Source organism: Alligator mississippiensis, chromosome 3 (genome assembly GCF_030867095.1).
Source record: "Alligator mississippiensis isolate rAllMis1 chromosome 3, rAllMis1, whole genome shotgun sequence".
NCBI classification, from domain to species: Eukaryota; Metazoa; Chordata; order Crocodylia; family Alligatoridae; genus Alligator; species Alligator mississippiensis.
Window position 1 is genome coordinate 90,682,157 of NC_081826.1, and position 139,936 is coordinate 90,822,092.

General features: G+C 42.1%; 2 protein-coding genes across 3 annotated transcripts; one reads left to right on the forward strand and one right to left on the reverse strand.

The window, feature by feature from the left end:
- Positions 1-3,593: 3,593 nt before the first annotated feature.
- On the forward strand, positions 3,594-67,949 carry EMILIN2 (elastin microfibril interfacer 2). Its single transcript, XM_006269522.4, has 8 exons — positions 3,594-3,846; positions 4,047-4,169; positions 31,000-31,175; positions 41,027-42,964; positions 49,375-49,812; positions 50,562-50,600; positions 66,501-66,635; positions 67,540-67,949. Exons 1-8 carry the CDS (start codon positions 3,722-3,724, stop codon positions 67,875-67,877), a joined length of 3,312 nt encoding a protein of 1,103 aa, XP_006269584.1. The 5' UTR covers positions 3,594-3,721; the 3' UTR covers positions 67,878-67,949.
- Positions 67,950-76,500: 8,551 nt separating this feature from the next.
- On the reverse strand, positions 76,501-138,018 carry LPIN2 (lipin 2). Of its 2 annotated transcripts, none has more exons than XM_006269515.4 (20): positions 137,902-138,018; positions 117,596-117,796; positions 111,776-111,871; positions 108,033-108,331; positions 104,690-104,797; positions 99,710-99,833; positions 97,892-98,213; positions 97,038-97,137; positions 94,645-94,832; positions 93,121-93,214; positions 92,705-92,774; positions 92,524-92,613; positions 91,400-91,482; positions 89,897-90,041; positions 88,512-88,660; positions 87,720-87,806; positions 84,778-84,930; positions 82,576-82,690; positions 81,307-81,410; positions 76,501-80,959 (listed from the first exon to the last, which is right to left on the reverse strand). In XM_006269515.4, the coding sequence occupies exons 2-20, from the start codon at positions 117,785-117,787 to the stop codon at positions 80,815-80,817; spliced, it is 2,664 nt and encodes an 887-aa protein (XP_006269577.1). In that variant the 5' UTR covers positions 117,788-117,796; positions 137,902-138,018; the 3' UTR covers positions 76,501-80,814. The 2 variants fall into 2 exon arrangements, with proteins under 2 accessions (XP_006269577.1, XP_019346043.1); XM_019490498.2 differs by lacking the exon at positions 137,902-138,018 and adding an exon at positions 114,467-114,544 and having other exon boundaries at positions 117,596-117,685.
- Between the last annotated feature and the right edge of the window lie 1,918 nt (positions 138,019-139,936).

Here is a 139,936-nt window from a genome sequence, read left to right on the forward strand (position 1 = left end):
TTCAGTGTGTCTGTTCCAATGGGAAAGAGAGAGAGAGAGAGAGAGAGAACAATTCTAAATGAGTATGTTTTGCAGCTGTATGGTTCACAATTTAATCTTTCAATGAAACAAATCACAAAGTGCATTGCGTAAGTAGTGGAAAAAAGTTTCACATTTCCTTCTAATAAACCAGTCATCGCAGGAAGAGTTAGCTTTCCCATTTCTTTCACAGAATTTATGAAGACACAACCAGTTGGGCTAGAATCTAAAGGAATAGATGTAAAAGAAAAAAATCAGACATTTTCTGAAACAAGTTTTCCCTGACTACGTGGACATTTTCCTAAGGGTGGAGTCCTGAAGAAAGTTTGAAGTAACTCTTGACTGAATCATCATTTAAAATAATAAAGAAGTGAATAAGTGAAGGGTTAAGGTTGCCCCCATTTCTGCTGGGTTTCATTCTGTGCTTAATCATATAAGCACATGTTCAAACTCTGAATTGTAAGGATGACCTTATAGGAAAATTAGAAGTAGAATCTACTTTGTCTTCTTGAACTAAGATGTAAATTTGAGCAAAATATTTTGTGTATTTCTTGTTTAGTTGGGTTTAAATCAACTAATTATTTTTTTGCAGTGTACAGTCATGCAGCAGATAGGAATTTACCTCGGTTCTCTTTTTTGATGACTTTCTCTTTGTGGTAGAACATCAGACTCCTTTCCATGTTGCTCATATCCTTTTGAGAAGGGAGACTATTTTTGCAGTTCCTTGGTGAAGGAAGGGGGGGGAAAAAAGCTTTTGCTATTATGCTATTACATTTTACAGGCTGAGTTGGACTCCTTTACCTCACTCTGGAAAGACTTCTAAGAAATTGTGTTTGGCACAGCTGAATACAGTTAAAATGTAATGTTGCAAATGTAAATGATGGTTCAATCAAGTATTTAAACTTTAACACTGATTAAAATCAATAAGGTGTCATCTTCTCCAAAAAGCTTGCAGTGCCTTGGTAACAGATCTGAACAGGAAAGGTATTCCTAAAAGGACTCAATATCATAGATATGTAACTGGAGAAAATTTTCTTCAGGGATGTGGGCAGAAATCATGCTGTATTTTTTAAATAAAGCTGCTGCTGAAATGAAGTTTGTTCAAAGCATGATAAACATCCGTTTTTCATACTAGCTTTTCTTGCAGGTTTGGTGCCTTTGTCAGCCAGGCAAGTGTAGAACATAAGCTTAGCAGCTGGAATTCAGGAACTGGTTAAATAATATGGTGTATATATGTGTATTGTAGCCATACTTGGGATCTAAATCATATGCTGGGACTCAGTATGCTAGACACTGTACCAACCTGGAACAAGAAGACAGCCCCTGATCCAAAGAAATTGCTAAAAAAAAAAAAAGAAAAAAAAAAGTGCTGAAGTCTTATGAAGTAATACCCTAAAGAGATCTGATGAACATCTGAGTTTTTCCATGTGCAACTTCATTGCATAGAAAGGTAATCTAGTCGAGATGCATTAGCTGGATTGAATTTTAGAATCTACTTCAGTCTGTGTCCATAGATTCATAGATGTAGGGTCAGAAGGGACCTAAATAGATCATCAAGTCTGACCCTCTGCCCTGAGCAGGTGAGAATACTGGGCTCATATGACCCCAGCTAGGTAATTATCAAGCCTCCTCTTGAAGACCCCCGGGGTAGGAGTGAGCACCACTTCCCTTGCAAGTTGGTTCCGGATCCTAGCCACCCTGACTGTGAAGTAGTCCAGCCTAAACCTACTCTCAAACAATTTATGGCCATTATTCCTTGTTACTCTGGGAGGTGCTCGGGGGAACAGGATCTCTCCCATTTCCCGCTGGTCCCCCCCCCCTATGTGTTAACACACATCTGTCACAGGCTCTGCTATGTTGATTGTATATTTGGGTATAAATCTGAATGTCTGACCTAGTGGTTATTTACTAATTATGATGATGTATTTTGTACATATAAAGGATAATCATAGATACTTTTCAGGTGACCAGTGTGCTATGATGCATGTGAGAGGATGCAAAGTACTGTGACTGCTCGCTGTCAGAAAGTATTATTGACACCGAGGAACTTAGTAGGTTCATATGTGATATTATAGACAGCAGAATCCACAGTTATGATAGATAGGCTCACTAAATAAACGCGACAGTTTAGAAACGATAAAAGCCCTCTTGCTTGGGGAGGCAAATGAACTTGTAATTTGCAAGAGTACAAAAAAATAATTTTCTCTTTTCAGAGGTTATTTCATAACTGTCCGCTTATGGGCTCTTGCACCTTCTGAAGCATCAGATACATGCTAGTTTGGGAGACAGACTACTGGACTAGAGAGGTTGCTGCTCTGATTCTGAATCCAGAAAAGCCGAAAGAAAATCTGTGGAAAAGAAGTCTTGGAGTGGGAGATGTGATTGGGTATAGCAGTATGACAAAGGCAGTGAGATTGTCCATAACATAATATGCTTGGTTCTTTTGAAGCTGTTACTAATTGGAATGTATTGAGTCAGAAGGGAATCATGACCAGTGGGTCAGCCCATAGACTCATACATTGCAAGGGGCTGGAAGGGACCTTGGAAAATCATCCAGTCCAGCCCCCTGCACCAGGCAGGAAAGACAACTGGGGTCAGGGGACCCCAGCAAGGTGACTGTCCAGTCTCCTCTTGAATATTTCCAGGGTAGGTGATAGCACTACCCCTGGAGGGAGCTTATTCCACAGTCTGGACACCTTGACTATGAAGAAGTTTTTCCTGATATTGAGCCTGAATCCATCTTCCAGGAGTTTGTGGCCATTACTCCTGGTTTTCCCCAAGGGTGTCCTGGTGCATAGTTGTTCACCGAGCCCTTGATATACTCCCCTGATGTAGCAGTAAGCTGCTCTCAGGTCCCCTCTCGGCCTTCTCTTTTCAGGCTGTGTGAATAAATGCGGTAGGGGAGAGGGTCAGCGAGTCTGGACCCCCGCTGTCCTTGGTAGCCACCTGGTATATAACCCCTTTCATGACCTGATCAGGGGCCTTTGACCCCTCCGGCAGGATTTTCAGATGTCATGGGCATCTTGGCCAAGTGAGAGGATTAAACGGACTTTCTCCTGGAGTGTGAAGGGACAGATAAAAGGGACAGGGTATGGTTATGCAAAATAATCTGCCTCCCACATTTGGAAGAAATCGTGTGTTTTAGCTTGGGCAATGTCTCTGCTGGCTACCAGCCAACACTGCTTGAGAGAGCACTCCTGGGTCCTACAGCACTTGCTGACTCGTGTCGCGGTGTCAAAGTAGAAGTGGCCGGCGGGGGCGGGGGGCTACAATGGCAGGCAAGTGGCCTAGGCTCCCGTCTTGCACGCAACCAGCGGCGAAGGCGGGGTGGCCTGGGACAGCACGTGCCTCACGGCAGAGCAATGTTCCCTGGTCCTCTTCCGACGAGCCCGACCGTCTTGAGCAAGAAGAGAGACCTCCCCCGTCCCCGCCTCCCGCAGAGCTGGGCAAGGATGTGTGGGGGCTGGCGGGGCAGGGTGGGGGAGGGCGGCACCGCGGGTGGGAGGTGCGGGCGCGAGGGAGAAATGCTGTGGAGGCGGAGACGGGCGGGGGGAGGCTTGCGTCAGCGCGGGAGCTCGTGGCGGCGGGCGCGGCGCGGGGGAGCGAGGCGGCCTGGAGCAGCGGCCACAAGCGAGCGACTCTCGGCTCTCCTCCGCGGGACGCGGCGCCCGGCCCGGCCCGGCCCTTCCCGCCGCCGGCGGGGATGAGGCTGCGCGGAGACTCCTGTGCACCCCGGGGCTGGAGCCTGCTGGCGCTGCTGGCCCTGGGCGCGGGGCTCAGCGGGGCCACCCCGCCCTTGGGCTACCAGCGCCCGGGCGCCCGCGGCAAGTACGAGCCTCTTGCGTGGCGGGGATTGCACAGCTGGCCGCGGCTGGGCTGGGCAGGGCGGGAGGGCTGGCAGCAGCCGGCCAGTGACAGGGCTGGGGAAAGGGGGGTGATGGTGCCAAGGTCCTGGAGGGGCTTCTGTGAAGTGGGGGACTCCAGGATTGACACCACCGCCAGCTTCACTGGTGCCTCTGTCCCCCCAGAAACTGGTGCGCCCACATCGTGAACAAGAACGTGAGCTGCTCCGTGCTGGACGGGACCGAGGGCTACGTCCAGGCTCAGTACAGATGCGCCTGGAACCAGTTCCCCTGCCAGCCCGTGCCGCTGTGAGTACCACCGCACAAGCCCGCCCCGGTGCTCTCCCACCAGACGCCTCCGGCTTCCATAGCTGGGGTCCTCCCCGGAGCAGTGCCTGGCAGCCCCTGGTGCCTGGGCCGTGAGCTGCGCTTGCCTTCCCCTTTCTGTTCCAAGCACAAGGCAGCTGAAAGTAATTAGAGCCGTCTTGCTCTCCTGCTCTCAGCCCAGGCACGGAGCGAGGTTGCTGGCATGGCCTGCTTGCACGGCTCCGAGATGTCCCGGCTGCCCAGCACGGGCTGGCCACCGCCGGCATCCTGTCATCTGTCTTTGCAGCGCGAGCACCTGCTGTGATGGGAGATGCACCCCTCGGTCTGGGATCACGGGTGCGCTCCCAGTGGCTTTGTGTTGTTCCAGGGAGGCCAACCCAGCCAGAACAGGATTGATGTGAGCTTTCTCTAGAGCAGCCAGCATGTACTGGTGAACCTGGGCCAATATGCCTTACAACATATGTTCCTAGCCTAGGCAGGAGCCAATGCAAAGTTTAGTGTAAATGGGGTGGGGTGGGGGGAACCCCAGGCAAGAAATACACCGCGTTTTAGCAATAGTCATTAATACATGATCACATGGGCAGACCTAGAGGTTTGAAAAGGAGGGTGCAGCTGGTGAGGTGCTCCATCCCATAGAGTGCAACTCACATTTTTCTCCTCTTAAAATTAAACTAGAAGCTTTGCTAATATACTAGGGGCCTAGGGCCGTATTATTCGGTTTAAGATCAAAGCAGAAACAAGTGTAACTTCACTGGAATGAGTTAGAAACAATCTGCAGGATTGTGAGAGCTTCATTACCAGGAGCAGCTAATAGACAGCAGAACTGCAGAACGGAGGGTAGCTTGACTGGTGAAACATCGAGACTGAGACCATTACAAAGGTGGGAAGGTTCTTAACACCTGTGGAATGAAGAGTTTAGAAGGGATCAGGTAGATCAGTGGTACTTAACTTTTTTGCCCAGTGGGCTGGATGGTCAGCACTCAGTCTGTCTGTGGACCAGATCTGGCTGGTGGTCTCAACTGGAGCCCAGGAGGGCACAGGCCCCATCTGGCCATGTGGGGGGTGGGAGGAGGCAGCCCAACTCCAATCCATACTTGTAGTGGGGAAGGGGGCTTCAAGCAGCTTTGAATTGGGGGGGGAGGCTTGACCCAGCCCCAGCCCCAGCCTGGCCCTGCAGGGGGCAGGGAACATGGTCCAGCCCTGATCCAGGTGTGGAGAGGAAAGCAGGTGTGGCCTGGCCCCAGTGCAGGCATGGGGAGGAAAGGGGGCATGGTTTGGCCCCAACAGTCCTGTGGAGTGAAGGGGCATGGCTTGGCCCTAGTCCACTCACATGGATATGGGAGGGTGTTGTCAGTCCTGTAGGGGTAAGGAAGTACAACTGCCATGCAGGGCTTGGGGTTTGGGAATTTGGCAGGGTGGGAGGGTACAGCTGTATTAATGACCATTGCTTCCTCATTGTCAAATTTCCCAACTTGTGGGGAGCCTTGCGGGCCAGATGCACTCCTTGGAAAATGCTAGCTCTTGGTTATCCCTTGTTTTCTGATTGTGGAGAAATAACACAGCAATTTTTCTGTTGCAAAGAGCTCAGAAAGACCACAACCAGTCAGAATGCTTTCATCATTATGGATACCTGTTTGACTTCTCTGTGTTTATCTTGTCGGTCATGTTAGCACACCAAATAGTGCTAACAGTGTGTGGCATCCCATGGCACCCTTGAAAGGATCTTGAACCACTAAGAATCACTGTCTTAGAGACTAACTGGTGCAAAGAAGTATGACCATTCATTGGCAAGCCCCTACTTTATCAAATGCTGAGCCAGTTAGTCTCTAAGGTGCCCCATACTCTGCCTGACTTCAGATTAACACTGCTAACCACCCCTTTAGATGTGTGTTGCATTTAGATTGTGTAATCCAATACAGTAGTATCCACAGACCAGATCTGGATCATGGGGCTGTATCTTGTGGCCCATGGGGATAGAGTTTAGCAGCAGCAATATTATTTGTTGTGGCTCCCTGTGCTGCAGCAAGCACTGCTCCTCCCACCACCAGATTTCTTCCCTGAAGACCAGATGACATGGCTTCAGGTCTGATTCATGGGATGCCCCACACTTCCAGAAATTTGGGGACATGACAAGTAGTAGCAGTGTTAATTGTTGTGGCTCCAGGAACTGTGGCAATTAAAGCTGCCACCACTCATCACACTGCCAAATTTCTGGACCTGAAGGAAGCTCTGCAGGTTGAATGATATGCCTGTCCAATCGCCAATGTGATGAGGTAATAAGTAAGGCTAACCGCACTCTTTTGTGCATTAGCAGGTGCATCATGAACAGGTCTAGGGTGGTGATACTTCCCTTCTATGCGGCATTGGTCAGGCTGCAGCTGGAGTACTGCATCCAGTTTTGGGTGCTGCACTTCAGGAGGGATGTGGATAACCTTGAGAGGGTTCAGAGAAGGGCTACTCGCATGGTTGAGGGCCTGTGGGTAAGATCCTATGAAGACAGACCGAGGGACCTGAATCTCTTCAGTCTCTGCAAGCGAAGGCTGAGAGGTGATCTTGTGACTGTCTACAAAGTCATCATGGGGGTTCAGAAGGGAATAGGGGATACTCTGTTTACCAGGGCACCCCTTGGGGTTACTAGAAATAACGGCTGTAAACTAAAGGGGAGTAGATTTAGATTGGATAGCAGGAAGAAATTCTTTATGGTGAGGGTTGCCAAAATACAGAGTGGGCTTCTAAGGGAGGTAGTGCTTTCCCCTACCTTGGAGGTGTTCAAGAAAAGATTGGACAGGCACCTAGGTGGGGTTATTTGACCCCAGTGCTCTTTCCTGCCTAGAGCAGGGAGTTGAACTCGATGATCTGCAAGGTCCCTTTGGACCCTAGAAATCTATGGAATCTAATCTATGAAATCTATCCCTGGTTTAGTAGATAATGCACTTGAGCAGGAGAAAAGAGATTTGAGCTCTGATACTGACTTCCTCTGTGACCTTGTTAAATCACTTCACCTTTCTGTGTCTTGGCTTCTTCAAATGTAAAACAGTGAGAAGATACATTCTTCTGAAAGGATTTGAGATCCACTGGTAACCGTTGTATACATCCAGTCCAACTCCGTCAGTGTGGACACTCTCATTGACTTTAATGGGATTGTATCAGACCCTAAGTGAGAGAATTATTATTTGTATTTGTTTCTGGGTAGACATGAGAAAATGAGGAATGTGACTGACACTTCAAGATGCAGAGTGACCCTGGCACTCTGACCCAGGCTAGTGATCCTGCAAAGTGCCCTTCTCCCTGGGGCGCATGATAACTTCATGTTGTATATCTAGCTTTTGGAAGATATTTCTTTTTGCTAAAAGTAGTTTGCTTTCTTAAATTAAAATAAACATTGGCAAGATCAAACAAATAACAGGAGGCTCCAGATACACACAGCTGATAGTGTCTGTGTAATTTCCCCAGCTGCTGCTTTTCATAGTGTTGAAATGACCATTGTAGAGTTGTGACATGGAAATGATAGATTGACATGACAAAATAAAATGTAGGTGAGGTGTATCCTTATTTGCATTGGTGCCTGTTGTTGAGCCTAAAACAGCAGTAAGTTAGAGAGTTTGAATGTCTTTTGAATATCTTCTTCAGCACATTTGAAGTTAAGTCATTTAAGTATGGTAAGCCAGGTTTTTCAGAGTGTATTTGTAAATATGTACCGGAGGTATCCATTTTTAAGAAATGTAGACAGCTCTTAATCATTAATCTTTATTTTCTAAATCTGATTTGCTTTATATTGGTGAAGATAATTGGATAACCAGAATAAAAACTGCACCTTTATATATATTTTAATATGAAGGTCTATAAAATATCTTTCAAGTTTCATATATTTTTCAGATATGAGCAAAATATGGCAGAAACTTGGCTATGAAAGTTGCTGGAATATTGTTTAAATAGTTCAGAATAAAAGTCCTGTAGTTTTAAAAGTATATTATGTGCGTGAACATCTCTGACTTTGACCAAGCTGGTTTTTTATCTATCACCAATTGTATGCTAGTTGCCTTAATGACACAGAATAAGAAAGGATCATATCATGAAGAATTTACAGTGTTTGGTACTGATCCTACATATTCTTACATACATATGTAACTTCACTTACCAGCAAGTGTCATTTAACTCAACACAATTACTTATGTGAATAACATGACTAAAATAGAATGTAAATTAGATGTTAGATGGCTAATCTAGTTGAGAGAGGAGTAGGACATACAAAAAGATAAAAAGACCAAAGCAAATGATTTGGGCAAATTTCTGTGAAATTATTTTTCCCATTTCCTTTGTGAATATACACAGAGAGATCATATAATGAAGTAAATTGTGTGTTCTACTGGGCCAAAGTAAAGGGTTCTGATTCTGATATCATGTATACCAGTAAAAATTGAGGGTATCATAGACAATCGAATGAATGAGATTTCAATCAGGCGTAAAGTTTGTTATCTATGGCAAGATGTATGGATTTTGTTATTTTTTTGCTCCTTGACAATCATAGATATGTCAGATTGGCTTTCCGTGTCCAACTTTAATGGTACAATTATATCCTCTCCATATCAAATTTATCAGATGTGAAGGAATGGTAATACTGAACAATCTGATGATAAATTGGATTAGGCATACAAGGGCTAAAGTTAAGTATAAATATTATTTGATGAAATGTGACCATGCTTTATATATGTCAGTATCTGTCTTAAGCATCTATGATACACCTGCAATTTTGATGTTCTTCACATACAAGAATGGGTGACCTATATAGTATTAAAGCAATAGTGAACTGTTTTATAGAAATATGGGTGACCAAACCAAAGAACACGGACATCATTACAAAAATATTGTTTGTCAAAAAAAATCTGTTGAAATTAGTGCATTGATAGGAAATTGAATCGTAACTTACCTTTAAATACAAGAGGTACTTTGCTAAATTGGTAAGTTAAAATATATCAGGTTTTTGTATCTCCTTGGGATTCCATGACTTGTATATATATTTTTATTCATTTGGGCCCAATCTATAGTTCTCGTAAAAAAGTTATTGAGTCTTTTTCTGGACGTCTAGAATCTATTTGAATTCATGCTTAGGTATCTAGAGCAGGAAAAAAAAGGAGAGAAAATGAATGGACACTTCAAAGTGTTGTATTTTTTAAGCAATGTATTAGATTTATTTTTCCAAAATATATAACCAGCAAAGAGGGTGAGGGTAGGGAAGGAGAGAAAAAGAAACTTTGTAGTCAGTGGCAGATGGGAATGAAAGATTTACTTAAAAAGAGACCTTACTGAAATATTTATTTTTAATTTAAAAAAATCACTGTCATTTCTAAAATAACCAATATTTATTTTCTCTCTTTTGAAAGGAGATTAAAACAGCTTGACTCACTCAGTTTAGCAAAACAAAAGGTTAAGAGGGGGATATGATTATTTTTTATAAGTACACTTGCAAGGGTGTATAACAGGAAGGGAGAATGGCTATTTAAATTAAAGAGCAATATAAATGCAAGACTGACTGAATCTAAACTTATCACAGACACATTAATTGGATATTATGGGAGATTTCTAACCTTGGAAGGAGTAAAGTTTTGGAATGGCCTCCTTCTAAATGGAGTAGTGAGTGCAAGGAGGCAGAATTGCTTCAAGATAGGGCATGTTAAGTTTATGGAAGTGGTAGTTTGATGTGGCAAGGGTATTCTTGAAGTAGCAATTAGAGCATATGATACACAGATTCAGATATTTGGTATCTCTGTGAAGTGTTTGAAAGGAAATGTTCTCTCTCTGTGGGAGATGTATGATATTCTGTGCTTTGGGGCTTCTGCCGGTTGCCTATAGGAGTTAGGAAGGAATTTTCTCCACCTTCCTCTGAAGCGTTAGAAATTGGCCATTGCTAGAGGTGCGGGTTTGGCTCGTGTGTGCTGGTGTTTTTAACAGTACTGAAATACCTCTTAGGTGCTTGGGTCTTGTTTATATACTCAGATTCAAACCAAGTGGCAGATTTGGAGTCTGGAAGGAATTTTTCCCCCAGGTTACATCAGCAGGGACTCTGGTGTGTGTATACATATACATATGCATATACATATACATATGTGTGTTTATTTATATATATATATATATATATATATATATATATATATATATATATATATATATATATATACATACACACACACACACAAAACATATATAAATATATATATATGTTTGTGTACACACATTTATTATTATTGTTGTTGTTGTTATTATTATTACCCTGTGAAGTAGTTCTCTTCCTAGGATCATCTTAACATATTCCCTTTCAAGACATCACCCTTGCCTCCTACTCTGTAGGATGTAGTGTGCTTTCCCCCTCCCATAGGATGTTTTGTGACTGCGGTGCGTGTTAGGGGACAGACAGAATAGATGGTTTTTTTAATCTTTTTGGACAAATGCAGGCTTCCTGCAAATGTAGGGGATTGGACTCAATACAGAATATCCCTTCCAGTCATATGTTTCTGCAGTTTTTCCTCCCTTTCATCATGTATTTGTTTACTTTGGTTTCTATGAGGGGGTTATTAGTGAGAGGTAGGTTAATACCATTATTATATATTTTAAAGTAATTATTATAAGAAAAATATATGAGCCTCCTGGGGTTCTATATAACATCAATGTAGTATTTAGTACATTTTCTACGACGGATTCCATCGTGCAAAGACTGCAACAATACACATGCAACTGCTCCCTGCTCATGTCAGTAAAGTTAGTTATGGGCTGAAGTATTTGCAGGATCAGGAGATATTGGGATGATCTAGTTGGGGATGGTTCTGCTCTGAGTAGAAGGTTGGACTAGATGACCTCTTGAAGTCTCTTCCAACCCTAATTTTCTATTATTCTATGATTCTATGATATATATTCTTACCCTGGTGAGAGAATAGATTTGATGGTCTTGTTCATTTTTAACTTCTGTAATCAGCACATGCTGAACAGAGATTATTTGATTCAATTGCAAGTAATTAGAAGAATTAGGAAAAAATTATCAATGAACAAAAATATTAAATAACTGAGTATGTTCAAATATTTCATCTAACAAGTATGTTCAAATCTTTTTTTGTTGAGTGAGTCATTGCCATAAATAAACCTACCTCCAAATTAACCATGGTGTAATAAACACTAACACAGTAATAACGCAGATTGGATCTGCTAAAACAAAGACTATGAAACCACTAGAGACTCTAACAACTAGTATATATAATCCTTTAGACCAGGAGAAGAGACCATATCATTAAAATAATATGTAGCTCTGATGTAGCATCACACAAAGTGCCCTGATGAAAACATTCTAGGTAAAGATGTAAATATTATTTTGTTAAATGTAAATATTATTTTGTATAACTGATCCCTCTCCTTCCTCCTTTCCACCCATAATAGGCCATTTCCTCCATTAGTGTCAATTGGGATTGCTGATTATTGTCTAATTTTTTTTTGGAAACTGTTGTGAGCTCTTTATACATCTGCATGCTGGAGTTTGATCCTGCCCAGGGTAGAGTCCAGCCGAGCCAAGTATAGGCTTAACTTTTGGCTTTTGGACAGTCCTGTAGTAGTGAATGGGACTACTCAGGTGCTGAAAGTTAAGGATGTACTTAAATGCTTTGCTGGATCAGGGCCAGCACTCAGCACAAGGTAGGATTTGGCTCCATGGTACGCAAATCTGTGTAGGTTCAAGGCTTCATTCTCTAGCTTTCAAAAATCAGTATTCCACGAGAAGAGATCCTTCACAGTACCCAAAAAGAATTAAAATGGAAGGGGATGGGGGAGGAGAAAGGTGAGGACTGATTTGCCTCTTCTTCAAATATATGGAACTGAGTTAGAGCTTATTCTTTTTATATATATATATAGTTTAAAGAGGGCATTTTCTATGGGGTAGAATTCACTCCATGGGCTCCAGCTAACTGACTACCTGGAGAATTTAGCCTCAGCGATGGTTCATTGAAAGTTGTAAGAAAACTTAAGTTCAGAAGAAATTTGAGCATTGTGGTGTTTGTGCTTGATAATCTTTGAGTGCCTTCTGGGTGGGATGAACTTTCCTGGAGCCAGATATTTTGTATCTCTGTCTATACACACAGCTAACAATTCTGTCTTTCTTCTTTGTGAATTGGACAGGGATTTTTCATTTCATACATCATTCATAGCTTGTTGCAATAATTCAAAAAATTCACAAACTCCCACTCAACTCACATAAACATCAACCATAATTATTTATATTAGTGTTTGTGTTTTCATGATTTGAAAGTGATACTAACTGGAGGTCTGGGGCTCCTTCTGGTAAGCACTGTATCATAGCCAAAGTTACACTGCTGGTCCACAGGGATCTCTGACCAATGTAATACATGCATATAGGTACATAAAAAAAAATGGGCTGGAATGCACCTCCAAGGTTATCAGGTCCCATCCTGTCCATTTGCAAGCAACCATTTCTCTAAAAGGGTCTACAAAAACATCCACTCCAGCCCCTCTTGCATTCCACAGTCACAAGGAACCTGTTAAAAATGAGCCTACAATATGTCTCAGGGAAAGAACAAAAGAAACCAGGGTATCCCTGGTGCAAAATTTGTCAGGTAAAATATTCTCAGGTGATCTGAGGAGGTGAACTGGGCCCTGCACTACAGAGAAAGGCAAAGGAAAAAAAAGACCCAAACAGTCCCAGCCAAAGTTGTCTGAGGGGAAAAAGTTCTCCCTGATCCCAGATCTGGTGATAGGTTTGACTTTGATTCCAGGAACAAGACCCACCAGCCAGGCACCCCAGGGGTTTTGAAGTACTGTTAAGAGCCACCAGTGTATCCAAGCTAACTTACTGCCTCTAGTTGTGCCTGAAGTCCAGTGCTTCGGAGAAAGATAAAAAAAAAAAAAAGAAGAAGAAGAAAACAGCCAAATAATGCATTCGGAGAAGAAAAATATTTCTTTCTGGCCCTGACAAACCAGCAAAGCCCTGAAGCATTGATCTGCTCTCTCATAAACCACTGAAAGGTGGAGACACCAACTTTCCCATGATGTAAAAGATTCCTCTTTTCCCCTGGTGGTCCTCAAGCTGTCCAGCCTTTGTATTATAATAGGATCTTATCTGCCTCTTCCTTCACTTCACTTCTGACCCAGTTTGAATGTCTGCTACCTTGTGAAATATCTTGCTCTACAAACAGTGTTGCATTTTGTTCTGATACGTTGGAATCTGCTTTGCAAGAGTTAACATCTCAGATTCAGTAATTCATGAAATTTAGTTGGATTGATATATATTCTCATTCCCTATATAATCTATTAAGGTTTGCCCTTTCTCTGAACAGTAATACCTGTTAATTTGTTTGTGGAGAGTGAAGACAAAAAGGCACAGATAGCGGCACAGATAGTGTTTCTTGAACACTTCCCGTAAGTAGTCAGGAAAAAAATGAGTTGAAGCATCTTCCCAGTTCTGCTGACAAATCAGCAGCAGTGGAAGTTATTCGCCATCACTGGAGGACAGTCCAGTAAACACAACATTCTGGTAAATCTCATAACATCAGTCATTCAGCAAAGTGCAGTTTGAGCAGGAAAGAGCACTTGAGTTAACAGGATCCCAGTGCCTCTTGTCCTCTCTTTAGTCATGAGACCCTCATGGTGGGACTTATAGGAAGAAACTGAGCTATGCAGCAGTTCCAGTGCTACTGTATCACTAACCAGAACACTATCCCCTCTGGAGGTGTCAAAAAGGAATGTTTATTTGATAATGATTTTGGCCAGGTGAAGGGAAACCAGTAACTTTGATTGAAGCACTGAGCATTTTGTAAATAAATATTATTGCAGAAACCAGTGGATATGTAATACTGCCTTACTAAATCATCCCTCACAATGATTCAGCTTTTGGTAATAACTGAAATTCAAAATAATTAAAAAAACAACGTATCACATGCTAATGCTTTGCCCTAGTTTGAGCTGGCAGGGAGATCTGCTAGAGAGACATTTCACAATACAATGAAATATATATCATTTCTACTCACTGCTCTGCTTTAACCTCTTGTCTTAGGGTGTTGACAAAAGTGTCATTTTGTCACATGATCAGCCACTGAAAACTCCTTACAGCCATGTAGTGACAGCAGTGCATACCATGGCTGCAGAGCACTTTAAAAAGTGCCCAAATGCATGACAAATGAACCTGCATTACATGAGGGTTCAGATGAAGGCACTCCAAAGTGGAGCACCTTCATTAATTTCTCTTAGTGCACAACAGGAGCAGAGCTGGGCTGAAGCAGTCCAGTCCCACCTCTGATGTTGTGTTCAGGGTGGGAGAGGGGAAAGTGGGGAGGGAGTTCCCTGTGGGATTTGCCCAGCCTGCACAGACTGATCAAGTCCAAAACAGACCTCCCTCCTCTGCCTTTTCCCCCTCCCATCCTGAGACAGCACCAGAGCTGGAAGAAGGGGTAGGGGAAGAGGCTGCAGACATGCAGCCTCTCTCTCTCTATTGGCTCCAAAGTGGAGCTTGAACGTCTGTTGGGTTGGGAGGGTCAATCTGACTCATGGGGCTTTCTGTGAAGTGCCATGTGTTAGACAGGAAAGCTGCATGTTTGTCAGTGCCCTTAGTTTTCCTTGGCATCCTACTGTGCAGCCCTTGGTAGATGTGCAGTTAAAGATGTGAGAGGATCTAATGCGTAATCCCAACAATTGCACTTCCTGCCATGCTGCACCTGCGTGGCAGGAGACGTGATTGTGGGATCTAGCATAAGATACCAATCATGTCATATTGATGGTGCATGGGGAGCCTAGAATCATGATCCTGGGCTCCCCCCTACACTGGCAGGTTGAGTGCCTAACAATCATCTGATTGTTGGCTGGCTCTGGGGACCCATGGAGCCGTTTGAGATGCTCTTATGGTCCCCAGAGTCAGCCAATGATCAGCTGATAATCAACAAATCAGGACTGCTCTGAGGTTTGAGTCCTGGGGCATTCCCAATGTGCAGTTGGCTGGCACAGATTGCCTCTAGTTCTAGCACTGGGGCAGTCTGTGCCAGATGACAATCTGCTGATCATCGCGGCCTTGGGGTTCAAGCCCCAGAGCTGTCCCAGTCTCTCATCAGCTGGCAGGGACTGCTCCAGTACTGGAATTACAGTCCCAGAGTGATCTCTGCCAGTTCATGGCCCATTGGGGTGGCCCCAGGACTGTGACAATCAGCTGATTGTCAGCTGGCAGAGATCACCTGGGGTGTGAGACTCTGGGCTGTCCCTGCCAGCTGATAGCTGATTGGGACCTCTCCAGGGCTTGAACAGTACCTGCATGGCACACCACATATTCAAGTTATGACACCATACAAACCAGGCACAAAGATATTACACATTTTTCATGTCACATCTTTGTGGCTGGTTCATGGTTTTTATGGTGCCATAAATTCTTTGAATGTGTAGTCAGTTGGTATTTTTGTCACGTTTAAGATTTTAATCGCACCAGAAAAATAATGTGTGTCAGGGGCCTTGGTGTCATTGATGCTTTTGTCTTTCATTCTTTTCATCAGAATTCACAGTTTGAAATCCCTTCCGCTCAATTGCTACTCAGCTTTCTACACTTCCCTTTCACAAGCTCCCTTGTGTGACTTCTAGTTTCCCTCTTGCTTTCTAGCTTATCCTTGAGCACATACCTCCTTTCCTTTTCACTTGGCTGTCCTCCATAGTTCCAGTTCTTAGAAAACTGTATGAAATGGGGTGCATTTAAATGTTGCCCTATGGTGACACAGTGATGCACTACATCTTCGTATAACATGCTACAGTGACATAGCAATCACACTAGTCTGAACATGATCACCAGCTACATCGTCATAGTGGCATGCTCCCCTGGTATAGTGCACCACTACAGCGACCTAATGGAAAAATCTGTGTGCCACATGCAGATGCAATATGGCCCATACTGTGCCATGCTTTAGGACTTCCAAAAGGAAATACTAAAGCACAGCACCATAGAAACATCACCATATGGCGATGTGTAGATGCACCCATGGAGCCTAGATTTTCTCTCACAGTAGCTTGATATGAGTGTGAAGGTATTGAAATCAACTGAGAGTTTCACAGTTTATACCACTATAGAAGAAGAATCCGGACCCTGAGCCTGGGGACCATTAGGTGAAAATAAGATCATCTGCTAGACCAGTCAATGTTCTGTAGTTGATTGCCCAATGTGGATTTACAAGACTTTTGCAAAAACACCTTAAAATTCAGATCTCTCTTTTTTCTCATCATTAGAAACATTTCTTTCCTCCTTTGTTCTGAAGGACCAGTTTAGAGTGGATCTCACCACATGTGATTTTTCTGGTGTCTGTTGTTATTTAATTCACTAGTGCTGAGGGGAAAGAAGCCTGAGATTGGAAGTCATGAGATTCAAGTTCTATTCTGAGTTTTGTGCTTAGCTACATAGCAGTTTCCCATTTACAAAAGAAGGATGTTTGCAAAATAAGGACCAAGACCACAGGAAACTTAACTTAGTAATGTTAATGAACTACAGGCAGTCCTCGACTTACAGCATTTCGAGTTACAACGTTTCACACTTACAACGTTTATAAATTGACACCGTTTCAACTTTCTGATGTCAGTTTCGACTTTACAATGTTGATCCGACGCGATGCCAGCGAACAAGTTTGCTGCGTCGCCTATTTCCCTGGAGAGCATCTGTCCAATCTTCCTTGGACACTTTCTTTAAGAAAGCAGACAAAACTCCAGAAAAACCTGCAGCCAAGATTCCTGAGAAGAATCCAACCAAGAACCTTTCAAAAAGTCCAGCAAAGTCACCTCAAAGAAGTCCTTCCAAATCAATATGATTGCTATTTACAATATAAATACATTAATGTAGCTATATTACTCATCTATAGTTGATTGAGTAGAAAATTCTGGTTTTTTTTGGTGAAAATAGGTATCGGGCCTTGGGTCAGGAACCAATCCCCCATTTATAACATTGTTTTCTATGGGAAAATTGGTTCCGAGTTACAACGTTTTGACTTAAGACAGTTTTCAGGAACCAATTGTGTTGTAAGTCTGAGGATTGCCTGTACATAAATACTCTTGGAAAATAGGTGCCACAGAGGTGTGGAGTATTATTAAAATTCTACCCTAAATTGGTTAGTTGGCAATTCCTTATTGGATTTCAGACTTTTTAAAAACACCTATAGAAAGATAAGTAGCAAATTAAAATGCTGAGATGTGGTATACAGGTCATATTTAGGACTATACAGTACCTTCAGTATTTTTTCCCTGTTCTGCAGTGAACAAGTTAAATTTGAGGTGTGACAAGTGAATCCAATTAAAGTTAATGGCAAAATTCTCACCAACTTTAGTGCAACCAGAATTCTTTTTCTGCCCCCCATGAAGAATGGGGCTCTTGAATGGTGGTGGAAATTTTAAATGCTAGAGTTCAGGAAGGGTGGTCATTCCTCAAGGGAGCAATCCTTCAGGTGCAGAAGGAGACAATCCCATTGCGCACAAATGGATCAAAAGAGCCAAGAAACCCTCTTGGCTGAAGAGGGAAATCCAGGAAAGCCAAGGGGCAAAGAAAGAGGCATACAGGCTATGGAAGCAGGGGGTAGCTACCAAGGAGGAGTATACCTCCTTGGCTCACACTTGCACGGAGTCAGTTAGGGAGGCCAAAACAGCAATGGAACTCATGCTGGTGACAAAAATTAAAGACAACAAAAAGTCCTTCAGATGTATAGGGAGCAAAAAGAAGATGCAGGGTAACATAGGACCCCTACAGAGCAGGCTTTGGCAATTGGTGACAGATAGGAGGGACAAGGCTGAACTCTTCAATGAGTTTTTTGCTTTGTATTCCTGAACACGAATCAAGACAAATCTCCCAATTGCATTATAGATAGGCACAGAAGGAACACCAGCCCACCAACAGTCAGCACTGACTTAGTAAAGGGTCATTTGGAAGGGCTGACTGTGTTTAAATCGGCAGGCCTGGATGATCTTCATCCGAGGGCACTGAAGGAATTGGCCAGTGTCATAGCTTAGCCACTGGCATGGCTGTCTGAGCACTCTTGGTGCTCAGGTCAGGTCCCAGAGGACTAGAAAAGAGCCGATGTGGTCCCTATTTTCAAGAAGAGGGAGAAGGAGAATCCGGGTAATTATAGGCCAGTTAATCTCACCTATATCCTTGGGAAAACCTTTGAAAAAATTATCAAGGATCACATTTGTGGGAGCCCAGCAGGAAAAATAATGCTGAAGGGCAACCAGCATGGGTTCATAGCAGGTAGAACTTGCCTGACTAACCTTGTTTCTTTTTATGACCAGGTCACAAAATGCTTAGGTGCAGGAGTCAAGGTAGATATCTACTTGGATTTTAAGAAGGCCTTCAATACGTTATCTCATCCTATTCTCATAAACAAACTAAGCGGCTATGACATAGATGATTACATGGTCAGGTGGGTGGCTAATTGGCTTAAGGATTGCACTCGGAGAGTGGTGGTGGACGGGTCGGTATCGACCTGGAACGATGTGGGCAGTGAGGTCCCCCAAGGCTTGGTCCTTGGACCTGTGCTATTCAATGTCTTCATCAGCAACTTGGATCAGGATGTGGTGAGCACTCTGTCCAAATTCACGGATGACATGAAATTATGGGGTACAGTAAACACACTAGTGGGAAGGGATCGAATTCAGGTGGAGCTGGACAGGTTGGGCAAAAAAGAATAGGATGCAGTTCAAAAAAGACAAGTGCAAAGTGCTGCTTCTAGGGAGAAGGAATCACCAACACACCTATAGGCTAAGGGATGACCTTCTCAGCAGCACAGCTGCAGAAAGGGATCTTGGAGTCATAGTTGACTCTAAGATGAATATGAGCCTTCAATGTGACAAAGTAATCAGTAAAGCTAACTGCACTCTATCATGCATTAGCAGGTGCATCACGAACAGGTCCAGGGAGGTGATACTTCCCCTCTATGTGGCATTGGTCAAGCCACAGTTGGAGTACTGCATCCAGTTCTGGGTGCTGCACTTCAAGAGGGATATGGATAACCTTGAGAGGGTCCAGAGGAGGGCCACTCATATGGTTAGAGGCCTGCAGGTAAGGCCCTACAAGGAGAAACTGAGGGACCTGGATCTCTTCAGCCTCTGCAAGAGAAGGCTGAGAGGGGATCTTGTGGCCATTTACAAATTCATCAGTGGGGAGCAAGAAATAGGAAATGCTTTGTTTACCAGGGCACCCCTTGGAATAACCAGGAGCAATGGTCACATCCTGACAGAGAGCAGATTTAGGTTGGACACCAGGAAGAACTTCTTTATAGTAAGGGATGTCAGAATCTGGAATGGGCTTCCAAAGGAGGTGGTGCTCTCCCCTACCTTGGTGGTCTTTAAGAGGAGACTAGAAAAGCACCTGGCTGGGGTCATATAAGCCCAGCACTCTATCCTGCCCAGGGCAGGGGGTTGGGCTCGATGATCTATTGAGGTCCCTTCTGACCCTAACAACTATGAAATGAAGGTCAAACTGGTGCACGGAACTTCTTTCTATTTCTTTTGCATTGCCCCAGGGCTGGGAAAACCCAGCCACAGGCCCCAGCTCTTGAGCTGCTCTTTTCACTCCTCCCTTCCCAACACTGGTCTATTTTTTCCTCCCCCCACAACCAGCACTCTCAACATCCATCCCACAAGCTGCTTTGGGTGCAGCCACTTTTATCAATGTTCACTGCTGCCAGAGCTGTGCAAGTTAAGTCCCAGTGGGGGGAGGGATGGGGGTGTAGGTTTACTGTGAGGGGACTCAACCCCACGCACCCCACCCCACTCTACCCATGGGCACCCCTCTGCTTTATCTCTCATGGATTGCACCTGCTCCCCCTAACCCTCATAAGTCATGCCTGTCCCCCCCACCCCCAACCTGCAGGTTGTACCTACCTCTACCCCTTGTGGGTCACACCTGCCCCCCCACCTGCTGGTCGCACCTGCACCCCCACCCCTCACAGGTTGCATCGGCTTCCCCTACCCTACCCATGGGTTGCTTCTGCCCTCCTACCCCACATGCGGGTTGCATCTTCCCCCTACCTGATCTCTTCTAGCCTTCTGGACCCCAACCCCCATGGTTAGCCCCCCATCCTGATCAGGCAGCCATTTTGAGTTGATTTAATCTCTCCCTAATACCTCCAAATGTCTGTACCTAGCCTAGGAGGAACTTTCTGACTATGAGGATGGTCAAGCATTGGAACAGGCTGCCTAGAAAAGTTGTGGAATCTGCATCCTTGGAAGTTTTCAAGAGCAGGTTACACAGACACTTGGTTTAGTCAGGGCTGATCCTGCTTTGAGCAAGGGGCTGAACTGGATGAACTTGTGAGGTCCCTTTGTGCCATACTTTCCTGTGACCTCAGGTTAAAATCCATTGCACATGCTGTTATATGTAGCATAGTAAGCTGTATTAGAGAGCATCTGGTATCTGCATAAAGAATACTGGGTGAAATCTTGATTACAGAAGTCATTGGCAAAACTCTTATTGATTAAAATAATGCTGATATTTTACTCACAGCTTGCTTCAATGGGGCATTATGTTATCTAAGAATTTAGATCTCTGATAAAATGGAACCTGTCCAGAAAGTAAGAATAAATATATTTAGTGCAGTGGGAGCCAACCTTTTTGGCAGGTGTGCCACAAAATAGCCCTACCCAATCTCTGAGTGCCAATGCAACCCCACTCCTTTGCTCAATCCACTGCCCTGCTTTCTGCTCCCTGCTCTGTTCCCTATCTGATCTCCTGCTCTGCCTTCTGCTTTCTGACCTATCTAAAGTGTCCTGCCTGTCCGCTTCCTGATCTGCCTTGTGCCACACACACAGGTTGCCCATGCCGCCCATGTTACTGGTTGGCCACCCTGCTGTAATAAATGTTGTGTACTAAAATGCGTTAGTATTTAGTTGTATCTTCAAATACAGTTCTGTGCACATCCAGAACTCCCATTACTGGGAGATCAAGTGATGTATCGGATGAAAAGGATGGAATTCCATGGTCAGTAAGAGCATGGCTAAAAGCCTTCTATAGACAAATGGTATCCTTTCAAATGACTTCCATGAATTCTAGACCAATCTTTGTCATGGTCTTAGAATAAACAGTTGAGATAAAGTATGTATAGAAATGTCTTCATTCTAGTCTTTTCCTTGCACTGAGTGTTTAGTGACATTTTTCGTCTTACATTGCCCTTAATGCTGAATATTAATATGTAGTTACACAAGTTGGCCCATATGTTTTCCCTCCAATTAAATCCATATGTTTCTGATTTGTGTTAGCATTATTAGGTGGCATTCCACATATCAGAGCTAACTGCTTCCTGCTGTGGCTTAGACCCATAATAATATTTTTATGTTGCAACATCTATAACTTGCAACAAATTGTGAATATTAATGCAACATTTTTCGTAAGAGAACAATTGGAAAGGAAGGGTAATATTTGAAAACTACAGTACTTTGACGGCTGCACAGTGAAGGTTTAATTTTTTAATACTAAAATATTCAGATATTAAAAATCAGAGGATATTTTTTTACAGTTTGAATTACTGCTTATTTCATCAGCTAGCAGGGTGACTGAAGGCTTCACGATGAAGGCAGTAGCCATTGGTAGCTGTACTCTTGTTATGGAATGACTGCTGAAAAAAACAGCTGGCTTTTTTGGGGGTGGGGGAGTTGGTGTAGGGAGAGATTAGAAAGTGTGCCTTGATATTCCTGCTTTTTAGAAGAACAGTTTGATTTGTATTATGTAAGTCTGATTCAGCAAGAATGACCATCTTTAAGGGGGAGGAAATCCACACAAGGGTGTGGAAAGCAAGAATGTTAAGTGCTGATGTAGGTTTTAGCAGAATTAGAAGTATGAATGCTTCATCTTTATTCATTGCCTTTAAACACTGTACAAGTCTGTATTTATTAACAATTGTTTTAGTTATAGAAACTCATCTGATCAATAATTTTCCCTGTCATAATATTTTCACTAGATTTATCTGGTGGCACCTAGGAAAATCTGAGTTTTCCAAAGGTTTTAAAGGGGACCCTGAAACACAGTGAATCCTTTTTTCTGGAGTTGTCTCTGCAGGGAACCAGGAGCACATATAAAAGTGCCCCAGTATGCTTCTTTAGTGCAGGAGGGCACAGGATTCCTCCATTTTTGCTATACCACATGTCTGCTGAGGACCTGACCTGACTGCACATTAATTTGCCTCGAAGTATAAGGGACATGACACAAGAAACCCATAGCCTCCACCTCACTCAACAGTATAGACTGATACAACACTTCCTTGGAACTTTCTCTCTTCTGTGAGTTTGAGTGCATTTTGTTCACTTTCTGATATAACCCATGGAGTAGATAAGATCAGTTTGGCTCTGAGGGCATGATCCAGCACATGGAGCCCTGTTATCTGGCCCTCAGTGCTGCTTCTGGGTCTGAACTGACCTGGAGTAGCCCCCATGGACAAGGTCTGTGATACATGCAGCACCCATTCCAGCCACTTCACGAACTGCATTGCACATGGTGCCTGCTTGGGTGCTTCTGGATGAGTGCTGCACACAATCTGCTCTAGGTAGTCTGGGACCAGTACCGCACATAGTGCCCAGAGACGCCTTGTGCAGTGCAGGTCCCAGACTGCCTGGAGCAGACACTTCATATGGCGCAGTCCTAGAACATCTGTAAGACAGATCCAGGAGTGACCAGAATTGGTGCTACAGATGGCACAGTCTGGCCAGTTTGTGTAGCACCCACTCCCACTGCTCCAGGATCTGTATTACATGTGGTGTCTGTCCAGCAAGCCTGTACCACCCACAGTACTTGTTCTGACCACTCTGGGATCCACACTGCACACTATGCCCACCCCAGCCACTCTGGGACACATGAAGCATGAAGTGTGCATCTCAGAGTGGCTGGAGTAGGTGCCAGATCTAGCATGGGGGAGGTTGGGGTGGAGTGTCCTTGGTTCATGGGCCCATTGGCCTGATTTAGTCCAAGGACCAGCCCCACACCATTCACCCAGCCCACAGGGCCAGATGAATGTAACACCCTGTCTGTAGTGTACTTATACATTCTAGTAACTCCTAATCCATGTGTACCATTAAAATATGCAACCTTATTAGAATATATGCAACATTGTTAGAATGTGCTCACTAGTAGGAAAAGACTTAAAATCAAAGCACGGGCCCAGAAAGTAATTCTGCTTGGTACCAATCCTTCAGGTTCATGTACGTCATCAGTGGGGGGCCAAATTTTCTGGCAGATGTTCCACAAATTAGTCCCACACTCTTGCTGAGTGCTACTCTAGTCCTCTGTTCTTGCTCAATCAACTGTTCTGCTTTTTCCTCTCTGCCCTGTGTTCCCTTCCCGATCTGCTGTTTTATTTTCTGCTCCCTGCTGTGTTCCCTGCCCAATCTGCTGTCCTGTTTTGTCCTTCCTGTTTGTCCCATCCCCAGTCTGTTGCATGCCACACACAAAGGTTGCCTGTGCCACTTGAAGCCTGTGCTGCAGATTAGCCACTCCTGTATGACATCTATGCTAGACTCTAGTGAGGTTCCCTCTAGGCACAAGTCCTGCCTATATTAGACTGATTTTATGACCGAAGACTTAATGGTCTCTGGTGGTTACTGATCTTCTTTGGCTTTGGTCTTTGATCTCATTTTAAATTTAGACTAGGAAAATCTGTGGGACAAACACCAAGGCTAGGTACAGACATTACACATAAACTGGGTATAAGTGACCGAAATTTGGTCTACACCCATAGCAGAACAGAAGTTCAGGGCACATAGACTGGTTTTAAAATGGTGGATTCCAGTCTAAGATAGACCTGGATTGATGACTTATCAGATTTAATAGGTTTAGGTTAGATTGGTCTCTCGAACTTCTGTACCGGATCCCCTATTGATTCATGTTAGGTCACTGCCCCTCAGCATACCAGCTGTCTTTGCAGCTCCCCCTGCTAGCTGCCCCTCACAGGGAGACACACTAGCACTCATTGGGTGCTCATCTACTCCAGGCTGCCATAGACCCAAGCCAGCACAGAGTAGGCAGGTGGGAAGGAGTGGAGGTGGGTAAAGGCAGCTCACACTGGCAGCAGGGACTGGTGTAATCCATAGAAGTAAGGATCAGGCCTCTTGGAGCTTGGCACCAGTGGCAGCTTAGGGGCCTAATTACAGCCAATCTATGCAGCGTAGAGAAACCTAGGAAGGTTCGATCGATTCCTCCTCAGACTTGTTGAATGTCTGTACTAGCCCAAATGTATATCTAATTAGAGTTCCTATTCTTAACTATTGCTCAGAAGCTTATCTAGAGTGTGAGATATAATATAACTCTTTGTGTGGGAAATTTTCACATTTGCACTTGACATTTATCAGTAGTCAAAGTGCTACATCATTTAAGGAGCTGCTTTATCTAATCTTTGTGTAGCTGGAAACAAAACAGAAAAGCATTAGAGTTAAGTCTGATTGCCTTTACTCATGTGACTTATCCCACTGACTCTGATGGAATTGTGTGGGAGAGTGTGAGTTATGAGCTCATATCTGGTATCACAGAAGGTCAGGGCCACTGCTGGGCAAATTCAATTTAAACTCTCAGGTCAAAAATTCATCATAAGTACATAGTTGTCTTGATACCAATGCCAGAGCTGGATAGAACTTGTAAGATGTTGCTTGCATGGCTTTTCAAACATTTTGATTCTTTGATTTCTCTTCAGTGGAGTTGAGTTTTAAGATTCGGATTAGCTTGAATCAGTTTGGCAAAGCTGGAACTCAAACCAGAGCAGTTTATCTCAGTGCTGTTTGTATAGATCCGTGGTGGCCAAACCATGGCTTGCAAGCTGCATGCAGCCCTCCAGTATGGTACTTGCAGCTCTCTGAGGCTTCCTCACTGAAGCCCTGCCCACTTCTTCCCAAGGCGGCTCTGTGGGACACCGGGTTGCCAGAAGCGGGGGCTGCAACCGCGCCACTTACCCCGGGGCATGCTCCCTGTGGAGAAAGCCAGAGTGGCTCGGCAAAGCAGGGGGTGTGTGGTCACCTTCACTCTGGGTTCCTTAGCACCCCTCTCTGCACCCAACCCCGCTCTCTGACTTTGGTGGAGGATTGGTGTGGCTCCCAGGGTAAGTAACTCTGGGCACCCCCTGGTGTAGAACATGAGCAGTTTGGAGAGAGATTTTGATCCACAGATGCTTTGTTCATTTTTAGCTGTAGATTCAGAATTAGAGTGACAGTGTCAGCGTAAGGTTGGATTAGTTTTTGTATAACGCTATTGAAAGGATTGTAAATTACATCTTAAATTTTAAAAAAATTATTTGAAAGGATGGTATACTCAATCTTGTTGTTCATACAGCCATACCATCAAGTAATTTTATGAATATTGTAATTGCTCGTTTTCTATTAGTAGGATAAGTAGTCTATAAAAATCCTATGCAGCTTTATCAAATGAATTATATTTGACTTTAATTAGATTTACTTCTTGTTGTACTCTTCAATATTTGTGTGTGCTTTTTCATGTTTTATTTTTATTTAAATGTTGTTTAAGGTAACCTTTTGTAAGTCATAGAGAAAGTCTGCAAAGTATAAATATGTAAGTTATGTTATGACTTGCAAAAGTAACTATTACAAGAAAAGTGCATTGCTCTGATGTAAGATTTTTAAAAAATAAAAGTTGTTTTGTTTTCTGTCTTTATTTTAGAAGTTTTTTAGAAATAGTATAATTGTAACAAAATGGTGTTTGCAGAAGAGTATCTTAAGTTTAAGAAATGCCATTGGCCTCAGAGGGATGGAAGGGATCGCATAGTTTAGAGCCATTCAGAATTTCATGTAAAACAGAGGAAAAGTACCGATCTCCGGCATGCCAAAATTGACTGAAAAGTTCAAAGCTTGTTTTCCAGTTATGCACTCTTTGCAAAGATGATTGTAATGACCCTTAAACCACTTCAAACCACTAAAACATCCTAACTAATCTGCCATCACTCCACTGACTCCAGCAAGCAGTTCAAAGTAAAGGCACCCTATCTAAATTACCTACATAATAAGTAGTTTAATACCATAGATAAGTGAGAAGTGAACAGGAAAGTCTTGGGTGGCCAGGATGTTGTCCTTTTCAGTGTTCCCCCTCCGCTGCGTTAATCTATTTAATTTTTATGTACTTGACCCTGGCATGTCTGTGCTTTACATTTGTAAACAGGATTTGTAAGATATTTCATTAGAAAATACAAACTTTTATGTAGCCTACTGCTACTATGTTTATATTGTCATGAATGTGAAGAGTGTTAAGAACAAAGTCTGAATAAATGTGCAGCAGGTCAGAATTTGAAACCTAGATAATCTGTGTGAGCCAGTGTATCCTTTATTATTAACATTAACTTGGTGGCAGATGAGAAATCCAGTACATTTCTGTCTTTGAGGTAAAACACTCGCAAGAATTAGAAACTTCAGACAGTCTTCCTATTAAAGATGTTCACTATACTGCCCAGAAAATAATAGTTGAAGAGGGTATTGGATTATATGCACAGTCTTGATAATATCTTTTTCTCAAAGAAGAGATGGCAAAGAAGTCAACAACACAGAAAAATATTATCTCAGTATTTCTGGAGGCCCAAGGTTAGAGTGTTTTTACAGAATACAGAAGTAAATTTTATTAGAAAAAACAGGGATTCATACTTCTCCAAACATTCCCCTGAGCCTAAGTAACCCATCAAACTAACATGACAGTTTCTGTAGACAATGGCACACAAGGAAGCAATGTTGTTAGTATCACATGTGGCTGCTTTTGACTCCTCTCCTTGCCATTTTACAGCTGAGTTGAATGTAGGAATAGTTCAGTGTATGTCCAGAGCAGCGTACATACTATGCATTTTTACTACGCTGAACAGCTAACTAAACTAGAAAGGGTCAGTAAATGAATAAAAGATATAAAACATTATATTCAAATTAGGGTTGTGACAAACATATATCTACTATATGGAAGATGCTGGATAACATGTATAATTACTAGAGCAATTAGTTTCTCATATGTCAAGAAAAGCTGGCAAGAGTAACAGTTACATTCATCCTTAATGCATTTTGTGTTTGGAGGAGTTTCCCAATCAGAGCAGGTTTTAATCTTTTCAATCTGTTGGTTGATCATTTTTTTCTTTTTAAGCAACACATCTCTTCACATTTTAATGCAAGAAAATGGCTAATTTAATACAGATATTCAAATGCAGTCCAACTTTTATGATAGCTTTTTGTTTCTGGTGCCCATTCTTGAGTATGCTGCCTGTCTCCCAAAGTGTGTTGCATATGGGATTGCTCAGGGTTCATTGAAGTCTGAAAAATATTCCCTTTAGTTCTGTGATGTTTTCCTGCCTTCCCTTTCACTTCATTGCAACTCTAATGCCATCAGAGCTGTGAAATAAGTATTTCAAACTAGTTGGTCAGTGCTTGAACAGGAGAAAAGAAAACACCCATCCAACTCCATAAATGGAGGGTGGCAATAGGATATTACTTTTATCCACAATTCAGGCATTATTTAAAACACTGAGGTAACATTTTATTTTTAGCCATGTCACTTGCTATTCCAAGTATACTAGCTTAAGGAGCTGCAGCTGAAGGAAGGAGTTCCTGCTTGTTTGTGTGTGTTATTTTCTGTATCTCTCATACAGAAATGAGACATGTAAGTGTTTTAAATATAACACAGGCCCCTAGGGAGGCTCTGTCTCCATAATACAAAAATGCCACATGTGTATCTAAACGTATAGGGGTGGCGGGGACACCATGTTTAGAGATAGTTTGTGGTCATCCTGATTAAAGATGGAGCATGCAGTTAAGAATGCACCTTCAAATTGAATTTGTCCTTTTCATGACTTTTCATTACTTAACTAGGAATACTTAATGTTGTATGTATATAAGTTTTTTTTGTATTTATTTTCTTGAATTATTTTTTCGGGATTTAAAAAAAATAAAAATTAGCTTGAATGGGAAAATGGTAATTAAAAGGAAGATGTTTCATTTTTTTAGGGCTTCAAAGGTCTGCTGTCCTTTGAAATAAGGAGCTTGTGCTTAATGTTTTAGGTTTGTCTTCAAGATCCTTCTCAACTGAATTTCTTCCCACTTTTCCTGAACAACTCCTCCTTTGTATTTCCTAGTTGCCTTTAGTTTTCTGCCCTGATCTGCCCTTCCTTTGTCTGTTTTCTTATCCACAGAGATCTGGGTTTTTAATTTCCCATGGAAAACAGAGTAAAACATAGTTTTCCCCCTTTACCCTAGAAAAATGTGGATATTTTTATTTTAATGGAGAAGCCCACAGATTTTGCAGTTTTGCAGTGAGCTCTCTTGCAGAGTTCCAGCTTACAGAGAGCTGAGGGGGGAATGGGAGAAGGTGGTCAGGCAGGGGGTACCATGTGAATATATGCACATGGCCTCCAGGCAGCCTGGAGAGTAGCTACTACAGGTGAGTCTGGGGGGGAAGTGGAATGGAGGCCCCCATAGGGAAGGAGGGAGTGAGTTGGGCAGAGCTGGGGCTGCTGCCCAGCTGCAGGGTGTGTGGGGTTTGGGGCCCAGGGCCAGAATGTGTGACCATAGGGTCCTGGCAGGGAGTGGGATGGGGCCACGAGTGACTCGTCTGGGAAGCAGGGGGGTGGGACTGGCTCCCTGCCACTTGTGCACTCGTGGGGGAGCAGGGGGGGTACCATGACCCCCAGATCAGCGAGCTGCTTGCAGTGGGCTAAGGCTCCCCACCTTGCTGCCCTCCCCAGGGGCCTCTGCAGCCCAGTAGGTGTGACCCAGCGCTGCAGGGCAGAGTAGGTTCATGCAGGGAAGCTCCTCGCCACTGCACGCTCCGTGCTGCCCTGGTGAGGCATCTGCTGCCTGTGCGACAGCAGTGAGGAGCACAACCCCATGCTGCTGCCTATGTTGCTGCTGTGTGGGCAGGGAATGCTTCACCAGGGCAGCAGAGAGCTTGCAGCAGCAAGTAGCTTCCCCACATGGCTCTGCTCTGCCCTGCAGTGCTAGGTTGTACCTGCTGGGCGGTGAGGGGCGGGGACCTGCACCTGCGTTCTATGAGCTAAGGGGGCAGGGTGAGCTTCAATTTTCCATGATAAAAAACCCCAAATCAAATACCAAAATGTATAGATATTTAGAATTTATTTATAGTGATTGAGGCACTGGTAGGCTTCCAAATTGCTTTAAAATTGTAAATATATCAATAAAACATTGTGTTCAACTGATATATATATAATGGCCTTTCATTTTAATCATGGATTTGAGGTTTTTAGTCAGAGAATTTGCAAGTTTTTTTTAATCAGCAAATTTACAAGTTTTTTATTAGGGAAAACCAGGATCGCTGCTTATCAGATGCACATCTCCACAGTTTTGCTTGTCCCTAGAATGTCCTCTAAACTCTTAGGCAGGCAAGGTTCTTTTGGTAGATGTGATATCATTTATTAGATCAACTGAATAGTTGGAAAAACGTTATTAGCAAGCTTTCGGGCCTAATCTCCCTTCTTCACGTGGTATCTGAGTGGCTCTTGAAAAATTGTGAACTCTCTCTCTGGAGGATCTTTGTTGGGTAAAGGCCCTTTTGAGATTTCTGATGTGGTGATCATGGGTATTCTCCTTGGTGCAAATTCAGTGGTATAGGAGCTTGACTGTAAGTTACAGCTTTCTTGGTGAATTTGCATGATTCAGATCTCCACCACCCCCACAATAACTACACTGCACAACAGAACCATCAACATTCCTGGAGCTTACACCTACACCTCCAAAAATGGTATATATCTCATCCAGGGTACCAAATGCCCTGATGGAAAATATGTAGGAGAAACCAAACAACAACTGCGCACCAGAATGAACACACACCAAAAATCTATCAAAGACAAGAATACCCAGTTACCTGTGGGGGCACACGTCTCACAAGACAATCACTCTCTCTCTGATCTCACAGTTCTAATCCTCAAAGGGAACTTGCAAAACACGTTTCATAGATGAGCCTATGAATTTCACGTCATAGATCTACTGAATACAAAAAATCATGGACTCAATATAGACATTGGATTTATGACATATTACAAGCTGCTTGATATCTGATTCACCAGGTATCTGCCAGACCTGACCTCTTACATTTTTCTTTCCTCCCCTCCCCCTTTTCTCCTCATCCCTCCCCTAATTTTCTTCCTTTTGTCTTCCTAATTTCCAGCTATTTCCTTTTCACAGACAGCTTCTTTTCTACCTTGAATTACTACTACTGTAGAGTCTCCCTTACTCACCTTTGGCTTTCTTTCCCCCCTCCCTCCCTTGTTCCACCTTTTGTTTTCCTAATTTCTACCCATTTACATTCTCACCGATATCCTGTCACATTTTTAGCTTCTCTCATTCCTTGGAGTCTTAGAACAGCAGAGATTTCCTATGCCTGAAGAGGGGTGATTGTGCAAAGAAGGGTGACTGTGCCCAAAACCTTCCTAAGAACTTTTTTCCAACTACTAAGCTGATCTAATAAAAGATGTCACATCTACCCAAAGAACTTGCTTGCCTATGTTCTGAGACTAACAGGGCTACAACCAACCCCCCCCTAAGCTCTTACAGTGTTACTGTATCATAAACACAAATTCTGAAGAATATTTTACTAAACATGAGGCAGAAAATCAATTCTTTTAATTGTTAAAATAAGCAGGAAAAGTTTTGTTGGTATGAAATTCAAGTAAGTTCCTGTGCAACAGCTGTGCTGTATAAAGAGATATGTTTAAAAATCTATAGTTTTCATTAGCAGAAAGTGGTTTTGATTCTGCAGGGCAGTACTAGTAACTAACTGTGTGAAAACCCCTTTTGCACATCAAGTTTGTTAACTCTAATGCCATTGTATTGCTTTCTATTTTGACAGATACCGACTGAGTTTCAGACCACGTTACACAGTTGCATATAAAATGGTAACAGAACTGGAATGGAGATGTTGTCCTGGTTACACAGGCGTAGACTGTAGAGAAGGACCAGCAGAAAAAACAAAAACCAGTCTTTCTCCCACTATACAACCACAGGCTGCTATGAAGAAAGGCTTGGGTAACTTTTTGTTTGGATTGTGGTATGCATGATCATGCCTAGTTTTTTGTTTTGTCCGTTTATGGTTTCCTTTACACTACAACCAAAAGGTACAAAAACAATATACAAAACATATTGTATAATGGAAAAACATTGCAAAGCAATAACAGCTGTGTTATAGGGCATGTCCTGAGGAATAATGAATGGTTGGGTTAGAAGATTTGCTATAAACTCCAGCTAGTCACTAAGGGCACGTCTACACATGCAAGCATGTGTGCTTGCAGCAGCTCAAATAGAAGCGGTGCAAATTTGAGCCAGGGCTTTTTGCCTCAGTGCACGTGCTTGGACATGCACTTTGTTGTGGAGCAAATTATGCCACTTGGGGCAAAATAACCCTGCCTGGCTCCTCCCGGATCTGCAGCCAGGGGGAGCTAGAGCCCGGGGCCAGCACCCTGTGCTGTCCCCAGCAGTATAAAAAGCTTCCTTGTCCTGGCCCCAGCAGTATAAAAAGCCTCCCTGGCAAGTAGCTCAGGGCTACTAGCTCTCAGGAGCTTCTGGGGTCCAGCCAGTTGGTACCTGAGGACACTACCCCTTGTACCAGCTGGACTGCTGAAGCAGCCCTGAGAGTTCCCTGCACCCTCTACCCACTGCAGCAGTCTGGCAGTGGGGGCTGCTGCCTGGCTGTGACGTGCTGCGCACCTGCCAGACTCAGATGGGGATTGCACAGCCAGTAGAGGCATCTCCCCCTCTGGGCTAGCTGCCAGCAAACTGTGGCTACAAAGTTGGTCTTTGTGCGGCACGACTGCCATGTGTGCCCCTTGCCTGGCCACCTGGGCAGCTATTGCCCAGAAGATGTTCCCATTGTGGTGGCCTGCTTTGAACTGTCAAACCATGTCCTCCTGGCTCCATTTGTCCAGGAGGTCAGCCGCAGCCAGCTGGGTCCAAGATGCCAGCTCTGAGCAGGCAGGGTCCTGCCACTGGCCTCTCTAGCAGGAATGCTGGTGTTCCCTCTTGGAAAACTGAAAAATCCCTGATAAAAAAAAAAAATCCCCAAATCACTCTCTAAAATACCCAAATACATGTTCCTCCACAAGTAAAACAAAAGACCATTATAAAGAGAGAGAGAGAATGAGACAGACAGTGATCAGTTGGACAATGTTTTATTGATATATCTACAGAGTTAAAGCAAGTCTCTTATAATAATAAAGTGAACTCTAAATACAGGTTTCATGAATTCATGAATACATATTTTGCTGCCTTCCCCTCACACAAGGGCTACAGCCCCCCACCACAGTGTTCAGCTCCTACACAAGGGGTTCAGCCCCCACACAAGGGCTGGCAGGGGGAGGGGCCAGCCCCGGCAGGGGTCGGGGGGCTCGGGGGGGGGGGGGGCTGGCAGGGGGAGGAGCTGGCTGTGGCAGGGGTCAGAGGCCTTGAGCACTGGCGGGGGGAGGGGCCAGTCCTGGCAGGGGTTGGGGCAGTTGGGGGCCTTGGGGGGGGGGCTGGCAGTGGTTGCGGGGCTGGGGGAGTGGGCGGGGCCATCGGGGTCCCCCGACCCCTTACTCACCAGCACTCGTCAGCCATGTGGTTCAGCACCAGGGCGAGGGGCAACCATAGAGATGCTCTGGCAGCCAGAGCATCTCCATGGAGGACCCAGCCTCCAGTTGCCTCAGGGCATGGTCAGGGACCATGCCCTGCCCCACTTTTTTATACTTCACTTTTTTTAGACCCCTGGATATCCAGTGGTCTAAATTTCTCCTTGCGCTGCAAGTTTGCAGCACGTTGAACATTTTTTTGTTCCCGCACGTGCCTGTTGCTCCGCCTCAAAGGGGTTTGAGGCAGGGCAAGAAGCACATGCGCGCTCATCCGGACACACCCTAATAGTTCAGGAAATTCCTTGTGTTCAGATTGATGATTGCAAAAGGTTACACCAATGATTTTCAACCAGGGTGCCATGCAATTTTAATACTGCTAGGTGTGCAAACATGATTCACAAAATTAAACCAGAGATTTCAAATAGGAGATCATGATGTTAAAAACATTCTGACTTGTTATGGTCTTTGAGTTCTTTGCAACAGAAGTATTGCTCTTTTATTTTTCTCTAGTCAAAAAATGAGTGAAAAATAAGAGCTGGGATTTTCTGAGGGGTACCTCAAGCCAAATGAGATGCATCTCAAATCTAAAAAGCTTGAGAACCGCTCGGTTAAACATTTTTAGTGGTTTCTTTAGAAATCTTTGTTTCAGGAAAGATGACCTTGAGTAGCATTACTCCTAAATCAAATATAGAATCGCTTAAAATGGTAAGAAAATAAGGCAAAGCTGTTTCATAGTACTTTATTTGTTTAAAGAGCCATGCAAACATTATAAATTAATCTTAGGGGTATATAAATAATAAACCCCAGTTGTTGAAATACCTTTAAGAATAAATAGTGTTTGCATAAGATACTGCCTTCTTAAAGGGTAAAAGAACTTCAGTTCTCTGCTGTTTTCCTCAATTAATTGAAAGATGGTTTTGTTGGAAGCGTTTTTCCATAAACACTGGAGTTCAATACCATACACAGAACTTAGAGTTCTCCATGCATTTGTTACGTAGAAGATGAATTGGAGATGAACAGAATCCTTTGATTAAGCAGTAAGTAATTCTGTTCCGAACTGCAAATGAAATAATAACTAAAACAGGGTATCACTGTTCTGTTATGTGATGTTATGTAATAAAGCAGCTATGCATTCATCCTTAAAAAAGTGACTGTTTTTAAAAATTAACAGTAAAAGATATGTCTTTACAGTGCAATGCAGGGCCTTGTAGTGATACCTGGGCTAGCTCTATATAGACTGGTATGCTGCGTAAGACCATCTAGAGCAGTGGTCACCCACCAGTGGATCTCAATCCACTGCTAGATCTTGGAGCCTCTTGCAGTAGATCTCAGAGCCTCTTGGAATCAAACCATGGCTGGGGTGTGGGGCTGAGTGCCCATGTACATGCATGCATGCACCCCAGCCCAGCAGGTCAGTCCGTGGGGAGGCGGGGGAAGGGGGGGAGCTAGATTGAGGCCCTTGCGGTGAGGGACAGTGCCGCAGAGGTGGAAATAGGGGTAAGTTGGGACTTGCCTGCTGTGGAGGTTTTCCCCCAAATAATTTTTTCTCTCTCTGCCTTGATCTGTGCCTTCTTCCCTCCTGACAGACTTACCTGCTGGGTGGGGGAGGAGGGGAGAGAGAGCGGGGGAAGGGCTGGCAGTGGCACATGGTAGATCTTAGGTTGCTTTTAAACGCCAAAGGTGATCTGCTACTTAAAAAGGTTGGAGACCACTGATCTAGAGATACAAATTTGTGTCCTGTTACCAATACAACAATGCTAGCCTGAGCAGGCTACACAGCTGATGAAGCTATACTGCTTCTAGAGCTAGCTTGTTTGTCTTTACCCAGTACTGAATTGCACTGTGTAGATGTGACAATGTCCTCAGCACTCTGCTTAACGTCTTTTCTGCTCAGACTAATAAAAACAAATCAGAATTAATAATGAAGTTCCTGAATAGCAATAGGTCTATGCATCTGCATGAACCAGGATTCAAATACTTAGACACCTGATAGATGTGAATTTAATTGCAGTGTGGAATGGTAGGACATTCAATTTTGGGCATCCATCACAAAATTTGTCAGATCCCAATCACGCAACAGGCAAGTGGGGTGCCCAGCATCAGAGACTCCATCCCCAAAGCCAGGCTCCCACCACTCTGGATACTCAAAAGGCACTGTGGGAAGCATGGTATCAGGGACCTGTCCCTAATACCATGCTTCCCACAGCACTCTTTCAGTTTGTCAGCTGATGCATTCACAAACTTCAGCCACATGGTGTAGCCTTGTTGTGGGGTTGTACCCTGCAGTTTTCACCTTGGTGATAGGCTGTCAACCTGCTGGCAAGCTGAAAGGGAAGCCTGGGAAGCATGGTATCAGGGACTAGTTCCTGATACCATGTTTCCCATGGCATCCTTTGAAGATCTAGATGGGTAGGGAGCCTGGCATTGGGGACAGAGCTGAAGAGCCAGCTGTTGGGCCCCCTGTGCTCCAGCACTTTAAACTCCCCAGCACATAAAGCTCCCTAATCCCTAGCTGCTAGTGTTGTGGAAATAAAACATAAAAAAACCCTAATCTCCTTTGTTTTCTGTTTCAGAAAATCAGATCTCCAGTTTACTTTGACTCTCTATTTAATTTTTATATGTATGCAACTTATCCTAGTGATAAATATATACATTATATGTAAATGTATGTGCATAGCTGTCACAGGCCAGCTGGGCACTGTGAGTGTATCAATTTTGGATCGAGGAGGCAAAGTTGGGAGTGGAATAAAGGCAAATTTATTATAGCTTACACACACGCAACAGTTAACAGAAAGATAAATGCGATAAGCAGATAAGGCAATACAAAAGAGCTAATAGTAAAATAATAACAACAGATAATAATAACAGATAGATAGATAGATCAATCTGTCACAGGCCAACTGGGCACTGTGAGGGTATTAGCCACACTATGGTGTTCAAAACAACAAATAGACAGACATGGGTTGGCAACTTACCGATAGTCTCTCAATGCCAGGTGCGCGCCAAGTGGTTCCAGCGAAGTCAGGCGTCCCTGAAGATCAACGCTGTCAGAGGGCTTACCGGGGAAGGGCCCTTGCTCAGGATCCGATCCTCACTCACACCGGGAGTCCGGGGTCCAGGCGTGAGACAGAAATGACCATTCTGTTCCCTCCTTCCTGCTGGTTACCTGATGCATGTGTTTTTTATACCTAGTTTTATGCTAATCTGTTGGCTTCAGGGCCACTCACAATCTTGCCCTATAGCTGTTACCCTATGGGATTGAAAGGTGTCAAAATCATCACAAAAGGTTACTACCCAGACTCAGGTTTATCCAATAAGCAAATTATGATGCAGCACATTTAGGTTTGAAATTGACATTGCTCCGCCTAAATACCAACCCCTTTTAGGCTTCAGTTGAATATGCTTTCTTGGGATACCTCTTCCTGGAATGTGTTTGGGTGTGCCTAGCAGTTAGATCTAGGTTTTATCGCTAAGGCTGAACCCTGAGCAAAAAACCGTTAGGCTAGCTAATCTCACAGCTACAGCTTTGCCTCTGGGGCCCAGTCAGTTCCATGAACAGTTAATTTATCAGTTTGGTTAAATTTATGACAGACAAGTTACATTTGCAAACTTACAAGCTTATATTAACTAATATTACCTATTTAGGCAAAACACCAAATGCCTCCAAGAAGCACACATTATTGCTTATTAATCCCTCTGGTTCTGGCTGTCACAATAGCACATTGTCTCGGGGATAGCAAGAGAAGGGGCCAGGAAGCCCCACTTGTGGGACCTGACGTGGGGAAAAATAGTGAAATAAAGAAAGAAATACAAAACAGTTACTTACCTGCAGGAGAAGCGGTGCTAGCAGATCCAAAAGAGAAGCCCCCGCGGTTTACAAGCTGTGCGTTTATTCAATTAAGGCCAGTGGGTGACGTCACAAGGATGCACTGGCTGGCAGGAATAAAAATGGCTGCTGGCAGTAGGGAGGGGAGAGCCAGTGAGGAGGTGGAGGCTCTCCGTGCCAGTAGTAGCTGGGACCAGCGCAAATTGGAAATGCCCGAGCGACGGGCAGCGAGAGGAGCACTGAGAGCTCTTCACACTGGGGGCACTAAGTTCCACACTAAGGAAGCACTGCAGAGTAGGAGTTTTGATGGGATGGGTGCCCAAGAAGGGTGGCTGTGCCTAAAGGAAACGATCCTTCGGGCACAAAGCAAGACGATCCCCAAGCGAGGCAAAAGAGGGAAAGGGGCCAGGAGGCTTCCATGGCTGACCAGAGAAATCCAGGGAGGCCTAAGGGCCAAAAGGGGAGCACATAAAAAGTGGAAACAGGGTGAGATCACTAAAGATGAATATACCTCCTCTGCTCGTGCTTGTAGGGAGGCAGTTAGGCGGGCCAAAGCTACCATGGAGCTGAGGATGGCAACCCAAGTAAAAGACAACAAGAAATTGTTTTTTAGATATATTGGGAGTAAAAGGAAGGCCCAGGGAGGAATAGGACTGCTGCTAAATGGGCAGAAACAATTGGTGACAGATAGGGGGGACAAGGCTGAACTCCTCAACGAGTTCTTTGCCTCAGTGTTCCTAAGTGAGGGGCACGACAAGTCTCTCACTGGGGTTGTAGAGAGGCAGCAGCAAGGCGCCAGACTTCCATACGTAGATCCTGAGGTGGTGCAGAGTCACTTGGAAGAACTGGATGCCTTTAAGTCGGCAGGCCCGGATGGGCTCCATCCGAGGGTGCTGAAGGCACTGGCCGACATCATTGCAGAGCCACTGGCGGGAATATTCGAATGCTCATGGCGCACGGGCCAAGTCCCGGAGGACTAGAAAAGGGCTAACGTGGTCCCCATTTTCAAAAAGGGGAGGAAGGAGGACCCGGGCAACTATAGACCGGTCAGTCTCACCTCCATCCTTGGTAAAGTCTTTGAAAAAATTATCAAGGCTCACATTTGTGAGAGCCCGGCAGGGCAAATTATGCTGAGGGGAAACCAGCATGGGTTTGTGGCGGGCAGATCGTGCCTGACCAACCTAGTCTCTTTCTATGACCAGGTAACGAAACGCCTGGACACAGGAGGACGGGTGGATGTCGTATACTTAGACTTCAGGAAGGCCTTCGATACGGTATCCCACCCCATACTGGTGAACAAGTTAAGAGGCTGTGATGTGGATGACTGCACAGTCCGGTGGGTGGCGAATTGGCTAGAGGGTCGCACCCAAAGAGTCGTGGTAGATGGGTTGGTCTCGACCTGGAAGGGTGTGGGTAGTGGGGTCCCGCAGGGTTCGGTCCTTGGACCGATACTCTTTAATGTCTTCATCAGCGACTTGGACGTGGGAGTGAAACGTACTCTGTCCAAGTTTGCAGATGACACAAAGCTATGGGGAGAAGTGGACACGCCGGAGGGCAGGGAACAGCTGCAGGCAGACCTGGATAGGTTGGACAAGTGGGCAGAAAACAACAGGATGCAGTTCAACAAGGAGAAATGCAAAGTGCTGCACCTAGGGAGGAAAAATGTCCAGCACACCTACAGCCTAGGGAATGACCTGCTGGGTGGCACAGAGGTGGAAAGGGATCTTGGAGTCCTAGTGGACTCCAAGATGAACATGAGCCGGCAGTGTGACGAAGCCATCAGAAAAGCCAATGGCACTTTATCGTGCATCAGCAGATGCATGACAAATAGGTCCAGGGAGGTGATACTTCCCCTCTATAGGGCGTTGGTCAGACCGCAGTTGGAGTACTGCGTGCAATTCTGGGCGCCACACTTCAAGAAGGATGCGGATAACCTGGAGAGGGTACAGCGAAGGGCAACTCGTATGGTCAAGGGCCTGCAGACCAAGCCCTACGAGGAGAGACTAGAGAAACTGGACCTTTTCAGCCTCCACAAGAGAAGGTTGAGAGGCGACCTTGTGGCTGCCTATAAGTTCATCACGGGGGCACAGAAGGGAATTGGTGAGGATTTATTCACCAAGGCGCCCCCAGGGGTTACAAGAAACAATGGCCACAAGCTAGTAGAGAGCAGATTTAGACTGGACATAAGGAAGAACTTCTTCACAGTTCGAGTGGCCAAGGTCTGGAACGGGCTCCCAAGGGAGGTGGTGCTCTCCCCTACCCTGGGGGTCTTCAAGAGGAGGTTAGATGAGCATCTAGCTGGGGTCATCTAGACCCAGCACTCTTTCCTGCTTATGCAGGGGGTCGGACTTGATGATCTATTGAGGTCCCTTCCGACCCTAACATCTATGAATCTATGAGCCCCAGGAGGGGTGGAGTGTGGGGAGGGACTTCCCTCTTGTGCTGCCAAGGAGGTGCACTGAGGGAAGCGAGGAGCAGCGGCGCAACCAGGACGACGAACCCAAGGGAGAGGCTGAAGCCAACCTTGGAGAAGCAAGGGTGTCTCCGCGTTACTGCTCCCAAGTACTAGGTTGGGGAGCTGGGCTAGGGGCGGAGAAGAGAGGGTATCCCTGTGGGACCAGCGTCAGGGGAGCACTGCCAAGTTCAGGCAGGAAGGCTGAGAAAGCCAACCGGTAGGACACCAGTTAGGAAGACCTTCCGGTCCCTTCTTTTGGGTTTTTTTTTCATTTTATTCCTTTACCCCTGCTCAACAGGGGCACCCTCAGACCCCAAGAGGAGAGCTGACTGGCTCAAGGGGATCGCAGGCCTAGAGCCCGGGCCAGCTAATTATCCTTCCCCAGGAGGATACAATCAGGCACGAGGAATATCTGGACTGGAGAGGCTGCCATGTCAAGATCTGGCACCCCACCAGAGCTTGGCGTAAGCCTGGGATGTAGGGGAGGTGGAGTCCCACAAACATCTTGCAAGTGTCATGGTCATCCCTGAGGAGAACTTCGAGGCTGAACCCTGCACTGATATAATATCCAAAGACATGGCAGGCAAGTTCGGGGAAGGTCAGAGGAACCCCACCTCGGGGATCCCACAACGTTAGAGAGCGTATACCCTCTACCGCCCGGACCAAGGCGGCACGCAAACAGGCATTTGAAGCCAGATGGGCACACACACAAATATATTGATCCAAACAAAAATTAATTGAAGGACCTGATTTATAGAACTAAAAATGAAAATAAAATAATTTATTTTACTCTAATATTTTGTTTTTACTATACAAGAATATGTTTTTCTTATTATAAAAAAATAATTTCTATTGGACTAATTAAATGTGTATTAAATAACTTGAGATTTTTAACACAAGATTTATAATCTTAAATGTTCTTTGTGCCTCCATCTTATACATATGTTTAGATTCCGGATCACTTTAGGAAGAAACCCAGCTTCAAACAGAAGAAATGTCCCTTCAAAGTCAATGTCTTCTCAAAGACAACCCTGAAAAAGCAGAAAAGGACCAAGTCATTTTCTGCTAATACTGTATCCAGTCTTAGTATTTGTTATGAGAGGTGAAATGGCTTTAGAATAATCATTCACATAAACTGTATATAATAAAAACATTTAACATATATAATAAAGCCTAGATTTCATGCCTATGCAAACATGTGGGCAGGCACAATAGTCCTTTTAATTTTTAATGTACCTTTGTAGGGAACAACCAAAGTTGACATGTTAAAGCTTTGCTTGGAAAGACTCTAGTATGACAAAATAATTAACCACCGAAGAAAATAATGGAAGGGGTGCATAGGTGGATTTAGATTTTGAAAAGCAGGGAGTGCACCTGGTGAGGTATATAATTACATATAACACAACACATGTTCCAGGCAGGTAAAAAGAAACTAGAAGCTTTACTAATATGCTAGGGGCCTAGGGCTGTAGTAACTGATGCAAAAACAAATATAACTTTATTGGAATGAGTTAAAAACAGTCTGCAAGGCTAAGAAATAAGAACAGCATTACCAGGAGCAATTAACAGATTGCAGAATTTCAGAAGCAAGTCCAGCTTGATTAGTGGAACATCAAAACTGTTAAAAAAGAGAGAGGATCACTAACATACGTGGAATGAAGAGTTTAGAAGGAGTCAGGTAGATTTTAGTGAGCCATGGAGTCAAGTAACCCCCTCACTGCTGCCTGAATAGAGATGCAGCAGCAACTGCCAGGTAGTTGGTTTTAGACATTGAGTGGACACAAAATCAAAGGCGGGGCAGGGGGTGCAACTGCACCAGTGCACCCCCCTACCCCACCAGATCTGCCCCTGAAGGGGCGACACTAAGCTATCGAGTATTTTAAAGCATTACTTAGTGCATCTAACTTAACCAAAAGAAACTAAAACTAACCTCTAGCTGATCTAAACTGTTGTTACATACATCTAAATGTTATCTCCCATTATTTCTTTAAAACAGATTCTGAACCAACAGAAGTGCCACAAGAATTATATCAGAAGAAAATTCAGTTCTTTGAGGATGAATTGTTTCGACTTACACAGACAGTGCTTGATCTTCAGTCCTCTGTAGCAGGTGTGAATGAAAACTTAAAACTTACTGTCCAAGAAGATGCCAGTAAAATGTTGGTTTCCTGGCTGAACAACCTTTATGACCACCCAGGGCCCAATAGTGCCATTGGTAGTGAAACAGACACTATTCATCTACCTGGAATTATGAGCAATAAAGACCAGAAAGAACATTTTACTGTGCTGAGAATGGAAGATATAAAGTTTGAGCTAGATGAGGTCAAAGAAGCCTTGAAGGTCAAAAACCGTCAGTTGGAGGAGCTGAATGGAAAAGTGAAGGGCTATGAAGGACAACTAAAACAACTGCAGGAGGCAGCACAAGGACCAACAATAATGATGCCTAGTGGTGATTTATATCAGGAATATATTGACTCAAAATTTGAGGCCTTGAGACAGGAAATGTTGGAAGGATTAGAGACAAAAATGGCAGATCTGAAGAGCTCCTGTGAATACAAACTATCGGGTATCCAACAACAATGTGATGACCATGAAGCCAGTTATGCACGAATGATTGAACTTATAGAAGAAAAGGAAAATGATCTGAAGAGAGAAGTGAATGATCTCCGAATTCAGATCCAAACTCCGTCAAACCAGGCAAACTGTTGCAAGGATGGCAAAAGTGGTGACTTCAATCAACAGATAAAAAATTTGGATGAGAAAGTGGATAGAATCATGGAAGCATACAATGTCTTAAATGCCAGAATAGATAATGAAATCAGCCAAATTTCTACTCCACATCTAGAAGACATCTTTGGTGCAAGGTGGGAAGAGCTAGATGCTAGGATCAATGTTACTGAGAAGAATGCCGAAGAGCATTGTTTTTACATCGAGGAAACTCTTCGAGGTATTATAGCTTCTGAAGTAGATGAAGTGAGAGACTTACTTGACCAAAAGCTACAGGCACTAGAAGAAAGACTGGGTGGAACTATTTTGGAGATTGCCAATGCCACAGACTCTGAGGGAATAGATAGTAGTCCTAAATTAGTCTTGCACAATGATTCAGGACTTGGAAATGAACTATTTACAGCTGAGATTAATCTTCTTAGGAACAAACTACAAGCTGTTGAAAATCTTTGCTGGCAGAAATGTAACTCTGCACCCCAAAATATAGAAGATCTTCAGAAAGACATAGAAAATTGTAACAAGAAATATGAAGTCTTGCTTTTGAAAACAGAAGGTAATTGTGCTTTTCTGAAGTCTTTAAATGGCTCTCTTAATGAAAAGTTTAACTTCATTAAGGGCAACCAACGTGACGTCCAAAAACTGCAGAAAGATTTACGTGTACTTCGTTTTGGTTTAAGTATGATGGATAAAGATGTGAAAAATCTTCAAGATGGCTTGAGCAGCTGTAAGGAGCAACTTCTGGGTGTCAATTCTACATGTAAAAAAGCACAGCGTGGTGCATTCAGAAAAATAGATGAAATACAGAGGACGGTTGCCAATTACACCTCTCATCCAAATGATAATTGTTGTAATGAAATAAGAGAAAGGATAGAAAAGCTAAATGAACAAGTTTTTAATGACCTCAATAAATGTAAAGAAAGGACCTCTGGTATCCAGCAAGGAGTCTCAGATGTTGATAGCAGAGTGTCCCATGTTGAAAAAGTTTGCAGCAAATTGGACCTTATCTCTGGTAATCTACGGAGGATAAAAGAAGCTCTGAATAAGCATGTCACCAGGTTATGGAACTGCATTAATCAGATGAATGGAACTATAGCATCTAATTCCAAAGATATTTCAGGTCTCAAAAACTCTTTCCAACAATATCATACTGAGATCTCCAAAATTACCACTGACCTTCAGGATTTGATGAAAACTCAATCTGCCACATGTGAGTTTACTGTTTTTCTCTACTGACATTCTCACTGAAACAGCTGGTGGGGAGGTGATGGCTGTTTAATTGCTGATCCCCTGCTGCCAAATTTCAGGGCATGTGAGGAGCCCCATGTCCCAGATACCATGGCCCTGCACACTAGATTGGGTGTGCAGGGTAGCACAGGGCCCAATGCTAGCATATGAGGCTGGGCTGAGGCACTGTGGAACTAACTGAGACACACAGGGCTGGCCGGGGTAAAGGTGGCACAGAGGCCTGATCGGGACACACAGGGCTGGGTGGAGGCAACATGGTGTACAAGCCTGATCTGGCCCACACACTGACCCTGCACCATTCATCTAGCTGATGGGGCCAGAAGATTGAGGGCCACTGCTGTAATATAACACTCATCCTTTGACTTACATGGAGCTGTATTGTTTTACACCAACTGAGAGTCTGGCCCAAGATCTGAAGAATGTGTAGTTTTAAAAATAGCCAGATTTGCTTAGGGATACCAAGTTCCAGCTTTTTGTGACTATGACTAAAAACAAAGGAAGTTGAAGAGATTATGAAATCTGTACTTTTCCACTTGTTACACAACAAAGAACATATCTTATTTTTATGCATATGAGAGAGAAATATGACATTAAAAACTTAGACTATGCTATAGATTTAAACCAAGGAAAACAAACTTTGTCAAAGAAACACTCATTAGGATTTTCTACTCTGTTTAAACTAGAGTTCAGTGCCTTATTATCATTGTTTTTATTCTGGTGTTATATTTCTTTTTTTTTTTTTACTTTGGTGTTATATTCCGTTAACTATAGGATCATTGGGCGCCTATACACAAGCGGCGAGGCTGCAGACTCGAGGGAGCAGACTCAGTTGATCAAGTTTGCTAGAGTGTGGTAATTACTGTGCTCTAGCAGATTCCAGCATCTTGTGCATCAACATCCTTGTGCTTCAAAATAGTGATGTTCAACAAGGTTTAGTTAAAACATTCCCACTGCCATTTTTTAGCATGGGGATGCTGATACACATGATGCTTCAAAAGCTTTAATTAGAGCAACTCTTGGAACTGTACTAATTAAAGCAGCCCCCCCACCCTCTGCCTCTCGGAACACGTATATAAACGCCCATTGAGTCAAAGAAGAGAGAACAGTGAATGTTGATAAGGGACACTCCTGTGGAGAGAGACTTGTGTTATAGGACCTGTATTTGACCCATTAAGACCCAGGACCATAGGACCAGCCAGTCATGTTTTGACAGCTAGGAAGGGAAGTAGATGGAAAGGTAGATATGCACTTTGCACCTTACAGCTAAGAAGGGAATTCAGTGATTCCTGTAAAGCAGTAGGCAGGGTGCCCAAGATTTGCATCTTCCCCAGAATATACACAGCCCTTCTCTATATGGTTTGAGAGAGACCTCTCAACAACATCACAGTGTGTGTTTGTTTAAAGCTAATAGAGTATTTTAAAGCATGAAGGAAGCTAAAACATCTGTATGTCTTGGGTATAATTCAGTTTCAAAGTACTTTATGGGGTCTACATATCCTATGTAGAGACCCAGGAAGGAAGACCCACCCATCAAATTTTAAACATACTGGCACTCCAAGCAAGCGGTGCTCAACCTCCAGCCTGTGGGCTAAATGCAGCCCACAGAGCCATTGTATTTGGCCTGTGGGGCTCTCCACAGGTCAGAAAATTTGGCAGTGGAGGAGGAATGGCCACCCTCCTCCCTGCCAAATTCCCAAACCCCAAGTCCTGCATGGTAGCCATGCCTCTTTACTCCCACGGGGCTGGCAACCCCTTCTGCTCTCCACAACTGGATCAGAAATGGGCCATGACTGTTCCCCTCCACCCCCCTGCAGGGCCAGATTGGAGCCAGGCTACACCCACTTTCCTCCCCACACCTGGATCAGGGCTGAGCCACAACCCTTCCCCCTGCAGGGCTGGGGTGGGGCTGTGCCAAGTCCCATCTCCCCCCTGCCAGGCCTGGGTCAGGCCCCATTCCTGTCCCTTGTGGACCCACTTCAAGCCCCCTTTCCCCTACGTGGCTGGGTTGGAGCTGTGCTGCCATTCACCCCGTGTGCCTTTACTGCTATGAACTGGTGATTTTCAATTCTGGTTTGTGGATCCAAATTAAATTAATGCATAAGGTTAGGCTCTGTTTGCCAACATATTGTATCACTTAAATGATGTCACTGTAGTTAGGGAGCCTACAATAGTAACAAGCTGCTATTTATACAGTTATCTGAATGTGGTAACACAAGGATACTTGTTAAGAATTATAAAATAAAACCTTGTAAAATAACACGCGCCAATTCTACAACTAAACTGAGCGTAGACAACTTAGTCTGAAGGCAGAAATATGGCAGCTTTGTCTTCAAAGACATTAAGACATTTTGGAGCCAAGAATATTTTCAATTATTTAGTCCAAAGTAATGTTGACAGGTTAGTGAATAATTGCATGTAGTGTACATAAACCACACGCCAAATCCTTATTCCGTCTATTATTAGAGCTTCCATTGAAGGTTATGTGATTTTTGCCCCTCAGGTCTAAGCAAGTTCAATTTTATCCTGCTATGAAGATGTAGACCAACTACATGAAACATGAAACATGTTAACAGGTGCTCTCCAGCACTTGAAGTATGAGCAAATGATCAAATTAAGGAAGTTAACAGGAGGCAGGAACATGCTATGGAACAGTTGATGTATGTGTGTGTGTGTGTGTGTGTGTATGCATATGTCCACAATTGCTTTATGGTAAATGAAAGTTAAAGCAGGGCAACTTAACCTTGTTTTATTGAAAGGCAAGCTGTTCTGGTTTAGCTTTCACTTGTGGAGTGGTAATCATGGGCACATAAACATTTAGCGCGCTTTGTCTGGTCCATGTTAAGTCCTGACCTCCTGTTAACATGGAGTTTAAATGGATTGTTGTCCACATCATAATAGGAGGATCTGTTGTTTAAGATTTAAATGACCTTGCAGTAAAATGGACTAAAATCACCTCTTCTTTAGAGGCAGCCTTTTCATATATATTTACTGATTGTTCCTGCAGCCAGAGGAAGTATGGTTGGCAGCCACAAATGGTGCCACAAATGGTTTGCTTTGATAACAGCTACAGTATAACCCAATTATAACTACTGAGACTGGGAGAAAAAATTATGAAAATTATGAGTTTTCTATAGTAGGGTTAGTCACTTTTCTGTACTGTAATAATGAAAAAATTAGTTCCTGCTGTTGTGATTGGTAAAGGGGGGGGGATAATAAACATTTATTATAATGAGACTGTACTGTATTTTAGTCAAGCTGCTTTTCCTTTTGTAATTATCTATGAAGTGGGGTTTGAAAAATAAGTAAACACTTAGAAGTGTCTGCTTCAGTTCCAAGAAAACTTGTGTATACCTAAATTGCAACACCTAGGGGAGGGAGGCCCAATCTTCTACTGCAGTGGAAAGAGAATTTTGTGGCATATCTCAGTATATCCTCCATTGCTTACAAAAGGAGAATGTGTAATGTGCCTGCTGTTAAATTCATTATCAGCTACAGAAATCCAGGAGTCATGACCTTTCTGCTTTCTCAGTGGAACCATTGACTACTTTATTATCTAGGTTATACCACGCTTCTTGTTTGCTTAGTGCAGGGATGTCCAATTTCTCAGTGTCTGAGGGCTCTACCAGCATGAGCCATATGTGTCTCCCCTGGTGCACTATGCCACACTGGCAACTTGGCTCCCATCCTCAGCTCGATGGTCACAGGTTCTTCCAACACCATGGGTTGTGCCTCATTATGCTGCCCTGCCCCCTGGGGTGAGGGCAGGAAACAGAAACTGGAGGAGGAAGGGGGAGCAATGGGAGAGCAGCAGCCAGGTAGGAGCCAGGGGGCTGCGATTTACCCCTTGTAGGCTGCATGTGACCCACAGGATGCTGATTTTGGACAGCCCTGGCCTAGTGCATCATCAAGAACATGAATCTTATCTTCATGTCATGAACAAAACACTTTTAGAAATATCAGAACCATGATAAAATCAAACCTGAATTCCACACCCAAATTATCTCTTTTTTTTAGGGTGAAATAATGGTGACATTTAGGTGCCAAGGAAATAATAGATTTGTATTTTTAAACATGGGCTGATTTTTTTTTCAGCTTAAGTCATGGAGTGGCACGTGAGGTAAGCAAATTGGGAATGATGGTGCCTGCCAATTTCCTGCATGGCTGGCAATAAATAGTAAATAGAGCGGTGTCCCTCTGGACACTCTGATTTTGAGCATAACAGTGATCTAAATGCTGATGCTTGCCCTCCTCGCTACTTTGTAGACAGTTGGGAACATTTCCCTTTTATGAGATATTAAGCAAAAGTAAGATCAAATTCCTCTCTGCTGACACACTACAGCTTCAATAGAGTTAAACCACGGATTAATTTTCCCCTTGCTTTTTGGATTGGTAACATATGTTGGGTCCAAAAATATGTTGGCTCCTTTATCATCCTTGTCTAGTAATTTATTATTTAAAGCATGATGTCATGATATGATGCAACCCAACATGGGAGGCTAAAAGGCAGACAAAAATTGCTATAACTGCAAAGCGCTGCTTCTCAGCTGAGACCCACATTTCTGCTCCTATTCAGAAGAAGTCAGCAAATCTGGGTTTTTTCTAGTATTTGGATAGCCACGCTAAAAGCAAGGACCCAGTAATACAGGATAGCAAAGCCACTGGTGGTTTGTTGAGTTGTAAGATTTTGCAAAAGACACCATCAGACATATTGATTCATTTTCCTTGTCTTTGCCAAGACTGGAAGCCCAGAAGGAGCTTAACTGACCTGATTAGAAAAAGTAAAGAAGTAAAAAATATATGCAGGCAAGAATTAGAGTACTGCACCAGGTTCTGTTTTCAGTGATATCAGTGTAAATCTGAAGTAACTTGATTGATTTTACTGGAATTAATCGTGATTTAAACTCACGTTATTTCATGCAGTTCAAAATGACAGGTCTGCTTGATTGAGCTAAGTATAAATGAGGGACTTATTTTGCTTTTGTCCTTACCAGGGACTTTATATTTATATCATTTTAATTTCAAAGCTAAAGCAAAAAAGTATTATTTTTTGCTAGAAGATGCATTATTTCATTTTCTAATCATATATCCTCTGAATAGTACCATCTGGGTAACTTTCAACACAATTTTGTTGTGCTTGCTTTTAGCTTTCTCTTTTTATACCAGTTTTAGCATTTATACTAATTCCCTTAAAAATCAGACAGGCAGGGAAACCAAGAATTTTTTTGTCGGGGGCTATCAAATGAATGTAGGTACTGTGAGAGCATAGAGTATGGGCCCCTCCAGATGTTACATTTATCACGTGATTAATGTATTAATTGTGCAATAAATTGTAATGAGTAATAAATTGTAGCATGGAGTTCAACCAAGTTATGGTGCAACAAAATGGCAAGCCAGCTGCAAAGATGTTCCACATAAAATGTAGCATGTGTTCCGGCCCCAAGGCTGCTCTCTGCCTAATCCCAACAAAATCCCAATCTTTGTTGGGATCAGGTAGAGGACAGCCCTGAGGTCTGAGACAGCCACATGGCTGGGTTGCACTGGTGTACTGGAGACTTAAAAGGGTACCATGGACCTTTAAATGGTGCACATAGCTGGGGTCTGGGGACCCCAGCTCCCTCATCCCCAGTGAATAGCCCAGCAGTTGCACACTTGGTATCTGAGGAAGTTTATGCCCCATCCCAAAAATCATGCATCCTGCAATGCCAGAGGATATGCAGTTTTGGGGATGGGGCATAAAATTCCTCAGATGCAAATCACACCAGTATATTTACATCTGCTAGGGGCCTATCTTACCTTTTTGAGATGGTGAATGAGAAACATGACATGTGAATGAGAAACATGATAAAAATGAAGATGTAGGATCTCTCCTTACTGTCCTCTTCAGTTAAATGTGGCATATGAAGCACAGATGTATTACCAAAGAACCAGGAACACTTGTGAATGCTATTGTATTTTTCTCAGATGGGCTACCTAGCAGTGTATGACAGCCAGTAACTATGTGACTTCATCATGCCTTATGCCCCAGAAACTGTCTTCATTCTGCACACCATTCACATACAAAATCCTACTAATGGAATAAAAATAACCAATGCTAAATCAGTACAGCCAACATTAGCAAACAAAAAGTACCTTTTATTTCTGTGCTATGCTCACCAGAATCAATGGCAGATAGCACTTTTTGTTTTTACTTCTATGTAAAAGAGCTTGTGAAGCATTGGATCAGAATGTTGCGGGAGATCTCCCCAGGACAATTGTGGGTCTGAGAGGGAAGGTGTCCACAGCTGAACCCCACTTAACTTAAAAATACTTGTTTTTCATAAATATAAATGTTAATGAATTTCTCAACTCCTTTCTCTTCTTACAAATACTTAGTGGAAAGGGAATCAGGAATACCACTTCATCCACCACGAGAAAGGACCCCCCTGCAGCTATATCCAGAGGTGCCACCATATCCCTCACAACCAAGGACACCACTACAGCCACAACCTGGAATACCTCTGCAGCCACAGCCAGGAATACCGCCACAGCCAGGAATACCCCTACAGCCCTCACAGCCAAGAATAGTAATACAACCACCACGACAAAGAACACCTCTTCAGCCATCCCAGCCAAGAATTCCTCTGCAGCCATCATTACCAGGCTCAGGCATTTTACCACTTTTGCCTGGATCAACAGGAATCATAATGGAGACTGGAGAGGCTGGTCCTCCTGGCACAGTTTTAATGTCAGGAAGGGGATGGTCTAAAAGTGTAGATGGCCAGGTTGGTCAGAATATCATGCCTGTTGCGGAAGGATATGCTGGAGCCCCAGGTGAGAAAGCTAGTTTTGTTTGAGCCATTTGCCCTGAAACACAATTCATCTTGCTGTGTAATATGTAGGTTCTTCCTCAAAAACAAGCACATGCTTTACTGTCAGAATCAAGAGGCTGGTGTGAAAGTCCACACAGAAGCCCAGATCTGAAAAGGTATTTAGAAGCCTGAGCTTCTATTGGAGTCAGTGGAAGCTAAAGTGCTACTACTCTGGCATAGGTGCAGGAGGTATGTCAGGGTTCATTAAGCATATAAAATGCTGAAAATAGAGTTGGATGCCCTCTGCAGTCTTCGGAGGGCGTGGAATGATTCTTAGCTGGCATCAGTTCCACATATTCTTTGGGGAAAATCATGGCTGATCTGATTTGCAAGATGTCCATTTCCTGCCATAAAAACAGGAAAGACCTAAAATAGGGTTTAGAGTTAACTTTGCCTCCTTTCCCAAAGTGCCACCAAGTATGATTTCAGTAGAACTCATGCATGATTCAGAGATGCACAACTATCTACCATTAAAGTAGCTTAAAATTACTATTTTTTCACAGTACATTTTGATGAAAAATGTAGTCCCCTTTCCCTTTGCTATTTAAGTCAGTGGTATATGTTAAATATTGCTTGTTTGTTATTACATACAGTTACTGCTGTTGTTATTGACATTGCTACTGTTTGATGAGCAAGGGAAAACATTAGGAGACAGTGGTAATATTTAGACGACATCATATGCTGTTAACATGTTTTTCTTTTGCTTTGTAGGATATCCAAAGGCATCTTCCCCTTCCTCAGCCTCACAAGGTAATCCAGTTGTTACCTAGGAATTCTTTGAACAATTATTCACTTACCTTATCAATAAAAAAATTTAACAGAATAAAATTGAATAGCAAGAACTTTTAGGGCATAGACACAGTTCTGACCTGTTAATGCTGGAAAGATGCACCCAGACCGGGGATGATAGCCTTTTTTATTCAAACTGACACTTGCATCCTCATCCAGGGGGGACTCAGAGCATGTACAATACTAGCAGTAGAACGTATTTAATAATTACTGCATTTTAATTCTTGCATGCTTTCTGGTTTTTACATCCTTGAAGTTTGTTTCAACCTTTTCACTGCAGCCTTCAGAGATAACTTGATTGTTTTCTTTTCAAATTCAAACTGAAATTCGCACATAATCATATGTTTCTAGAAACCTCACCTCCCTCCAGGATGTGTCAAAAGAGTTAAAAAGAATTGGTAATGCTATTGTTGGCTTAGATAGCATATTTTAAACATGCACATTTCCTTATCTGTGTCACTAACAACACTTAAAATGATTAAAACTGAGACAATCAAGCAATAAAATTTACTTTTAGTTGTTTATGCACTTTTTAACCTTACTTTATTTCTCACAAATAAATTAAACCAGTTTAATTTTTGCTTATAGAGACTTTCACATGCACATCTCACTACTGAGTGTTTGAGTTGCAAATACTGTGTAGGCAAGTAGGCATGTTTAGGCATATTTATTTGTTTAAAGATAATTATTTATATGTTTTTTTCTTTAGTAAAATGTCAGGGAAGTATTTTCTCTAGCCTTAGTTTTAGTAAAAGCTTGTTTCTATAGATTCTAAATTTGAGTTGACTTTATTTTTTAACAAACCAGAGGCTGTGATGATTCCACTTCATACAGGCAGTTTATAAATGCCTATGGCTCTGAACAAGCATTTGTGGAACCCGGCTCAGATTTAGGCAGCTAAGTTTAAGCTGCCTAACCAGAAAGGGGCTGCCTGGTCCAGGGCGTGCTGGTCAGGGGTTTAAAATTAGCCCAGGCAGGGTTGGGGGGGAGGGGTAAAAACAGCACAGCCCCAGGGCTGTAGAGAGTGGCTGAGCTTTCCCAGCCCTGGAGCTATCCTATGAATGCATGCAGGTGTTCACTAGGCCGGGTTAACTCTTGCTAGGTCAGGCTAACCTTTTGCCAATCTAAAGTTAGCTCACTTTAGACAAGGACTAACTTTAGATCAGGTGCACCATTTTTAGGGCAACATACCATTTACTTGAATATAAGATGACTCTTGTCATAAGACAACTCCCCAATAATTAGATTGTATATATGGAAAATGTATAAATTTGTTATAATTTTCCAGGTATTGAATCTAATTAGCAGAGGGCTGCCTTGAATTCGTCCCCCTCCCACTACTACACCAGGGAAAATATTGGCAAGTGGAGTGGGGAATCAGATGGCCCTCTTGCCCTCTGTCTCCCCTTCCCCACTTCTTTCCCTGCAACCTTCCTGCCGCCCCCTTACTGTCAGACCCTGCTCAGTAGGGCTGTGCAAAACGGTACCGTTCCATTTTGATTTGCATTTCGACAGAACAGTGTTTTATTTTTGAATTTCATTTTGATTCAAAACTACTGTTCTGTTATCGCTGTTTCAACACTGTTTCAATGTTTTGCCCATAGGCTATAATGGGAAAGCTCAAAACAGCCTATAACTTTGTCATTTCAGGCCTGATTTGGATGAAACTTGCAGGAATGGTAGCCACTTCTGAGGGCATAAAGCCTACCCAGTTTCAAGGAACTAGGTGCAGGGGTTTCAGGGAAACTGCAACTCAAAGTCTTGGAAGCAAAACTCATGTCATGTATATGTGTTAAGCCACAGTGGGGTCAAAACTGCAGGGGTGGTGGCCCCTGCTGAGGCCACAAGCCTGCCAAGTTTCAAGGAGATAGTTGCAGGGGTTTTGGGGAAACTGTACCTCAAGCTGCGGACAAGCAAAACTCATGGCATGGGTGACACGGTGCGCGTTAAGGCGCAGCAGGGTGAAAGCTGCAGGCCTGCTAGTCCCTGCTGAGGCCACAAAGCCTGCCAGGTGTCAAGGAGATAGGTGCAGGGGGAGTCTGGGTTCTGGGGCCCTGCACCTCTGGCTGCTGACAGGCAAAACTGGAACACACAGCTCAGTAACTGACACCAAGGCAGAAAGCAGGGCAGTTCAAAAAATGCTGCCTTTTATGCCGTTTTTCCATCCCTCCCCCAGAGCACTGGGGTTGGAAGGGACCTCAGGGAAGGATGACAGTCACTGGCCAGCTACACAGTCAATAATGAGAGCACCCCTTTCCTCCCTTTTCCCCCTCCCTCTCCTTACTTTAATTTCTGTTTCCCTGCAGGAAAGCCCAGCTTGAGCTTTGAAATTCAAAATGTTTTGAAAATTTTGAAACATTTCAATTTGCCTCATTTTGTTTCGAGGCTGTTTCAAAGCTCTCTGCTTCATTTTGATTTCGCTGTTTCGAGCTTGAAATGAGCTCGAAACAGCGTCGAAATGAAACTGCCAGTGAAATTTTGCACAGCCCTAGTGGTCCGGGTCTGTTCCCTCTCCAAGCACAGCGTGGAAGTGAGCTGCACGTGCCAGTTATGGTGGGGAAGAGATGGGAGGGAGGGTAGAAGGTGCAGAAGGCAAGCAGAGAGGAGCAGGAGGCTGCTATGTGTCTGACTGACCCCAAACCACAGCAGTTACCTGCCCCTTCTTTCCCCCCTGTTAACTTGAAATGCAAAGGACCAAAAAACCTGACTTTCAAACAGACATATCCATAGTAATTTTCAGATATGGCAAGCAGAGGCTGGGCAGGAGACTGCTGATATGCAAATATAAGTGTCAATTTTACTAAAAAAGGCTGTCATCCCTGGTCTGGGTGTATCTTCATCTTATATTCTTATCTTCTTATATTTGAATAAATATGGCAAGTCCTGTGAATGCTTGCACACAGGAGCATTTAGATGACCTTTAACTAAGTGTAATATTTTTGAACATCCTAAATGATTATTGTTGGATTTGGGGTTATTTTGGGGTTAATCAACTTAAAGGAGAAATTGTAATTCTGTCTTGTTTGTGTTATGCCCATTAGTACAGTATACCCTCCACCTGTACAGCACCATGGCTGAAAGCTGGGTCACCTTCCCTCTCCAAAGTCTGGATTACTTGGTTTTAGGCTGTTTGGCTCCAAAGTCTGGTTGGTTACTTGGTTTTATCAGTTGTTGCCTGCATCTATTTGCAGATGTTTCTCCCACTCTTCCAAAACGGGTCTGAAAAACTGGAGATTTAAATATTTCCTTTATTTATTGGAAAGCGAAAATATCAAGGTGATTAAGATTTGGAATCTTACCACTGAGTGGAGCCAGGATTTTACCAATGTCAACATGTAGTTTACTAACTTAGAGTATTTTAATTATTATTAATGTAATTACTGCACAACTTTATACCAGCATGTTTGAACTACAAAATAGTAAGCTTTCAACAAGAATTGTGGGGTGCACTAGTTAGTTCAAATATGGGTTTGCTGGGTCAGATATCTACTCTGCAATCTCTTATTCAGACTGTTTAGCGTAGCTGCTTTCTAGAGCTAGACAATGCATATTGTTGCCCAGGATCAAAGTGAATCTTCCTACGCTCTATTCAGAGAGAATGATTTAATCACAGTTTTGTTTTAGGAAACATCAACAAAAGTTAAAAATGAAACATTAGAATTTTTTGGCATCTGAAAATGTTTCCTTAGGACTTTGTTCAATGGGGCTGTAAAAAATTACAGAGGCAGGTCTTGACAAATTGGCCTGGGAATTGACAAAAGATAATTGATCTTTTGATAAAAGATCTCATGTTATAATCCTGAGGTTAAAATGTTCCAATTAAGAACATGATGTAGCTTTAGATAAGACTTTGTATTTGAGAAGTGTTAGGGTAGCAGTGGGTTAGTAGCAAAATAAAGTTTTATTTTGGCAGCCATTGTCTGCAAATATAGCTTCAGGGAGTATACAGAAGGAAATGGATATTACCTTAAGTAGATCTAACTTGATGATAGAGAGGAAGTCTTAGTAAAAGGATTTCCATTTCTAAATCTCTGCACCTTCTTCCTAGTTTTCCCTGACTATAATTAGTACTGCTGAAGATAATTGCATAACAGTTATGCCCGCTATGAAACAGCCTTTATCTCCAAATGCCTCCCAATCCCTGATGTCAGATGCAAGCCCAGAATACAGTGATGCCTATGGTATAAACCCCTAGGGACAGACTGTCAGTTGACGGTATCAAAGCTGTTACAGTCTACATAGGCTATGGGTCTGAAGTTGTCACTATTTCATTGTATTCATACAAGTATCGCTGAAGGGGAGCTGCCTCTGGGCAGGAGTCAGCAGTTAGTGCTGGAAAAGAGGACATCTTGGTGAAGGCACTGTAACAATCCCTTACTCCTAAGGGTGTGAGGGAATCTTTAAAATGTGTGGAACAGGACTTCAATTTTTAATTCTTCACCCAAAAGATCCACACCCAGTAAATTTCATGGCACCAGATTTTTAGCTCAGAAGGATGCAGTACTAAGCCAGCCTTGCCTGTCTTGCAACATATGCTCCCCCCATTAGAAGTTTTGAAAGCCTGGGACTTAGTTTAGTAAACTGTCTCATGCAGCACTATTTTAACTTCTGCTTCTGTGTGCTTTCTACTGTTCTACATATGTTTTTAAGTACTGAGATGAGGGCTTTTCTTTAGATATCTCAGATAATGTGGAATTGTTTCTGCACTCCTCAGATTCATCAGAATATCTACTGGCATGCATCATATTCATGCTCAAGTTCAGTTTTCCTCTACAATTAGAAATCAAGATCCACTAAAAGAATACTTTTTGCCAAAGCTTCTAAGTGCTTCAGAAATATTAATGAATTAAACCTCACCATTTGCTTTGGAGGTAGGGCAGGAAACATTAGCTGTACTGCAGTTAGGCATTTGGGCCAAAGAAAGGTTAAATGTCAGGATTAATGTGGATCTTCGAAAGCTTTCTTTATGCCATTTTAATCACATTGTTAATTGAAAAAATTCCAGCAGGAGATAAAAATGAAGCATTTGAATTTTATGAAGGCTGCAGCTATTTGCCTAAGTTTTGTTTGTTGAAGTTAAGAACATTGCAGAGACAGGCCATGACAAATTGGCCTGGAAATTGTTGAGAAATATTCTATAATAACCCTACGTGTCACAATGAGGCAAGGACAGCCAAGAAGGGATTTGGATTTTCTAACTTGCAGTCCTGTGCCTTAACTTTTCTGCTTCTCTTTTCTTTCCATACCCTTCATTAACTCATCATTCTTGGATACTCATGATAACATGATAGCAGTCTAATCAAGGTTGATAGTTCCTTTTAAAAGGAATGGATCCCAAATGTAGTATGAAGTGCAGCTGAGTCAGTAAATACCATAGTTTAGAAACACCTTTTATCTCCCTTTGTGCATGCGTGCGTAAACTATTCAAATGTTTCTGTAAATAATATTGGTTTTGGTATTCAAATTGTTGTTACTTGTTTGGTGCTAGCTATCATGACACTATACAAGTTGCCTTGAATAGGAGGCTTTTAGGATACTAAAATACATGTACAGTAAAAGCCCTGTTATCTGGCATTTTACTAACTGGTATTTCTATTAACCCAGAAATGCTAGTCATTGATAAGGCTTCATTGTGTTTGGCACTATTCAGAGACCTAAATCCGAAGAGAGAATGATCAAATACGTACACTAACTTGCCACCATCAATTTTCCAGTCCTTGACTTTTTTGTTCTTGGAGGCTGGTTTTGTTTCTCCCTTTAGAACGTTTTCCTTTGACCACTAATGGCACCAGGACTCTGTTGTTGTATTAAGTCTGTGAGCTAATCTGACGAAAAATGTGTGCACTACCTTTGAGGCAAATTATTTCTAATCCTTATCCTTTGCACTGACACCTCTTTCATAGATTTCATAGACAGTAGGGCTGGAAGGGATCTCGGAAGATCATCAAGTCCAGCCCTCTGCCCCAGGGGCAGGGAGTCAGTAGGGATCATAGGATCCCAGCAAGATAAAGATCCAGATGTCTTTTGAAGGCGTTCAGAGTAAGTGCTTGAACCACCTCCGTCGGCAGTCTATTCCAAACCTTGGGGGCTCGGACAGTAAAGAAGTTCTTCCTTACGTCCAGCCTGAAACGGTCGCAGAGGAGTTTGTGACCATTCGACTTTGTCATCCCTTGGGGCGCTCTGGTGAATAGACGCCCTTCTTTACCAGTGGTATATACTCGTTAGGCTTGAACAAGCAGGCCGATTCACAGAGAACTGTTGGAAAGATGTTGTTTGAAGAATCCCAGAGATTGACAACTATTTAGGTATGAGAGGTGAGCAGAGGACTCGTACATTTAAGGAGATCAATAAATAGGTGACAAAATTAGCATTCTGGCATAGTGGATTCAAAGGTGAGATATGTAAAAACAAAACTGGTAGAGCTGGGGAGAAGAGGAGAAGCATTATAAAACTAAGGCTATGTCTACATGACACAAGGCAGCTCTGTGAACTGTATCTGGATTAACTGTAGCTGTGATAGCTCAGGTACTGGCAGCAGTAGAGCTGTGTTAGCGCAGTACGTCACCAAACCAGTCAGTCTTCTCAGAGCTAATGAGCTTGGGCTGAGAACCATGCTTTGGGTACCCAAACCTTTGTTTCTGGCACACAAGCTAACTCAGGTATCTCTGCACAGCACTGAATTGTGCTTTGTAGATATACCATAAACAAAGAAAAGGTATTTTTGTTGGTCAGGAACACAAAGCACCAAAATCAGGAACAAAGGCAAAAACCCAACCAAACCAAAACAAGCAAAAATCATGTGCGCACGCACGCACGCACGCTCGCACACCCCCTGTAGCCATTATATGACATTAAATGACACATGCTGAGATTCTGGCCCCCAAATTCCAGACTGCTGCCATGTTTTTCTTCCTATGTCAGTTCATTCTTGTCCTCCATCCAAACTGTGCATATGACATATTTAGGGGCAATTGTACTGGTGAATCTAAGGGAATTTCTGATTCATTACTTCCTCCTTCCAGTACCTGCCATCTGTAAAGGAATCAGTTACCTTCCATAGGCTCACTTAAACTTGGCCACACTTACTGGGCATGTCTACACAAGACGTTTGCTGCAGAGTAGACTAATTAGCTCTGCAGTAAACATAGCATGTCTACATATATGGCCCTATTAGGCGGGAATAAACTAATTAACTTCACAGCAGGGTAGTACTTGCAAATACAAGTACTACCTTGCTGTGGAGTTGTTTTACTCTACAGCAGCGCAGGTGTAGATGCTGGCCTGGCTGGCTGGGGCATGATTTCATAGATTTCATAGATTTCATAGACATTAGGGCTGGAAGGGACCTCGGAAGATCATCGAGTCCAGCCCCCCGCCCAAAGGGCAGGACGTCAGCTGGGGTCATAGGATCCCAGCAAGATAAGCATCCAGTTTCATCTTGAAGGTGTTCAATGAAGGCGCTTGAACAACCTCCGGTGGCAGGCTGTTCCAGACCTTGGGGGCTCGGACAGTAAAGAAATTCTTCCTTATGTCCAGCCTGAAACGATCTTGTAGTAGTTTGTGACCATTCGTCCTCGTCATCCCTTGGGGCGCTCTGGTGAACAAATGTTCCCCTAGATACTGGTGGTCACCCCTGATAAACTTGTAGGTGGCCATCAGATCACCCCTGAGCCTGCGCTTTTCCAGGCTAAAGAGCCCCAGGGCTCTCAGCCTGTCATCGTAGGGTCTGCTTCCCTGACCTCTGATCATGCGCGTGGCTCTTCTCTGGACTCTCTCAAGCTTTTCCACATCCTTTTTGAATTGTGGAGCCCAAAACTGGACGCAGTACTCCAGCTGCGGCCTCACTAAGGTCGAGTACAGGGGGAGAATGACGTCCCGGGATTTGCTTGAAAAGTATCTATGGATGCAAGCCAGCGTTTTGGTCGCTTTACTAGCCGCAGCATCGCATTGCAGGCTCATGTTCATCTTGTGGTCAATGATGACCCCCAAGTCTCTTTCTTCCATAGTGCTAACCAACGTAGCACTGCCGAGCCTATAAGGATGCTGCGGGTTTTTTTTCCCAAGGTGGAGAACCTTGCATTTATCGGCGTTGAACACCATCAGATTCTCATCCGCCCACTTGCTGAGCCTGTCCAGGTCAGCCTGGATCATCCGCCTGTCTTCTGGTGTGGATGCTTTGCCCCAAAGTTTGGTGTCATCGGCGAACTTGGCCAGTCCGCTTCTGACTCCAGTGTCCACATCATTAATGAAGATGTTGAACAGTATGGGTCCAAGGACAGAGCCCTGGGGGACCCCACTGGTCACAGGACACCACGATGAGTGACTTCCATCAATTACTACCCTCTGGGTCCGACCCCGGAGCCAATTTTCCAGCCAGTGGATCGTGGGGGACCCAAGGCGACAATTGGCCAGTTTCTCCAAGAGACGATCATGGGACACCAGATCGAAGGCTTTTTTGAAGTCAAGATATATGACATCAATCTCATCTCCCTTGTCCAGGTGATAGGTCACCTGGTCGTAGAAGGAAATGAGATTGGTCAAGCAAGACCTACCCGCAACAAACCCGTGCTGGCTATCCCTTAAGATGTTGGCGTCGGCCAGTCCATTAAGGATGGCCTCCTTAATAAACTTTTCTAAGATCTTCCCCGGGATAGAAGTCAGGCTGATGGGCCTATAGTTAGCCGGATCCACTTTCCTCCCTTTCTTGAAGATAGGCACCACGTTGGCCTTCTTCCAGTCTTCGGGCACTACACCAGAGCGCCAAGAGTTTTCAAAGATCCGCGCTAGAGGCTGGGCTATGATGCTCGCCAGCTCCTTGAGTACCCTGGGGTGAAGATTGTCAGGGCCGGCTGACTTGAAGGTATCCAGCTTCTCAAGATGTTCCTTCACAAAGTCAGCATTAATGGAGGGCAGGGGATCACCCTCACCCAGACTTCCCGGCCCTGTAGCAGGCGCAGGCGTCCCATGGGGCTGATGAAAGACCGACGCAAAGTACCTATTTAATAGGTTGGCTTTTTCCTGGGCGTCAGTTGTCAGTTGCCCCATCTGGTTCAGCAGGGGTCCAACGTTGCCCCTGCTTTTACTCTGGCTCCCCACATATCTGAAAAAGGACTTTTTATTGTCCTTGATGCTGAAAGCTAGCTGGAGTTCAGTTGCAGCCTTGGCTTTCCTGGTCTGCTCCCTACAGGACCGGACCAGTGCAGAATAATCCTCCTTGGAGGTGACTCCCATCCTCCATCCTTTGTAGGCCTTTCTTTTTAGCCTCAGGAGGTCTGCTAGGTCCCTGGAGAGCCAGGGGGGCTGCTGTCCCCTCTTGCTGCCTTTCCTCCGAGATGGAATAGACTTAGTTTGTGCATGGAGGATCGCTCCCTTGAGGAGCAACCACTCTTCTTGAACTCCCCTCTCCCTGTGGTCACAGTCCCTTAGGGCCTCACTGACAAGCCTCCTGAGCTTGTCAAAGTCGGCTTTCCTGAAGTCAAGGACTTGCGTGTTGCTGACCGACTTGCCAGCTTTTCGGCGGATGGTGAAGGTGATCAGCTCGTGGTCGCTGTCACCCAGCTTCCCATCGATCACTAGGTCGCCGACTAGGTCCTCCCCAGTAGCCAGCACCAGGTCGAGCAGCGCTTTGCCTCTCGTTGGCCCATAGACTTCTTGAGTCAGGTAGAGGTCATCCACGCATGAGAGGAAGCTCTGCGACCGCTCAGATTTTGCTGAGCGATCCTCCCACGAGATGTCTGGGTAATTGAAGTCACCCATGACAACCATGGTCCTGGAGCAAGCTGCCTCAGCCAGTTCCTGGGCAAACTCCTGGTCTAGCTAAGGACTTTGGGTGGGAGGTCTGTAGTAGACTCCCACCATTGTGTCCCCTGTGCCGTGTTCCCCACGGATTTTAACCCAGAGGGTCTCCAGCCGTCCACCCTGGTCGCCAATATCGGCTTGCAGGGACGCGTAGCTTTCCTTGACATAGAGAGCTACACCCCCGCCCCTTTTCTCTACACGATCCCTCCTGTACAGGGTATAGCCATCTATACCTGTGGTCCAGTCATGGGTGGAGTCCCACCAGGTCTCCGTGATCCCTATGACATCGTAATTGTTTGCACTGAGCAGGAGGATGAGCTCCTCCTGCTTATTCCCCAAGCTCCTGGCATTTGTGTACAGGCAGGCAAGTGCCCCCTGGGGGGCTCCTTCCTTGCCCACAGATTTTACCAGGGCTGGGGCTGGGGTGGGCTCCCTTGAGTGCCGTGATCCGCTGGCTTTGCAAGGATTGTTCAGCGGGCCAGCAGTGGCAGTAGTCCCCCCATCCCCCAGCAGGCTTAGTTTAAAGCCCGGTGGAGCAGGTCAGCCAGTCTGGCTGAGAAGAGCCTCCTCCCTAGGGGAGAGAGGTGGAGACCATCTCTTCCCAGCAGCTCGCTGCCTCTCTCGCCAAAGAGCGGGCTGTGGTCATGAAAGCCAAAGCCTTCCTGATGACACCAGCGCCGCAGTCTTTGGTTGACCACATAGATCCTCCTGTCCCTTCTCAGCCCATAGCCTGAGACTGGGAGGATCGATGAGAACACCACCTGTGCCCCCAGACCCTTAAGCCCCGCTCCCAAATCCCTGTAGTGCCTCATGACCTGATCGGCTTGCAGGGACGTGTAGCACCATGATGGTGCTTCAGTGTGGGGGCTGCCTGCTGGACTGGAGCACCCCTGTGCCTCGGCCAGCCCCTCTGCAGCACATTTTGCCGAGGGGAGCAGCCCAGGGATAGCAGGCTGATCCCCCAGGCCCTCTGCCAGCTGGGGCTGCTCCAACACCGCTGAACATGCTGCAGTCCCAGGCACATGCTGAAATGGCACACCTTGGAGCAATAAGCTGCAGAGTTTATTGCTTCACATTAATTGTACATAGAGATATACCCACTGACATGGAATTTACAGTCTTACACTTTCTATTCTATTCTGTTGATGCTTGTGTGGCCCATAGTAGTAGCTGAGTGACTTCACAGATTTACAGAAGTTTAGGGCTGGAAGGGACCTTGTGAGATCATTGGGTCCAGCCCGCCTGCTCTGGACAGGAAATACTGCTGGGGTCAAATAACCCCAGCCAGGTGTGCGTTCAATCTCCTTTTGAAGATCTCCAGGGTAGGGGTCTGTACCACCCCTGCTGGGACTCTATTCCAGAGTCTGGTCATGAACTGTGAAGAAGTTTTTCCTTGTATCCAGTCTGAAACCTCCTTCTAGGAGTTTATGACTGTTCTTCCTGGTTTTCCCCTGGGACACTTTGGTGAATAGTTGTTCGCTTAGCCCAATGCTGACCCCTGATATATTTGTAAGCTGCCACCAATTCCCCCTGAAGTCTTCTCTTGTCTAGACTGAACAGTCCCATATCTGTCAATCTTTCTTTGTATAGCTTGCTCTTCAGGCCTCTAATCATACCAGCTGCTCTTCTCTGGACTCTCAAGCTTCTCCACATCCTTCTTGAAGTGTAGCACCCATAATGCATTAAGCAATGTGACTATCACTTGCCACATTTGATTCATTCCTTCTTTTATCCTTTCCTTGAAGCAGAAAATTGTATATACAGTGTAGTGTTTTGATTTGGTTGGATTTTTATTTCACCTCCTGACATTGACCCTGGAGGCATTGTAATCCCTTCCGCTGAGAAGCCATGAAAGAAACCTGTATCAAGAAGTGCAGGTAGCGATTTGCTACAAATGGGACAGATGGGATTTGCTGCAATGCCCCTTTCCCACTCTCTTGTCACTGCTGCAACAAGAAACAGCTAAAAGACTCAGAGAGAAGCCCTGCCTTGCAGATTTAGTTCGATGGTTCTCTTTTGGACTTTACTGCAGATAAAATTCTATTTTGCTAGGTAAGTGCACACACCTGAAATGATTTGTATTGCAATGTATATTAAAGAAAAAGTAATCCAAAGAGCATTTGGGCAGGACATGTAAGAGAAAGTGAATAACCAGGAACAAAGTAATTAATAGACATTACTAGGCAAAACTAGCAGTGGTGAATGTGGGCACAAAGTAATGCCAAAGAGCAGAGCATTAGGATTGGCTGGAAAAATATACAAGCCCATCAGCTAAGAGGATGAACCATACAAAGGCACAGAAATCTGGAAAGCATATGGCAATCAGAAAACTCCAAGTGAGGGGGAAGGTTGTTCATGCACGCACGTGCACACACACACACATACACATCACCCAAATATGGATTCTTCAGCCAGAACAGATACAGGTATTGGAACCCTGCCGTGTTTAGTGGCCCTGGTTGGAAGGGGAAAGGGTACAGGCTCCAGGGAGAAAGTGTGAAGGATGGAGAGAAGCAGTGCAGTCGTGACTCGGAAATGAAAACACAATGTCAGCACCAGCCTACCAGTTTGATAAGTAGATCTGGAAATGACTCAACTTCATACTTCCCAACAGTGCTGACATAGGATTGATACAAGTGATTGGGAGGAGGAGGGGTGCCATACGGACTTCTGAATGCAATTATGAACGCATTCCAAACACAAAGGGAGGTGTTGATATTTTGAACCCCACCTTTGAGAAAAAGGACTGCAAGTTGCATGTTGATGTCAGGTAAGATTTCAGGAGAGCGCAGTCTTTTTGTGTGAACCAGTTAGCAGGCAAATGCAATGGATCGCTTGTGATCTTGGATCAGAAAGGGCATGCCATGTTCTCTAGAAGTCAGGAGAAATTTAAGGTGGGATTTTCAAAAGCATCTTAGGGAGGGTCTTGCCCCTCTGCTCATGGTCAGATTTATCCCTACATGGGCTCAGAAAGGCATTTTACCCCATGGTCATATTGGTACAGACTACTGGGGGCTTTGCTTTCCTGTGTAGCAGAGGGTAATGACCCTCTTCTTTGAATCTCTAAAATGTTTTTTAACAACCGTTGCAGCAGCAGAACACTTGACTGCAGTTATCCCTTTGCTTTACCTGTGGCAGGTTGGGGATGCTATATCTTGTAGTTGTGTGACAAGGTTGATTGTATAGTATTAGGAATAGATTAGACAAGGATTTGTATGGGATGGTTTGGATAGGAATGAGTCTGCCTCACGAAGAGATGGGGAGGGGTGGGGGGTAGACTAGGTGGCCTCCAAATGTCCCTTTCAACCCTACTTTTCCTGATAACAACTTGCATTTACACTAATAACATGGTGGGCTACAACTTGCCTTGGTGCTTTGATAAGCTGACCCTTAGGTCACAAGATAACTTGCACACATAGCCAACACAAAGAGGGGCACTGGGGGCACATGCTCCCCCTGAGATGGGCCCCCGCCAAAGCCACTGGCAGCTTCTGTGGGTGGTCACCACTCAACACCCCCCCCCCCCGCCGACGCAGCTGGTGGCATCTGTGGGTGGTCCCCGCTTGTTGCTATGGTGTGCCCCCAGTCTTGGGAGGCACTAGTTGTTCGGGCTTGCACACGTTGGGCAGTGGAGAAGGAAACAGCTTGTGCACTGTGGGTCAGACTTTGTGCCATGTGAGAGCCTTGAAGATTATTAAAAATACAAATAACAATTGGACACTCAACTCCTAGTAGAAATAAGTGGGAGTTAGGCATTAAACTGCTATTTATGCATTTGAAAGTCTTTTCCCAATGTAATATATTTGGCAATAGTCAATGATGACATGGCCTTTGTTTAACAACCTTTTATAGGTTATCATTGCCTTAAATATTTTAATACTATTGACTTTTAACTGAACCAGTCTGAATTGAATCATGGAAGGGCTTGTTTTATAAAGGGAGATGAAAACAGAACCCGAAGTCTGAATGTAGGGAAAGAAGCCACAGTAGTAGGAAGCACGACACAGAGAAGTGAGTACATCCTCTCTCAAACAGAGCTGCAGAAGGACCATTAGTGAAATGGTTAGCATTCATGTATTAAATATGTTAGCCCACTTCTAGCACAAATCCAATTGTGAAGCTTTGGGAAAAGTGGAGTGGGTTGTGATGTGAATTAAATGAGATTAACATTGGTCATTCATTACTGCAAATCACTACTCACTTTGCTGGTAACCTGAACTATATAGGGCCACAACCTATTGCCCCCTTCACATGCCTAAGTGGTACTTGCTTAGGTAACTGCATAGATGCAGCTATGCAGTTTGGGAATCAGTGTAGGTGTTTGCCCCAAGCACTCCAAATGAACCTGCTCAGCAGGTCACACTATGCCTTGATCAGGGGAAGTGGGGAGGTAAAATTGCCCAGCCAAATGCATAATGCCTGGCAAGCCCCAAAACTAATCACAAAAAATAAAGCATTCTTTGGCCTCCTCTTGAAGCTGGCCCACTAGGCAGCCAAGATAGGGAGACATGCGAGGCCAGGAGGAAGAGAAGCCAAGGGGTATGTGGGTCACTGGGATGGATGCTGCCCTGGAAGAGAGGGGGCTGGATTCCAGTCTGGGCTCCTGCTCCCAATGTGGCAGTAACTTTCCCAGTGCTGGTTAGCCACTTCTGCCAATGAATAAGAAATATAACGTGCAATGGGCCAGCTTCTCAGGGAGGGTTAGGGAGCACACTTGCATAATGCTTAGCTTGTGGTCTAGTGGTTAAAGTAATGTACTGGGAAGTGGGAGATAAAGTTTGAAAGTCCCTCTGGCCTAGTATCTTTGTCTCCTATTCTCTGGGTAAGTGCCTTAATCTACTGCGTTAAAAGGAGGGTTTACCATCACTTCCTCTGCAGCAAGTGTGCGCACAGAGCACTCCTATTTCCCAAGTAGAAATAGAATTCCAGGCTCTGGCCAAGTGCCAGAACCTGCGGTTACAGTTATGTAAGTGCTTCTTAGGGAAAATTGAATTTAGCCCATAATGTAGAACTCCTGCTCTTGCCTGTTAGTCTTGGGCCCTCTTGCCTTAGGCCAGTGGTTGCAAATGCAGAGTGGTACACAAGGCCACAGTGGCTGGTCTGCAGTTGGTAGGTGGATCAGATCCAGCCCTCCCACCCCCTAGACTGCATTAGTTCTTAATAAAAGGTAAGTTAAGAACTTTCCTTTTATAACCCTAGGATTTTCACTTCCATCACCTTTGTTAGTGTCTTCAAATAAGAGAATGAACGGTTGGATGATGAGTGTGCCTGGTGTTCTCTGAGATGCATTGTAAACTGACAGTGGGCTGGTGGTCCAGAAAGTTGGCAAACCACTGCATTAAACCAACAGCTGAAAGAAAATAAATGATTTATTATTTTATGGTTTCTTTCAGTGACCAGTCGGTATTTTAAAAGTGGCTGTAGCCTTGCTGTGCTCGAGTAGCTACTGTAAATCACTGAGGAGAACACAGTAGTATAGCAAATAGGATACAGCAAAAGGAAGAGCTTAGACATGAGTAGGGTGGTTGTAGCTCTCTTATGAGTGTCACCAGCACTGGTGAGTGTGATGAGCGAGGAGAGGCTAAGGAGTTTGAAATGCATTGCATTGTATGCAGTCAGCCTCCCTTTTAAATCTGGTAGTAATACAACTAGTGGGAGAGGTCTGCTAGGAATCTTGCTGTACTGGTGAAGTGGTAGGGTACAGCAAGGCTGGCTCACAGCCCCTCACCAGAGGAACTTAGGGGGAAGTCTGTTGCAGACTTCTCATTGAAGGCAGTAGGGCCAGGGGTTCACCCCACTGCACTGTGAACAATCCCTAGGTGTTGAAGGAAACCAGCTTCCAGGTTTTCAGCCACAAAAATATCATCTCCCAGTAGCTTAAGCCAGCAGTGGGAATTCATGACTCCTTGATTTTTTGTGGTGACTAACTGGAAGCTGACCCAGTTGTGTGGACTCCATTCATCGTGCCTGCCTATTTTCATCAGTCTGGAAACCACTTCCACTGAGCCCGAACGAAAGGCAGCATCTGAGCGTATCTGAATTCTGCTCTCTCTCCTCTTCCAGGACCCACCGCTACAACTGCCTCTCTGGTGTCTTTCTCAGCTGGTCTTACACAGAAGCCTTTCCCCAGCGATGTTGGTGTAGTCCATTTTAACAAAGTGCTTGTGAATGATGGAGACTACTATAATCCTAACACAGGTAACAACTGAAAGAGAGTGAAGCCCAAGCTGGCAAGCTAATCAGACAATACCATAAGAAAACAGCGCTGCTGTATCATTTCAAATGGTACCAGCGTGCTCATGCTAGGCAAACAAAAGAATATGTGGTACCATAAGGCTTATAATACTGCAAGTTAGAAATAGCATGGCTACCAGAGGGCACAGGAGTATATCTGGATCTGCATGTAATGTAAGTGTCCATATGCTCACCATAAGAGTTGAGATTTTGCAGCAGAGCCTCATGCAGGTCTGCAACATTATATTTTCTACTTCTGTTTCAAACAACAAAACACTAGAGAACCAGGAAATGTAAAGTGAAGGGCTGCAGATTGGGAGCCGCTACTTATTCTGGCTGCTCATCAAAGAGGAGATCACTGCTGCCCCTGTTGCAATCTCTGTAAGATGCACACATCTGCTGCATCTAGATGACACTCCCCCAACTTTGACACTCTCAGCTTGACACCTACCACAGTAGAACGGTCCTGTTGACTGGAGTTTCAGAGGGCATTTACCAGAGGGTGAGAGCTAGCTCAAAACATTGTCCCCATAAATTCTGCTCTAGCCAAGGCCTGATGGGGCTGGAGCTCTGCCACCCAGTGTGGTGCTGTAGCATAGAGCACAGTCTTCCTTCCCTTGAAGGGTGTTGAAGGACAAAAATATTCTCTCTTGTTGACAGCCTTAGACACATCCCAGAAGCAGCAGCTTCATGTAGAACATGGGAGGATTTCCATAGCAAATGGACCTTTATTTCCACTAACTTTAACAGATTTGTTCAGATGGCTGGATAACACTGTAGTGTTAATATTAGTTTCTTACTGCCCTACACATGACAGTCTCCATTTTCTGTAAATCATAAAGAGCTAACTCTGCACTCCCTTTGGCAGGCATCTTCACATCCCCCTTTGAAGGGCGCTACTTGATTACTGCCGTGCTAGCTCCCGAGAGAGATGAGTATGTAGAAGCTGTGCTGTCGGTCTCCAATGCAAGTGTTGCTCAGCTCCACACAGCAGGCTACAGAAGAGAACTGCTAGAATATCACAAGCCGAGAGGAGGGAAACAGACTTGTGGTGGGGCTGGAACTTTCCACCTTGTTCTTCACCTAAAAGCTGGAGATGAAGTAAACATTGTCATCACTGGAGGCAAACTGGCCTACACAGACTCTGATGAAATATACTCCACGTTTAGTGGAGTCCTTCTCTATCCTTCCATTTCTCATGTCTAGGTTCCTCTCAAAGAGAAGAGGACAAGATATTCAGAAAGAATTGATTGTAATAAAATTCGAAGCGTTAATATATTCAGTTTATATATTTAACTGAGTGGTGGTTTGATGAGCCATGTTGAGTTCTTCATCTTTTCCTTCTGCCTTGGAGACTTCTTGATATCACCACCATGAAAGGTGTGGTTACAGTAGTTAAACTAATTATTATTCCCCACCTTTACATGTACGTAAAGAAGAAAGTGTCAAACAACACACCTGCACTCAGAGCTTGCCGGTCACTCCAGTACACTCTTTGGTTACTCCCTACTACAGAGTTTACTCACATCAGCTCTCCCCAATGGACAGCTGCTAATTCCCACCACCACGCATTCAAAGTTCGGCATTTTTCTTCCAATTTTTGTTGAAATTTACAAATTGATATCTTCACATTTCCATTACGACAGGGAAGAGGAACTGGGAGTGTATGGGAATGACCTGACCTCTGGCCAGGATACTTCATTTCAGGGAACAGTCAGCTCCAGGGAATTACTGACCTTGGGTACTCTGAACAACAACAACAACAACAACAAAGGGTGGGGGGTGGTATTTGGTCTGCTTGGAGACCAAACTCCTCTCAGACCCAAGGTGAATCCTTGAGTTTGCCAGAAGTGGCCATGAAGTAAAGGATAGGACTGTGTTACATGATGTGCCCATGCATATGCTTTTTCCCCCACAGTGGATGAAAGCTACCACTTGGTAGTTCAGCCTTGAGTGGAAGAGCAGTGAGTTTTCATCTCCTAAAGGCATAAAAAAGCAAGAGTACAGGTAGGTCCTGAAGAGCAGTTGACACTCCTCTACCTCACAGTAACTACTGATGTGCCACTTCCAGGCAGTTGGAACCATTTCCTTACAAATGAAGGAAATCTGGTGCCTCAGTCTGGTTCTTCACTTCTGGGTGCTAAATAGGAAGTCAGACAGCAGATGCAGTGGTGAAATGCATAACCGTTGTTTTTACGTGATGTGGAGAAGAAAACTGACCTCAGCTCTGAATGTTTAAGGCAATTTGTTCTGAAAACCAAGGTCTTGCTTCATCTGGTAACTTAGATCAAAGCAGTTCTGAAGAGCTGCATCATCAGTGATCAGAAAATGCATATTCAGACTCGAACTGTCATTTAACAAGCTTCATTTGAAAAAAAAAAAACAACCTCTCTCTTCCTTTTTGCTTTGGGTAAGACCTAAAAATCAAAAGGGGTAAATGATGATCCAGAGTACAGCACCATCAAATACATGACAGACTGCCTGGGCTGTGTGTCTTCTTTTTAGTAGTCACGCATTACTTGTAGCATTACTAATGATTAAAATTTTCAAATAAGGTGTTTGATTTCTTTAGAGATGCTTACAGAGTAAAACTTCCTTAGCACGAGGAGCTAAATTTAGACCCACCCACCAAGTGCCGGTTCTTCATATCGCCCTTAATAAAAGTGCAGAAATCAGGCTGAAGGTAGAGCAGGCTGGCACTTCAGAGACTGAACTGATTTAGAGAGGAATTCATAGGCAATAGGCTGTTGAGTTCTTGCAGTTGAGCTGGCTGTCACCTATAGAAGTTCATACGTCAAGTACTAGTCTCTACAGTACCACCCTGCCTTACCTTCTGCTTAGTAAGAGCAGCAATGAAGTAAATCGTGTGTTAGCTCACTAGATTTGTTAGCATTTTAATCTCTTTCCTGGCTGAAAAGAATCAAAAAAGAGAGCGCAGAGGTATGTTCCAGTTTTGTAGACATCTACAAACTGCTGATTTAATAGCATGCCTGTGATGTTAAGAGTTGTATCTATTTCAGTCATTTGTAGAATCTACTTTTCTACTTGCAGATCCAAAACAGCTGTGAATAGTCTCAGGATGAACACCGTTCCTATACATGAGGGGAAAACTCCCTGTAGTTAAAATCCTGTCCCATCTGAGGTCAAATAAATGCATAGCTCTGGAACAGATAGCCCTTAACAACTCTGTTTCCAAGCAATGAGATGTAGCTTTCCCACAACAAACTAGTCACATCCTGAAAGCTGAGCTCATTCCAAGAAGCAGATATCGAAGAGCCATTTTTACTCAGTTTTATGAGTACGTTTCTTCAAACTATTGTTTCACATTGGGTTTTTGTTTTGTTTTATCAGCAAAGCATGAGAATCCACAATGGGACTTTTACGGAGCATGCGTGTTAAAAGGTCTTTGTACACTCTTGGCTTTTAGGAAGCACAGAGTTTACTGAGCAGCCGAGGCTGGGGTTGTGTACATTTTATGGCAGAAAAACTGCAAGTGAAAGACCTACTGTCCGTCAGCCACACTAGGAACTTCACGAGGAATTTAACAGGCAAGATGCACTGCTGTCCTTTTTCTCCAGCAGTTTTAGGTTTACTATAGCTGGACCTTTAGTCCAGCATTAGACATTAGCAGGTAGAGTGGTCATTACCAACTACATATTTAACACAGAAAAAGGGTTGTACAAACCCCTCCTCTGTCCAGACCTCACAGTTGCTTCAAACTGTTACAGGTTTCAAATATCTTTTAAATAGTAGAGAAGAGGTAAGGAAGGGGCCATGTTACAGCTAGACTCTGCAAGGTCAACTGGGTTTGCTCCTCCTGTAGGGAAAAGAGAGGGACTGCCTCTTGTTCAGGATTTTTTTTCTTTTTAAACACTTCTCCCAAAAGGCTCAACTAGAAGCCTAGAAGTTGGCTCCAGGCTACGTGCGACTCAAGTATTGTTACATTATTGTTGGCTAGCCTAAAAATGACTCATGGAAACAAACAATGTGAGCTGAGCGCTCAGGGAAATCCAGCTGGCAGTTAAACTCACTTGAAATATTGGTTTTTTAATCCAATGATGTATATATACACACATCTAAAAGGCAAGGATAGGAGTTTCCAGTTAGATCCACGAAAGGACTTAACCATTTAATTCTTGCCTAACTGCCCTGTAGGCTAAGCCCAAAATTTAGATCTTGAAAACCTCTGGCTCAACTGCCACCTAATCCTGGAGATTTACTTTCAGCAATATTTTTACCAAGGCAATTCCAGAACAATTGTAAATAGTTTTAACAGATCTCCTGCTGAGCATGCTACATGGCCTGCAGGCCTCATCTGGAGGCAAGCTCATAACAAACATACTACTAGGTCAGGCCATACATATACCACCATGTGGTAGTAGTATTGGTAGTCTTCCCCTCCCCTCATTTTATCCAGTAGTGTAGACATTAGAGATCTCACCTAAGAGAGAACTGTGGAGAGAACTGAACCTGCTAGACACTATTTGGACTGCCATTTCCTCCCTTTCAGCAGAAAATCACTGATGAGAGAATCTGGCATTCCCCACTAGTATTTTAATAGTATAGTTCCACACTATATATATACACATTTATATACTAATAAAAGCATGAGAGAGATTGTGACCACTAGACTAGTGGTTAGGTGAATGGGGAAATATGGATAATTCATTTAAAGCAGGGGTGTCAAAGCTGCATGGTTGGTGGGCTTTATTCCATGCCAGCAGTCCAGAGCTAGGCCATTGCCAGGGGATGGGCCATCCGGCCCACAGGGATTTTTGCAGGCCAGATGACTTGTGTCCAAAGCCGGGCCGCAGAGCTTCTCACCACAGGTGGGAGAGCACCCAAGCATTTAGTGCCATTGCTGCTTGCTCCTCCTCCTGCTTTTCCAGTTGCCAGCTTCCACTGGTGACCAACAAATTGAAATTCAGTGGTGGGTAAGTGCCAGGGGTTGTGGGGAAGGAAGGCAAGCAGCAGCAGCAATAACCCCATGTGCTGACCTGTGCCAACACAACAGCTCTGGAAGCCATGATGATAAGCATTATAGGCCAAATCTGGGATTGGGTTGTCCAGCCTGAGAGAAGCTCCTCAAGCCAGATGATCCCCAGACTGTACGTTTGACACCCAATTCAGAGACCTGGAACGCAGGTCTCCCCCAAGTTGCCCACCCCAACTGCTTAGCTGTGAGGTCACGCTGGTTTTCTAGCCCAATTAATTTTTCCACGAGGAGTGGAGGAACGTTGACTAGAAAGACAGAGCAAGTAATTTGCCACTTCATTTCCCTCCCTCCTCCTCCTCAACTTCCCAGTTAAGCCAGATGGCCAGGGTCCTAGCCCGCAGGCCTGTCAGCAGTAACAGAGCAGATACCTCATAGCCACATTCTTTAGAAGTCACTCCCTCCCTCCACCCAAATTGTTTGTGCCATGAGAAGTAGCATTCAAAATTCAAAGGTCATAATGTGATCAAGATAGCAATAGCCAATGTTTTTGTGTTACAATAGCTTCCCATAGGGGGGATTATAACAACATAGATATAATGTAACACCTGGCAGTTCTGATAACTGCTTTCAGGGAGCGGCTGAGAGAAAGGACACTATGTGGAGGAAGGAATACATTCTGAGTGTTACACTGTCTTGGTTCACCTTTCCCTTATGCCTGTGAAGACTGACCCGTCTCAGAAGTGGATCTAGGCCTACTGACCTATAAAATCAGGAAAAAAAAAAAGGTCTGGTAGCAATACAAGTTTCCTGCCCTTATCTGGATGTCAAAGCAGTACTAAAACCTTAGAAGTGAGTGAGACAATAGCATTTTCAGCCCATACTAGTGTCAAGGTGCTTTTATACAAACCTAATAAAGAATTTAGAGAAAAACTTACTGTGAATATTGATAAACTAAGCAAATGGGTGACTCAAGGTTATTGTTAAGACATGAACTAATTCAAGGGTGGCCAACCCATGGCACACCTCTAGTGGTACGGGCAACCTCTGTGCAGCATGCAGTAGACTGGGAAAGGAGGAGGGAACACAGTGACGTAAGTCAGGGAGCAATAAGCAGAACAGCATATGTGGCAGGAGGCAAGGGAAGGGGATCCGAGTGGCACTCAGGGTAGGTGCTTCCCTTGGGGGATGCCTGCCAGAAAGGTAGTCTCCTGCTAATTAACTTGTTGTGGTGGAATAATAATAGGCACAAAGATGCACTATGGACACAATTACAACATGATGGCTGCATCATGTTGACATCAAAAGCTGATCCTATGCTATTTCATTCGAAAAACAAACAAAAAGGCAGCTGCAACATGATGGCAGGGCAACAGAAGCTAAGTATCACACTTTCATTTTTGTTAAGTTGGCAGCTTTCCCATTAAGGCCACTACCATCACTGGAGAAAAATTACATAAAGGTCTGAAAAGGAGCCTCTCACAATACTGTTCAAGGGGAAAAAGTTCAACAAGTATGTTCAGGAATGAGAAAACTATTTGGTAGAAAGTAGCTGCAAACCAAGAGAGCATTAAAAACCCCCCACATAAAATGTCTACAAATGCAACCTACTGAAACTGCAGTGTTACTGCTTAGAAAGTATATTACAAGAAACTGACTGCCATGTATGTAGTGAGCTTGTATCCAGCAACATGATACTATGGCATCAGAACAAAACCAGGAGTTCAAGGAAATAAAACCACAGAAAACCAGCAGCCAGAAAGCATAATCCAAGTCAGATCTATGACAATTTCAAGGCAGGCTGGAAAGAATCAGAACAAACCACAGGGCAAAGATTTACCATTGCCCAAGCCAGTCATTTTGTCAGAAAAGCCAGACACTAGTGCAGAAGCCTCATTTTTCTCTTGAAAATACTAGAACTACTCAGATACTCTGAGCGCACACAACAGCATCATATAAAGGAGGTTAACATCACAATACATGGATCATTAATAGAATTTCTCAAGATGATACTTGAGACATTCTGGAATAAAAGCATGCATCTGGAACACTAGAAGCTCTACACACTGGCCAAACATGACTAAGGATATCAGAGATCAGATGCGATACATGTGCAGAAATGCAAGCCAAACAGACAACAAAAATAAATAGCATCCCCAACAGACCCTAAAGCAAAGCAGGAATGGATATTTTCACCAGAAACCATAAACTACCTCATTATTGTAAGTTACTGTTCTGAGAGCTAGATGCACTGAGATCCCCACACTGAGCCTTATTAGAGCAATGAGCATTTCAACATGTCTGGGATCCCAAACTGTACTTTTAGACAATGGAGCTTACACGCAAGTTAATTTGTGCTACATATATGGGAATGGGAATTCACTTGCATTACAGGACTGCATGCAACTAGTCAAATGGCAAAGCCAAAACTGTTAAAATTGCTAAGGCTAGTAAAGAAAGCAGCAAGTAGTAAGGAAAATATAGCACAATAATCTTAAATGAAAAAAAAGAAAAATCACTCCCAAAGGAGGCATTGATAGCAGCCCACTAAAATGCTTGTCAAGAAGCATCCATACTCTTGATGTCTGTAACTCCAGACTTCCCCCACTACATTTGCTTGGATGGAAAAACTGACATGAGCAAGACCAAAGCCTTCAGGCTGAGAAGTTAAAGACCTCCCTGAACTGCAACCAGGAGACCCTGCCAAGATCAGATTACATCCTCAGAACAAATCATGCACTTGGAAGTAACATGTGAACAATACATTTTAATTCATGTAACATTGTGATGGACAGGTATTATCATTCACCAAAACAGCAAGTAAAACATGGAGGATGGTGAAATATGCTGTCTACTGGAACTGAGTCAGCAGGACAAGACATGAAGGCCAGCAAGTGGAATAAATATCTTAAAGCACCACAAAACCCAAAGAGGGCAATATTATCCTGTTATCAGTTTGCACCCGCTTCAACAAATTTCCCACAACATAGTATAGGACAATGTCAGAGCAAGGCATGAACCCATTTCACACCCTCCCCCCACTTCCAAATTAAAATATTTTAGGTTCAAAGCAAATAATGAGATTTTAAAGATGTGTAATACAAATGTTTGGAGCACCTGCTAGGAGGAGCATATATAAACAGATTATAGCATAGACATTTAATTTTCTCTCTCAGATATGAAAAGGGAATGTTAGTAACATCTCAATAGGGCTGTTATAGTTGATAATATATAATAAAGGTAATGCCTAGAAACTGAGCGCTCAGATTTCAAGAGATGCTTGCTGAAAAATGACTGTATACATGGAAAAAGGACCAAAGTATAATTGTTACACTCCTCTGGAGCACCCTCTTTAAATGCTGCATAGCAGTGAGCAGATGTGTTGGATTTTTTTTAAATTGCACGGTCAGTCACCCTTCAAATTCTCAGCCAAAATTTTTATCTGGCTCTTGTCTGTTTTAGGCCTTCATGCAGTATAATATGTTGCTCTGGGTTTGGTGGAGGACTTGATATCATGCATGCAGTTTTCACCAAACCCGTCTTCATTCAAGTACACAGGAGCAGGCTGCTCATTCAAGGATCTGTTACTGCTCAGTCTACTAACAGGAATGGTGTTCTCACACCAGGGCTGAAAAAAGGGAGGGACGTAGTGTTGGTGTGGAAAGAAATAGAAGAGGAAAAGAAATTAGGAAAGAGAAACCTATAAGAAAGCTCACAATGTGGAAGTAATCAGGTAAGACTGATAAGGGCAAAAATTAGACGGTGCCCAACTGGCATTTGTTCATACTATGGAGTATTCTTAGTGCTTCGGGTATTGTCCTTGCTGCGAGTGAGAGTTTGAAGTGGTGATTTTCCAGTCATATGCTCCTCTGAGAAGAACCAAACTGCCACGCGTGGCTTCATGCTAGGAGAAGCACAGTTCGCTCCAAAAAAAGTGATACAGTTTTGGGCCAATGATAGGTAGGAAGCCTGGCTTAGTCAATAGATGATCAACAGCCAGCAGTAATGTGAATTCAGGTCTTATTAACTAAGCTCATTTAAACAGAAGCCACTATATTAACTACTTGCAACCATTTAGTTCTCCTCTTCCTATTCTCTTTTTCTAAGCGCACACAGCAGTTCATGGAAAGATTCCATCAAATCAATAGCTCTTAGGAACTTTTAATACTTCTAACTAGATTTACCCTTTTCCTTAAGCTAAGCCTGCCCACCATCACTAATGCTTAAACAATAAAAATGTGCTAGATTGTATTCAACAGACACTGAATCTACATGCTTGAAAAGACGGGAACTGCAGCTGTTGGAGAGGAGTCTCTTGGATGTTAGTTTTGGTGCAGGTGTGCAGACATCAAAATCTTTTGGACAGTCAAGTCGTTTGACCCAGCTTGTAGTTGCAATGTCCCTTCTTAAATGGCAGAACAGGACTGTTTCCATTTCCTTGACAGAATCCAAGTGTGGTCAAAACAATAATGCAACTAATCTGGAAGATCTAACCTTTCTGTCATTTTAAGTAATTATCGTACACAATAACATCTCCTGTAGAATTTCACAGCAATGCAAGCAACCAAAACACTTTCAACTGCCATGTGTTACAAAGGGTCAACTGGAGAGCATGGTGATGATCTCTAACTGCACCTCACATTTACTAACGGTAATGAAAAGTAAAGAACAATACTAGTCTTAGCAAATTTAAATGCAAGTTTTCCAACAGCAATTGTTTATCAATCACTTTCAAATACCCCCAAAAGTATTTGAGAGGAACACATACCTCATGCATTCCTTTTGCTTTTTCAAGTGTTTTCAGTAAGGGAACCTGATTTCATCTAAAATATGAAATACTAGTGAAAATAAATCCTTATTACTTTAGCACTTTAAAAATAACAAACTGAAGAAAACTTTAGTTTAAATTTGTTTATTGTGGTTACATTGTTTTGAACATCAATAAACATTGCACCAAAGTATGGGTTATTTACCCGAGATAGTCCAGTCTTGACAAAAAACACTGTACTGGCTTGTTCATAGATTTGACGATTTTTACCACACTATCTTATTAGTGATTGTGGTGTTTTACAATCAAATATTTCACATGTTCTCAACTGAATAATGAAATAGAAAGTACTGATGAGCTCTCTCTACCCTCAAAATAAAATCAAAACGTACCTTCCATCTGAAAATAGTTAACACTTTTAAAAAACAATTCGGTAGGATTTAACACAGAAAAACTTCTTCAGGCAAAAGTGATACTTCAAAAGCTTTCTCATATTCACTACAGATTCCTGATATTTCATAATGATGTTAAACTTAGTTTCTTATTCTTAAGCAGCTCCTTAGATGTAGAGGAGTCCTTCTAGATAACTTGAATAAAAAGAGATATCATGTTTGAATACTTTATAATAAACCAAACCAGAGTTTTTCCTCAGAAGTTGTGCAATTAAGTTGCTTGAAGTGTTAAGACTTTTCCAGCTGAAGAGTATATCATTCTAGAAACCGTACGCTGATGACAAGCATTTAAGAATACATGATCCAAGGACACACCTGCGCTTCTACACTCTTAAGGATGAAAAGCTTATATTTTGAAGTACAAGCTTAATCATGGTAAAGTAAAAAATCTAGAAACAGTCACTATATACACAAATGATAAGTTAATCATGTTAAATCACTACAGAAATGGGCAGGTGTCCAATGGACTGCCCATATCTGAACTGCAATGTTCCTCGTCTACCCCCAGATAAATACTGCGGAAGGTTATGACATTTAACACAGTTCCAATGCTAAGGGGATCTGCGTCTTCAACAACACAGTCTTAAAAAGGGCTGTGTGCGCGCGCGCACATGCTTACACACACACATAAAAGCTCCTCTTTCATAGAAAGAATTAGTTAACTTTTGTGCTGATCTGAAATAGGCTTAGCACAAGCTTTGTTTTCAGACATTAATTTCAAGCCACTTATTCCCATTAAAGTGAAATAAAGGAAAGAGACGCATAGAATTTTAATGCAATCACTTCATATTAACCTTACAGCACAAACCCACCATTTGACAGACGTACGAGATGTCTCTTCTTGAGTCCACGAGGTAAAGTATGTAAGATGTACCATACCATACCCACCAAAGCTCAGTCCCTCAAACTGGATTTTAAACAAACATTAACAATCTATCAGGGTTCCAAACACAAGTTGGTAAAATAAAAATGAAAATAAAAAACCCGATTAGGAAGACTCTGGAATGCTTACATTGCATCAGAAACAAAAAGCAGAATGGTACCCCACAGAAAGAGGTTATATTAAAGGTGCTTTTTGGAAAATCCCTAAATGAAAAAAAAGGTTAGTAGCACAAGCAGAGCTCTCTGCCCTCACTCTTCCCTCTCCAAAATCCTAGCACAGCCCAAATGCTCGCAGTAGCTGAAGGGAGAGCTATGGAAGAGGAGACGCATGTCCCTCTTTCGTTTTTAAATTCCTTCTATAGAAAAGGTGGGCTCTTTATTTTTTATTTTTGAGTTGTCCATTTCCCACTGAAAGTGGGAAATTCATCGCTTGAAATGTGGAGACATAGAAAACAAGCACTTTGGTTCAAAAGAAAGGTAGCCAAGTAGGGTACAGCCAGCACTTCGCAAAATTTCTTTTTTTTCTGCCCTATATGGAATTATCCTGAATATTTTAAATTTGTCATGAAGTACTTAAAACCTGCATAAAGCCAGGGCCACTGAGAAAGAGGAAAGGAAATTCAAACCACCACTGGAGAGCCCTGATCATTTTATGAAAAAAATAAAAATAAAAAAAGGTTTCTTTCATTATTATTATGGAGAACTTCACAAGTGCTTAAGTGACCTCAAAGCCCCAATCTCGCCAATTTTCAAAGCTGTTTTCACGTGCCATGAGCATTTTACCCCTTGACCAATGCTTTCCCATTTAAGAAATGAGAGGAAATAAAACAAGGCTTTTAAAGACTGGTGTTTATAAGTTTTGCCCATTGCAGCAATGTAAAGTGCACAGACAAATTCTGTTCTCATTTGAATCCAGTAAAACAACTCAGCAATAACATTACATTTTTCCAACAGCATTTTTAGGGCTTGATAGTAAATCCACTGAAGGCAAAAGATTGTGGTTTTTGACTGAATAAACCCTGTGCAATTTGTGGCTACTAGAAGGAAGAACTTGTAAAACAGCATCTTAACATTTGAGGAAAACCTCAGTCCAATTCAGTTCAAATCAAGTAGATTTGTAGCACAGCCAGAAACTGCACTGAATATTACTAGCATGCCATGAAAACAATATGCTTTGATGAGGCTGCTGCAATTTAATTCAGCTTTGTGTGTGGCACACAATGCACAGGTAGGTATGGGCTGACAAGGCCTCCCTTTTTCAAGCACAAGGGAGGATCCAGGTCATCCCTGTATTTCCCCATTATATACTGATGCAAATTACACACCAAAGCTTTATTCCAGTTGATTTAGGTTTGATTCCATTTATGCTACTTCAGGTTAAGAGCACACAGCTCAAAAAAAAGGAATAAATGTCTACCAAATGTGCTCTCTCACTGACAGCCTGAAGGTAAGAATTTGCCCCCTTTATATTAGACAGGGGGATCAAAGTAATGTGAAAGAGGCCGTAAACATTTGATTTCCAATATGGGAGGAATCCCCTGGTGCAGGCACTGCAGTAGATGCCATAAGGAATTTTTACAAAAGTGCACCAGCAACGGGAAGGACAAAAGGTAGCGCTTTACCCTACTGCACTGTGGAGATTCTGGACACTGCTGCAAAACGTAAGGCAGTCTTGGGAAGCCATCGTAATCCTGAGGGCCTGCCCAAGTTATCTAAGTAATAATTGGGGCCTCTCTAGCCTGCAAGCAGGCCCAAGTTTAAAGAGTGGCTTAAACCACCTTAGTCTCCACTCTCCCTAACCAGCAAACAGTTCCAGATGCATCCTACCTCTTTCTGAAGGGTAAATTCATAAGTCTAAACCATGAAAATCCATTGCAGTTAATGACTTTGGGATACTCAGTAGGGAAACACTGCCAGCCAGCTGCTTTGGAGCCAATTAGTACACCTGTGGCACAATTCGAACCTGAAACAGTTTACAGGATTGGATCGGAAACTGAGGAACAGCCACATGGCAATGCTTGTCATTTACCCCAGTGTGCTGTGCTGGCTGCACTCTGCACTACAGTATTTGGACCATAAGCCTCACCTGTAGGCTCGTACCTGCTGAAACCTCACAATACAAAATTCTGGAAGGCCCTGGAGTAGGACTGATTAAAAAATTAAATACTTCATTGTCTCGTAATTCAATTCCCTGAATGTATTCTGCACATACTTTTTACTGGCCTATAAAATGTGCACATTTACCTGCATCTCAATGCTGGCTCTCCTCCCTGCCCCGTCCTACAAAGCTCTTTTCTCAGCCTTCCCTGCACTGAAACTTGATGTGGAAGGGTATAGCCTGTGAGTAACAAAAACCATACAAATACCTTGAGACAATACTGATTTTAAAAAGTTTAAGCAACAAGCCCATAAAACATTTTGATTGCTGTATGTTAAAAACTGTATGAGACTCAAGTTAACATGAGCAGGTGCTACATTTACCTTGAATAGACACTGTCTTGTTTTTTTGTGGCAAAGTATGTGTTTACTTTTGAGGAGCAACATTAGGTCTTCAGAGTCCCCAGGGCTATTAATGTCTAAGATATTTTCTATTTTTTGTTTGAGAAAGAGCCACAGTTGTCTGAGGCAGCTGCTCTTCCATAAAATGGCCTACAATGAATTTGAACACTGGTCCACGACTGCTCTCATGTGGCTGATACAATCTATTTGGCAGCTTCCATAAACTTTTTGGCTTCTTTTTAAAAAATATAATTTTGAGACTAATACAAAAGGTCTATGTTTAAGGTAAGATTTCTCTCTACGGTACTGCAAATTTGCAGCTAAAATTCCACCTCTGTGTTGCCATCTACTGTCTCAAAGTTGCTACTATCTCACAGGCTGATCCCAGATGCCTTTTTAAAGAGTCAAGCTAAGACAAGCAAATTCAGAAATACAATAACGTTGCTGTTTGTTTGTGCCAATCCCACAGAGCTAAACTGTCTTCTTTAGTAAGACTTATGGTACCAAAGTATAAATTTAGCATCTTCAGTAGAGGTCTTTCTTCATATTTAAACTGAGGATAAATGGCTGAACAAGAAATCCCATCTCAGTGAGATGGAACAGTGCTCTTCAGGCCAGGTCTTCCATGTTCACCTCAGGCAGTGGTTCACGCCAATAGCAGAAGGAGCTGAATTCTGGGCACGCAAAGGCAGAACTCTGTTCTTTATTAAGCAATGGGAACACATGTTCCACAAGCTCACTTAGTCTGTAATACCTATATTAAAACAAAAGAAAGAAAAAAAGAAAGATTATTATTCTACAGTCTCGCCCTCACGTAATTGTAACCAAATAGCAGCTTTAGAAGTCTATTCCAAAAGCCTCCACTCCAAAGGGCAGCACTCCTCCAAAAACTATTTTTCATTTTACTTTGTCAGTTTTATTTTCTTTCTGAACTTGTTTCAGCAAATATCTGAAGCTGAAGATTTCCAGCAGGGAGCGTTTTTTCCCCTTCTTACACAAGTTCCTTAGGATTCTGTATTATAGAGTCATTGTCACAGTAGTTACTGCCTTGCCTGAACCACTTTTTTTTTTTCCTTAGTGAAACTCTAAAAGTGGCCTTACGAGGATTTGTTTCCCTTGGTCCGTTCTTGGATCAGTTCACCCTTTGGGTTCACTGTAAATATCCTACAGTCTGGAACTCCCACTTGCGTGTAGGCATATACATCCTGCAAAGAAAAAAAAATAACAAAGAACTGGCTCAGGAAAAAATGATATGCTTCAACTTTGAGATTTCTTTATGTGAGAAAAAGCAAAAGACAAGGATTTTTGAGGTTCATATTTTTTACTAGACCAACTGCAAAGCTGGGAGAGATTTTGAACAACTTTCAGACAAAGTACTCTTCCTCAGATTTTAATGGATTCCTGACAAAATCCAAAATCTGTTTTTATCAAAATGTATGTGCATGCCCTGTATCTAGCTCTTTAGAAAGACCAAAGGCCAGAGAACAGTGACTCTCTAGCAGAATGCTCATTTTATAGAATAAAAAAGCAACACGTTTTAGGAGTATTCCTTCCTAATTCAAGATTTAAGTGCCCATTAAAATGGAGAAAACATTAATTAATAAGCAAAACGAATGCGTGAATGTGCAGAGACTCTGGACTGAGTAGCATGGAATTAATCAACTTTCCCTCTTAGAGTCTGTGGTAAGCATTATTATATATTCCGGTATTTCTAAAATGTCATGTCTCTAATAAGGGCCAGACTCTGAAAACGTGCGTGTGTAAGTAGCTTTGCTCACATGAGCAGTTTTACTGACTTACAGAAGTACATATGTACATGAAGGGTTCCCCCCAACCATGTGTTTGTATGACTGGCACTTAAATATCTATTAATTTTTCCTTTGGTCTAAAAATAATTGTTTAGTGCCCTTACTCAATTTGTAAAACAGACAATAAAACTAACATATTGTTTCAGAGTATACATCAACCTTTTTGCTCGCCTCCAAAAGAACAACAGAAGTTGAATCTGACTTATACATAGTCAACTTACAATTCAGCCTCCAACAATACTAATTTTTGGACTTGCAATATTTTTGTGCATGCAAAATACCAAATTTCAAAAAAAGAGGTCAACCTTATTCTGGTATTTTTAGTTAGTTTAATCCTTTGGGTTATTTGATCCTCCTGTGGGACTTTCTAAAGGGAATTTATCTGCAGTTAACTTAAAGTAGTCGTTTTCCCTAAAAATTGAACCAGAAATTGTTCAGCTTCAACTTGAAGTTGACATATGTGGGGTCAATTTGGTATTAAAATTATATGCTATTTCCCTTGCTTCACAAATTAAGTATTAATAGAGCTTTTAACCCTTCAGTTAGAAATGTGAAGACTTACATTGGGCCTGTTTCCAAAAGCAGCATAGAAAGGCTGTTTACTTGGTGCAAACAGGTTCTTGATATCATTCAAACACTCAATTTTAAACTTCTCAGGCTTCTTTTCTATCACTTCCCTAGAATAAAATGTGAACAAATCAGTGAATCTAGAATCCCAATTTGAGAGGCAAATTCTTCCTGTTCAGCTGGTGTTTGCATTTTCACAGTACATGGCATAACGCAGTGGATGTAGTTTTTCTGGACTTCAGGAAGGCCTTTGACACCGTCTCTCACCCCATTCTCGTTAAAAAAATTAGGAGATTGTGGTGTCAATGTCTACACAGTTAGATGGGTTGCCAATTGGCTGGAGGGCCGCACCAAGAGAGTGGTTGTGGACAGGTAATTTTCGACCTGGAGGGATGTGGGCAGTGGGGTCCCCCAGGGCTCAGTCCTTGGACCCGCACTGTTCAACATCTTCATCAGCGACTTGGACGAGGGGGTGAAAAGCACCTTGTTCAAATTTGCAGATGACACTAAGATGTGGGGAGAAGTGGGCACGCTAGAGGGGAGGGACAGGCTGCAATTTGATTTGGACAGGTTACGGGGTGGGCGAATGAGAATAAGATGGGATTCAATACTGACAAGTGCAGGATACTGCATCTAGGGAGAAAGAACCAGCAGCATACCTACAGGCTGGGGAACTCCCTTCTCATCAGCACAGAGGCAGAAAAGGATCTTGGAGTCATTATAGACTCCAAGATTAACATGGGCTGCCAATGTGGGGTTGAAATCAGGAAGGCTAACTGCACCTTGTCATGCATCCACAGATGCATCACGAGCAGGTCCAAAGAGGTGATCCTTCCTCTCTATGCGACACTAGTCAGACTTGGAGTACTGTGTCCAGTTCTGGGTGCTGCACTTCAGGAGGATGTGGATAACATCGAGAGGGTCCAGAGGAGGGCCACTCGCATGATCAGGGGTCAGCAGGGCAGGCCCTATGAGGAGAGGCTATGGGACCTGAACCTGTTCAGTCTCCACAAGAGAAGGCTGAGAGGGGATCTGGTGGCTGTTTACAAACTGGCCAAGGGAAACCAGCAGGTAATGGGAGAGTCCCTGTTCCCCTGAGCACTACTGGGAGTAGCAAGGAATAACGGCCATAAGTTGACTGAGAGTAGATTCAAGCTAGATATCAGGAGGCACTACTTCACAGTCAGGGCAGCTATGATCTGGAACCAACTTCCAAGGGACGTGGTGCTTGCTCCTACCCTGGGGGTTTTCAAAAGGAGGCTAGACAGACACCTTGCCGGGGTTGTTTGACCCCAGCATCCTTTTCTGCCCATGGCAGGGGACCGGACTTGATGAGCTATACTCAGGTCCCTTCTGACCCTACCTACTACGAAACTATGAAACTGGAACTACCAATTCTATACATGTTGCTGTTAATATGAACAAGTCAGACAAGCAGATTTTGCATCTGGACTGGTAAATTTTCATGGAACTGCTCCAACTTCAAAAGATGATTAAACCAATTAAAAGTGACAAATGAGAACATATTAGACAGATTCCTAGTTCTACTCCCACCAAGGTCAATAGAAGTTTTACCAGTAACTTTAAGCAGGAGCACAACTGGGGCCCTTAACAGTTGCAGTTACCATTAATTTTATTTCTTAAAATGACTTACCCAAACAAAAAATTATTCCAGTTGTTCCAATGTGATTGTGTCAAATGTCAGCCATCTGAAATCCCTTGCTGTTTTAACAGCAAGTAACCCACCCTACCTATATGTAGGAATCACCAACATAAGTATACTGTATACTCAGTCAAAACCTGGGAAATTCAGATTAATATATGATATTTAACTCTCCAAATTCTGCAGCCACGCTTTTCTGAAAAGAAGTGTATCAATAAGTATAGAATCTTACATGAACTATTATTCACAGGATGGAAGGGGGGGAAGTGAATAAGCCTCTCCTTTTCTAAAATTATATTTCACCTGTTGTAATATAATACACCTTTAATACATGTACATGATCATGTTTCATTGCCAGAGAATCAACAGTGGTCATGATAAAACTAGAAAGTCTCTTCAGCTTGCTGGGGTAAACCTAAGGTGCAGAGGATATTTGTTAACCTTATATATTGGCTAATGCAATTTCTCAAACTTCTTTCCTCTCTTCCCCACTCTGCATGTAGGAAACTGGCAACTGAGTACTTATGCACTTACCTATGAAAGGCAGAGAATAAGCTGCTGGGGGACAACATCAGGGGGCCTCTGGGTAGGATTGTTCCTTTGTCATTCACCCAGTGTAAATACCCTCTTGTCATATCTGCCATTCCAATGGCACGGGCGGAGCAATACAGAAACTTATAGCCATTCCTAGGAAGAACATTCGACTTAGTACATATTCCAGCTAATGCAATCTTTGGTCTAGATAAATATTGTATTATGGTAGTGCCCAGAGGCATCAGTCAAAGGTAGTGACCTTTGGGGTGAGCGGTACAAAACAGAGCAGGAAGAGAATTCTCTTCTGTGAAGAGCTTACAATGATTTAAATGCAAGACTTGAAAAGCAAGGTTAAGAAACAAACAGCAACAGGGAAAGAAAGCAAGAGTAATGCTACTAAGACCACCTTGTTACACTGGTTTGATATGTGCATAACCCAGTTCCCAGTTGCTTAAAATTTTTGTTTAATTTTGTAAATTAGCATCTACAGCACTTTCAGAAAACCTTTATTAGTTACAGTAGTTACTTAGCACTATGTAATTGCATGCAATGCCTCCCATATTCAAATGTTACATGATTTTACCTTTGTTTATGGACAAAGATTTTTAGTACATCAGGCCAAGATATGCAGCTCAAAATGAAAGGAGCATAAACAACTTTATAGTAAGTTTGCAAAAATTTTCCTACTGATTTAAGCACAGTAACTTTTTTACGTGAAAAACTGAATTTGATTATGCATCTGGTTACATGTATAAGCCATATTAATTTGGGCTGTGCGAAGCTTTGGTCACCGATTTGATTTGGTGGGGATTCGGCCTGATTCGGTGGCCGAATCCCTGAATCCAAATCAAGTCAGAAGACCTTTTAAATCTCTCTGAATCGAATCAGAACCCTCCAAATCGATTTGGAGAGATTCAGTGATTCAGACATACACACAGCTTTATGGTTTTTTTTGTTTTTTTTTTTTACATACCTCGAGGTACCAGGTGGCTCGTGAATGCTGAGGCAGATGGAGCATCCCACGGGAGCGTGGGGGGTCACCAGTGCACTTGGCACAGTCCCATAAGTGGACCAGAACCACTTCTGGTCCACTTTCAGGTTTGATGTGGACTGTGCAAGGACCCCACCATGGCTCGGTAACTGGTGCCTCCTGGGTCGGGGGGGGGGCACCTGGGGTCCCCCCGGGGCTGATTGCCAAGCCAGGGGGTGCAGGGGTGGTCCCCCACGTGCTCGGCGGCGGACCCAGACGTGGACCGGAAGTACTTCTGGTCCACTTCCAGGTCTGCCACCACCCCACGTGCTCCATCCACCCCACAGTCTCAGCATTCACAAGCTGTGCCTGCTATCTCGAGGTACATAGAAAAAAAATATTTAAAGCTGTGTCTACAGCCAAATTGCTGATTCTCTGAATCAGCATCAAATCTTCAGAATAGGATATGGCCAAATCTAATTGGGACAGTGACCCGAATCAATTAATCGAATCACTGTCACCCAATTCGGGCCAAATCCAAATTGAATATGGCCCATTTCACACATCCCTAATACGCATTAGTTTACACTGGAGGTCGGCAATTATTTCAGCTCGATGGACACTTAACAAGTTTTGGCAAGCCATCCATGTACACGCACATACAAGCTTTCAGAAGATATTATATAGTAAAAAAAAAAATCAAACAGCTACTATAACATTTTATTTCAAAACATATTTTTGTCCATTTTATGTTTTCTGAGTAGCATAGAGGCAATTGCATAACAGCTCAAAATAAAGTTTTACTCTCTGTGTGTGTTTGGGGGGTGGGGGTCAGAGTGTGCATATGTGGGTGTGGGATAGGTTGTGGAGGCAGGGGGACATGGAGCAGAGCTCCCCTGTGTAGTGCATGTGCATTCCCACCCCCTCTCCCATACGGCACACAGCTGCCCCTGTGGCACTTCACAAGAGGCTGAGCCCTGCCCGCTCCTGCCCACCCCAGCCAGCACACAACTTGCAGGCGGGGCTGCTCCCAGTGCGGCTCCAGCTGCCTGGGTACTGCTCAGCTCCCCCCTGTTCCAGCGGCTCTTCCTCCTTCTGTCCCTGCTGTGCCACTCCAAGCAGCAGGTAACACAAGGAACCATGGGGACATGTGCTAGGCACCACATGCCCAACTAGGCAGGGGGGGGAGCTGCAGCCAGATGACTCCTGTCTCAGTACACAAGGATCCAGCTCCAAGCCGCCTTCCACCTGCTTGGCCGCCTGCAGATGGCTGTTTATTGCACCGGGCAGGCAAAGCAGATGGAAGGCAGTCAGATGCTGAAGCTGGAGCCCAGTGCACTAGGGCAGGAGCTGCCTGGCTACAGTTCCCCCCCCGGCTCAGAGCAGCACAGCAGGGGCAGGAGGAGGAAGAACTGCTGGAGGCAGGGGGAGCCTAGCAGCACACAGGCAAGTCAGCTCCACTTCAGCTGTTCTGGGACCAGCCCTATCAGGAAGCTGTGTGCACTGGCTGGGGCTAGTGGGCACAGGTGGGACCATGGCATGAGCTGTCCCTGGCAGGAGGAGGCAGGTTGCAGAGTGGTGTGGGGGCAGCCACAGGCCAGATCCAGTCAATTGGTGGGCGCTAGCCTGCAGACTGTATCCAAACAACTGGTGGGCCAAATCCAGTCCACAGGCCATATTTTGCCCATTGCTGGTCTATGCATATGTACATTTTTAGAGGTATGGCTATAGGAGCAATTTTTTTGATAATACCTTTAACTGGATCAACTTTATTTGTTGGGAGAGACCGCAGACAATCTTTTGGGCACAAAGTGCCCTTTAAGTGATAATTTAGTTGATAGAGGACAGAACTAGATTATTTTGACATGAAAGAGAGGTCTAACTTAAAACAACTAAATTAACATTTACTGAATTATATGCCAGTGATTCCCAAATTTTTAAAACTCCAGTTGATTCACAGTTAGATACATACTCATTGATAGAATGGTAGAGCTTTGCGATGCCTTGATGGGTCCAGTCCTTGCCAAGCTGTGGGAGAATCTGTCCTAAAGCATCAGACCTAAAAACAAGAACAAAGATCGTCACAGCTTATCACACAACTTGGAAGGTTTTCATTTAACACGTGCACCTGAATCTGTCATTTTGCAATGAATATCTGCAGGAACTTTCAAAGCAATTCTTTGACTTATGCATTAGTGAAGCGTGGGCCAACATTTTGGCATGAATGCTACAAATTAAACTGTGTTCTTCCTGAGTGCCACTCCCTCTCCCTGGCCCAATCCACCACTCAGCTTTCAGTCCTGCCCTGGGCTCCTTGCCCAACCTGCTGCTCTTCTTTCTGGGTCCTGCTGCATCTGCCAGTATCTTGCCTGATCTGTCACATGCCACACAGAGGCTGCTCATGCTATTTGTGATGCATGTGCTGCAAGTTGACCACCACCACTGCTCTAGTGGGTGCAGCAAAGAACTGAGCCACACTGAGGTTCAATATACCCTGGTAGACTTGTTTCCTGTCTCTAGCAAGCTGCTAAATTGATAGAGAAAACAAGTTATAACTATAATACAGATAATTATCTGAGCAGCATTACAACATTAACATTGCTCTTCTGCAACATGCATGATTATTGGAAATGGGAACACAAATTGCCTCAAAGCAGCAAAGACCATTGCAGACCACGCTTTTTAATCTTTTTTTAGTATTCAAAAGTGTGCCATAAATAATACAAGATATAAAGGAAAAACAAAAAATCCCTATGATACTTGCTTGGTTATTGTGCCATCAATATCAGATATGATGATCTTGTCATTCCAGTTCCACAGATATATAGTTCCAGCGCAACGGCACGTACCTTGATACTGGGTTGTAATACTAAATACAACATCATTAGGGCCATCTCTGAGCTTCAGTTTTGCCTTTAAAATAAGCCAAGACAATCAAATCAATCAAGAATACAGCTCTGTAAAGATAATTTCTAAACATCTTAACTATACAAAATGAGTAGGAGGCTCTTGCAAGTCAACTGGACTTGATCTTACTAGCAAAGTCGAGTCATTATTGCTTCTCCAAACTAAAACCATTTCACAAAAATTATAAAGCTACAAAAGATATAAAGTTACAAAAGATATCTGTCTTTTGCTTAACAGATAAATGATCTCTGTCATTTTCCAACATCTGTGATCTGCTAGTAAAGGAACATGTCAACATTATGTAACATTCTAGATCAGCAATTTTTTTTCAAGTAAAAAGAATACAATTAAAAATCCAATAAGCTTCTGAGCACTTCCCCAGGAAAAAAAAAAAACACACTTACTATGCCTTTCTATTCTGCTCATTTTCATGGATGCAACTTGATGCATAATTATCCTAAATTAACTAAGCAGTCATGGAAAAGAAGTGTGTGTGCAGGTTCTTCTTTAAGTTTAGTTGTTTGTTTTTTTTTTGAGGGGGGGGGGCAGGGGTTGTTTTGGTTTTTGCTTTAACACCATAGTTACCTAATCCCGCTCAGAGCAAGACACCTCACCTCCTACTGCCCTGCAGCCTTTGTTTTTAGTACCATAGTGGCTACTGTTACAGGTCCCATTGTGGATACAGATTTAATTGATGTGACCTTTTGCTTGAATACATCATCTCTCAAAGAGGGACAGAGATGGAATTTAAGTTCTTGCTTTGTGAAAAGTGTCAAACATCTGGTCTAAAAATTGTAAATAACTAATATAAAAGGGTGGTTTAAATTGACTATATCCTGTCTACTAATTCAGATGTGTGCTACTGGATAGTTAAGAGTTTGATATTGGAATTTAAAAAATAAAAGTGCAAAGACATGCTAGTTGGCAGTGTTCTAATATAGAAATTTGACCTCATTTTTATGCATCTGTAATACAGTTTTGGAAATTGTATTTGATGATTTTTCATCATAAAACAGAACTGCAAAGTCTTTTGAAAGACTGCAAGGAATGCAGCAGTCTTAAATCCAATCATTCCTTGCCTGAAGTGCTATATATAGTACCCTAATTAGTAATTTTAGACCTACTTTAAACTTACAGTAACCAATGTGCTTGAAGATAGGGAAAGAAATAACCCTAGTTAAGAAAAAAGATAAACCTGTATTGTATCAGGGATTCTACATATAAGAAGGACAGATCACTTACTATTTGGTCTGAAGACAATCTAAGTGACTTCTTGTAAGAGGTAGTGTTGCCTTGGCTTGGATGATCCAATGGGGCAGAATCTATTTTTAGGGATTCTTTCAGTTCCTGTGACCCTTCATCACTAGAAGAATCATCTTCTGTTGGCCTAATGTAACAGCAACCAAAATAAAAGTAAGCCACAGAAAATGCTTTTGTAATGGCTTAAAATACACGTGTTTTATTAAGTGTAAGACTAATTTCAGGCACTGAAAGGTTTCTGCTTGTGTTAATGCTTCAGCCTTGGCCTAGAAGAAAATTAATCATTGAAAAGCAGTGCTTTAATCTGCAGTCAAGTGTGTACAACGTAAAAAAAAAATACTGCCCTTTAGTAACAGCAGAACCTTGCGAAACCACACTTATACCAATAGAATAGGGGGTGGGGAAAGCCATGCTTATGCCAATAGAATAGGGGAAAAGCCTAGGAGCATAAACTAGTACTAGCAAAGTCCTGAGACAAGGCTATTTACAGTTGAGTTGACTCCTCCCTCCTTATCTAGGTAGGGACTTGCTGCCATCCATGAACAGACACAAAGTCTAGTGTGTTTGGTCTGAAGTTGAGAAAGCAGAGAAGATTTGTACCTTACAGACTAACCAGCGAGTGTGTACATGTATCATAAACTTTCATGAGCCCAAGCTCACTTCATCAGATGATCTTATGAATATATAGCTATTGATATAATCAACTATGGTTAGTCTATAAGGTGCAAATCTACCCTGCCTTCTAGGGACTTGGTACCAAGTTGTCACTTCTACTTTGGTATATCTATTTCAACAGCAAAGTGGAAAAGAGAAATTAGGAAAGTACTTGTGCTTTGCTTTTCAAAAAATTTCTGCTGAGCACTAATTACAAATCTTAGAGTTAGGCTAATAAATTTCACAATACAATATATTTAGGGCTCACCTTTTAAAATTAATCTGTGTAAAAACAGAATTTACATTTCAGATTTACAGGGTAGGCCTGCTACCATGGTGCACATTTTCTTAAACCTTTAGTGCACAGATAACACTCACTCTCATCCCTCCTAAAATCATGGGGAGAAGAGGAAGCCACAGGGTGGACTACTTTGTTTGCCAGCATCTTGACAAGACTGCAGTTTTGTGCTGGTTGCTACCTCCAATTAAGTTCTTATGCGATTCATTCACTACATTTAATACTATTTTTATTGTTTCAGTTTTTATGTTACAAAAATGGCATATGGTGCAAATCAATGAGAAGACATTATTATTTTACAATGAGAAAGTGACAGACAAAATTTATGCAGAACCCTGATGTGTTTTAGGAAATAGTCGTAGAACTTGTTTTATTGACACTTTCTTGCTGAAGTATTTGCCAAAAAAATATCTGGCTTTATTTAGTAGTTCAGCAGAAATGTTTCTTCCCACAGTAAATTCCTACTGAATTCTTCTAAAAAAAATTACGAGATGCTATCGAGTCCGCAAAAGAATCTTCAGACAGGAACACACCTACTATTAACTTGCTCTTTTGTAGTTGCTGGCAGGTCAGTTGTTCTTTGCGCTTCAGATTTTCCCTCCTTTGTCTCTGGGAGCTAAAATCAAGAACATACCAACATTTTAAGCATCTTGAATTAACAAGAACATTTATATTCCTGGCCCACATAACTAATGCTTATATAAGACTCATAAATGTACCATCCATATCAGGTATTCATGCTCATTATACAGACTTTTCATAAGATCTTCTGTAATAGATCATATACACCTCAAACATTTTACTTTTCAGAGCAACAGGAAAGAATCTGTAGAATAGAGATGGAGAACTTCCAATTTAAGTGACTAGTGCTAATTGGAAACTCCCTGGTATGCAACTGATGGCTAATACCATGCAATAGATAAGCCATATTGCTTATACCAAACTAGAAAAAAAAGAACAGTACAAGGCAGCAATAGTAAGTAGTAAGAAGGTGTTCATCCATAATTGCTACTAAAATTCAGCCTGGTTAGTAGTACTCAAAAGACAGTATGTGGAATGGACCTACAAGCTTTGAAGTGGCCCTTTTTTGGGTAAGTGTTGGGACACACGGAAAGTGGAAAAAAAATCTGGTGTTGCTACTGCTTACTCTGTACTTAGCAGGGTTATCAAGCTAGCTCCTTGTATAAAAATTACATATATTTTTTTAAGAATTAGACAGAAAAGCATTATATAATTAAATATTCCAAAGACAGGAAGGAGGCTTAAAGCCAATCTAATATGACTAATTAAAACTGTAACACTGCAATTAAGAAAAGGACAAACCAACTGACAGAGCAGTGTCCACTTTTCTATTTCCTTGTTATTTGCATAGATATTCTCAGATGAACTGCAACTTTCTACAAGCTGCTTTGAAGACAGTTTATAATGTAGAGTGAAGGCTCCTTAAAATAATGTTCACATGATAATATTTTTAGTTATATATTATTCTCTAAAAAAAAAAACCCCTCAAAAGCACTTATGAAATTACATAATATTAATACATAATAGAATATATAACTTTACAGCACTGGTTGCCAGAGACCTGATCAGCATGTGTGGCTTGATGCATAAAACTGAATTTGGTTTACTTCACCATTAAAAGATACAGTCAAATTACCTGTTTAGCCATGCTGTCCCTCTTGCGCCAGAACCACCACCTTCCAGATTTCTTTGGCATCTTTTCTTTGACCCAAGACTCTATTGTAGCCTGAAAATAAGTTTAGTTTGTATTTAATGTTCTGAATAGAATTAACTAAAATATAAAATGTAGGGTTTTGTTTATTTGCTTTTATTTTTACCTTGGGCAAACTTTTCTGGAACACCTGCAAACTGAGGATCATTGGAGCAGCCAATGGCCAGTTATAATACCTATTGAAGAGAGCGATAAGAAGTTATTATTAGAAACATTAAGGTCAACAGCTAATTAAAATTAATGTCTGAATTTTGTCATGAGCTACCCATACCAATGTGCAATGTGAAAGGCAAATACTTCTACTGCACACAGCTTAGTCAGTGACAAATGCTGCAACACCTTGCTTCAGAAGAAACAAGCTGGAATTTAATCAGCAATTTAAAGCCATTACTCATAAGGGCAAATGACTATAAATAACAATTTGAATTTCAGCTCAAAGATATAGCACCTGTAATGCCCATTACTGCAGAAACAAGCAAAACAAAAAGAATTCTTATGAACTAATTACACAGGGAAAGTTACCTGTTGTATATCCTTATTACCAGATTAGGATTGTCTATAAGTCCTGGGTTTTCAGCAAATTCATGGTAAGTAATAATATGTTCCATGAATTTTTCTGCAATACAAGGACATTTTATCAATTCAGTTAGAAATTATTCTTTTTCTTCCTATCTTAAAAACTTTGCATTTAGTTTGCATATAGGAAAACAGACTTACTATCAAAATTCCTTTTCATTTGGTTTTCAATTGTCTTTGCTGATCCTCTAATGTCAGCCAAAAGAGATGCTAAAATATGCTCCACTTTATAGGTGACCCATACTGAACTTTTCTGCAACAGTAAGAAGGGCCTCACCCTGCACACCCACTTCACCAGTCAGAGAATGAGAAGTTAGGATGTAGAGGAGTGAGAAGTTAGGAAGTAGAGGAGGTAAAGGCTGATTTAGTGCATAGTGGAAGAGAGAAAACTAAGCTTCTCTGAGTGCATCTTATTTTTAAGAAAAAAACCTATGCGCTGAATCATGACTTTTCTACACTTGACCTAAAGCTAAGTTATTTTATCAGTGTACCTATTTCTGATTATTGATTTCAATCATTAGTGACAATGCAGGTATATTGAAATTCAAGATTTAATGGAGTTCTACTGGAAGAAAGTCCCTGAGCAAGAGGTGGAGTTTCAAACATGTATTTTTTTATGAAGTCTAATTCATATTTAATGTATAATTTATACCACTGCATGACCAAGACATTCAACATATGTATTAATCTTGAATTTTTTTAAATTTAAGCTTCATTGTACAGTCAGAGAGCTAAGATATTATGATAAGCACTTGGAGTAACAAATAAAAAAAAAAGGCAGACTGATCTTTAAAATAAGGCACAGGTTCAAAGTTCATGTATGTTTATGTTCATGAAGGAAAATTTTAAGAGCAAAATGTTAAGAATGTGTGGTTAAAATATGACATTCCATAACAAAGGATTGAACTGGAAAAAAAAGATCAAGTGTCATGAAAAAAATCAGGATTAGTAACTATTTGGAAGAGAGAAAGAAGATGAATCTCAAACTTAAAAACAGGGGATAAGACAGTTCCAAGACAATAGCCTCACCACCCTTCCTCTAACTGCACAAAACACTAAAAAGAAGGAAGTTTATTAAGCAATGAGATAGAAGCAAGATTTTAAAGCTTTACATAGTAGCAAAGCAAGCAATGCTGAGGGAGATGGTAACAGTTATGGTTAAGACATATTATACATAGGTACAACCAGGAGAAGGAAGTAGGTGTCAGGAAAAGTAGATTTGGCTAACATGCTTCACATGAAGGCATATCATCTATCCTTACTAGTAGCTGAGTTTCATACTGTAAATGAGCCTCCAGTAGCCAATTTACCTTCAGCATATAAAATATAAAGCAGATTCCTGGCTCTCATCCTTCCCCACTTTGATCAAAATTAAAAACTAAAAGCTTCTGAAGAAGAGTACTAAGAACCTAAAATAAGTTGTCAGTTGAGTACACCGTGCCTATTTGTTTGACTTAGTTTCTTACATACCTTTAGAGATCTCTCCATTTTCATTTAGACCTCCACAAAGTGAGAGGGTAACATCAGGCAAATCCATAGCAGAATCAGACATACACTCTGTGCCACTATCAGCTGCAGCACTTCCCACTGACTGTGGTGACTGAGAACCAGAGAAAGTATCTGACTCTGTCCACTGCCTGGAACCTGGATCAGAATCACTGAAAGAAAGAGGTTCTATTTGTACAACTGAAGAGATACTTGTACAAAATAGTATTATGAACAGCACATGGTACAAACTGTTCTACTACGACTACATACTCTTATATTTCAAATACTGCATTACAGTACAAAGTAAAGATCTATTACACCAGCATTAGATTTTTTTGATTTTTTTTTTGGAAAAAGGAAACAGTCTCTTTGTGAAACTACTCTGAAATGCCAGACACTTGGAAACAATATTCTCTTTAAACTTAGAATTGAAGCATTAATAGAAAATGTTATTTTCTCTGCCATGATAATTTGATATGCAATTTGTGATAGCAACTTAGTTTTTTTTTACATGATCCAAACCATTTTATTCAAGTAATTCAAAACAACTAAGCTCTAATAAAAATGTACAGATATTTTGCCCAGTGGCTTCTAAATTAATTGGTGCTTGGACCCAAGGACTGGTAATGAAATGTTAAGGCATATCATTAACTTAAAAAAAATACAACATTGGTAAGTCTAATGACCCTTTTCTCCTTCCACTGATATTAAGATAAATTGGAGAAAAAATACACTCCACTTATTTTAAAACAAAAGGTCATTCAAAATTAAGAGAATCTAGCCTTAAGATTGGCCACTAGTCACTGATATAGGCACACACCTGTTTTCATGTCAAATGTTTAAATCCTCTCCCCCCCCCGTCAAAACTTTATAGCTGTTGAAGCAGATACTGACTGACTAAACTCCTTCCTATAACATTTTCCACTATATTTGTTACTTAATAGTTCATAAAGTGCAGAATTTAGTAGTTTACTGCTGTACACAGTATACAGCTAAGTACATTAGATATTAAAGACATGTCTGAAAAGATTTATGTTTAAAAAAAGTGTATTGGAATTGGAATGTGCATTGGATGGTATTCCAGTAGTGAAAAAAATAAAATCCCATTTAAATCCTTAAAAAAAAAGCTGCTTAACACTAAGTTTGAAATTATACCATTTTCTAGTGTGTTCAAAATCAGTTTCCCATATTTGCTCTGACAATCAGAGCTGACGACTCTTTCACTTAAGATTCAAAAAGTCGTAGGACAAAACATAGGGGGCAGTTTTCAAAAGCTGATGTAAAGTTGGGGGAAAATGTTTTTTGCTGTTTTTACAAATAAGTGTAGCTGGCTAAGAAAGACCCATAAGAAATTTGACTATTAAGCTAACATTACTTGGTAGATAATATTTAGATAAAAAATCTGTTGCATATGTTTTGGTTTTGGAAGGGGGGGGTTAGAGGGAGTGGTTTGGGCTTTTTGTTTGTTTTTTTAATATGTTGACCCTGTGCAACATAAACCAGTAGAAAATCTGTTTAGACTAAATCACTAAATGATGCCAATTTATCATCTGCCATTTGGATTCAACAAATACCCAGTTTAGAGAAAATAATGAATTTTGGCTAAGGTATGTAAGTGCATCTGAAGAAAAATGATCACATGGCCAACCAAAACCATTTCCCTGGGACCAGTTCAGTGGAGCTCTAGTCTTGTGCCTTCATTCCATTCTTTCTTCCCTGGATGAAGGAAGAGGCTTCAAAACTTTGCAGGAAAAAGTCTGCATTCTTATTAAACCCCCCGAAACCATTTTCCCTGCAGAAAGTCCTTAAGCCATCAATGTCAGGAATACCTCAAACTCTAGGAAAACAACTTGAGGGAGAACAAAGAGCAAGACTGTGGGCTCTCCTGCAGCCATATGGCTATGATTAAAACCCCAATACATTGGTTGTGCCCAGATCATGCATAGGTTTAGAGCCAACTGCAAAAAATTGTTAAATTTGAAGTTTGCCAAGAATATTCACTCTTGAGGTTCCACTTTCAGAAACTTTTTAGGAAAAAGAAGCATTTAAGTACACAAGCTTTCCTGCACTGGTTCTCCATGCCAATCTGTACTCATGTCAAGAGCTAAGTATGGTAGTGAACTGTTCAAAGCAACTCCAGTCATGGCTCTGAAACCAACAACTGAATTCACTAAGAAAACAATAAGGTTTGCTTCTCTCCATAGTGCAGAATAAGTTTAATATGGATGTACTATATATCCCCAACTTCAAATGTCAAGTTTGAACAAAAAATGTTTTTATCTCATTTAGTTCTCTCACACCTAAAACTAAGCCTTAATATTTCACAGAATCTGTGCAGCATAAGCCTTGCAACATTAAAGTTTAGATAAAACTACCTTTTGGGAAAATAGAGTGCAGCAACTTCAGGTTCCAAAGCCTTCAAGTCATCCAAGTAAATATCATCAGGTCCCTGGTGCTGGCTTCTCTTGTGCACACCTGTCAATTGTAAGAGTTAGTTCATTTTAGGTGAATGTGTATATTAAATGCATTGCTGGTGAAAAACAGATCAACATGAGCACTGTACAAAAAAAACAAACAGGAATTGCTGTAGGTTAGCTGGCCTATAGACGAACACCAGGCTCAGTCTCTCTGACTCGAGGGTGCATCAGCCTATTTGCTCCTGAAATCAGTGAGCAAAGAGCACACCGAGTAGGTGCAACTTATTCTTCAATGGCATTCCTGGTCTCACTTAGGAGGCAAATGTAGGCATCCCCTAGGACACGGGTTGTCAACCAGGGGTACCTGTACCCCCAGGGGTACTTTGGAGAGCCCTAGGGGGTACATGCCGGTGGGTGGGGACAGGTGAGAGCAGAGGTGCTCCTCTGCAGGCTGCACGGATTGAGGGTGGGAAGTGGGAAGGAAGGGAGAAGCTTGAATGCAGAGGCTGCTGCCACTTCCCATTACCTCGTGATGCAGCCACTTTGTGTCTGGTCATGCCCCCCATGTCCAGCCCTGTGGCTCCCCACCCCCCCGGTTCTGCATCTGGCTGCAGTCAGGGGTATACACAGTTCTGCATCCGGCCGCCTGGGGCTACAATGATCGAAAAAGGTTGAAAAACCCTGCTCTAGGATTTTGCTTTTTGTTTTAAAATTTTAAACGGAAAGTGCAAAGGTGTAAGCCTATTCTTTTTGAAGTCACCTCAAATTTCACTGATCTGATGGTAGGCATAGGACACTGTTCTATTATATACCTTTCTTTTTGGAGGGAGATTCAATTTTTGCTGTTGGTTTTGTTTCTGATAACACATCCACCAATGGGTTGGGGGGAAGATCAGCATCTAAGGAAGATGAATCCTGAGGTTCTATGATTGCTGAAGCAAGGAAATCTTTACTATCTCTCTGTTGCAATAGAGGATGAGTTCTGGGCTCAGGTTTCAGTACAGTGCAGACAGGCTCTTTCATCAAATCTTCATCTTCAACTTCATCAGAGCTGAGGATGACCCTAAAATGCGTCTTCTCCGATGGGGTAATAGTAGCTGTTCTAGGTTGTTCCAATTTTTCTTTTTTGCATATCTGAAAATAGAATTCTAGTTAGTACTTTCATCATGTGTTATTCATGTCATTTGGCTCTAAACATTGAACAAGCATTCATGATAATTATCCCAAAGATTATGACAAACTGAAATGATGAACCTACCTTTTAGCAGCCTGATATGCAGCCCTCCAAGTTAGTAAAGTCCCATCAGTGCCAAGTATATAGTACCTTGTTTACCCACTTCATAAATATACAAATCTGTTCAGTATTCTATTCTAAGATCATTCACAATTCAAGTCTTCTTGAAGGCACTTTCACTGTGATGCTCATCAGAAACTAGCTGATTTGAACCTTCACTAGTTTATACATATTCTTCTTGTGATAACAAAATGTGTTATTCATACATGTTGTTTTTGCCACCTACCCCCATGCTTTTTAAGTCCTCAGGCCAGGGAATAAACCATTTTTTGTTTGTGAGCACCTAGCACTTCATGTAGGCTACCAGAAATAGTGTGGATAAGACAATATTATTTAACATTTAATGCTAAGGAAACCTACCTTCTTTTCATTGGTAAGGAAAGTAACAGTGATGGGATGACTAGACTACATAGTGCATTAAAGACAACTCCCTGCTTTCATATTTTTTTAATACTTGCAATGATAGATCCAGATAGGTTAATTTAATGCTCTCAGAAAATATTAGCAGTAAGCCCTGACTTTTCCTTTGTTGAAGGTAAATCACTGTTTATTAACAGAACGCCTTTCAATTATAAATCAGTTTTCTTAAAAAAAAAATATGTCCATGTTTGGATGTTCATTTATAATCCAAAGTCATTTTTTGATTGCCTTCGTTTGAGGCGACCCCACTGTGGATCACAGCAGAGTTCTACTGGTGAACATCCACACAGAGCCACCTGTGGATTTAAGACCCAAATTCCGTTACCTCTTAAGGGTGCAGGGAATATCCAAACTCAGGAAAGGAATGTGAATTCACCAGAGGCTTCTCTCAGGGAGGGCAAGAGGCCCTGCCAAAAGGAGAGTTGATAGGGATGCACTAGGGCAACATCTCTCTCCAGGCATCCTAACTGGGACTAAATCCATCTGAAGTAGCATTTGTTGGCCATTCATTCTGTAATAGTGGACTTTTAGGCACCAAATCCAAATGTCAAGCTACAATAAGAGCTTGTGCCCACTTCACCTGGAATGAACCTATTTTTATCTTTAAAAAGGAATATGAACATACTTGATTGTTACTTTTTAACCTAGAGTTACACAGTATCATCAGTTTCTAGCAACAAATTTGACAGCTAGATTTTTATTCTAAACTTTCTGGAAGAATTTGCAGTCCACCCTTTGAAATCAACAAAACAATCCTTTTGTTCAGCCAACCACAAGAGGGTGCTATGCTCATATTATTTTTATTGTATATTTCGGAACAGCTTGCATTCAATACTTTAATATGATGTAGTTTTAAATATGGCAAAATTCAGTCATATGAAGTCCAAACAGTAAATACATCTGCAAATAACTTTACCTTGGTAGATTCTGGAAATCCTCCCCACGTCCACTCCATGTGAGATTCAGCTCTAAGCAAGCTCTCGGCAGGTTTCACTTCTAGTTCTGAATCGCTTTTAGGGCAGACTGGCTCAGAGAAAGTGCTATCGGAACACAGAGAAAGCTACAGTGTTTAAAATGCATTTGTCGTTCAGCTAGTTCTGTTAAGTTTCACTTGCTTAACAGAGCTTCAATTATTCAGCAGCAGGGCACAGAGCCCAGCTGGGTTTTCAGACTGTGAGAAATTAGGTTAAAACTAAAATCACATTAAGGAGTTTACATACCAATCATCCTAAACACATTTCTTCATTGGTTTTTAAATGGTGTCTGTGTAATCTCCCTCCCTCCAATTTCCTTTTTAAAACTCAAGTTATCTGATATAGCTGAAATAATAAGATCGATATATTACCCTGTTTGAGGATAAGCTGTTTTAAAAATTCTTTTGCTCACATCAAGGAACAAGATTCAAGCTTGCTAGACCCAAAAGTTTCATCTGCTACAAAATTCCAACAAATTAACTTAAATCAATGTGGTAACACCAATTCCAGTATACATACAATAACATGCAGCAATATGCTATTATCCCTGCCCAGGGTTGGGGCAGGAATAATATACCAGAATCTCTCTTGTACAATGAACAAGTTAGAGGGGGAAAATGTGTTTACTTGTAAGGGCCTTGTTACATAGTACTTTTGGGCAGTTTCTGGAGCTCTTAACCCCTAGACTGGCTGCATGTTAACACCTCTAAGTGGCTTAAAGCACTCATTCATCTTAAAGTTATGTCACTCCACAGCAGGATTGTCTCTTATCTGCATAACCTTGCTCTTGCTCCATAAAGTTATGGCTATTCCCCCCAGCTATTTTGCTCAAGTTGAAGCCTCCCAGTATACCAGGATGCTCCAAGGCTGGAGTGCTCACTGTGCCCGGTGGGAGCAACAAGCTGGTCTGGAGCGCCCAGCAGCTGCATTGCCTTCCACCCCCACCCACGTTGGCTCACTGCTTCCATTGGACAGAGCAAGTGCCAGAGCCCTGGAGCGCCCAATGGCCACAGTACCTCCTGCTGCCTCCTGGAACAGCTTGCTGCTCCCATTGAGCAGAACCAGCACTGTAGCCCAGTGGCTGTGGTGCTTCCCATGTGGTCCCCCACCACAGCCAGGAAACTCCACAGGTGCTCCAGCTCTTTCATGCATCAGGTCCTGGCATCACCAGGGGTTGCCAGAGATACTTCAACCACCTTTTACCACCCCCTAGACTGAAAGGTGCTCAAAGAATTTTTAACCACAGAAAAACACAGGGAACATTATAGGAACATTAAGGGGCATGCCCCTATCGAGGGGCATGCCCCTATCGAGGGCCATGCATAGCTCCTAGACCTGCCCCTGCTCACCATGCCTCTAGTGGCAAGTCAGAGTGCAGGCTAGTGGCTGTGCAGGTGAAGGACAGTGAGAGATGGGGTTTTTTGCCTTAAGGTGTGACTGCTCCATTAAGCAGGGCAACACTAAGCCAAAAAACATGTGTGTGGCTTACAATATAAGGTGTAACAAGGCCCTAAGTTTTCTAATAAGATTTGGAGGTCCATTATAATGGGTACTTCTTTCTGCCTGTAGGAAGAACCAGACTTATCAGGCCAAGAAAGCAGGATATTCCACTTCTCCCTGGAATCCCTTCAACTGAGAACTTCCCCAGCCAAAGCAATTCAATTCTACTTTCCAAAAAGTTAAAATCTGGACTGTGCTCAAAGGAGCAGAAGATTCCAGGATAATATCCTTTGACCTTGTGGAGCTGGAAGAGGAGTTACTGTTCTGAAGCAGAATTTAGTGGTTGGGATTTATCCAAAACTATCTTCTCTTGAAGAATCAGATCACACAAATATTAGAGATTTTTCCTTTTTGATTGGGCACAGACATTCACAGTAAAACCCCAGTGAAGGATGTCAAGGTTATTTCACTCATTTAGTATGGCAGCTAAAATCATGGCTTGGCAACAGCCAGGAGAATAAATTGTATGTTTAATTTATTCTAGGATCCACATGAGTTACATTCACACAATCAAGTATCTATTTTGAAACTGTCCGGATGTTTGATTTCTGCAACAGCAGATGTTTATTAGGATGTCAGAGGGTTCAATTCTAAAGTATCAGACCAAGACCCATAGCCTCTTTAGCCTGAAAAGAACAAGCAGCATTACTGATGTTATGTTTTTCCTATCTTTTTTATCATCCCCTTTCTAAAAAAAAAAAAAATTGTTGCAGAGAATTTGTCCCATTTTGCAAGAGGTCATAAGCCATATCTCACATACATAAAGATGCTTTAGGTCATTTATTGCTGTTTACAGATGCAGAAAGGCTATTCATTACCTAAACTGGATTAATATGAGCATATTTCTATAGTTTCCACTACTGCTATGCAAGTTTTAATATACATCTTTTCTGTAATGGACACTACCCACACAAATGGGAAATCTTGCTATCTAGGACAGGAAAAGCTGTTTTTCTGAAGGAGGGCTGACCATGTTTTTCCTGGCTTATTACTGAAAATACAATTGGACACTAAGTACCACAATCAAAACATACTTTAACTAGGGAAGGAACTTCACTCAGCCACATCAAGAAATTAAGCTATTCCAGTTGGCTGACATAGTACTCCATTTTCTTTGGGTGCATCTACATGGCATCCTACATCACAGTAGCGATGTGCTAGGGCGGCATAGCAATCATGTAAGTCTATACAAGATTGGCAGCTGCTTCACCACAGTGATATGCTCCCGTTTTAGCATGCCACTATGGCAAAATAGCGGTGAAATCTAACTGCACACAGCACAGTATGGATGGTTACTGTGCCATGCTTTAGTACTGCCAAAGGAAGTACTAAAGCATGGCACTGTAGCAATGTTGCCATATGGTAACATGTAGATTTGCCCTTTCAGTACCAATTCCCTAGATTTAACTGGACCGATTTAACTGGACTCACCCACCCCCCCAGGCAGCCCCTGTGACAGCTTCCCCACGCTCCCAGCAGTGCACTCTGCTGTAAGCAGCAGACACAAGAACAAGCCGTGTTTTGCAGCCTGGCTCTTCCCCTGTGCTCCTCCCACATATCTGGGGCTGGCAGGAAGAGAAGAGTGGGGCTGAAGAAAGAGCTTCAGCAGCAGGGGTTGTCCTTGCCCCTTGAGGTAGACCAGAAGTGGGTAGGGGGCAGACAGTGGAAAAAGAAGGGCACCGCAGGGCAAGGTCCTGTTTTTCCCCTCCCTCTCCCACTCTCCCCTTAGGTGGCACCAGCTAGATAAGTAGTTTTCAACTCTCCCCTCCATATCTTTTCTGAATTTAGATCTAATTTCCATAATTTTCAGCTGGGCTGCCACAAAAATTCAGAAGTAATGGGAAGGGTGCCTCAAGGCTTAACAGGTTTAAAATCACTGATCTAGAATGAACTTGGGGGGGGGGGGGGGAGAAAAGCAAAAAGGCATTCCCTTGCTTCCAGCAACTAACAAATCTGGTTTACTCCACACTGCAGTCAAGCTACACTATTTTAACATTTGTGGACCTTATCCCAGTGAAAAAAGGAATAACCTAAGTAATACTTGAATGTACATTCCAGTATCATGCTCCATTTCCATGAGTTCCTGACTACTATTTTCTTTGGAACTAAAAGAGTTTCTGAAATTTTTACCCTGCTTTTTGTACACAAAAATTGAACCAAAGGCTGACAAGGAAACTTGCCTTTGATTTATAGGCATAGTTAACACTAAAGAAAACTAGAAGTACCTGAAGTCTTGCTCACCTTGGGTACATCTACAGGTGCACTTTAATACACAGTAGCCTATTTTATTATGCATTAAACCATCACATTAAAAAGTGCTATTACAATAATGTGCAGTAAAATAGGCTACTGTGCATTGTCACCTAAAAAGCATGCGTTTGCGCTACTGCACTAGGGCAGCCTAATGCACATTTATTTAGTACCTCATATTAGAAGTATTATATTTAATGCATTTTAGGCAAAGCACATTAATGCATGTGCAGACACTCCCCTTGACTATAAAAACCTTGGAAAGCCTAGAACACATCACTTGCACTCTGAAGTGATCTGTAAAGCAAAGAGTAACAAAAGCTTTCCTTCTTCCAAAGACCAATTGAACTTGCTCCTTCCGAAACAACTAAAGTACCGTGTCTCAACCCATGGGTCGTGACTCAAAAGTGAGTCGCAAGAATATTTCAAAGAGTCATGAGAAAGTGCCAGAAAAATGTGCAAAAGTGCAGGTTTCCCTTTGTAGGCTAGCAGTGTTCTAGCCTGCAAGTGGCTGCTTGGGGCATGGCCAGAACACGGCCAGGCGGAGTCATGGGAACAGCACCAGCAACTGGATGAAGGTAAGTGTATGGGAAGCGGTGGTTGGGGGGACAGGGCATGTGCGTGTGTGAAGAGGGGCCAAGTGCCTGCCGGCACTGGGGGAAGGTGGTTGGGTGCAGAGGCTGCAGCAGGGAGTGGGGTGTGGGTCAGGACAAGCCATCAATCTTTGCAAATGGGTCCCAGTACGAAAAAAGGTTGAGCACCACTGAACTAAAGGATCCTTCAGTTACAAAACAGCATGAGGTACTCTAGTCATGGGACAAGAGAGCATTAGGGAAAAAAAGGTAAGTCTTATTTATTTTGGAACTGAACTAGAACCGACAGTTTATTCAACTTCCAAACTTTTGCCATAATTTTTTACACTGTTTTGACCAAGTAACTTAGGTAAGTAAAATGTATTGTCTATTGGATTGACATTTTTGGTGCCAATGAATTAAAAAAAAACAACAGTTTTTGTTCATTTAGAACAAAATTAACTCGTAAGCACAAATTGAACAGCTGTCAGGTCCCTGACAAATTGAGGACCTTGCACTAGATGATGAAGGAAATACATTAGTTTTAACAAAGTGGAGTAAAAAAAGCCATATGGAAAATATACATCATATACAACCTACTTCTCCAAAGGGGACCATTCACCATCAGACAGAGGGTAAAGATCCTTGGAGTGATAAATCAAAGACTCCTTCTGCTCTTCATTCTTCGGTGAAGAATTTGAAGATCCTCTGTGGAGATAAGTGGGATGTTTTTTAAAAGTCATTTATAAATGACAGATCTTCATTAGTAACTCACCTAGAAGAACTGAAACTATAGGCAGAGACAGACCATCATTTCCTTATCTCTACCAATGATTTTAAATATGCTTTAAATACATACATTTTATAAATGATTTTTTAAATGAACTATTTTATAGATCAAAAAAATATTGTGTGCATGCACAAATGCGAGTGCACACATGTGCGTGCATGCATGTCTTCATAATATTTCAATTACTGGCACATTATCTAGTCTTAAAGAAAATTATTAGCTGACCATAACAATAGGACATCCAATATGGACATAAAAATAAACAAAAATGCAATGTGCTTAAATAGTGGAAAAATATATAGAATCCATTATACCCTCCATTTATGGCTTAGTATATACCAGCCCCAATAACTCTCCTGACCCTTAGTAGTATTTTAGATGAGCGGGGCACTACTGAAGACATATAAACACAGAACACTATGCCATATTAAGGAGAGTTGTTAGCTTTGTGACAAGTTACAAGAGTAACTGTAAGTGGAATTCCTGAAGAACAGAAAAAAAAAGTTATTTTCTGTTTTACAAGAACAAAAATTGATAAGATGTCCTATGATGGTACTTGCTGCTGTAATGTTGATCTTCCTATTGGAAAGGTTAGCCTGCTGCTTCTGGTCCTATTTTATTTCTATTAAACAGAGGCTTTTGCTTTCCTGTTATTAAATTTTTGTAATTTTGTTATAGAAAGGTAAGTTCCAAAGGGCCTGATGAATTTGTGACCGTTAATAGGATCCCTGCCAATACGCCAGTATTGATTTTGGGTAGTGTTCATATCCCTTGCTACACGTGAAACTTTTCAACTTATTTCTTCAGAATTAAAGTGCACAATGATCTACTGACCAACAGAAAATCCATTATATGTTGCTACAGTATGGTGTTTTAATCCCTATTTTGTTAGAGTGGTAGGGCAGACAAAGATATAAAGACCCACAGTTATAGATCTTATCAGCAAAATTATCAATACTTTTTGGGTTTCATTCCTTAAATGGATTTTCTCCATCTGGTATTATGCATGTCCTCAGTTACGCTACCAGTGAAGATGAAATATGCATATGTTCAGAAGGCAACCACCGAAATATAATGCATTCGTAGCAACACTCAGTTTTATATGGAAATGAATGCATTTTTAGTAGGCAATTACCAGAACATTCTGACTTTCTAAGAGATTACTCAAATATTACCATTTGCCTCTACCATTTTTTCTAATTAATATAACCAAGCATTTCAGGAACCTTGACGCTTCCTGTAGCTTTGACTAAGACGCGTGCTTTAGTTCAAGCTACAATCTTTAGCCACCCTCCAATTAGAGTTACTTGATGTGCCTTCTGAATTATCATCACTTGCTCCCAAGAACAACTACCTGCAGACATGCAAGAGTCGTTTTCCTGAAAGAAACAGGATGAGGTTCCTACAATTTTAGTGTGCAATGCATTAAACAAAGATTCAAATATTTCCATTAAAGGAAAATGGAGAATGATTGCTTTCTGAATTTGTGATGGACGGATATTTTCTTTCTTCTTATAACTAAGACAGTAGCAATTTGTCAACAGTTAATGTCCTGGGGTTCTCCATTCTGAGGACCGGAGTTATTAAAGTTATTTCTTAAAGATATTTCTTAAAAGATCACTTTTCCATGTAAATTGATTCTGCCTGAAATGTAATAGTGAATACTACCAGATCATCAACATTATTACAGTGGCAAGTCGTATGATGAGGTCCATTTCTAAAGATATCAACTTCCTAAAAATTAAATATTGATCTTAATAATTTTAAAAGGCAGAGCTTCAGTTCTCAAAATGGGTATAAGAAACTACTGAGTATTATTTAATGTTTTTCCACTGCACTCACTTTGGTGACTGCCATTTCAACTTTTCATACTGTTAAAGTCTGAGATCCTTTACACAGAGACCCATATCAAAGAACAGAAAATTCTATTAAGCAACCCTACTTTCTTTTCTGGCCAGTTGAACTGACATACTTCCTCATCATATGAAAAACCTTTTCTTGGCCAGGTATTTTCATTCTTTCAAATCCCAAAACTAGTCTAAAATAAATTCAGTATTTGACCACATTTAACAACTCAGTTGTGCAATAACACATTAGCTACAATCAGGGGAAAAATATGCTGCTGCTGAGCCTAAAGAATTGGTTCACAACCTTTTTAGACATGAAGCACTCCTTCAGAAACTCAACACACGCTTCAGAAAATACCACTTCCTAGTTCTCACTTGTTTTTAGCTACAGAAAAAACAATAGAGTGATTCTTCCATTGCAAAGAACTCAGAAAAACCACAACAGATCAGAATGTTTTTAACATTATGTATTCATATTTGAAATCTATGGGTTTAGCTTGTGAATCATGTTTGTGGCACCCCATGTCACCCCCGAAAGGTTCTCAAGGCACATTGCGCACAGCACCTTGACTGAGAATCACTGGTCTAAAGAAACTACAACTGGTTAACATTAGACCCATAATGCAAAGGATAAAAGAGAAATATTCAATCTTTTCTGGCTGGACTGGAAGCAATAATACAGCTATGTTTTGCCATCTCTATTATAAAAACAACATATGCTATTGTTCCTCATTTATTCTGAGTTAATCCCATTTATGGCATAAACACTGGTTTTAAGCCAGCTACTTTCACCTTTTAAAGAACAAAATATCAACCATTTTTTATTGTGTGCACTATAAAACACAAGTTTATGGTATTTTATATAAATGGGCTTTTTATTGCACTATCTGCCTAGCAAAATAGCTCTACCACATACATAACTGTTACACACCATGAAGTGAAAGCTAAATTAGTATATGCCAACAAAACTAAGACTTTGCATTTGCTCTTGGATTTAAAACAGCCAAAGTCTGAAAGATGCTGAAGACCTATGGAAACTACAGTTATAATAACAAATTCTCTCTCTTTCAAGAAAGGGCTTGAGGTATGTCTATACTGCCCCAGTACAATGGCATGCAGCACCTACTTTGTTGGCACTGCCTTCTGAACTGGCAGTCATGTAAATGTTCTAGTGCAGTTTGGAAGGACAAATGGTGTGGGTGTAGCATGGCTTGTCTCAGCACAGTGTATCCTGCAACCATTTTAGGGTGGTACAGATATGCTGTTAAAGTTCCACAAATTGTAGAAGGCTATTCCAATAGCTTACCTTAGAGGCTGAATACCTTTCTCATCATCTGAGCTTATTTCCATTTCAAAGATCTCCTCAGTCCCAGCAGAAGAGATTTGATCTTCTTTCTTACTATCTTGTTTGTATTTCTTTCTTCTGCGCTTTTTCTTCTTCACAGACCCTGGGGTGAACACAGTCTCCATTTCTATTGTGTGTGGAACTTCAGAAAGCTGACACGTCCTTTCATTTTCACCAGACTTCAAATGATCACCAGTCTCTTTAAAGAACTGATCTTCAGTGGTTATTGGGGAGGTTGCCAGATAGGCAGGAACTTTTTCCTAACCGAAAAAGGGGGGAGTAAAAATTTACATTTGTTATGTACATACAACTAGAATAACTGTTGCTTATAAGTAACTGTCCTCATTCACCGTTAGACATGAGACACTGTAGTAGCTCAATACTGAGAAAGGTTGATAGTCAAAAGAAAAACATTCACTAAAGAGAAGAAAAAAATTTGGAAGATGGCCCAGGTGGACAGGACCAAGACTGAAAATCTCTCATTATATGGTGCTCAAGTTGATCTTGATACTATACCAGGTAAGACGTTTTCCTTGTATAATATGGATATACTTGAGATTTGGGGACTGCCCACCTTATTGTTCACATTGATTCAACCAGTTTTGGTGGATGTTTTAATGAATTAGACATTACTGAATCAAAGCTGGGAAGGGCTGTGCTGTAAAGCAAATTTTGAGTTTATAACATGGCTTTTTTATTAAGCATATAAGTCCATATCCCACAGCCTTTTTGTATCACCACTTCCAAGTGAGACATTCACAGATCTTTAGAAACACTGTAATGCATTACACGTTATTATTAAAATATGAGGTTGTATTCATCAATACAAGAGGAAGCCAAAAAACCTGCACAGAAATTATATTTTCAAAATGGTGTCTGGATAACATCAGTGTGTAGAATAAGAAATCATGTTCTTAAAAAGGAATAAAAAAGGGGACAGGGCATGACAGGTAATTACTGATTTGGGGGGGGGGGGGGGGGGTTGGGACTGAGGTCAATCCAGAAAGCTCGAAAACATTTTACTATTTCCCTATTCATAAAGAAAGTACACAAAGAATTAAAATGACTTGACCAGCAACCAAGAATATAGATAGAACAGTATTTCAGTAAAGTCTTTCAGTATTTTAGGGATTCCACTGAACAGTATGTTTTGCTGAATTAAAAAAAGAAAAAGCAAAACTAAGTTTTCACCTTTCAGTGATAGCAAGTTTATTTTCAGCTAGTTATTAGAGAAGGTTCCTATAACCAGATAATTTTAAACATCAAGACATTCTAGATAAGGGCAAAAAGCTATCAGTTACAACAGAGCATCTCTCAAGAATGCAATTTTCAGTATGTATGGAACAATAATCCAAATGAAGTAATGTTTCTATGAAAATGCATTTTTCTAGATTAGTGTTTCTCAACCTGTGGGTCGCAAGAATATATGAAAGAGTCATGAACAAACTTTAAAAATGGATCAAACTTTAAAAAGGATTCTCTCCTTTAAAGGAGAAAAGGGTGGGAAACTCTGGCTTTTCCCTTGCAGGCTGGCAGAGTTCCAGCCTGTGAGGGGCTGCTTGGTGTCCCCCCTGCCTCACACACCATCCCCTTCCGCACACACTGGGGGGCCTGGGAAGTGGGGCAGTGGTTCCGGAGTGAGGGGCACTTGGTCAGAACTGGCCAATGTTTACAAATGGGTCCTGGTACAAAAAAGGTTGAGACTGACTCTTTTAGATAATACTAGTACAAAATGCCCCCAAAATCTGCTTCTTTACAGAGATGTCTCTATTATAATAAAATCAAAAGATGCTAGTCACCTCTGATCAGAGGTACCCAGAATGTGATTAATATTTTTGATGTAGCAGTTTAAATATTAGGTACAAGCTTACAGCTAGATTTGAGCTTTCTAAGCCATTAAAAACAAAGAAATCAGTTAAAACCTGTTCTATTGCTTGGAAGAAAAGTAGAGTAGAATTAGGGCTTACTAAAGCACAATAATTAAACATTTCTCAAAATGAGTGACTGATCACTTCAAAGTTTATAAAGGGTTTTACATGAAAGAGACATTTATGAAGAGGATACACAAATCATGTTGGATTTACATATGTTTAGTTTTATACAAACAGCTACAAACAATGCTAGTTTTCTTATCTTACTTTTCATTTTGCAGGAAGCATAAGACAAAGGATACTTTCATATTTAAAAACAGCTTCACTCACATCTTTCAGAGGAAATTACACCGAAGGGGAAAAAAAAAGTCTTGAAGGACTTTCCTACCATTTCACATAAGCATATTGCTCTACTTGTAGTAGTCTGATTGTCCTTTTCAGGCTAGGAATTCCAGAAATACTCCATACATGCATAAAGTGTTAGCAACCTGAACCACTTTTAAAAGAGCTACTGTATTTAAAGGAGCTACTTTATACTTCAGTACAGTATATATATAGATCTGAAGCATCCTTGGGTGGTCTATGCCTCTAACATACCCTGGTGTAGGTTCAAAAGAAGGATCACAAGTAGCCATGACAAAACAAAGAGCTGAAACAAGGCAAATATGTTTAATATCTGTGTGAGACAAAAGACTATAAGAATGAAAGATTCCTGGGTTTTTTCTTCACAACATCAACTTCATTGGTACTGGTATATACTAAGAATTATCTGAAACATTTAGTTCTCCCCCCTCATACACACGCTCTCATTATTGATCTGTTCCTGTTAATGACTCATCTATCTGCTCTGTCAGCAAAGAAATTGCTTTTGGTTTTGTATTTAGTCATATTATATACTATTAGAATTGGAGATTCCCTTCTATTCCTAGATATTACGTTTCCCCACCATATTCCTACTTTGGCTGCTAATCCTGATAATGGTTTTTTCCTTCTCGTTTCTGAGTGATACACAATCACTTTGCTTTCAAAGATGGATTTTCATTTCGTAATTTTAAAAAATGCCCATTCGTCTCTCCTAGAGCTAGTTAATGTTTAAGATGTGCAGAATTACATGATAGTACACAATAATTACTGAGGTTTAAATATCAACATTGCCAATCTTTGAAAAGTGACCATGGAAGAGATTTACCATTCACAAAGTATCTGTCAACTCAGGTAAGCTTTTGCATAAGGTCACATAATATTGTTTGCTATAAATTTGAAGCACTGCAGCTAAATAACAGCCTGAAAAAGGAAGCACTTTTCTAAGACAACAATTACACATGCATCAACAAGAAAACCCTACAATTTCAAAAGGAAGTACATTTACTAGAAGATAATTATATTAGAAAATTAACTTGTTTTCTAAGCCCAAGAAATCATTACAAGGATAATGGACTGTATCCTGCCAAAAAACCCAACTTGTTCTGATACTGAGGTCAGCACTGGTGATAAGAACTACCTGAAGCAAGTGATTGTGCGTCACTACATGATCTGTATAAGTATAGTAAAAAAAAAAAAAAAAGTCAGCCTAAAGTTATCATCATTGCCTCCTGTACTAAAACAGGATGAAGTGTTACAAATTATCTTATAGTTCTAAAAAAGAATCAGTAGTTTTCCTGCAACTGGCAACTGAGTTTGATAAAATACTCTGTCCAAGTACATGCATGTTATGAATCAACAACAAAGATTCTGTCCTAGAAAACGCTAGATTTTCTTCAGTTATAACTACTGGGAGTGCAGGTCACTGCAGTAGGAACGAGAGCATCACGTCACGGAGCATAATACACTTACATTTTCTTCTTCAGTTTCTTGTACAAAGAAAGCTTCTCCATTGTCACCCAGCTTCATATGAAGGTCAACAGCATCTCCATTAATTTCTATATCAATCTATGGAAACAAAAACAATTTACCATGGAGCATCCTCCACATGAACAGATAGGCAAATACTGAGCTGAAGATTTAATCCTGATATACTGGTATTAGTCTCTTTCATTTTTTTTAGGCCAACACTCCACCAGCAGTACGCCTTTTTAAAAAGACTTGCCACATTGCCCTTCATTTTTGCTCCATTATTATACTAAAATAGGTATGGCCAAATCCTCAAAGTTGTTCAGATGCCTAAATCTAACAAGACTCCACTCTGTTTTGTAAGTTTTGGGAGTCATAGGCTTAAATAACCTTGGTAATTTGGGCCTTTGTGTTGTCCTACGAAGCTGCCTCAGTGAACTCTTTCTGTAGTTAGACATGTACTTAAAATCTGGCTCAACCGAGGCCTGGAATGAATCTAAATTATGAAGGGCAGGTGTTCTTGAGTAAGAGCAAATGGTCTTTTAAAGGCTTTGTTTGTTTTATGAAATCACAACCCCGTGACTGAGCAGGAGGTCTGACTGTATTTTTTAATATTCAGTTAATAATTCTGCTTCTAACAGTACTGTCATATGGCTATGAAGATGAGACAAGACTCCTAGCTTTCCATCAGAGCTTCTGTTTTTCAGAGAAAAACATTCTCTAATGCAAAATGGAACATAAATGTATTCCAAGTTACAATAACTTCAGGAGAGGAAAAGATGGCCCCTTTTCCAAACTGATGGACTTCCAAAACAAGAACAAAGAGATGTATAGATAAATCTGTTCTAAAGCCAAAGGAATAAAGATACCACCATTTCAGTTTTATCTTCTTCAGCTGAAATCTTGGACAGTAAAGTAAATTCCATGCGTTAATATACAGACAGAATTGTAAATTTCAATATTCAACAAGGATCATTGATTTTGTGGTCAAGAATTCATCTTTTCTGTCAAGTGGACATTTTCTTTTAGTTTAACCAACTGATAGCAATAGTTAGCCATGTTACCCTGAAGTCAGGCAAAGGCAGGGTAGAGATGCACCTTATAGACTAACTGAATCAGATATACATAAGCTTTCATGGGCAACAGATATCTTCATCAAAGCCTGTGAAGATATCTGAAAGATATTTAATTCAGAAGGTTATATTCTCTGTGTTATAAGAGAATGCAATACATTTGTCTTATGTCACAACCCAAAGTTGTGATTTTTTGTTTGTGTGCGCGCTTTGGCACCGCTAAATTATTTCCCGCCAAATTTGCCGCTTTCTTTGCACGGTAGAGCTCTCTGTTGCTAGAGAGAACTCTGGTGCAGTGGGGGATTTCCCGCCGGATTGCAGCTTCTTTGCAGTGTGCATCTCTTTCTTGCACCGTAGTGATACACGTTGCAAAGAAGTTCCCGCCATTTGTATTAGGATCCGCACCATGTTATTGCCCGATTCCTAATTTAGGCACACGTGGTGGCTAGCGATTGGCTTGCTAGCCGTAGAAAAGGCTTGGGTAGTTTCCGCCCAAGCCGGAGGAGGGAGAAAGAGAGAGAGATTCTGTGTGAAGATCTCCAAGCGCTGTGGACCCTCGCGGACCCAACGCGCCTCCCCTAAGCAGGCAAGAGAGGCAATAGAACCGAGCCTACGGAGCTTTCGCTTCTCGCCTCTCCCCGTCGCCGAGCGCAATCCTAGACGTATCCCTTTCCTGTAATTTTGGACTCCGCAGAGCCTAGCAAACTCCGGGGGAAAAACTTATTGGACCCGCGGTGCCTGAATAACTCCGGGGAAGCTTTTCGAACCCAACTTAACCGGACCCGCGGAGCCTAGCAAACTCCGTGGGAGCAATCGATTTGACAGAATCCTCCGACGAGGGTTCAAGCGGGAGCTGTGCCTGGAAACTTGTCCAGCCTACACCAATACCATCTTTGGGTGTAAGTAAACAATCTTTTCAATCAACCATTACGCCTCCGTAACTAATTCTAACTCGCGTGCGCTAAACCGCTCCGTGGCTCTCTCCCACCCTGCGTGCCTGGGCTGCCGGCCACAACCCGCGTGCACCGGAGACGGGTCCTGTACGACCCCGGTTCGCCCCCGGCTTGCCCATGGCGGCCAGAATGGGATCGGAATCACTGCCGCGCACAGCGACGAGGGCAGGATCGGGGCCCGGCCCGCACATCTTACTATTGAGAAAGTGAAAGTATCATTATCAAGTTTGCATAACTTAAAAATGGGTTTGTCCTAGTCAGGCTTTCATGTTAGTCTTTGTGCCATAATGAAGGTACCCGTGTCACACATAATGCACGATATCTAATATTAAAGTTGGCAATCAAATTAAGTTTTAGGTTATACATAAAAAGCAACCATCTATAACAGTGGCACCTTTAGGCTAACTGCCACTCTGCACTGCCTTCTACTTGACTTCAGACTATGACAGCTAACAACCTCCCTCCATGCAGTAGTTCACCTAAATTTGGAATGTAAACTGGTTAACATTTGGGCAGGTAAGAGCCAGTCAAAAAAGAGGAAGACTGATTTTAAAATGAACTCATGTGTTATCAAGTCTAACATAAAAAAAAAAGTACCAAAGATTAACATAAGACCATGTATTAAAACTGATTTGTAATGAAAACAAGTAATTCCAACCATTACATACCCATAGAGGTGACACCAAGTTCTAGTACCAATCAAAACCACACAATGCTTTATTCCTTTCACAACAAGACCAATAGCTCTATTTAAAAAAAAAAAAAATACTAATTTTAGTGACATTTACCTGCCCAAAGCTATTTAAACATAATCAATTAGATTGTTTTTAATTCTTACTAAAGTAAAAGCAAAAGCTGTTTGTTGAAAACATATTTATTCACATTCAAGCAGTGTAGAAGACAAGGACTCTACGTGGATTTTACTATTTTGTAGTTTCTCTATAAAGCAAGTGAGAACAAAGGAAATTGTTACAATCAATAGGTTTGGGGAAGTAACAAAAATGTTTGAGCAGAAGACTGAACTGTTGAACATTATAGGCTATAAAACAACTTTATCAGAAATCAGGGAAAAGAAGACGTTAGAATCAGCATAAGACTCTTTTATAACTTCTCTGAAATCAGATTAGTTGATGGCAACAACCCATAATTAAAAAAAAATAAATAAAAAAATGATTCAAGCCATAATTTAAAGTCAGTTTAATAGTTGCAGGCATATCTTGGAGCAGGTTCTCTCCTTTCCTTCCTCTATGTAATCATTAATATGCCCTCTATCTTTACCTGCATACACCTCTCAGTTGTCTTTTATAACTAGTGTCTGTTATATAACAATTATACCTATGATCAACCCTTACAACCTTAAGAAGGTATTGAGATAAAAGTTTGAGATAATAACATTAATAGGTGGTGGTTGAAAATCTGGATCTCCGCTCAATCCTTTGATATTGCATACAATTCTCACTCCTTTTGTGTGCTATGAATGTAAAAGGAAGATCATAATTTAGCACTTAAAAAGCAAAAATGAGGCTTCAAGTTGCCTCCTCCCTCCCCCTTTTACATAGATTATAGACAAAGATGCAAGAACCAAAGCAGTTTGCTATCTTCCTGTAGTCTACTGGTTTGGGGCCAAAGGTGTTATTGTCATATTGCAAAGGGCTATGAAAGGAAGTGTCCAGGATGTAAAAGTTAAAGATGACTGAACTTTTTGAGTTCTATCACTTTCAAATGGGCTCACTGTTAATAACAGGCAGATTCTGCTTCTCATTCACTGAAAAACTTGTATGACAGGGTCAGTAGCCCTCCTATCATTAGTATGTGCCCAACAGATATGCCAAAATTAGTTAAAATGGCCTGTTTTTTATAAAGGATAAGCACACGAGTGCAACAAGGCAAATACGATTGTTTTATTTTATGTGACAGTACTTTACCATGACACTTTTGGCCTGCAGGATGGGCAGAGCTGACAACCAGAACTATGAGAAGGATAATACATGCTTGCAACAAGCTCCAGAAGTAGAAGGAATGGACACTCCACATATTCTAGATTAAGTATCCCCCTCTCTCATGAAGTAATGAACTCTCCTGCATCTCAGCAGTTCACTCAATGTTGCCAGATTTATAAAATACAAGCCAACTGAAAGAAGCCACTGCTCCACAAGGGTAAACTGCTGCATAAAAAATGGAATTTCTTGTACCTTGACGTGTCAGACAAGAATGAAGGGAATACAGGCAGGCATACTCTAAAACTGCAATGTCTATTATCCCTTTCTTTTAAAAAAGGGAATGCTAAGTTCAGGAGTAGATTTCCATTCTTCATCTGTTTTATTTACAATTTTTTTTAAATACATCAAGGACATCTCAGCCCAATTCCTTTTCTTTCTCTGGTGTTCCTTAATATAGTCAATACCTATTTGTGACTTACTTCCCAAACATCCTCAGTAACAATTAAATTTAAACCAGTTTATTTAATGAACTGTATCACCGCCGGATCTGGCAGTAGATTCCATCTTCCTCACACATTTATACCACTTCATGATTTTTAAAATCAATAAATTCAGGTGGCTAATTTTTTTATTTTACAACTAGCACCAACTAAGAGTATGGACAGACATAACTTGAGTGCTACAAATCTTGAGTGCTTTAAAAAGAGAGAGTACAGGTAGCACACAGCAATAAAGTCTCACACTGGCCTGAACTGTATCAAAAAAATAACCTGAATTAAACAGCAATAACTGAGCACTTCACAGGTAAGTGCTTCATATTATATTTGTATCCACGAGCAACACAATAGAGAGACGGTTCATTCTACCAGCATCTCCCAGTGTTTTTTGAAGACAGGTCTGCACATTTGTCTGGTAATGAAGTACCCCAAATTAGAACTGCTTAAAACTGGGGCAAGATTTGAAGCACTTCATATGCATATCTGCCCATAGCCTAAATTTAGTTACCTATTTTGTAACTGTTTACACCAGGAATGAGGGCTTTTTTAAGAACTTGTCCGTCTTCCTCTTGTACTAATCCTGAGTTTGATTTTGCAGTATTCCCTCTTCCAGCTGAGATGGGATGGATTCTCCTTCCTCCTCAATTAGTCAATACAGTGACTGCAGGTGGTCAGAGAGCTGTTAGTAATATTCTTGCATGACAAATTTCCAGCATATCTGAGCCAATTGCCATTTTTTAAATTTACCAAATACTTAGCAGTAAAAACCTATCAGCTGAGATAAACTGGTAAGCCTAATTAAATTGTGAGCAAAAACGCACCAAATATGGTGCAGTTTTTGACAGCTTGTGGTAACCAATGTTGCAAAAACAATGCTTTCTTTTTCACAGCATCAAGAATGCCACAGCTCATCTGTACTGACAAAAAACACTATTTACAAATAAACCTGCAATAATGTATTCTCAAAAACCTAGAAAATTAAACAGATTATTTCACCAGTTCTCTTCGGCTACTGGAAAGGAAACAGCCCCTGAGTGGCTTCCTTCCTTCCCCTTGCTCCAAAAGCCACATAAATATTTTAAGATCATAGAAAGATCTTGGGGTCACATTATATTTTCATAGCCCAATATATAGCTATCAAAATGTCTTTCTTTTCTGACATGAATCCTGTTTTTTTGTATGGTTATTCTTCCTTATTAGGCAATCACATACCAAATGATGTTTTTTGAATTGCAAAAATCTCTGACTTGAAGAGCCTATATGAGAAACTTTTGCCATCTGCATTCTGCAAGGTGTACATGTACAACAGAAAAACAATGTTTCGGGTTCTCTGCTTTTACTTGCCATTTGCTGTACTTACTACTTTTTCCTTTGAACGCAGGACACCAAGTTTCCCAAATCGGACGTGAAAAGGAGAACACTGGAATGTACCATCCTGCTGGCGAACCACAATGACATCAATACATCCTGAAAGAGTGGCCTGATTAATGCCTTTGTATAGCTCTTTCACAGTAACCAGGACTTGTCCTGCAAGCTGCCCCACGTAATTCATAGTCTGAGACTGCAAGATAAGGCAAGAAAAATTTAAGTTAGACTTGTAATAAAATAAGCCATTTATCAAGTCAGTTTATTGAAGAGTTCATTTGCACATCTTCTTACAGAGGTGACTAAGTTTTAAACCCATTCTCAAAGCAGTACACTAAGCATGACAGATAAAATATTTACAGTGTCCATAAATTACCGTATGTTCTTTAAAATAGATTTAAGTAGCTTGGGGGTTGATTATTTCAGATTACATTTTTCCACGTGCAGAGACCTGGATTCAGATGTTTAGATTCCTAGTAGGAGCCAGTATGACTCCATTTCTGATATTGCTTGTACCACAGAATCTTTATATTATTTAGTAAAATCAAACAACTCTACTGAAGATGTGTTTGTAACATGCTTTTAACTGCGTCTAGTTTTGGGCTCCACAATTCAAAAAGGATGTGGAGAAGCTTGAGAGGGTGCAGAGGAGAGCTACGCCCACGATCAGAGGTCAGGAAAACAGACCTTATGATGAGAGGCTGAGAGCCACGGGACTCTTCAGCCGGGAAAAGCGCAGGCTCAGGGGTGATCTGGTGGCCACCTATAAGTTTATCAGGGGTGCTTACCAGGATCTGGGGGAATGTCTGTTCACCAGAGTGCCCCAAGGGATGACCAGATCGAATGGTCACAAACTCCGTCACGACTGATTCAGGCTGGACATAAGAAAGAACTTCACTGTCCGAGCCCCGCCAAATTTGGAACAGACTGCCGCCGGAGGCGGTTCAAGCACCCACTTTGAATGCCTTCAAGACACTTTTGGATGCTTATCTTGCTATGCTTATCTTCCTATGATCCCTGCTGACTTCATGCCCCTGGGTCAGGGGGATGGACTCGATGATCCTCCAGGGTCCCTTCCAGCCCAAATGCGTATGAAATCTATGAAACATGGAAATACTGCACAGAAAACTCTGGGTGCATCTAGTATGTATGGCTTTTCCACTGTTCTCAACTTAATACTTTAGTAATAAAATTTAAAAAACCACTAGTATTAGACTGAAGGCCACCCAATTTCATGCATTACCTGGAGACAAAATAATATAGTCCACAACTGAAAAAAAAAATTACAGAATAGAACACGTGTAACCCTTTTCTACACAATACACAGAAAACTAGAACGGTACAATAATTATACAAAGTTAATCTATAAGGGGCATCGCTACCCTGCTTCCTGCCACACATCTACTAATAAGTCACCATATACAGCACAAACTTCTAAAACAAAATTACAAGCTTGAAAAAACTTCTGCAAAACGGGCAGGAAAGCACTGGAACTCATCTGTGGCAGTAACCACAGGGTGGGAAGCTAAAGATTCTACCCAAATTAGAGAAACCAATAGTACCTTTCCAAGTTTCAAGAAGTTAAATGAATAAAGGATATCAAATAACAAGAACGATTAAATTGAGGCTTCCTGACCCGTGATTTAAATCGATTTGATTAAACCAAATTCACCCTGAGACACATTTACCAAATATGACATTTAACAGCCACTTAAACTGCTTGTTATAGTACATATATGTTTTTAAACCAGTAGGTATAGCTTGTTCGGAGAAAACACCGGAGAAAACACCAGCATTCACTTATCAACATCACATAGTTTGGGAAAGCAGGGTGCACAATGCACTCAGACCAAGTCTGCAGCAATCCAGAGCAACTGCTATCATTCCTACATAACCTCAACTTTCACTTAAAAGTAAATTTCTATTCCTTCAGTTTACAGAAATATTATTCCATATAAATAGCACTTTAAGTCTGCAGAGAGATCCAATCTCTCAATTACTTTTCGACAGTTTCACTAAGTTTTCAGTCAAGTGAAAATTTACCAGTTTATACATTTTCATTGCTGTTCTTCAAACTCTAGTTAACAGTAAAAACAACAACAAAAGGTAGCAGTTAGAGCACACAAAGTCAGTCTGAGGCAAAAGAAGAGAATGAATGGAAAAGCTCTGTTCCATTCACAGAGCTGCTGGGAATTTTCCTAACAGAGCTGCACCAACTGTGGGATGCAACCTGTTCACATCCACAGCTGACATGGCTCTACAGACAAATCTTTATACTAAACATGAGCGCTAGGGACAGGAATTACACAAACTGGTGTAAGTGATCAGAAACCAGTTCAAATCTGTAACACAACAGAAGTTCAGTGCACTTAAACTGCTCTCAAAGAGGCTGAAACCAGTTTAAGATAAGCCTGGATGGATGCAGCATCAGACAACTGATTTAGGTTAAATCAGTCTACTGAACTTCTGTCCCAGATCCCCTCCAGATTCAAGTTAACTCTGTCTCCCAGCATCCCAGGATGCTTTGCAACTCCCCCACAAATCCCCCCTTGCAGGGTGGCATCCTCTAGCGCCCCCTGGTGCCTGGCCTGGGCCACTGCAGGCATGTGGCTACATTTCCAGAATCAAAAGCAAGTATCTGTTCACTTGTTCATTGGTTCAATCTATACAGTTTAGACTAACCTGTGAAGATTGAATCAATTCAGCCTTGCACTTTATGACTGTCTGTATGGGTCAGAAAGCACTGTTTGATACTTTGCCTCTTGTCACCTTGGAAACATTTCAGCTTTTTCCAAGATTACACAGTACTGGTTTACAGGTGAGGATAGTTTTCCATACATGAGGAGTAAGTAAAATCTTACATTGAAAATGGGCAGCATTGAGAACAGCAAATCTCCCCATTCTCTCCCCACTCTACTGCAAATACATGTATCTGTATGGAATTTGAAAAACATTTTGAGAAGCAAATGTTTAGGAATTTGCAGTTTCACTTTAGCAGCTAGAAGGCAAATTCAGTCTTGTGAAAAATCTGACAAATACATTCAGTTTCTCTACAATTTAACTCCACGTATTTGTTAAGAAACATGAGGCTGAAAAGTGGGCACAGAGGTGGATAATTCTGTTAATTTGAAGTCAGGTAGAAATTAGAGCCAGGTAGCACCTTAGGCACTAACTGGTTCAAACAGGCATAAGCTTTAATAGGCAACAACCTACTTTGTGAGATGCTATTGTCTATGAAAGTTCATTTCTCTCTGAGCCAGTTAGTGTAAGGTCCCTCTGCCCTTCCTTCTAGGCTGAAAAATATTCATGTAAGTCTTCCATCCCTGTGGAAACTGACTCTTCAGGAAGTCACATCTGTCTTACAGCTCACCCCATATAACTCTGTCTGAAGCATTGTTAGAAACTGTGTAAATCTCAACATTAATACACAGTGTACTTAAGAAAGAAAAAAAACCTAAAGACCTGAAAGAAGCAAGGGCCACTCCACTGTATTTTATCAAGAAGGTCTGTTCAACAGCAAATGGATTTTAAAGAGCTGCAAAATAGTGAACTGCTTTAAACAGGGATTTTAACAAAAATATTTAGTTGTTTTTCCATGAGAGCATAAAATCCTTCTGCTTAGACCAGTGACTGTTTCCAGGTATCTGCTCAATGTTTGGGGGCAGGGAGTCCTATATGAAACCAGCCAATTGCTCCCCACACTAAGCTTGAAAAATTCTTAAAACTGAAGTAGAGTTGTAAAGTCAGGCTCACCATACACTCTCTCTCTCTCTATATATAATCTATATATCTATAAATATATCTATCTATATCTACACACACACACACACACACAGTCATAACTGCTACAGTAACTACGTTCCAGAAATATTTAGACATGCAGACTTTGGATCAAAGAGGTCTCTGAAGCAAGCATCACTGGATCCAGAAGCTGGATGCAGGAACAGATTCTCACTGTTGCATTTTTGGACATATGGAGATGGAAAAGCATGCCACAACATAGGATCTTCTGGCCTGTAATACTTTTAAGCAGCTTGGAAGGGAAAGCACCGGCAGGAGAGGATTACAGAGTTCTCAGGTGCAAAAAGCTATGGAAAGTCTCCTCTAGAAATAAACAGATTTCTCCCTTGGAGTAACACCACCTTGGAACAGTTATATTTTCAAAACAATAGGTGTGCTACTCAAGAAAACAAAAGTCTGTATCAAAACTGACCTCTTACTTCACACATAGTACCCAATTTGTTTTTAATTAAGTTGCAAGTACAAAGCATGGCTGAAAATTAAAGTCAGGCTCTTAACATAATAGCTTAGGGTTAGGATGATGACAAGTATTAATTTAGAAAATTTTAAACAATAACACACAACTGATTGGTTGCAGATAAAAAGATCACTACACACCTGAGAAACCACATCTGTTGAAGGTTTGGGGGGAAGGGAGGGGATTAGTTTCATTTTTAAAGATCCTTCTGAAAAGCCTAAAATGATCACTGCTAAACTTTGCTGCAGCTAGTAACATCACATCACTTCAAATTATTGCAGATGTTCAAGTGCAGTAGAAGCAGCTCTGACCACAGTCTAAGTACTGCAAAGAATCTTTTAGGTAAAAACTTCCATAGCTATTTCAGACTTAAGAGGCATTTGTTAAAAAATGTCATGATCCTTCAAGTACAAACAGAGAATTCCATGGCTTGCTTCATCAACTTCCATTGCAAGTATTTAAACAGTGGTGCACGAGGTGGGAGCCTCCTGGAAAAGCCAAGTTAGGCATAATGAATGTGAAGCATTCTAAGTCATTTGATATTTTCTTTCATTTATTCCTCAAATCCAGCACATACATGTTACCTGTTACAATCAAACTCTTCCTTACCTTCTGGGTAAAACCCAGAGTTGAGTTAACTCAGCAATGTTGCTTGCTCTTCTGAGAATGCAGAATTTAAAAGGCCAAGCAATACTAAGGATTTCACAACAGAAAGATAGTATTTGTCGCTTTTAGAAGTTCAAGGAGGCACTGATTTTTGACCATTTAAGAAATCAGCCCAGTGTTGTAAGCAGAAAATATTTTTACTGGGGCATATGCAACTTCAAACAGAAGACAAGAAATTGCATCTCTAATAAATTCAGCCTTACACTCTGAGAGTTTTCTCTGGCAAGACACCATGATGACAGTGAAAGGCAGAAACTGAAACTGCTTGCTCTATTTTCTACCAAGAGTGCATGCAAGAATCAGTTCAGAGCATGGGGGGAAATTACTGTAAACATAGACCCACATATTTAAGAAACAAAAGTAGATAATGCATATTGTATAACTCTTCTAATTTGGAAATTTTAAGCTTTTATATATATATTCTAAGCTTATATTATATATTAATATAATATATTGTATATTAATTTTATATTAATCCTCTACTGGCCTGAAAGGTAGATTTTCAAGGCTGAAAAAACTGGGGAAATGATTTTCACAAACAATGACTAATGAAGTTCTTCATCTCAAACTACATGCCTGGCATTTGCCAGACACTGGATGCTAAAATTAAGTTTTTGAAATACTTACATTAGGTAAGAAACTCACATTTAGTTAGTTTTGACCTAAGTCTTGAAGGAGGGTATCATGTCTATCTGCCAAATTTGTCTAGCATACCACTGACTGCTCCATAATTAATACAGTATGTATGAATACATATTTTAATCTAGAACACTGAACCTTTGGACTTGAAGCACTCCCCATTAGGCTCAATGGACCCCTTCATAACTTCTTTGAAATTGGGTGCGACTTCATTTTAAAAATATAAGTATACCTTACAGTACTTACTTACTTGCAGAGAGCCCAGGCAGTTGGGGTAGGAGATTGTGGAGGCAGGGACAAACCAGAGCCTTTGTTTATCTGCTTATCTCCTCACACCTTGCTTATCTCCTCGGGGCACCCTTCAAAGGTTCTAGCAGAACCTCAGGGTGCCCCAGGACCCTGGTTAATAATCACTGATCTAGAAGATCTATATGCAAGTACATGCAACCTAACTGAAACAGCATCTACAAGAAGATGAAGAGCTTTCTGTGCATTTATTTGCAGTATGTTTTCAGTGCAGTACAAAAAGACAATTTGCCTTCATTCTTAAAACTTAGACCACAGTTCAGATGTACCCTAGTTAATTTAGTAATCTGGTTATCTAGTTGTATTCTTTGGGATTTCCCAAACAAACAGTATATACTAATAAGTGTTTTAATGACACACAATTCACGTGAAACAAGTGCAAGAAACCAAAAGGATGTTTTTGCTACAAAGAAACTGAAAGTTTCAAAGTTATACAGTTGTAACTATTAGTTATACAAAAAAAAAAATCTCGTGATTTCAATGCTTATCTTAAAGGACACGAATGAAGTTCTCTGTTGAAATCAGATGTGTAGTACCAGACATCTTCAAAAAGCTAACATTAACAATATTTCTTATTGAGTAAGGTTAAACTTCAGTGAGTTATGCCAGCATTAAGAGAAGGAGGCTGAATGCAAAAGAAGAAAATAATTAAGTGTTGTCTTGATTTTCTCTAATTTACCTGCTCATGGTCATATATAATGTTCTTTTTAGTAGGCAGTTGTGTTAACTAGATTGAATTGCCATTCATTAAAAATTACTAATTTGTTTCTCATTTATATTTTTATTTGCATCTCACTCAAGAACTTGGTATAATTTTAAACTGCATACTATTAGTAAAATTGCAACTTTAATGTTGCTAGACAAATACAGCTGTCTGCTTTGCGTAAGGTGGGGGAATGCCAGATTCCAACTGTTACTCTCAGTTTCACGATCACATACATCAGACCTAAGTTTTAGCTGTAAAGTTTGGGATTTGTTTTAAAACCTTCCACTAATTTCTACTTTAACTTGCATTTAGTTTGCTTATAAAATCAGATTTCTAATGCAGTCACTTGATCTCCTTTACCATGGAAGTTATCTAGTCATACAGTAATTCATTTAATGGAGGAATCCATTTAATTGGACCAGCACCTATAGGAACTGAAGATGTTGAGATGTACAGAGCAAAAACTGGTCTTTTATTCAGAACTAAATAAAATGAAATACAAAAGGTATTATTTTAGTTTTGCTTTATACTATACGCTGTCCTTCTCAAAGAAAAGATTAAATCAAATTAAGTCTGCTGAATTTCAAATTAAAGTTTTCTAAAAAAAAAAAAAAAGGTTAAAAATGCAAGTTAAAATAAAGCCCTTGAAACAAGATATTTTAAAAGGGCACACAGAGTGAAATCACTCACCAAGATACCAGAAGGGGCCATTTCTTGAGCAGCAACCACATTGCTCCTTAAGTCATCTTCAAAAACAATCATCTCTGAGGAATACATCTCAAAAAGCAAATTCACTTTTCAAAATATAAATATATCCCAGCTGATAGGCATAACTTTGTCAGACCAACATTTACTCTCTTTATTTGGACCAGGCAAAATATATTTTTAAAGCAAGATAAACAGTTTTGCTGTTCTAAGATCTCTTATATGGAAGGATCATCACTGTCTGTGAAAGTAGACTGATTAAAAAAGGAAATACTGTGTTATAAAACCTGACATAAAAAACTTCCTCACCAATAAGATTTGCTTGAAGAGTCACAGCCCACTTCTACTCTATGAGATAAGGAGGACCATGTATGTAGTTCAGCATGTGTTTGTGCTGATAGGCAATGATCGTGTATTACAGCAAATCACATGACATTAAATATTTCATTTAACGGAATCAGCAACTAATGATTCTTACGTTTTATATAATATTAGGATAACTCAGCTTTTTACTACCGTAACTAAACCAACATCAGGTGCCCTAGTACAAACCATAAATCAGGAGGGTTCAAAGATACCAGCTGTCAGGGAGCATGCCTGTTGCTAGCACCAATAAAGTAGAATTGGCAAATGCAAGTTTTAAAAGACAGATTACCACTCAAAGACTTGGTCCCACACAAATTTGTATCCAATTTGGCTGAGGTAATTTCATCTGCTGAAAATGTACAGGTACAGCTACAGAGTACATTGCTGTTATTTGCACAGCCTGCTTCTAAACAAGATTATGCAAACAAGCAGGCTACGCTAAATCTGGTCAGGAAAAAAAATAAAAAAAGCTAGATTGGATATGGATAGCATAATAAGGCACCATACTGCAAGTTGTTCCATGCATTTTTGCAAGCTTTTAAAGAATCACTAGAAAATAAAACATGATTGTCACAGTTTTGATTTAAATGCCATTATGCTGTTACACTTGACCATGCATTAACGAATAACAAAAAGAAAATCCTATATGTAACACATTAATTCTCTTTATTTTAAGAGTACTGTTAAATATGCCACAAGGGAAATGTGTGCTAATTAATTTAAGACAACAAAAATACAGTATTTGGCAAATTACCTTAACCTTTCAAATTTAAAAAACCTTTTTGTAAATTGTCCTTGCAAGCAGAAATCTCTTCCCTTGTGCTGTTCAATTCTTGCATTAAAAATTAATCAATACCTGGCTTTCTTTTTCTAGTTTCAGCATATGTAATAAACTAAAATATACTAAAAGCCAGTATGTGAATAATCAGGTAAACCTGAAGATACAGACAGCAAATGTTTGACATAGGAAATACTGCAAATAAACATGGCCATAAAGCAAAATCTACTGTTTACCCCCTTAAATTTATGAAAATAAAGGAACCTGATAGAGGCCTACTTACAGCAGCATAACAGCACACATGCAAAGGGTGTTGTTTTGTTAAAGCAAATTGATCTGAAAGGCTATTTCCCTTTAACCTATAATTCAGAGACAATCGTTTGAAATGTTACAGGCTTTTACAGCATCCATCTCTGTAAAGTTTTGCTAATTAGTACATTAAACTTATTTGGAGAAAAATAAGATATTGATGATAGCCCCAGAACCTTAGTAAAAAAACAAACACACACACAAAACACTTTAGAAGCCACCACAAAAGCATACAAAGAGTAATTTAAAATGTTGTCAGCAAAATATAGCTTAGACTGCAGTTCTCCCGCCAATTACCATAGCTGAAGGATAGACAATGACAGAGAGATTTTCTCCCCAGCTTCATATCCATCTTTTTCTATCAAATTTTACAGTTACAAACTTTAAACTATTTAAATGACCTTTTATAAATGGAATCAGCGATTAATATACTTGGGGCCAGCTCAGGCAAAAATTAAAGACCAGTACTTAGAAAAAAACAGTCTAATTTTTTCAAGGGTCTCCCTGTAAAAATATTTCAAGTCTTAGAAGAAGACATTTGAGGAAGATTCATTTACTTCCTTCCTTAACCTCCTCCCCTCTACTTTAGCCAGCAGGTAAGACTGCAACTACAGAGATGAAGCAAGTCAAGGCTACATGAGTGTCATTTTGACATTAGAACATCTTGAGAGATGGAGAGATTATAAAAAGTGGTGACTTTTGAGGTCAAGTATCCCACACCTTGCTAATCCATAATACACAGGTCAAGAAACATAACATTGCCAGCTCTTCTGGAACATACAGCATTAGCCCTTATACCTAAGGGCTAAGAAAAACTAACTTTGAACAAATCATCAAAACACAGCAAGCCTCAAATCACTATTTTTATCCTCTATAAAATGAATATTTAGCATTAAAATTCACCAGTTTTGAAGCTACAGCCCACTATAAGCAGCTTCATAATACTGATCAGTTTCATAGCTAAATATAGGTGCACTGAGATGCCACTTCTCACAGCACTAAACCCCCTCCCTCAGTACTCTTGCCATTTGTATTCTGCATTAAGCCGAGTCTGAAAAATCCATATGCACTGCCATAGTCCTTGTCAAGTGTGTAGGTTAGTAAATAGGGGGTAGAAACCAATCATTTTCTGCAGAAAATCCTGGTGCTTCCTAGCTTTTATATCTGCAAAGAATCTCTCAACACAACCACTGATTTCACTGTCTCACAACTTTCCCTAAACATCAAGAAAGTTGAATTTTCTTGTCAAGAGCCACTTTATGCAAGGCTGGTTAAAAGCTCAAAGACAGACATGCCACCACGTCAGGTACTACTGCCCTCGTGTTCAAATCAAAGCTAGTAACTATGTTGAAAGAGGTGCTGGTGCAGGACATCTCTGTATCAGCAAAATTCCACTTTCTTCCTCTAACTCATCTCCTTTACACTGTTTGTGTCCATATTTAAAGTTTTGCTTAGAGACAAATAGTAAAATATTTGAGAGAAAGCCAGTTTTTATTATAAAGATATTGATTTTTCAGTTTTGGCACCTTTGAGTAAGCTTTTCCTTTTTCAGGATAATTTTCTATTCTGTCTGTTATATAATAATAAGCTCAGAATTCCAGTTAGACATTCAGTACTGCAAAGAATCATTGGTCTGAATAAGTACTGAAGAAGCAGCATTACATACACCACTTTAGTCATGTCTTAAGAGTCACTCATCTCCTGGCACAGGCATGACTGGTGGCATAAACTCTGGAGTCAAACTGTATTCTTGCCTCAAAAGAAACCCAACTTGTAATTGAAAAACTGAGTTTTGGACAACCAAACCTCAATTTTCATTAGTTCAGATTTGGAATGTTTAGTCAATCTTAAACATGTTTTAATCTCTTAGCATTTCTTAGAAATGACAAATAGGTTGCTAAACCAATGCTCAAAATGTTAAAAATAAGGTTGCCCATACAATCTTAATCCAATCCCCTGGTACATATGCACTTTGATACAAATTAGCTTCATGATCACTCACACTGTTTTTTATAGGTCTCCCATCTCATTCAGTGCGAAGGATAAAATATGATAACTTAAGCCCCCTCCAGATGTCACATTTGTCAAGGGATACATGCGAGTTTCCCATGACAAATGATAACATGCCAGATGTTAAAGGGTTTTGTTTCAGGGAAAAAAAATGGCCAAGCTGCCACAAAAAAGGTAGATCCATGACAGAAGTTACTGTTTAAACATCTTCCCAGGTTTGGAGACCCCACAATCTGACAGTTCTCTGCTCTCCTCTCCTTCTAAGGGGAGGGAGAAGGAAAGCAGCTAGCTCCCTGACAGCCTGCCCATCACTACAAAAATAACAGCTAGAGGCAGCCATCATGCACAGCTAGTTATCTGTTTTCTTCCTGTTGTTCAATGTGTGGCCCCATGTGACATTATACTTGATCTGAGCCTACAAGAGGCCAAGAACCCTGCTCTGAAAACATGATTATTCATTTTCTCATGGCAAGCATCACCATGGTATGGTGAAATGAAATTACAGTATTATTTTCCTCCCTCTGAAAAAATTATGAAGAAATGAAGAACTGAGTTGCAGATATATTAAAGACAAGACATCTATTAATTTTGGGTTCCAAATTTGAAAGCAATTAGACCTCATTTTTGAAAGGCATTTTGCATTCTGTAGCACCTTAGCACAGCTCCTTTGGCTTCACTTGAAGCTGTGAGTGTTCAGAACTTCTACAAGTCAGGCCCCATTAGCTTGGGCACTCAGAAAATGGGTAAGAACCACCTCTGAAAAGTTTGATTAAGAAAAGTGTCCAGCATCACATAGAAGCTGCATCAGGAACAAGGATAGAATCCAGTTCTCCAGGACATAATACAGCTATGTAAACAAAGAGACCATCCTGGATTTTCTCACTGCCACCTACCCCCTCATGCAATAGATGAAACAGGGATCCTACAGACAACATAAACCCAATTCAGCCCCAGAGCAAGTGTATCCCATGCAGTGAATGAGGCAAGTATGTGATCCTATAATTAAAGATTATCATAATGTATATATAGGGGGTACTAGTGATCTTAATTATGGCATTTACTAGTTTTTTAATGATTTGTAACCACTTTCCTAGTTGTTGTTGTTTTTTTGTTTTTTTTAAGAACATGAATAAAATTATATTTTGTGGTTTTAGGCAGGCAAGGTTTCATAGCTGTTTGGGTCAGAAGGGACCTCAATAGATCATTGAATCCGACTCCTTGCCCTGGGCAGGAAAGAGCGCTGGGCCCATACCACCCCAGCCAGATGCTTGTCCAGTTTCCTCTTAAAGACCACCAAGAAAGTAGGGGAGAGCACCACCTCCCTTGGAAACCCATTCCAGATTCCGGCAACACCTTACTGTGAAGGAGTTTTTCCTGATTTCCAACCTACATCTGCCCTCTGTCAGTTTGTGGCCATTGTTCCTGGTTATTCCAAGGGGTGCCCTGGTAAACAAAGCATCTCCTATTTCTTGCTCCCCACCCAATGAATTTGTAAAGAGCCACAAGATCCCCCCCTCAGCCTTCTCTTGCAGAGGCTGGAGAGATCCAGGTGCCTCAGTCTCTCCTCATAGGGCCTTATCTGCAGGCCCCTAACCATATGAGTGGTCCTCCTCTGGACCCTCTGAAGGATTCTTTGAGTAGATGTGATCTCTTTTATCAGACCAACTGAGTAGTTGGAAAAAAGTTCTTAGCAAGCTATTTTTCCAACTACTCACTTGGTCTAATAAAAGATATCACATCTACTCAAACAGCCTTGCCTATGTCCTCAGACCACATGGCTACAAACAAAACCCAGCATCCTGTGGTTTTAATATGGCTCAGCAGCAGAGCTGAAACCTGTAGGTGTACTGCATGCACCTCTGTCATTAATAGCAAATGAACTGCTCTTATTAGTTATGTGAACAAGACACTTGCCCATAGATTTCACAGATATTTGCTAACAAGATGCAAGGAGGAACTTGGGTATCTTCAATTCTATTCCATTCCAGAATGCACAAACTCCTGCCCTTTCTACCCTAACTCACTCCCAAAGACGCATCTGTTCCAGTCTCCATTCCTCATCACAGAATGCAGTCTTCAGGCTTATTATCCCACCATCAGACTCCTTCTCCAGCTAATCTCTGTTCCCTCTGTCTGGTTCTGGTATCTCATTTCCTTAGCATGTGCATCCACAAACATCCCTCATTCCCATTGGCTCTCAGTCCTCTTCCCGTGTTTTTCCAAGTCTGTCTCCTGCAGCTTCCTGCCCAACTACTCTATTACTTGTTTCACCTCTCTTCCTTTTCCCCAAATTCCAATTTCAATCTACCCCATGCTGCTGTCCCATCTGCATCAGAATGGGTCCTGTTGCTCTTCTGCACTATGTAGGACTAGCAAGTACCAAGACTGAGCATAGGAATCTCTCTACTATCAATCAGTTCTGGTGCCAAGCCCTAGTCTGCAGCAGTCTATAGCTGAAACTGCTGGTAAAGAAAGTCCTGATCATTCTCTTTCAGTCTTCTCAAAGTAGAACACAGGCAGAATTCTGATTTGCATGGGCAAAATATTTTCTCTAGCCTTCAGGGATGTATGTGGTAGCTGGGTTGGTTTGGGACAAAAAGAAATGCAAAAATCTAGAACTTTTTTTTTTTTTTTGCAATTTCTCAGTTTGTCTAATAAAGGGTATCATTTTGGAACCAAGAGGTCTAGATTTTTGCATTTCTCTAGTCTTTGCTTTTCAAAAAAGAGAATTGTTTTGAATGAAGTTTTCCAAAAAAAGACCAGCTATGACGCCCATAATGAAAAATCTCAGCCCAAATAAGTTATAATTTGATAAGGTTATAATCAAATGATAATCAGGTTTTAATAATGGGAAATATCAGGTGAACCCCTATGTATAATTTCTACCTGTACTACAAAGTGCATTCTAGGAAGGCATCAGGTGCTGAATGGACTATAGCACTGGGCTTTCAGGTGGCAGCACAATCTTTACTCCTTCTGACTGAGAAGTACTGTTATGTTTGCATCTGAATATATTCAAGTGGTGCTGGAGTTCTGTCAGCAAAACTTTGTAGTGTACACTACACAGTGCATTAAGGGCCACGGAAGTGACTACAGAATATTTTTCATTAAAAGCATAGCAAGAGGAGGGAGGGGAAAAAAAACACAAGTTCTTAGGACTGCTCTCTAAACTCTTATTCTAAAAACATGGACACAAAGGCTAGGGACAGAAATTACACATGAACCAGTATAAGTAATTGGGAACTGGTTCAAATCTGTAACACAATAGAAGTTCAGTGTGCATAAACCGCTTTCACAATGGCCAAAACTGGTTTAAGATAATCCTAGATGGATGTAGGATTTATCAGGACTTAACTGACTTAGGTTAAATTGGTTTATTGAACTAATGTCCCAGATCCCCTCCAGATTCAAGTTTACTCACAGTCCCCCAGCATCCAAGGATGCTTTGTACCTCCCTTGCAAACTTTCTCCTACCCTCCCAGGGTAGGCAGGCTAGCTTTGGCTCAAACTGTCTGATCCAGCTGAGCAGGGAGGCTAGCATGAGGTAGCCTCTCCTGGCTTCTGGCCTGGACTATGGCAGGGTGCAGGCATGTGACTGCATTTCCAGAATCAAAAGTGAAAGTCTGTTCACTTGCTTATCGGCTCAATGTACACAGCTTAGACTAACCTGTGAAGATTGAATTAATTCAGCCTTGGGTTTCTTGACTGTACTTAGCCAAACACACACAGTCCAGTTTAAATGTGGTTTAAATCTGAAACTGACAGACAGAACCTCTACATTTCATATTTGCGGTATAAGTAACATGTTAATTGGGATATAAATGGCAAGGGTGCACCCAACTTAAGACACCATGAAATGACAAATATAATAGTGAACATATTATTCAGAAGATTTTTATGACTGGTTTGTATGGCAACTTAACCTAAACATGAAGCATGTCCAAGGCTACCTCAGGGCCAAGCTTTCAATCAGCCGATTGCTGGTCCTGACTCCAAGACACCCGTGGTCTCTAACTGCTCCATGTACTCCTAGGGCTGGACTGGAGTCTCAAACCAGCCCTCCATAGACTTGGGGCTGGGGCTGACAATTAGCTGATTGTAAGGCCTGGCCTCAGGACCACACCAGGGTCTTGAACTGACCCTTTGTAGTCCCAGGTCCAGGGCCAAGTATCAACATTTGATTGTTGACCCTGGCCCATGCCAGGTCATTCAAGGCTGTGAGTGCTCAGCTTTCAAACTGCCAGTGCAGAGTGAGCCTGAGATCCTGAGGCTGGTCTACAACTGCACTGGCAACTAGAGAGGGTGTGATCTAGATCTTATCCCTGACCCCAAAATTGCACCTCCTGCCATGCATGAGGCATGGCAGGAGGCGCAACTGTTGGGATGGGGGATCAGATCCCATGGCACTTTTAAACAAACAAGCCAGGGGCCAGATATACAAGCCTATTAAACTGTTTTAAAGGTGCCTGTAACCGTTCAAAAGTGCAGCTGGAAAATCAAGTACTATTTTAAACCACTTAAGAGTTATGGGTGGATACCAGGCCATCCGTGGCACTGGTCTGGTTGGTCCTCCAGGCATCTCACACTGTATGGCTCTTTTCCCCACCACTGCTGCAACTGGCCATTCTGGTATGCAGCCAAAACTCTACTGCCCCCTTTGTTGGCCCTTTTCATCAATAAGCCCCCTTGCACTGCTTGTTCAGTAAAGGGTATGTAACAGCCAGCTGTGTCCTTCACTTTCTGCTAGACTGTGTACCCTTATCAGGCGCCTCCAGCTAATGGGAAGCCAAAAACATGGGTCCAAGATTCTCTCATCCCCATCTCAAGTCAGAAAAAGCACACTGTAGACTTTGGTCAATGGCAGGCTACTAAAGTGTACTGAACTTCTGTTTAGGAGAAGGGAAAGCATAAAAGCAAAGATGTGCCAATCACAGATCACCCACCCCTGAAGCATGGGTGCAAGCATTCCCTCCCCAGCCCCTACCTTGCCCATTATGAAACATACTGAGCTAGGTGCTCATTCCCAACCCCTGTTGGCAGTTACAGCACTTCACACACAAAACTGGGAGCTGGTTCTGAATTGGTGACATTTGGGAATGGTTCAATTGTTGCATGCGTCTGCAGACTAACCCTTGTTTTAATTTAAACCTCTTCCCAAGCAACATAGTAGTTTTTCAATGTAATTTGGTAAGGCATTAAATTAAACTTAACACTGGAATAAGAGAGGCCACAGAGTAGATTACACCAATACAGCTATTGTTTAAATCCACATCTCAGGTTATGTTGCTTTTCTTAAGGCCTTAATTTCTCTGGCATTTTTAAGATTGCTTACCTTTTCTCCAAAAGGATACTGAATTCTTTCCTAATCTTGCAGACTTTGGATCTTCATAGACATATTTCACAAAAAGTTTTCTAATATTTTACAAGCCTATCTTCATATTAGCAGTTTCTTCTGGAGCCACATCACTGCCCAGAAAGCGCAACCCTCTGTCTTCCACTCTCAGCAAGTCGCTACTGAACTCTGTAGACAGGCACATTAATCTCTTATAGGTAAAATATTTTTCCTCTGTTCTACACAAAAGGGAAGGGATCCGTTCATGTGGAAGGTTCCTTCCATGAACTCATCTAACTTGAATTATGAGGACCTTTGATTTTTCACTCCCTTCCCACCTTCAGAAAGGAAGAATCCATGCAGACTGAAATGTTAAAAAAGATCCCACTAAAGTTGCTTCACATTCATTTATTCACCTTTAAGTGTGAAACGTATCCATACACTACATCATGATGATCCGAGTCAAACACAGATCTCTGAACTCATAAGCAGTAATCCTATTAACAGGTATTTTGATAGCCATATAAACTGGCACAGCTAGAAAGTTTCTTTTATGAGCTTTCAACAGCTAATTTTAAGGTAATATATAGAGTAATCACAAGACACCAGAGAAGATGAGAATCGTTTTCTCTTTGTTGTATTAAACCCTATTACCATTTTCTGGAGATAATTACATGTGCCAACGGAGAAAGATAGGTACGCATTTAATTTGTATATAAAGCTTTGGTATTTTATTACTGAAAAGTGTAAAAAAACCCAAACCCCAAAATTAAATCAAGGTTTCAGAATTCTCACCCACCGTAACAAATTGGGAAAAGGAGTACCATATTGTTTGGTTAGACCTAGCATACACTTAGTCATAACAAGAACTATATACCCTGTATGATATCAAAGCCAGAAAGATGGTGGCCACAAGGGAAGAATGGAAAAAACTTGCTGTTTTTCCCACTACCATAGAGAACTCCCTAGGAGAAATGTCACAAGTAATGCATATGCATAAAACTTATATGAATTTATCACAAAAACTCTAAATAATAAGGCTTTTCATAACCTAAACTATCCTGGTTTGATTTGGCATATCACTTTCAGACCAGAAAATTATCAATAAATCCCTTTCCTTTATGAACATTATAATAGTTCTGCTGCTGGCAGTCATACGACTATGTTGCAAACATACTACTAACAAATAACAATCACAAAGCAAAAGTAGCAAACTAAACGATATTTCATTTGTAAATTAACTGAGCATAGTAAAAATGTTGCACAAAGCAAAGTGGAGTATTTTATTTACATTTTTAAAAACCCCTGGACACCTATAACACTAAAATGTTTGCACCAGATTTTCTCTTTATATTAGAACAGCCTTATTCTCAACTCCAGCAAGATCAAAAGTCTACAAAGCAAAGACCTGCAGATCTGCTATGTCAGACATGCAAATCATCACACGCATATATTAGAGTATCAGACATACTCTCAGAATTCTGGCTTTTACTTATACACAGCCCTCTAATGAATAAGCTTCAGGGTCAAATGTGATCACAAACTACCCAGTATTTTATACAAATTCAGCAGCTGACTTATCATAAGCAAATTAAATATGCAGCAATATTTGACATCAGAAGCCAGTCTTTCATCTTTCCACAAGACAGTGCAGAGTCTGGTCATGATTTGCTTTCCAGACAGCAGCTTTTACTATCACTCAGGAAAATATTTCTGACTTACTTAAGTAAGTGGTAGCTTAAAAGTTGCCATCTGGAAAACAACTCACAAATAGACTGCATGGTCTTTCAAAAAAGATGAAAGACTGGCTTCCGGTTACAGACAGCATGGACTGGCAATGTTAAGCTGGACCACGCTCAGTTTTGGAAAAAGATCTGGTCTTAAGCCACTCAGTGGCAATGCTCTGGTGATTAATTAGAGGTAATACATGACACCAAAAATCATCCCTATATGCCACTGTTCAGAAGGCAGTCAACCACAATTCTGTACCACAAGAGAAGGAAGGGGGAGAGAGAACAAGACATAAGTTTGTTTTTCGTTTTTTCAACCACTTCATAGAATTCCCCTAGAAAAAAGTAATGAAAAGCTTATATCCATATGATGTTAATTATTTATAACAGTTGTGCATTCATCAATAATGCTATACTGTTACTATGTACTAATATTTTTGCAACACACAATAAATGGTGTCTGACAATTTCCTAGGCCTAAGTCATGGTGTCAAACACATGGCTCACAGGCCAAATCCAGCCCACAGAACTGCTCCATCCGGCAGGCTGCTAGAAGCTGCAGGCCAGGGCTAGCGAGGCATGGGCTACCACAGAATTTGGGGTCCCTAGAAACCAATGGACATGGTCATCGGCAGCCAGGGGCTAGCAAGGCTGTGCAGATACAGACGTAATTCACCTGCTGCAGTCTGACCCCCACCACCAGATCCATGCCACTCCCTGACCCATGCCACTGTGACTGGACACAGCCCAGTGACACCTCAGGTCTATAAAGATGCCAGTTTTAACTTGCATTTGAAGTAGCTTCAACCAAAACAGCTAAACCAAGGTTCTTTGGCTGTATTAACATAACGGGGAGCTGGCAGCTGGGACATCCAGACATTATAATAATTAAAGAGATGCCAAATGCAAGCAGGTACAGCTTGTCTGTCTCTAGAATCAGATGTGACCCAATCCGAAGCAGGGAATTATAAGTAAATTCTCTGCTGTGTTTTACGGCAACATCAAGTTCTATGCCACAAACAACAAACGCCTAGAATATTTTTTTTAGACGTGTATGTCCCAATCAGCCACTTCACCTATTTTAGCTGCCCAAGCTCCGTAAGTTAACAAAGACAACGTTTCATAGATGACTGTGAGTAGCACCCAGACACAGGTACTTCACCCGCAACAGTAGGCTGCTTGGACTACACAGGCAGTTACATGCCTGATGTACACAGGAATTACAAGATCCGTGTGTAAATTAGAGAAGGACACCGGCTGCTGTGGTTTCCTTACTTTACTCATGGCAAGTTAGGGCATTATGTCTATGTTGCGTCAGGGATGAGGGTAAGAGTTTAGATTACGGTTGTGTGGGGTGGTTCGGATTAGAAGGTCCCTTTCAGCCTGACTTCTCTATGACTAAGTACAATGTCAGGAACCACCTCTGAAAAATTGGCTTAAGGGCTCATAAAGTAAAGCCACGCGTATTGTTATATATAAACAAAAAGCCACGTTATGAGACAAAAACACTCGCATTTTGTTTAGCTGGGGGGTGGGAGACTCTACACCAGTGCTTCCCAAATTTTTCCCCAGACTCCATTTAGGGTCCCATTTCCTCAGCGTGGCCCCTCACTCCCAGTCCACAACCCTTCATCCCCACAACCCCACCGGCTGATGCTGCGACCCTGTTTAGGGTCACGACCCACAGTTGGGCAACCGCTGCTCTCCACTGTTCAGAAACAAACCCTCCCAGGCAATACAGGTTCAACCTCCTGCATGGCCTCACACTTTCCAGTCAGCTGCAGCCGGGAGGGGATACAACGGGCCTCAAGGGGGCTACCCACGGTCGCCACAGTTGCTTTCATGGAAAAGAAGTGTGAACGAAGTAGGTGATGCGCGGGGCCCCCGCCAGGCGCCCGAAGTGAGCAGTGTGTGCAGGCAGCGTGCCACAGGCAAGTGCTGCGCAAAGCCCAGTCAGTCCCAGAGCTGCGCCTTAACCCCAACGCCACGGCAGAGACCAGCCGGGGGCTCCTCAAACCGCAGGGGCATGGGGCTCTGCCCTGGGCTAGATACTGGGGGTGGAAACGCAAGACCACAGCACTGGACACCTCCCAGCTTGGCTCAGCACTGGACACCTCCCAGCTTGGCTCAGGGGCAGGAGGCAGAGCAAAGCAGAGCGCCCCTCGCCCAGGAGCCCCAGAGACGGTGGGCAAGGCGAGGGGAGCCTGACCAGGGCCCCATGCTGGGCAGAGCCCCTGGCGGAGGCTGTGATGGGCCGACACCCCCCGCATGGCCCCTCCCGCCTACGTCAAAACCCCCAACGGACAGCGCCATCGGGGAGCGCAGGGGTCCCCGGGCCGCCACCCGGATGGAACAGGCCGGGAGGGGGAGAAGGAGGGAGCCCTGCACCGCACACGCGGGGGGGGGGGAGCATCGGAGCCCGACCCCCGCGCGCGAAAACGAGGCTGCGGGGCAGTCCCCGGCGGAGCTGAGCGGCGCTGTCGCCCCGCAACTCACCTCGTGCCGGGCCAGCGCCAGGCTGGCGGGAGAACGGGGGCAACGGCTGCCGCGACAAGACCAGCGGTTAGTGGCGGCAGCGGCGGCGGAATGGAGCGTTGCCCGGCAGCCGGGGGGGGGCGGGGCGGGGCGGGGCGAGGCGAGGCGGCGCGGGCGCGCGTGCGCACTGAACCGGGGGCCACACGTGACCCCTGCCCCGCAGACGAGCTCACAGCGCCTGGGGCAACCGGGCCACGCGCCGGGCGCCGGCGGCAGTAGCCGGGCTTAGGGGGGAGTGTGCGTGTGCTCTCGTGACCGCTGCACACGTGTTCGCGTGCGCTCAGCCGGGGGCGGGGCGTGCACCTCTGTCTCCCGCTGCGTCGGGCTGGGGGCTGCCCCTGGGGGATCTTGCTGGCTGCTGCTTGCACGTGCCTGCTGCACACCGGGGGGCGCGTGCGTGCGTGGCCGTGCGCACATGGGGGGGCGAGTGTGTGCACGGCTGTGGGGGTAGTGAGTGTGTGTGTGCATGTGCCTGGGGGTGTGTAGAACCTGTGCTGTATGCGTGTGTGTGCAACCACAAGAGATGTGCAGGGACTGGTGCTTGGTTTCCGCTGCCAGGCAACCCAGCTCGGGGGAGGTGGGACAGCCCTATGGGCTGGGCTAGGAGCCAGCCCCACTTTGTGGGAAGCCTGGGGACAAACCGGTGCCCTGCTGCCCCCCGGCTGCCCGCAGATACCTGGGCTGAGGTGGTGCGCTCTGTGCGGCATGAAATCTGCTGGGAGAACCAGCACTTAGTTTCTCTTCCTTGCCAGCACTTAGTTTCTCCTTCCTCTCCCCAAGTCTACCCTGGATTCCCCTTCCCATCGCCAGAAGCAGGCACTGACAGAAGAGGCTTGTGACTCACTGTCATGTGCTGGTGGGGGATTAATGTGTTGTAACCCTGACCTGGTTCACCTTGTGGCAGGGAAACCAGGCCGGTTCTCCCAGTGACACACAGAAAAAACAAGGCCATTTCTCCCAGTGACACACTGAAAGCAAGGCGGGTTCTCCCAGTGACGCGCTGCCTGCCTCGGAGACTTCTCCCCACCTTGCTCGCCCTCCCAGCTCCTGAGACTGCCCTCAACCACTGCGTTTATGCTGCCATGGGCAGGCTCATACTTAATTCCCTTTCAGAAGATCACCCAATGCAGAGACTTTCCCAGAGCTGTTGTTTCAGACTTAAGCCAGTGCCACTGCATGCATTACAGTTGTTTTACTTATTATTGCAACTCAAGGGAGCTAGAAATAGGATTGGGGTTTTTTCCCCCCATTAGAAGTTAGATTTTAAAGCAGCTGGGCATGCCAGACTTGATACATGAGGGCAGCCACATGTTTCACACCATTGCTTCAGAGTCCAGTGGGACTGGTTTAATTATTCATTATCCATTATTTCTAGCAGGGTAGCACCTGGGGAAAGGCTCGGGGATGTTGTGGTAGGCGCTGTACATGCGCACAAAATAGGCTTTAAAACTGAGGCCTCTCTGAAGATGGCAACCCTCTGAAAACAAGAAGCTACCTTTACAGAAGACATTTCATTTCACACAGGTTTTCCTATCACTCGGGATCTCTGTTTTCCGGCTGAAATGAAAGGGGTGGTTTACTAGTTGAAATGAAGTAGTATCTGCCACTAAATATTTTCTGTTGGCTAAGCAGCTGGTCAGTTGCTGGATTTAGTTTAATGTTATAATAGGATAAGATTGACTTTTGAGGACACAGTGATATATTTAACCGCTTCTTCCATTTTTCACTAATAAACCTCTCTGGTGCTGAAAAGAAGTTTGTTCTCATTTGAAAAAGCACTGTCTGCTGAAAGCAACAAATAAGACATCACGGGCTTAGGAAGAAAATATCTGTTGTAGGGACAGTTTTTAATATGCTTATGCTCACAAAGTCTAAATTGAAGTCCATGAATTGAAGAGTTTATAAACCTGACTAAGGGAAAAAGGAAAACTAGGTCTGAAGAGGTGATGTGGCTTATCCAAGATTTCAATCCAAGTTACTGACACAGTTGGCAATA

What these genes read in the sequence shown, in the direction of transcription:
- LPIN2 (XM_006269515.4), bottom strand. Translation starts at nt 117,787, where the DNA reads ATGAATTACGTGGGGCAGCTTGCAGGACAAGTCCTGGTTACTGTGAAA. An exon ending in ATCTCCCTCCAAAAAGAAAG is followed by an intron (nt 97,138 to 97,891) that starts GTATATAATAGA and finishes TACAATTGACAG; the next exon opens with GTGTGCACAAGAGAAGCCAG. An exon ending in GCACTCTATTTTCCCAAAAG is followed by an intron (nt 94,833 to 97,037) that starts GTAGTTTTATCT and finishes TCTTTCTTTCAG; the next exon opens with TGATTCTGATCCAGGTTCCA.
- EMILIN2 (XM_006269522.4), top strand. Translation starts at nt 3,722, where the DNA reads ATGAGGCTGCGCGGAGACTCCTGTGCACCCCGGGGCTGGAGCCTGCTG. An exon ending in GAAAACTCAATCTGCCACAT is followed by an intron (nt 42,965 to 49,374) that starts GTGAGTTTACTG and finishes ACAAATACTTAG; the next exon opens with TGGAAAGGGAATCAGGAATA. An exon ending in AGGATATGCTGGAGCCCCAG is followed by an intron (nt 49,813 to 50,561) that starts GTGAGAAAGCTA and finishes TTTGCTTTGTAG; the next exon opens with GATATCCAAAGGCATCTTCC.